This window comes from Kogia breviceps, chromosome 10 (genome assembly GCF_026419965.1).
Source record: "Kogia breviceps isolate mKogBre1 chromosome 10, mKogBre1 haplotype 1, whole genome shotgun sequence".
Classification (NCBI taxonomy): Eukaryota; Metazoa; Chordata; class Mammalia; order Artiodactyla; family Physeteridae; genus Kogia; species Kogia breviceps.
Window position 1 is genome coordinate 85709110 of NC_081319.1, and position 126184 is coordinate 85835293.

The window sequence follows — 126184 nt, forward strand, 5'->3', positions numbered from 1 at the left end:
GAATAAAATGTACTGTGTTTATTCAACAACTAGAATACAGTAGTAAAAATGAGTTATTGTGGAGGGAATTCTGGGGTGTGATGAAATGTTCCATCTTGATTGTCGTGGTGTTTACTATTAGCCATATGCAAAGTTGTCAATCAAGGTCCCAGATGAGTGTTATCTGGGTATACAGGAGACTGCTGTCAAGAACTACCTTGTTCTTATTCCTCTTAATTAACTGCAATTTCATCTTTCATCCTTTCTCCTACTCCTCATCCCCAATACATAGCAACAATAGGTTATATTGACTGAATTTCCACAGCGCCCACACTAGCGCAGCTTATCTTTACCAAAATTGATACTCATGTTTCCCAAACTGTGAGCTTAAAAGCCACAAAACTGAACATTTTCAACACAGACAAGGAGGAGATGAACAAATAAATTTTTTAAAAGAAAAATCCCAAGTTTGGCAAATGAGAAACAATATTAGATGGTAGTTGTGATAAATTATTATTATTCAAAAGTATTTGCTTTCTCTTCCTGGGGTAAGATTATACTGCCCCACTCCACAGATATCAGATTTGACTCATTTACTTCACTCTGGATAATGAAACGTGAGCAGACTTGACATGTTACTTTTGGGCACAAAACAAGAAACAGTCCTTGATTTGCCATATCTTTTTTCTTCCTCTGTCAAGAGGCCATCAATGTTTCAGGCTGATGTGGCTCCATTATCCTGGGCGGAGTCGTGATGGACAAATAGCAGGAACAGAGTATCTTTTATGGTAAGCCACTTTTATTCTTGGGGTTGTTTGTTTCTGCAGCACTGTGAAAATGCTGTACTGACAATGTGATTGAATTAGCATCAGAAAATGACTTCGTCTTAACTTCAGTGGTTCGCTATCTGAACAAACTTGAACAAGTCCTTAAACATTTTTGGAGTTGAATATAAAATAAAGATGATAATATGCTCAGCATTTGGGGTTGTCACTGATGTTCAAAGAGGAAATAAATTCAGAAGCTTTTGGCAAATTATAAAGTACTACGGAAATGTAAGGTATTACAATATTTTCACTCAGTCTGGACTCAGACGTGGTGTCTGTGGCATCTTTTTAGCTTCTGTGTTGCTATGAGTCATAGTAATCATCACATTGTCAGGCCCTTTGTTCAGCCACTGAAATGTGCACAAACTGCATATGAATAAGACAGAAAAAGAAGATATGAGGATATTTCTCAAAAGAACAAAGAAAATGATGAATTCAATAAAAGTTACTTTTGAAACACACTCATTGCTAGGCTCTGTGGCTTAGTTGGTTAAAGTGCCTGTCTTGTAAACAGTGATAGATCCTGGGTTCGAATAGATAGATAGATCCTGGCCTCCTTTGCACATTTCTTTAGCCCTGAGAAGGGATGAGGAAATTGTCCAATAACAGAACTACAGTACCCCCTGCCTCCTCCTGACTCCGGAAAAATTCAGAACCCTAAAAATTAGTTTAAACTTCCACAACTCTTCCCATCACAAAAAGGCAAGTGAACTTGCGAGGGTCATTTTCTGGGGAAATACGGGATGGTTGTCCCGGGAGAGGTTCAGAGAAGTGTCGAATACCCACATTCTTGCCATTTGCGACAACATGGATTGACCATGGCTGTCAGAGGGGAGGGTAGTGGAAGGATGAGTGAAATAGGGAGATTAAGAGGTACAAAATTCCAGTTACAAAATGAATGAGTCATGGAGGTGAAATGTACAGCATGGGGAATATGGTCAAAAATATTTCAATATCTTTGTATGGTGACAGATGGTAACTCGAGTTATCATGGTAATCATTTTGTAATGAAAATATCAAATCACTACATTGTGCAACTGAAATTAATATAGTGTTATAGGTCAAATATACTTCAATTAAAAAAAACTTTCCATAAATAAAAGAAAACCTAAATCAACATAAAAAATATTTCATTAGCCCCACTGGCACTAGCATTTCTATAGTGTTGAAATAGAGTCTTGCATTCAACAGCTGAGTTTGTTGGGTTATAGATAATTATTTTTCATCTATCTTTTTATCTAGTTTGTTACATTTTTTACCCCATTTTCAGTTTGTCCATTTCTTTTACATGTAATTCCAGATATATGGAAATCACATATGCTGCTTGCAAAAGTGTTTGTAGTAAAGTCACTTGCTGTGACTCAGTTAAGTTCACTCCTAAGTACACATCTGTCTTGCAGTCATTCAGCTGAAATAAAATGGTCACTGTACCCAAATGATTCAAATGGCAAGACTGATAATGCTACACATGCACCAAGAGGATATGAAAATGTTTATCACTCACATAATGACGCTTTCTAGGGAGAGCAGGGGAGGCTCACAGGTAAGTCCAAAAACAGCTTGGAAGAGCAAGGAAGGGTGGTGAGCTTTGGCTTTTATTGGGTTAGAGGGTGGGCTGAGGGGCAAAGATTCCTGAGAACCAGGACTAGCGTGGTTTGATCTTTCCTCTGAGAGAGCTTAAGCACTTTCTTATGGGCTGGCTTAGATGTGAGTGAGAGTGATGGGTCTTGAAAGCTGTCAGTAAATATCAAAAATGGAGAAGAAATTGTTCAGAGAAGAAATTTGGTGTCAAACTAAGGGCAGGAGTTTGGAGAAAAGTGGAATTTCCATTTTGCCTTAGCCTCTTACCGTAATTTCTTGGAGAAGTTACTTGGCTTTTGTATCAATGACACCATCCTTTAAATAAGATTAATAAGGAAGGCCTCTCTTCGTAAGAATTATATCAATACTAAATAATACAGAAATAGGCCAGAGTCTCAACACTTGTAATATTTTTCACAGCCTCTAACCTGCCAGGACCACGTGGCCTAATGGATAAGGCGTCTGACTTCGGATCAGAAGATTGAGGGTTCGAATCCCTTCGTGGTTGGAAAGCTCTTTTTCACGCTCCGGTTCGCTTTTCCCAGGCATCACTGTCCCAGCTCTCAGATTCCAAATTATAGCATCCGAGCACTCCAGAGATCTCCCCTCTGGTATGATTGATTCAGTAAGTGGGGTGGGGTGGGGTGGGGTGGGGTGGGGTGGGGTGGGGTGGGGTGGGGTGGGGGGTGGTCGTGGCGCCAGCCCCCAGCATCCAGCCGCTCGTACTTTAGAAGTCCTTGGCCAGACAGGCACACAGGTGTGGGAATAGGGAAAGGCGCCAGCCCTGGTCTCTCTGACCCTCTTCTAGTGGGTTGGGTGAGCACAGTGAGCGACGTGGGTGCGACAGGAAACAAATGTCAAGGAATTTTGCTCGCTGGTCAGGCAGTGCCGGGACGTCTCTGTTATTTTAGCGTGAGACGACCTTCACTCTTCCATTGGTTTTCAGTTAGTTCTCGGCAATTTGACGCTGAAAACGCGTCTTTATGTTGAGAGATTTGTTTTAGTGAAGTCATTTTAAATGTCGCCCCCTTGCGAAAGGAAAACTTGCCACATTTTAGAGGCGCTAGAGAAACGGTGTTCTAAAACCCGCCCCTTATTCAGGTGGCTGCCTCCCGAGAGGCGCGCGGTCCTTCTATGGCCTCTGCAGAGACATCCTGTGGGTTCTCCCGCACGGTGCGGGATGAATTAGTTGGACTTTCAGCAATATCTGAGGAACCAGGGTTAAAACAGAGACCTGAAACTATGAGAAGAGGCCAGTCACGCAAATTAGGACAAAGAGAGAGCAGCCTCCACACAAGTGGAAAGAATGTGGCCAAATACATTTAAATATTTAGATGTAATGGACAAATTAATAGAACAATATGACGTATCAAAGTAGATTCAAGAAGGAATCGCAATTTTAAATAGTCTTAAACTATGAAATATTTTGACTTAGTTGTCAAGTCTTCCTACTGAGAAAATTCCACATCCTTTCGTTTACCAGGGACTTCTTTAAAATATTCAAAGAAGAAATAAATCTAATCAGACACAACCCTTCCACAGTATAGGACAAAAAAAAGAGAGAAAGAAAAAAAAATACACTACTCTTGCTGAATGCCGTAATGAACTTTTCCCCATGAATGTACCTCTTTAACAGCTTTATTGAGGCATTATTTTCTTAAAATAAACTGCATATATTTAAACTTATAGTTTGACATATTTATAACTCATGAAACCATCACCACAATAAAGATAATGAACATAGACATCACCCCCAAACGTTTCCTCGTGCCCTTTTGTAATCCCTGTTCATATGTTGCTGGACTTTTTGCTAATATGTTGTTGAGTACTTTTGTGTCCATGTTTATAAGAGATATTGATCTATAGTTTTCTTATCTCATTATGTCTTTGTCTGGTTTTAGCATCAGGGTAATATGGCCTTCTTTTCCAAATTTTAAAGAGTTTGTGAAGAATTAATATCAATTAAAAAATGTTTGGGAGAATTCAGCAGTGAAGATTTCTGGGCTTTTCTTTGCGGGTAATTTTTACTTAATCAATCTGTTTGCTTGTTATAGACTTTTATTCCATGCTAAATGCCTTTATCAGTCATCTACATCTTTGTAACAAACCTCACCTAAATTTAGTGGCTTAAAACAATAATTATTTATTTTGTTTGCAATTTTGAAGTTCAACAACTTGGGCTGTGCTTAACCAGGCAATTCTTTTGCTGGTTTTGCTTGTGGTCACTCATTGATTGCAGTCATCTGGCAGTTGACTGGGACCAGATGGTCCAAAATGTTCCCACTCAGTCTGGGGAGTATGGCTTGGATGGCTGGGATGGCAGGGACTCACTCTCCACATGATTTTCCATCCTCTAGGAAGTTAGGTGTGATTTCTTCACATGGTGTCTCAGGGTCCCAAGACAACAAGAGCAGAAGTTGTAAGACTCTTGAGGCCATCTTGGAAATCTCACAATCTCACTTCCACAACACCATTACCACAGCATTCTATTGGCCAAAGCACAAGTTCAGCTCACATACAAGAGGGAGGGAAATAGACTCCGCCTTTTAATGGTAGCTGCTGCACAACCACATTGCAAAGGGACATGTATAATGGGAGGAATTTGTGACCATTAATCAATCAATAATTTATTATCTCATTTAACACTAAAACCAACACTCTGAATAGCCCCTATTGATACGTCTATTGTATATCTTGGTAAGTAAGTTATCCATGATCACTTCTTTACCAGCGTTAATCTAAATTGGTCTGTGAGTCTTGTTTCGAACCCGCATGTACCTGGTGGGCAGCTCAGGGTGGGGCCGGGGAGAACGTAAGCACTCCAAAACGTAGCAGCAGCTGAGAAAGAACTGACAGTGCTGAGCACTTGCGCACGGGCAATTATAAATCTTTTGTAAAGCTGGAGAGCTCCATGTCCGTGTCTCAGGATGACTCTGATAATGCTTAAGATCCAGGTGAGTTTAAGTGACCGACACATAGGCTCCTGACTCAACTCATTTTCTGAGACTGAATACCTGTGTCTCCGATATATCTACAGGCAGCATGGACTTATAAAGAGTAGTAAGCATCCTAGAGGAAGCCCAGAGGAGTGGAGAAACGGAGGAAAGCAGGTTCAAGGACAGGAAATTTTCCACTGAAAGACTTGGAAGAAAAACCAAGATAGTCCGCATTTCACGTAATTGACAAATCAGAAGTAGTTGAATACTGTGAACAATCGTCTTGGTAAGTGTCAAATGATAAATTGCCAAAGTGTTGGAAGAAGGCAGGCACCACTCTCAGCAGGATGGTACTTGTTATGCATTACTTTAAGAGAGAATTTTAAGAAAAATCACAAGCAAGATGTAGGACAGATATCACAACAGTTGGTCTCTGCGGGGGGTGGCCTGCGCTGGAGAGTAGTAAAATTTGCTCCAGGTGAGGCTCGAACTCACAACCTCGGCATCGCTCACAAGTGTACTGTCTTATAAGTACCGCGCGCTAACCGATTGCGCCACTGGAGCCACGTTAGAAAGGTATAAGTGAATATACTTTCACAGATGAAAACGGTATTTTTGTTAAAGGTATTAAATGTTATGAACAAAATGGCACCTTCTGATATGGGACTTCCACAAATGGGATTAAAAGCAGCAATCAAGGCATCCCTGGTATTTGCCAATCTGCAGCCGTTTTCCCCACAGTATAGAGATGCTGCCGAGGCTGAGCGTCGCAGTTATCTCTATCTTGATTTTCCGCTCAGATTCCCCACGGCTTCTCTAAATGCAGACTGTTGTTTGAAAGCATTTGAATGAAAAAGAAATTACATTGATTCCACAAAGGCAGGAAGCTTTCCACTTAGGAGTGTGTATTCCATCTGTAAGAAATCAGTGCATTTTCATTGCTTCCGGATTCCCGCGGACTTTCCATCTCAGCGGTTCTACTTTCTTGAGTTTCCCCGTCTCCACTCTGAGCTCCGCTCGACTGACCTTTCTTCTGCTTGAGATGCCACCTATCCCACCCCGACCCGATCACTCGCTGTTTTTTAACCTAAGAATGTTAAAATACGTTGTAATCCTGAAACATTCAGAGCTAATATTTCCTTTCGAAAAACCACTGTTATAAATGTACAGATGCAATACATACTAAGGAAATGCAGAAAAACAAAGATAACTTGCACATTTTCTAAAGCCTCATTCTCAGAGAAATCGATTGTTTATATTTGTTGTAGTTCATTTCAAGCTTTTAGTGGACGCACTGTGAACCAGACCTGAGCCACAACTCCATTTGTTACCTGGTCCCTATTACCTCCATTTTAACAGGGGGGCCATGATGACACTTTGGGTCTTTCCTTATCAATATCAACTTGGACCTTGTTTCCAACAGTCCTTGAAATGTGAGGGTATTTCTCTTTCTTGAGTTTATGGTTATTGAGTAAATGGTCATAAGTCCCTTTAGGAAAGGAATGGGGAAATTATATTCTACATATTTGCAGTGGCACTACAGGGTCCTCAGGACTTGGCTTCTCCTTTAGTCAAAAATTTCAGGTCTGAAAACTGGTTTAAGATCAGAAATTGAGCAAGATATTGTGATTTTATTTTTATCTGGGGCAGCTGCCCTCAGTCTCCTGATTATATATCCTCAATTTCTTCTAATTGTGTAGACAGTGATATGCTTGTTGACTGCCCATCTATATTGCTTCTAGGGATGCTGTATTTTATTAAGTATCTCAAACACTCTGCAAAGTTGACTACCACTCTGAAATTGTCTCTCATTACAGTAATTTTGCCCACCCACTCCTGGGGCATGCATATGCACACACACACACACACACACACACACACTCATGGATTCTGATGGTTGAGTGCTGCTATCTCTGGCCTGAATTATTTCAGGATCCTATAATCCCCATTGCTGTCAGTGAAGTTACTTCTGTAACAGAATCTTATACCATCAGCCCAGCACCAGTAGAGGACACTCATCATAGAACTTCTCAGTGAGGCTGGTGCCCCTCTCCCCAGCATATTACTTTTTTTTTTTTTCAAACAGAATGTCCTTTGGCCCTCTTGTGACACATTCATCTAGTGGGTTTTCCAGCGTTACATGGTAGATCCAATAAATCCACTCTAGCATGCCCACTTTTCTGAGCTTTTGATCCCTCCTTTCTGCCATCAATCACAAGAGACCTGGCATTCTTGCCACGTTTAGTGAGAGCCATTTCTTTTTCAAGCAGGAGAGTCCCAATATGTTGAGTTCTTATGTATGTTGAGTTCTTGCCAGTGTGTAAAAATTCTATACTTTTGGAGAATGCTCCAGTATCAGTAAACTCTACTTCAGCTGACTTTGAGTTCTCTTCTTGATCCAGAACCCTTAGAATTTAGTTCTATATGGGAAGGACGCTGAGTGAGTGGCAGAGGCACGTGTTTGGCAGAGGAGAGGTCTCTGCACTGTCTTCAAGGACGAACCCTTAAGGAGGACTGGGCTACTTTTAAAAGGCTCAAAGGATCTTGGGAAATCTGGAGACTGAGATGTTCTAATGCATCCCACCAGATGTCTCCATTCAATGTCTCAAGGTTCTATTCTTTTCCAATCAAGGCCATGATCTGGGCATAGAAGATAATCTAGTTTGAGAATTTAACCCACTTTGGAGTTCTACTATTCTTATGATTAAATCTTGGATCTGAACCTTAGCTCTTTACGCTCTTGAGTTGCAGGATACGAGAGGTTCTTTTTTTTTTTTTTTTTTTTTTTCCCCCTGGTACGCGGGCGTGCAGGCTCAGCGGCCATGGCTCATGGGCCCAGACGCTCCGCAGCATGTGGGATCTTCCCAGACCGGGGCACGAACCCATGTCCCCGGCATCGGCAGGCAGACTCTCAACCACTGCGCCATCAGGGAAGCCCCATGAGAGGTTCTTTATATCCTATTATGGAGACACTCTGGCTTCCACAGTTAGCCTTTATTTGATGAGATATCATCCTCAGCCTTTAATCATCTTTTTCCAAGGCATCAATTTCTTCTAATAACAACTATACAATTCTATTACATTATTATTACCATCTCTCCCATATTTATCAAGCACCTGATACAGCACATCTTCTTGTGCATATCCACCAGTATGGCATCTCAGTTCAGGTTTGGTGAAAGTTTTAAAAACTGCTACTTTGTGCAGTGGCTGTTTGTGTTCCACCAATCCCCTCACTACTAACCACATGGTGTGTAATTCAGCTTCAAAAATCTCATCTTATTATCCTCTTTCTCAGATCACTCTTGGTACTATTGTAGGTTGGGTTCCCCGGAAAGACTCCAAAATGGGGATTTGCATTAAGAAAGTTTATTGGGGCACTACCTCAGGGTCAACACCTGATAAGCAATGAAGAGAATCAGAATTTGTCAGAGGGAAAAATTGGGCTGCAGTACAAGTGCGAAAGGGCAATTGCCTACCCCTTGGGGGTCTCCACCACTGGAATGGGTCCTTCAGAGTTGTCCTAAGTTGAGAAGCCAGATCGTGGCTGTTATACCTCTCGTTGACCAATAATTGCATACAGGCTGCCCCTGGAAATGAAATGTGACCTTGACCTGAGACAATTCCTAAAGAGGGATGAGACTTGAGAGCCATCAGGTAACAACCTTTCAAGGACCTGGGATGGTAAATCCTTCTGGCCGGGGGGTTCAGGTAATTTGGTCAATCCACCATCTGTGACAGTCACAGTGAGGAAGAAGAGAAAGATATGACGAGTTTGAGCACAGGATAGGATTTAAAAACCACCACACTGATACCAGTTGCTGAAGAAAACATTTTATTGGAGATAGGTTCAGGGCTGTTTCTGAAGCTGAGGAATCTAAGGTTGAGAGAGGAAAACCTGTCCTTCAAAGGGTGCTCTGCCCAAGTGTCACCATCTGAATACAGTAAAGATCAGACATAGGAAAGTTTTTGTATGGTCCAAATTAGAAAGAGTCTCCAGGTCCCACTATCGTGAAGATGTCCTTCCCTTCATGTGAGGCAATTTCCTGCTCCCACTCGACCTAGGGCTCCTATAGAATAGTGATAGATCAGTGGGGGCAGGGGTGGGTGGGGTGTCACAGATAAAGACTGATCCGAAATATGGAAATTGACATTACATGGGGAAGGAAATATGTTATGAAGTGGAACCTAGATTGTATGGCTATACACCCCATTGCTATTTCTACACCTTTAGGGTAGAGAGAGAAGGAGAAATCAGAATGTGTAGCAACGTTCTTTTTCAGGATGTGACAAAGTGAACCTTCCTCATGGAAGGATGATTTTCTTTTGATGGATATGCATTATTAAATTTGTAACAGATGTCTGAGGATTTAGGGTTTCCATTCTGTTTTTTCTTCACCCACTTACTCTTGCAAGGGGAAATAGCAGTAGCCTTCTGAATATAAATCTACTTGGTAGAGAGTGGGAATTTTGGCACTGTAGATGTGATTTAGTCAAGTGGAGGCCATTTAGGAAGAAACTGTAGTGAAAAGATAGATTTTCTTTGAACAGGTCTTCAGGTAAGAAGCAGGATGGCTTCTGCCCCCAACTTGGTCTTCCTATTTGGTTTTGAGCTGTCTCAGGTATGCCAGAATATCTGACTTGACTGTACTGATTGGAACCTGATGGAAACAGCGCATGACAGGGACTCCATCAGGTCCCACCAGGAACTTTTCAAAATTCCAGTGGATGTCATGGGCCATGATGGGTTCCCAGGATATATGTCTGATTGAGCCCATAAGTTCAGAAGGGTGAGGACAGGATTGCTGCAGCAGAGAGACGGAAAAGAGAAATGACAGTATCATTTCTGCTCTTGGATGATTCAGGCTATTTTCACCCACAGGTAATCTACTCCCTCTTATATCAAGATATTTTCATTTCCTCTGATTACTAATATATTCTCTGAATCACAAAGATACCAACTACCAAGAATGTTGTAGATATTATAGCAAAAGTCTATTCCCTATTTCTGTTTCTCCCTGTGACCACATCACAAAATCCTGCTGCTATGAATAAGATACGTCACCTCTCTAGCTTTCAGTTTCCTTTTCTGCAAAGTGAATGGTTTAGATTAGAATGTGGTTTCCCAGGTCTTGATGCTCCATGGGCCAGTAACATTTCAAAAATATCTTTTGGGACCAATAGGAGTTCCAACATTTTGTTTTGTCAAATAAGAGAAAATTTTAAAAACATCATTGCTTTACCATTTAGTTTTAAAAAGATAATTATAAGAATAAATTACATATAGGTACTAATCTTAGAATAAAGGGTAGCCCTGTAAATCAGTCGAGTTTATGAAATCCTCCTTATATTGTCCTATTTTTTCAATTTACTGAGAATATATAAAAATCTCAACATAGGCCAGATTTGGCCCACAGTTCAGCATCTAAGAACACTGAACTCTGATGATCTTTAGGAGCCTGTTCAGCTCTCACATTCTCTACATCTAAGATTCAGTGTTTCATAAAAAGCACTTATTACATTGTATTATACCTGATTTCCATGTCATCCTCTCCAGTATGAAATCATGAAGGAATAGGGACTGTTTCTATTCATCTTTATACCCTTATTATTTAGAAAACTGCCTTATACATAGCAGGCACTCAATAAGTATACCTTGAATGTATGAATGAATGAATGTCAATGAACAAAAGAGAGTGGTCCCAGTGAAAGGTGCCACTCTACACAACTCTCTCCACCACACAAAGCCAGAGCATCATAGATACTAACAAATTGAACCCCAATCCCTATGCTAATCTGGAGATCTCTTCCAAAGAGTCCAATCCCACCTCCAGGCAGGTGCCCTTGGATCCATTTCTACCACACCAACTTTATGCTAGGAATATTTGGGAAGAAGAGGCTTAGGTCAGTGATTAACTCACCTTCAAGAAGGTGAAGACTTTCTGCTCTTTTTCGCCATTCACATCCCCTTTCTCAAAAAGCTGGAAATTAGGTACATATCCTCCTCCTGGACGGACATACCTGCAATGAACCATAATGTTCCCAGGAAGCTCCAGAATATATGAGAGAAGGTTACGATGGGGTACCAGAATTTGAGGTCATGAGAAAGGGGAGAGAGAGAGGTGGAGATATAGAAAACAGGGCTGAGAAGGGAAAATAAGGCCATTTTAAAACTTTGGGCTCCCTGATTCACTTTATTTTTCTCTACTCCACATCCTATCACTATCCCCCTGCACTGTTTCTGTACCAGCAATACCAGGAGCTATTTCTGTGCCCCTCCTCCTCCGTGGTCCATCCAGCTCTCACTTCCCAGAGACGGGGAGAGAGTGTCTGATACTGCCAGACTCATATCAGCAGAGGCCAAAGTTAAAATCAGTTTGCAGATGCCACTAAGCCTATTAACCCACTACCCATCCCAGAAGTCCCCAATATGGAAGCACATCTGGAAACAGAGGAAAGGTAGACAGCGACCCCTATAGGGTTTCAAGCAGGCACTTACTTCAGTCACCGAAGGGTCTCTGAGTTCTCTCCTGGTTCTTGCTTTCCAAATTGGTTGCAGGGAAAGCCCAACACAACTAGGTCAAAGGGCTTCAGCTCCTCCTGAAGTGCACTCAGTTCTATGGGTAGAGAAGGGACAATATGGCGGCCTGGCTAGAGAGCCTCCTTGTGTAGAGAAAGATCCTTAGAGATACCCATTTTACAGAGGACAAAAACAGAGGCCCAGGGAAGGAAAACAAAATATCTAGGTCAGAAAGACTGTTTTTGGCAGGGCTGAAATTAGATACTGGATCTCCAAACATGTATTCAAAATGTTATAGTGCAGTATTTCCCAAATCTGCAGCACATCAGAATCAGGTGGGGGCCTTCCCTTAAAAATAGGGATACCCAGGTTCCATTCCAGAAAAATTTCTGATTATATTCTTCTGAGATGGCTCCCCAGTCACCTTTATTATTCTAAAACTCACCAGATCACTGCTGGTGGGATTGTAAAATGGTTTAAGTGCTATGGAAAATAGTACGGAGGCTTCCCCAAAAATTAAAAATAGAACTACCATAGATCAGCATTCCCACTTCTGGGTATATATGCAAAGAATAGGGCCTCAAAGAGATATTTGCACATCCATGTTCATAGGAGCACTATTCATAAAAATCAAGAAGTGGAAGCAACCCAAATGTCCATCAATGGATGAATGGATAAACAAATGTGGTATATCCATACAATGGAATATTATTCAGCCTTAAAATGGAAGGAAATTCTGTCACATACTACAACATGGATGAACCTTGACGACATTATGCTAAGTGAAATAGACTAGTCATGAAAAAGACAAATACTGCAGGTAAGACAAATACATTTGGTATCTAAAGTAGTCAAATTTATAGAAACAGAAGGTAGAATGGTGGTTACTAGGAGCTGGGGGGAAGGGGAAAAGGAGAGCTGTTATTTAATGGGTACAGAATTTCAGTTTTGCAAGACGGAAAAGTTCTGGAGATTTGTTTCACAATAATGAATATTTTTAACACTACTGAACAGTATCCTTAAAAATGGTTAAAATGGTAAATTTTATGTCATGTCTTTTTGTACCACAATTAAAAAATGAAAAGCTCATCAGGTGATTTTTAAAAACTAGGTCTAAACATCACTGCTCATCAGTTTGCCTTCCTTGGTTGGTTAATTGGTAGATTGAATCTTTCTTTTTAAAAGAAAAAGGCACACACAATGAGAATGTGCTTCTCTCCTCTGCACAAGCTGGTTCACCCTGGGTGGAGTGTGGGTAAATCTGACAGGGGCAAAGAGAACCAGAGAAATTCCAAGTTGAGCTTCCTGGTGTTCTTCAACAGTCTTCAGGATGTTAAAGATGCATTCTACCTAAAAACCCTCATTGGTATGCCAAAACACAAGCTTCCAACTGCCTTCTTCCCCAAGTTCTCCAATTTGTCTCCTCAGACTTTTATAGTTGTCTTCTTTGTTCACCCTTTCTGAGCTAGATATTTTCAGTCCCCTAGCAAACACTAAGCAGTCCCACTCAGATTCTGCTCAGCCAGCGGGGTCAACTGATATCTCCTCTTAGTCCTTTCATTTTTATTTATTTATTTATTTTTGCAATATGAGATTGCTTTCCTGTTTCCAAATGGTTCCTTAGTACCTTTCTCCACATCCTCTACTCTTGTCTTTAGTCACTGTAGGTAATCACTTCCTCTAGGAAAGAGACAATAAATTAGGAAACATGTCTACCAGTCCTTGAGTAGCTATTTCTCAGTTTCCTCATCTGTTATGTACAGAGTGGGAAGTGAACAAATTGATTTTTAAAGTCCCTATAAACTGGTAAAATGAAGTATGGTCCAGTAGAATATTCTTCAGTCTTAAAAAAGAGGGAGGAAATGGTCTGAACTCCAAAGCACCTTATTAATTTTAGAAAGCAAATTGGCAAATTGTATTTATAATATGTTATCAACTGGGGGAAAAGAAAAAAACAGAAAACCCATATATATATATATATATATATATATATATATATATATATATTTATTTATTTATTTATTTATTTATTTATTTATTTATTTATTTATTTTTTGCCGGCCTCTCACTGCTGTGGCCTCTCCCATTGTGGAGCACAGGCTCTGGACGCACAGGCTCAGCGGCCATGGCTCACGGGCCCAGCCACTCCACAGCATGTGGGACCCTCAAGGGGCCTTCCAGATTTAACATTCTAGAATCTAATATTACCCCCACCTTGAGTAATTTTCTCTCTCAATGCACTAGACAATACTGTGAAATTCCATCTTTTTGTAGCTCCCAAGAAGGGAGATGGAGAGCTCAAAAATGCATCTGTGAACAGGTCACTAAAATCTGCCTAGAAGCATCCAACTTAGCACATACCCAGCTCCTCACCCATTGTGCTTGAGGTATCTAATACCTGCCTTCATTATCAGCTCCATCTAGCCTATACCTTATCAGATCTCCTGAACATATTTCCACATAACAGAAATAAGCTCCACATGAAATCACCATTGCCTGTTCTTAGGTTAAATTCTTCTACAGGCAGATCTCATCTTATCCCTCCGCTGTCTCTATCCATGCAGGGTGCATGCAGTACCCAAAGTGTGCCGACTCCACAGTGCTCACCAGCACATCCTGATCTCTTTCCCTCTATTGGGGAAGCCACTACAAATGACTTATGGAATATAGGGACTGTAAAATCCAGAATTATGAAAAGAAAGCTAATGTCCAAACCACCCAGTGAGAAAAAGGCAGAGAGGTACTGACCAGAGAAAGGAGGGAAGGACATAATCTGATAAGAAAGGTCCAGACTTAAACTGGGATTAAACTAGACTCCCTGGAAATGCAATGGACTATAAAGGATTTTAGTCAAACACCATCTGCCCCCACCTAAAGAAGTGATCCAACACAAAACCAAACCAAACTCTACCACTGATTCTATCCCTAGCATACCAGGTTGTAGCTACTTAGGCTCTGCTCCTGGGGAGAGAGGCATTTTCTCTACGCAGGCTTTTGCACCTTTCCCTAAATGCATACACATATACACACACCAGCAAAACTGAGACATGTATAAAGAGAACAGTGTATCATAGCATCCATTCCTATCTCCCTGAGGCCTGGTTCCAAGCTAAACATTTTTTAAGAATTTGTCTTTTTTCCCCCCATGCTACTGCAATGAAAATTACTGAAAATCATGTTGGGTACCAGAATGTGGGGACTTAGACTCTGAACTTGAAGATTCCTCTTAGTTCAGCCCAGCTTACTCCTGGTATTCATTGCTGTTTCACATTTATTTAAGTCGGTATGACATGTCTCAAATACTTCCAGACTCAGCTTTTATTAAACAAATTCTACAGCCCAGGATCTCCACACCCAAGTAGGCAGCACTGGATAACATAAAAACCATATCAACTCTCAAAAATAGGGAAATCACTCAGGAGGCTATCTAGTCAAGAGGGAAGAAAATCTTACTAGAGTTGCCTTTTATAGAATACATTATATGCATAATAATTATTGCTCACCTACCCAGTAATTGGGTGAGCATGTGGGTAGATACTGTTACACACACATTTATGGTGAGAAAGCAGAGACTAACAGAGGTGAGTTGACTTGTCTACGGCCAAAAGTGATAACCCACTATGTGAATGAGAGTTCGCTTGCCCCTAACTTCATGACTCCTTTTTGCTTCCAAGTCATCTAGTTCATTGCTATTCTTCCCTGAACTGCTCCTGCCACTGCCACATAAACATTTTCATCAATAAGGCAACTGAGCCATGAATTGGAAATAGAACTGAGGCCAGAATCCAAGACTCCTGATTTCAGATCCAGCTGTTTTAGGCCTCCAATTATTTTTTTCCATATGTTTTATGTTTCTCTGATAACTCTCTGATTTTATCCATCCCTAAAACTTCCATATTACTTTTTTCCCACATCTTCGTGGGCTTCCTGCTTAGCTGAGTATGAGATGACTCAACTCAGCCTCTCCTCCAAACCCTGGTCCCCAGCCACTCTGATGCCCACCACTGCCCCATGCCTCAGACCCAGCTCTGATGCACATACTGATGTGTCTGGAGGGGTATCCAGGCGACCTCTACCTGGAGAAGGAGGGGAGGAAGGACCACAGTAAAAAGACACTCTCGTCCCTACCTATATTCAACTCAAGGAACACCCATTCATAGGAGTGAAGAAAATTCAAGGAGAAGAGAAGAAAGGTTTAGGGGAACCCGCAAAGAGGGAGAAAGCAGAGGTCAGAGTCTTACAAGCAGGACTGAGGGCAAGATTTGGGAGCAGGACAGAAGGCTCCACCTTTGAGCCCTGCCCCACCCTCTCTGGTGGTCACTCACCTTCTCCAGCTTAGAATTTGCCCGCAGCCAGCTAAGAAAAGGGGGAAAAGATAGGAGGCCCTTAACTGTACAGTCATGACTAGTATCTGTAGATCACTAGTCTGAGAGTCTGAGGTTGTCAGGTACCTGGCAGCCTTTTGATACCCTGGAAGGGACTAGCCCAAGCCTATGCAGGCCAGTTGCAGGGTAGCAAAGATTTCTGGGGCGTGAGTAGGGCAAGAGGACGTAGAATTCAAACCACATCCTCACCTACACACACTCCCATGAGCACTCAGTGCTCACTAGTGCGATGAGGACCCAGGACTCACATAAATTCTGGCAGAATTATGAAAAGGTGAGGGCAAGTGCTCCACAGTCCTTGAAGACTATTGTCTATTTTTTCTGAGTGGATAGCCGTATCTAGGTGCAGACATCTCACTAAAGTCACTGCAAAAAGGCATGATATAAACATTCCAATATTATTATGTAAGTTAATAATATTATTATGTATATATTATTATGTAAGTTTAAAAATTATTAATCCTAATATTATTATGTAAGTTTAAAAAAATCAAAGAATGGACCACATGTGATCCATTAGAAGGAAACTGGGCCTGAGGAAGGGAAAAATATTTGCACATTAATATGTTCACTGTACAAATGTTTATAAAGGCTTTCATGTGCTTACTAATCAGTAAGAAAAACCAAGCAGCCCAAGAGAAACCTGGGCACCAGACAGTAAACCAAGTGGCCTCTGTAGTAGGATACAATGTTCTCCCTTACCAATAATTAAAGAGTTATAAACAAGAATAGTTGCATTTTGCATTTATCAGATTGGCCAAAGTTCAAAAGAATGGAGGTGCCCAGTCTCGGTGTCAGTCTGGTATAGGAGGCTCTTACACACTAGGTGGGGGCAGGGAGGACTACTAATAGCCAACAACTTTCTGGAGGATAATCTGCCATTTTGAAGGCGATGCTTTTTTAAAAGTAAATAACTTAAAATTTTTTAAAAAAATTTTGAAATAATTATAAATGTATAGGAAGTTGCAAACACTCCTCTTAATCTCCTGGAAGCCCAAAGGCCCAAGAAGGATAATGGAAGTGAGACTCAAGTTCCTCTAAGGATAAAAATGCTTTGCCGGGCTTCCCTGGTGGCGCAGCGGTTGAGAATCCGCCTGCCGATGTAGGAGACACGGGTTCGTGCCCTGGTCCGGGAAGATCCCACATGCCGCGGAGCAACTAAGCCCGTGAGCCATGGCCACTAGGCCTGCGCGTCCGGAGCCTGTGCTCCGCAATGGGAGAGGCCACAACAGTGAGAGGCCCGCATACCGCAAAAAAAAAAAAAAAAAAAAATGCTTTGCCTCTCAACCATCATAAGAACCCCCATCCATTCAGCAACAGTTTCCAACCACTGCTCAATAGTCTCAGCCAAAAGTTTAGAATAGATGAGTTGATGATGCAGACCTGGAGCCCTAGGAATTGCTGAGTTTCTCACATAAATAACATATTTAAATTCCACCAACTTCATGGGGGGGGGGCGCTGACCAGTAAGTTTCTCTTGTCTACAATACAGTTTTACTTTCTGGACCTCAAGTGCTAAGGTTTGAGTTAATCATACTCCTAAATTCATTATTATTTGTCCTTGTAAGGTTCCTCTCTTGTTTTATTTATTATTCATACCCAAACTTCATTGATTTTTTATTCCTCTCTCCCTATAGGTAAAATATGTTTAATATGCATAGTGTTCTTATTCTTGAAACAGTTGTGTATTCCTCATCAGATTATTAGCTCCTTGAAGTTTACAAAATTATTTGGTTTTTTTTCCATTTAAATCTCAGATTTAAAGGGTAGAATTAATCAAACTTTTAAATTTATGGCACTTTATCATCAGTAGGCTATGCAATGATTCTCTTCTTATATTAATTAAAAAAATTTTTTGTCCCCAATCCACTCCCATTTTCCTACCTCTCAGAGAGGAGGCGTGGCAAGGAAACAGTTACTACAGACTGAAAAAGTTGGCAACATTTGTTCTGTTGCAACAAAACATTTGGTAAAACTGTTGCCTGATGACTTAGAAGGCAAAATGACTAAAACAAGGATGAATGTGGTTCCTAGGGCTTTGGAATTACAAGGGGTGAATTCAGCAACTAATTGCACTGTTAAGAGATAACTAACAAAGAGATGTTGAAAAATATTTGGATTAGTTGAAGAGGATCGGGTTTGTTTGCCTTTACCGCTCTTCCCACACTCTTCTTCCTCCTCCCACAGGATTTGGGCTGACAGCTCAGCTTTACTCCCACGTTTATTGAAAAGATAAATTCTTCCCCTCCAATTCTCAGTTCCTTTCCAACCAGCCCCCTCCCTCTTCCAGGTTCACGTAAAAAGCTGCCACCCCTTCCTTAAAACTGAAGTCTGAGTAGGGTTTAATTCTTGCTTCTGGTGGAATCTGAGTATTCATGAATTCTCTTGGAAAACAGAAGATTTTTGTTATCCCAGATTTCTGATCTCTTCTCAGAGGCCTCTAATCTAGAGGGAGGAGCCCAAAACAATGACTGCTGGTCCAGCCACAAAGCTCCCAAAGCCCTTTAGGGCAGCTATACAGGTTTTCTGCTTTGTGGCCCCTTCCCACCCACAGATACTTTGCCCAGCCACAGTTCAAGAACTATGGAGATTAAAATATCAAGCCTCAAAAATAGTGTACTTCAATTCCTTCATCTTTCCCAGGATGTGTGACTTTGGGCAAGTTACCCTCTGTGCCTCTGGTCCCATTTGTGAAATTGGGAGAATAATATGAACTTCATCGGACTAATTTAAAAAATAAAGGAGATAATTCATTTAAACTCTTAGCACTGGACTTAGCCCAAGGTAAACACCCATCGTTAATTTAACAGATGATGAAACTGATGCCCAAATAGAAAAACTGACTTATCCAAAGTTACGTGGAATTACACACTGCTTCTCCCTTGCTGTTATAAATTCCTTACTTTCTTAGTCACTTTATCTTTGCTCATCACACAATAACTAACTCCTAAAGTAGAAGAGAAAATTTCATCAGGTCAAGTGGCCTAAAATCTCTGCCTTCCCAAGTCTCTGTGTCCCATTGTCTTAGTTTCCCCGGAAACAAAGCTCTGACCCAGAGAAGAAAAGGTTTAGGAGCTCATGCTCAGCAGGGGGCTACATGGGGCCACTCCCTGTCATGGTCTACCTGACTGTATCATATAACTGCTACCTTTTCTTCATACCTTCTACCAGAGCCACATGTCAAATTCCTGTCATTTCCCTTCTGGAATGCTGAAATAATTTCCTACTTGTCATGTGTTCTCTCTTCCAAGTTCTTCCCCTTCAATGCTTTTCTTCCTTCACCTGCTGCCACTGGAGCTGCTGAACACTTGTCTGATGATATCCCTCCACCAATAGTGAGCCAATAAGGCTAACTAATTTACTATAGCATCAAATCCAGAATCTCCAGCATGGTATCCAAATTGCTCCTGATGAGACCTCAGCCTCCTTCTCAATCTTCACTCTCAGTAGCTCCTCCTGTGAATTTCATTCTTCAGACAAGCTAAATACTCTCCATTCCTTGAAACACTTTGGATTTAGGTTCTTGATCTTGGAGGTCAATTACACTGATTACTTGGGGATTCCACCTTCCCTGCCCCAAATTATCTATATATTTATTTCCATTGAAAGGACAGGGAATGCAATTTTATCAATTTTTACGAAACAAGATTTTAGGTTTGAAATGTTTGTCACCTGAGCCATAGATTAAGTCTGAAAATCAGTCCAGATTTAAATTAAACAATAAGAACTGTCACTTCCTGACTTTAAAAATCCTGTAATTGCTAATAGTCCATAATCTTAAATAGAATGGCAAAAATCAACATGTCTCAAGCACTGCCTATTTTCCCCAGTCAGACCCCAGTTTTTCCTTGAGGTAGTTTTCTTATGAGGATAACTTTCTTACTCGTAGCTAGTTGGGTGGCAGTTTAAAGTCAGATAAAGCCTTTCAGACTCTCTGTCTTAGCCTCTGTTAATGACTTAATCCTACCTAAAAATCAGCACCAAGTTTCTTGTGTTAGTTCCTTTGATCATAGAGGAAACAGGTTCAGTTTTTTTCTGAGATGTAGTCCACCTCTTCATCCCAGATTCAATCACAGCCTCTACAACCACCCAAATATGATTTAGAGATTTTTGTCCACCATTTAGTTTTACTTGGATATTTTCCCTGAATTTGATAATCTCCATTGGCATCTGGGATCCCCATTCAGGTCTCCAGGGTTTTCCTGTGTTGCAAGTGTGGGTTACAAGTGTAAAACGTAGAATCTACTCCTAAGTCTGCCATTTTAAAGTTATATTGCTTATGTTTACACAGAATTTGTAGTTGACAAATCTCCTTCACCTCAAGGATTTCATTTAGCCTTCACAATCAGCCAGTTACAAAGGTAGAACAGGCGTTATTTGCTCAGATTTTCAATGGAAAAGTGAGGTTCAGAGAGGGGAAGTGACAAGCAAAGTCTCATTAATAGTGTAGACCTACACCATAAACCTGAGTTTTTATTTCAAATCCATTTGTCTCTCTACTGTAGGTCAACTCCCCAAAAAATATACGTTTGGAAATGAAGGGAAGTTCTAGAGAGACCACTGTCCTTTTGCATTTACTTTTCATCCTCATGTGTTCTTAACCTTCTGACCTCCTTCCCCAAACATGATAAGGAAGCTCACTTCTGGTCCAGGCTGATTCTGGCCCTGAGCCTTCACTGAAACAGCTGGTCCTGACACACAGATTTTCTGAAGTGTCTGTCACTCATGCCAAGCTTTCCTCCTCCAACCTGCTACAGGAAGAATTCTGCTTCTTGGAGGTTGTGGGAGGGGGATTGGGAGAGGCAGTGAGAGGAAGGATGTGTACTCCCTTAGGCACTGTTCTTGTCTGTTCAGTCTTAATGGGCTGGGGGAGGGCGTGGAAGAGAGAACTCTGTGTCCATGCACAACCACAGGAATTTGAGTAACCCACACCATTCAAACCCAGATGCCCTCCCACCTGGAAATTCTCCAGTCTGTGTCTCAGGCCCTTGCTGCTCCCAGAGAAAGAATAAATATGCCCATTTCACCAATACACATTGCAAGCCATCACCAACTCAATACAACTGTGGGACATTGAGAAAATATCAAAATCACCAAAGTCCCTTCTAAGGCTGACATTCTTAGTTTATTTTATCAGTTTTGAACGATTCTGGTCACCTTTAAAACTGATTTGATCAATTATTACCCCTAGAAGATTGGGAAACGAGAGTAGGAAGCCAGAAATTTTGCAAATTTTAAGCTCTAATGTGTCTTATGGTTCGTGTTTCCCAGGCCACAACTGTATACATGAGAAGAAGATGCTCAGGGCTAGACACATCCACAGCTCTGCCCCTACAACAGTCTCTATCCCTGTTACAGTCAGATCAGATTTAGAACAACTAATTTATCCTATAGTTCCTAAACTGACTTTATAACTTCTCTTTCAAACCTGGATTCATTCAAGGTTCATGTTTTGATATTGATTATGTCTTTTTTGTATCTTTTATTTTAAATCTAGAACAATCCCACTGTTTCTCTTTTATGGCATTTTTGAAGTTATAAGTCCAGTTGTCCTGATAAATATCCCACATTTTATTTGTCTCATTTTTTTCCTCAGTTTCATTCTTCCCCTACACAGGCAGACCTTGTTTTATTGCACGTCACTTTACTGCACTTTTTATAAACTGAAGGTTTGTGGCAACCTGAGTTGAGCAAGTCTACTGGCACCATTTTTCCAACAGCATTATTATTATTATTATTATTATTATTATTATTATTATATTTTTTGCGGTATGTGGGCCTCTTACTGCTGTGGCCTCTCCCGTTGTGGAGCACAGGATCCGGACGCACAGGCCCAGTGGCCATGGCTCACGGGCCCAGCCGCTCCGCGGCACGTGGAATCTTCCCGGACTGGGGCACGAACCCGTGTCCCTAAATCGGCAGGCGGACTCTCAACCACTGCGCCACCAAGGAAGCCCTATTTTAAAAAAATTAATTAATTAATTAATTATTTTTTGACTGCATTAAGTCTTTGTTGCTGCTCACGGGACTTCTCTACTTTCAGTGAGTGGGGGTTACTCTTCCTTGCAGTGCGCTGGCTTCTCATTGCGGTGGCTTGTCTTGTTGCGGAGCATGGGCTCTAGGCGCGCGGGCTTCAGTAGTTGTGGCACGTGGGCTCAGTCGTTGTGGCACGTGGGCTCAGTCGTTGTGACTCGTGGGCTCTAGAGCGCAGCCTCAGTAGTTGTGGTGCACGGGCTTAGTTGCCCCAAGGCATGCGGGATCTTTCTGGACTAGGGCTTGAACCCATGTTCCCTGCGTTGGCAGGAGGATTCTTAACCACTGCACCACCAGGGAAGTCCTGCCATTATTATTATTAGTTTGTGGTACGCGGGCCTCTCACTGCTGTGGCCTCTCCCATTGCGGAGCACAGGCTCCGGACGCACAGGCTCAGTGGCCATGGCTCACGGGCACAGCCGCTCCACAGCATGTGGGATCTTCCTGGACCGGGGCACGAACCCGTGACCCCTGCATCAGCAGGCGGATTCTCAACCACTGCGCCACCAGGGAAGCCCCCGGCATTATTTTTTTAATTAAGGCATGTACATTGTTTTTTTAGACATAATGCTATATTAAACACTTAATAACATAGTATAAACATAACTTTTATACCCACTGGGAAACCAAAAGAAAGTTTGTGTGACTCACTTTATTGCAGTGGTCTGGAAGGAAACAAACCCACAGTATCTCCAAGGTGTGCCTATATTTCTTGTTTTGGAAGTGAGGTCAAAGACTTGGATGGACTAGAATTTTGTGAATGTTATAGTCATCCCTGAGTATCTGCCAGGGATTGGTTCCAGGAGCCCCTATGGATACCCAAATCTGCAGATGCTCAAGTCCCTTATATAAAATAGCACAATACAACAGATACAGTCAGCCCTTTGTATCCACGTGTTTCGTATCCATCGATTTAACCAACTGCAGATGGCTGACTGTATGAGGTAGGAGTAAGGTTTTAATTTCTTTTCCCATGGATATCCAATTGAATCATCACTATTTATTTAAAAGACCATCCTTTATTTTTCTATTACTTTGCATTGTACCTTATCATAAATCAAGAGTCCTTATATACACAAGTCTATTTCTGAGCTCTCTATTTCTTTCCATTGTTCTATTTGTTTATTCTTAAAACAAACAACGTTTAATGTACCTTTTTAAAAAAATTGAACAACCTTTTATTGAGCTTCTACTATGTGCCACACATGGTTAAAAAACAAAGACTTTATAAATATGAAAACTTAGTTTGTTCTTTTTCAATAAACTGAATCAATTGAAAGCAAGCTCTTTGTTCCCAAGAATGAGTTATAATTTAGCTGCTTCATTTTTGTCAGTAGAATGCCAACTGAAGTAAAAAATCCCAGAACAAAGGGAAGCAATGGTGTGTATGTATAACTGATTTAGTTTGTTGTAGAGGGAAAACTAACACACTATTGTAAAACAATTATACTCCAATAAAGATGTTAAAAAAAAAAAAAAAAAGAAAAAGAAGAGGAATTTGGCTTCACCTCTTGAAGGAAAGAGATATGTTAAACATAAAAAAAAAAAAAAAAAAAAAAAAAAAAAAAAGGGAAGCAATGATGAAATTATTTCTGTCACTGATGATAGTGAAAAAGAATTTGTAGATATTGATGAGGATCTTTTAGAAGTAGAAACATTTACACAGGAGGAAATGGATATATACCCATCAGGCTAAGAAGGTCAGTTCATTTAGCTAATCTTTTTGTTTGACCTTACTAATTTGATATTGGTGACTGATTATCTGAGATAACTTAGTTTTAAATCTGAATTGGCATGTTTATAATAGCCTAAAGCCAAATATATTAAGAGAACTTAATATTTATGAAATGCCAAGCATGTTTAATGTAGATTTTAACATATAGTTTTAAAAATGAATTTTGATATTTTATGAAGCAAGTTCTCCCAACTTCTTCAAAAGTGTCTTGACTATTTTTGTCCATTTGCACTTACACTTAAGTTTCTTAAGCACCTTTTCCAAATTCCTCAGGAATGTCTGTTAGGATTTTGGTTGAGATTGCATTGAATCTATAGAATAGTTTAGGTAGAATTGACATTTTTACAGTGTTTACTCTTCTAATCCATTAAGATAATATACCTCAGAATTAATTTAGAGCTCTTCAGAACTGTGCCAGTTAAGACATGTTTCTCATCATAAAGATCTAGTACATCTTTTGCTGAGTTTACTGCTAGGTATTTGATTATTTTATGTAATTTTAAAATTAAGTTTAATTTTTTAATGGTTTATGAAAATATATAGATATAATAAAATTTGTATTGATTCTTTTATCTAGCAACTTTGCTAAATCCACATAATTATAATAATTTATTGCTAGTTTCTTTTTAAATTATATGTTCATAAGGTATGCTAATGGTAGTTTCATTTGTTTCTAATCCTTGTACATTTAATTTCCTTTTTTTGCCTTCAATTCACTGGCCAGGTTTGCCAATACAATACTGAATTGAATTGAAGTAGTAGTAGAGACATTCTTTCCTTGAATATTATTTCAAGGGGTTATGATTAAATATTTCACCATTAAGTATGATATTTGCTGTAGACGTGTTAGATACTCTTTATCAGGTTGAAAAGGTCTCTTGTATTCTTAGTTTGCTGTGAGTTTAAAATATGAGTTGTTGATCTGAAACAAATAGGCTGCCAGATATTTCTCCAGCAAAGATGAATTTATTCAGGATGAGTAGAGAATTGCATTTCAAGGTCTGCAACCGTGGTGAGCCACGTGTAAGTCCCCACAGGTAAGGAAAGAGACCACTTTTACAGAGAGGAAAAGGAAGTTGGGAGGGCTATAGTAAACAAAGTATCCATGGCTTTTCATTGGCTGAGTTCAATTGCCAGAAGTTTTTTTTTTTTTTTTTTTTTTTTGTGGTACGCGGGCCTCACTGTTGTGGCCTCTCCCTTGCGGAGCACAGGCTCCGGACCCGCAGGCTCAGCGGCCATGGCTCACGGGCCCAGCCGCTCCGCGGCATGTGGGATCTTCCCAGACCGGGGCACGAACCCGCGTCCCCTGCATCGGCAGGCGGACTCTCAACCACTGCGCCACCAGGGAAGCCCTGCCAGAAGTTTTTCTTCTTCCTGTTGGGCTCTGCTATGGTCACAGACTGTGAGAGCTCCCCCTTCTGGTCTCCTAACTCTATTGAGGTTTCTGTTTATTAATTTTTTACAGATTATATAATTATATGTTATATCACTGGTATATTTAAACATAAATAGATATTACCTATCTAAATATATAAAGAGAAAGATGTTTACATGATCAATCTTAGTAATACATTTACTGTGATGGTTAATTTTGTGCGTCAATTTGATTGGACCATGCGTTGCCCATATATTTGGTTAAAGTTATTTCTGAGTGTGTCTGTGAGGGTGTTTCTGAAAGAGAGTAACATTTAAACTGATAGACTGCATAATGCAGATTGCTCTCCACAGTGAGGGTGGGCCTCATCCAATCCACTGAAGGTTTAATAGAATAAAAGGCTGAGCAAGCAAGAGAACTCTCTTTCTGCCTGTCTTTGAATTGGTCTTCTGTCTTTGGATTCAGACTCAGAGCAGAACTTATACCATCAGCTCTCCTGGTTCTCTCAAGCCTTCAGACTCAGACTAGAACTATACCATTGACTATCCTGGGTCTCCAGCTTGTTGACTGCAGCTTCCTGACTTGGGACTTCTCAGTCTATAACATGTGAGCCAGTTCCCTATAATAAATCTTTTTAGATAGAGAGATAGATCTAGTGTTTATTTATCTCTAGAAAAAAAACCCAATAGAGATAGCTCTATCTCCTTACCTGTCTCTCTCCTATGGGTTCTGTTTTTCTGGAGAACCCTAATTTCCTTGCATATGCTTGTTGTTGGGTGGATTGGTGTTTTCTAGTTTGTCCTTACCAAGAGGTAAGGACAAGCTGTTTACGCTGTTCAGACCATAGCTTAAGGTAGGCAGACTCTTACTGAATGGACCCTAGGACTTGCCGTCTGACCCTTGTGGTAGAATAACAATTAAATATTTTCTTTGTCCCCACTTCCTGGCACAGACCTTCTTAAAGCTGTTGAAATCTCCTGAGTGAGATGCATGCTAATGAGAAGACTGGTGGCTGGGCGCTCCTGCATAACTTCAGGATGCAAGCTGCTAGTCAGGAAGACCAAGTCATGATTAGAGAATTGGAACTTCCAGTCCCACCCTCTCTCCAGGGAATGGAGAAGGCCTGGAGATTGAATTCAATCACCAGTGGTCACTGATTTCATCAATCATGCCTTTGTAAGGAAACCTCCATAAAAAATTCTAAATGACAGGGTTTGAGAGCTTCCTGGTTGGTAAACACTGGAAGCATTGGCAGGGTGACATACCTGGAGAGGGCATGGAAACTCCATATCTGCATACCCCCCCATACATTGCCTTGCATTTCTTCCATTTGGCTATCTCTGAGTTATATCCTTTATAATGTACCAGTAAATGTAAGTAAAGTGATTCCCGAATTCTGTGAGTCATTCTAGTAAATTATCAAAAGTGAAGAGAGGGTCGTGGGAACCCTCAATTTATAGTTAGTCAATTAGTAGATGGGTGCCCCCATGCTGGGATTTACAACTGGTCCCTGAAGTGGGGGCGATTTTGTGAAACTGAGCCCTTAAACTGAGAGGAGTTGGGAGTTGGTGTCAGAATTGAATTGAACTGTTGAACACCAAGTTGATGTCTGGAGAATCACATACCCCCTACACGCAAGAGGCCTTCAAATCAGAAATTCAACTCTACCTGGAGAGATATTAGCCCTTCATGAGAAAAAGATGCTATTAGTGTTCAGTTTCTTTTTCTGTACAATTGGCTTGGTAGTGCATTACCATCTTGTCAGTTCTTAAATGCTCTATGAGAAAGATTAGACTACAGACAGAAAGAGAGAAGGCAATGTGACCATGAAGGCAAAGATTATGGTGATGCGGCCACAACCAAGGAGAGCCAGAAGCACAAGAAACTGGATGAGGTAAGAAACAGATTCTCCCCTAGAGCCCCCACTTGATTCGGTCCAGTGAAACTGACTTTGGACTTCTGATCTCTAGAACTATGAGAGAATAAAGGTTTGTTCTTTTAAATCACCAGGTTTGTTTGTGGTAACTTGTTACAGCAGCCAAAAGAAACTAATATGGATTTTGGTACCTAAAAGCAGGGTGCTACTGTAACAAATACCTAAAGATATTGATGTGGCTTTGGAATTGGTTAATCGGTTGAGGCTGGAATAATCTTGAAGTACATGATAGGAAAAGCCTAGAATGCCTTGAACTAACTGTTGGTAGAAATATAACATTAAAAGATGCTTCTGGTAAGGGATCAGAAGGAATTAAGGAACACATTATGGAAAATAGAAAAAGAGGTTTGTGACTCCTTCCTGGCATCACTCCAACCTCTAGCTTCAATTGTTATATCTCCTCTGTCTTCTATAGTAAAATCTCCATCTGCTTTCCTCTTATAAGAACACAAGTGATTTTATTCAGCGCCCACCCAGATAATCCAGGATAGTCCCTCCATCTCAAAATCCTTTACTTAGTCACATAAGCAAAATCTTTGACATGTAAGATAACATTTACAGGTTCCAGGGATTAAAATATGATATCTTTGGCTGTTATCATTTAGGCTACTACAGACTTTGGATTTTGGATCAGAACACACTTGAATGTGAGTCCCAGTTTGACACAGATCTGTAACTTAGGGGAATTATTTCTACTTTGTATTCATAATATTATTTATAAAATGGAGAAAATATTAGCCTTATGGCTATTTTGGTAATGATTAAGAAAATTTATAAAAATATTCCTGATACAGAGTAAGAAGGGAGTCAATATGCGTTAGTTCTCCTCCTTTATACTTTGTTCTTTATCTCCCATCTCCCTTTATCACTACCTTATTTCTTCTCTATTTCCTCCCCCATTCTATCTCTGGGTGAAAATTCCTCCTAGCATCACTTGTTTCTACTGACGTATCCTCCTGAGGTCGTTGTCCAGGAAATACACAGAGTTGACCCTGAGATCCATTGAGAAATGCAGGAACCTACCAGCTGGTGTTGAACCATTCTAAGTAGGGATCATCTAAACTGCTTCTGAGCTTCCACTGCAGGGAACACTGGTTCTAAGATCCGGCTTGACAAGTGGTGTGGCCAAAAATAAATAAATAAATAAATAAAGTGGGAGAAGTCAAACTTGACCCACTTCTGTCAGTTGCTCCTAACTTGATTTGCTTGGTCCAGTGACAGAGGATATCCAAGGTCAGAAGTGTCAATTACTCCACTTTCTGGGCCTCTGCCTTTCCATACATGAATTAAGGAAGCTGCAATACTTGAACACTACAATTTTAGAGTTTGCTGAGTCAATACTCTCACTTCTCAGTCTTCTCAAGGTGAAAATTGGTCAAATTAGATAACCAAGAGATCTGAACATATTAAAAGAGGAGGAAATATTAAAAGATTATTAAATGTGAAAGGACTTAAAGGCAGTCATCTTTTAGTCCCAACTACCCCCAGGTTAATTGTTGGATTGTGGTTTGCAGTATTTGATGAGATGGCATAGTCTTTCCTTCTGAGGGAGGAGCAAGGCCTGAGTCACAGAAACTTTGGGACTATGCCTTGTTGGGGGATGTCTGGTTCTGTGGCCAAATAAATTGCTTAGCTATTATGGGTGCTGTGGGTGTCTCAGATGCCTGTGGCTGTACATGGACACAGTGGCACTTCCCTGGTACATTAAGGTGGAAATAATAGATACGGGCCCTACCTGGGAAAGTACACATTCTTTTTTATACATTATCCCTTTTGTGTCACCAAACCCTAGAATTATTTCTTGGAGCAGATGAGGATGGAAACTTTGGCAATAGTGGCAGAGCCTACAGGAATACTTTGCTTCAGGGCAAGTTGCCTTAAATGAAGACATTTAGGGCCACAGCCAGCCTGGATCTGAGGTGTCCTCAAGAATGAGGCAATAGAAGACACAAATATGGATAAAAATGTTACAAAAAGGGAAACTACAGCATACATCATTCACCTTGTTACCAAGTCCAAGCTCATACTGCTTGTCACACAACAAGCCAATAAGTTGAGAAACAATGTGTTGGGGCAAGGAATAGAGACTTTATTCAGAAAACCTGCAAACCAAGAAGATGGCAGACTAATGTCCTAAAGAACCATCTTGTTTGGGTTTGAATACAAGCTTCTGTTATGCTACAAAGAGAGGGAAATGGGAGAAAGTGAGGTCAGGAGGTGACGAGTTGTTGCAGACTTCTTGGTGCCAGCCAGATCTTGGAGCGGACGTGGTCATCGTTTATTCTTGAGTTGTTCACTGTAGGGTTGGCCATGATGCTCCTGTAAATCTTCAACAAGACAGATGTTATTTCCTGTTCTGCGACTCCTTATCTGTATGTGGATGAGTGGTCACCAAGCAAGGGAAAATTATCTTTCTAATGATTAGTATACCTACAAGCTAAGCAAAAGTAGTTTAGCTTTAAATGTTAAGCATAGGAGGCAGAGTTTCTGGAAGGGGACTATTCTGTGTACTTCAAGCTACAGGCCACATTCAATTTATGATTAACATGCTTATGTACAGAGTTAGCAAGGCTGGGCAGGAGGCAATTAGCTGTAGAACACAAAGGCTAGAACTTAAAGAAATAGATTCAATATGGAGTCAGGTTAGTTCTTCCCTGTTACAGACTCAAATTCCCTCTATATGTAGTTAATGGATTTAAGGAAGTCAAAGGCGATTTTAAAACAAACAAACAAAAAAAGTTAGATTTGAAGTAAAGTGACTCTCTGGCAGTCCAGTGGTTAAGAGTCTGCACTCCCAATGCAGGGGGCATGGGTTGGGCAACTAAGATCTCACATGCTGCATGGTGCAGGGAGGAAAAATTCTTAGTCTCCTGAGTTATTTCTACTCTGGTAGTGAGGGCAAAATGAAAAATATCATTTTCAGTATGGAATGGCATTATGAAATTGTGGCAGATCTGCAGTTAAAGTCTATGTCTTTCCTTTGCAAAGCAGAGAAGAAAATCCTGGAGTCCTGAGAGGAGGGTCCATGTACCTAGGGAGATAGATTAAATCAGAAAAACATTTCAGTTAGAATCAAGCAGAGGCTTGAATCTCTAAGTTGAGGTTCAGGTAAATAAAGAAATAGTTTCATTCTGGAACTAAGTTTCAGAAATGAAACTAATAGTTTCATTCTGGAACTTTAAGATGAAGGCCTATATGGAAGCAATAAAGAATTTTGTTTCCTTTACAATCAAAGAAACCGAGAATGAAGGAACTTTATGGTGAATGTGGGGTAGACATAAGGCAATGGAAGAAACTTGTCGGAAATCAGAGAGAACTTAGTTGTAATCTCTGAACTGAGACTTACTTACAGGAATTAGTTTCCTAGGGCTGCCATGACAAAGTGCCACAAACTAAGTGGCTTAGAACTATGGAACTGTATTGTTTCACAGTTTTAGGGGCTAAAGTCTGAACTCAAAGAGTCACCATGGCCATGCTCCCTCTGAAACCTGTAGGGAAGGATCCTTCCTTGCCTCTTCCAGCTTCTGGTAAGCCCAAACATCCCCTGGCTTGTGGCAGCACAACTCCAATCTCTTTATGTCCTTTACAAGGCCATCTTTTTATGAGGATATCAGTCATATTGGATTAGGTGTCCATCCTACTCCAGTTATGATGTCATCTTAACTAATTACATTGGCAAAGATCCTACTTTCAAATTGAAGTCACATTCTGAGGTCCTGAAGGTTAGGATTTCAATATACCTTTTGGAGGAGAATATAACTCAGCCCATAACATCCTGTGACCTTGTACAAATCATTTCTCTTCTTAGGAATCCTGTCTATGTCATCTAAACTGCTTCATCCTGATTGGGTCAAAGAAATAGTGATTGAGACAAATTGATATGAGTCTCCCATCCTCTTCTGCCCTAGCTGTAGGCTATTTGAGAAAGGCAGCTAGACTGACCTTGAGTCCAGTTCAAGGCCTCATCAAGCTCAACAGAACCCTGAATTGTGACTTAAGCCTCAGAGAGTTACCTCTGAGGTTTTGTTTGATAATTGTATCCCATCATTTTGAATAAAATCATGCAATTAATGTGTCAAAAAATCTTTCAGGAATGATCCCAAAGTACTGGCCCAGATTTTACCTAAAATGTCAAGAATCAATACCTAGATAGATGGATTTTGAGTGATGAAGACAGTTCAATCTGCCAGAAACATAACATTTATGGAGGGAAGGGTACACCTGAAAATTTAACTAATGTCAAATCAGGAAGGATGAGTGCCCCATGGGAGAATTTCAAATTGAAAGTGTAAGAATTAGGGAGGAATCAAAGTATTTTTAATATGAGCAATGTTAACAAAACTGACCTTTAGAAAAGTCATAGAATAGAAGCAAAGTGTGGAAGAAGAGAGACTGGAGAAGATCTGGGAAGTATGGGAAGGAGGAAATTTCCCCCTATTCCTCTTGAGTTATTGTGGCTGAACTAAGAATAAAATCAACACAAGACAGATTAACAGGAGAAAAAGAAACATTTTAATTTGTGTTCATGGAGGTCTTATAGAAATGGGTCCCCAGAAGTGGTCAAAGGAGGAAGCTTTTATACTTTTTAGACAAAGACCAATAAATATGTGAGGACTTGACAAAACAAAGAAACTTGGGCTTTGGGTGCTTAATTAGTGAAAAATCTAAACAGAGTTTGGGATTGGGATAGTAAATTAAAGAAGTAACAAGGTTTGTTTATACAGGCTTCTCTGCCCGAATTCCCTTTCTCTGGTGATAAGCGTGTCCTGATGCCTCCAGACGCAGGGAATGTACCTTTCACATGGGAGATTTATTTCCTGCTTTCAGGGAGACAGAGAGGAGGGTCAAAGTGTCTCTCTTGCATCAATCATTTCTTAAGTAATTCAAAATAATCAACATGCCATTAAGGCATATAAATATAGATATTTTAAACAACAGCAATTTATTTATTTATTTTTGGCTGTGTTGGGTCTTTGTTGCTGCGCGCAGGCTTCCTCTGGTTGCGGCGAGCAGGGGCTACTCTTCATTGTGGAGCGCAGCCTTCTCATTGTGGTGGCTTCTCTCATTGCAGAGCGCGGGCTCTAGGCGCCTGGGCTTCAGTAGTTGTGGCATGTGGGCTCAGTAGTTTTAGCTCGTGGGCCCTAGAGCGCAGGTTCAGCAGTTGTGGAGCAGGGGTTTTGTTGCTCTGAGGCATGTGGGATCTTCCCTGACCAGGGCTCGAACCCGTCTGCCCTGCATTGGCAGGCGGATTCTTAACCACTGCACCACCAGGAAAGTCCACCATGAAGGCATAATTTGGGGTGGCCTTCCCTGCGCCCCAACAGAAGTGAAGAGACAAACTAAGGGGTGAAAGCAAAGCTCCTGGAAGGAGCTAATAGGGATGTGAACTATGGCTCCAGAGGAGGAGTGAAGGGGAATTGTAGCCCTGAAATACCTTCCTGGGGATTAGGGACATGAGATGTCTGCCCCTTTCCTCCTGCTCAGTGTGTGCTCTGTACATTCACTTCTCATCACTGGAGGTCAGGACCCAGGGTGCTCAAAAACTTAGGAATATTGGAATAGGAACATGGGAAGTTGGGGTTTTAGACTATTTGACTTACTGATAAGGTCTATTCAGAAGTGTCTCCCCACCACTCAAGGGCTAGTTATTGCAAGATGAGCAAAAGTAAGTCGCCTCAGACAATGAAGATTTAGTCACAACAACTGATTATCCACGTGGAACCAGAGCAAGGGTTCTACGGTAAGAATCAGGAATTTGCTTTCGCTTCACCATTACTAACCTGTGACCTTTGAGATGTCCCTTCTCTCTGTGGGCTTCAGTTTTCTGATGCATAAAGATGAACATGGGGATGATAAATAGACTTCCAGTTGCTTACATGTTTCAGGCCCTGGGCTGAGTTCTTTTCCATCCTCAAAGCAGCCCTAGGATGTAGACACTATTCTTACCCTGATTTTACAGATAAGAAAACTAAGGTACAGAGACATTAACTTTTTCTGAGATAAGGAGCTAGTCAATACCCTTATCATGGGTATTGAACTCAATGGTCACTATAGCTTCACAGTCTAAGGTTCAGCCATTTTTAAAATGAGAATGGTGAGAGGCCAAGGAGCTTGGGAATGTGTGTAGGTCTGTGCCCAAAGAGGGACACCTTCTGCATGACTGCCCTAAATGCCTCTAGGACCTACTTGGCTGGATCAGATATCAGCCATCAGGCCATAGATTATAGGCCTTTGAGAAGAAATCTGAGATAACAGAAAGCTTATCTTCCAACAGAGTTCATGAGAATTCAACCCCATCCAGACTTAAGTTTCAGGAGCAGAGACAGGCTTTTGTGCAAACCTGGAAGAGGCAGGGCAGATGGAGGGGACTGGATGTCAAGGGGCTTAGTATTGAAAAGGAAGAAGTTATCACTTCAATAAACAAGGGAGTTTAGTAAAGCTGAGTTGGCAGTGAAAAGCCGGAAGGGAGCAGATGGGAGGGAGGAGGAGTGGGAGAAACAACTCTGACTCTTCACCGATTCAAATACTTAGCAACGACTTTCAGATTGTTACCTTATTAGGACCTCACAGTAAATAGTTTTATGGAGTAAGTAGGGTAGAGATGATTACAATAATTTACAGAGAATGAAGCTCAGTCAGCCCAAGGCAGTTCCCTAATGCACATTTTAGATCCTTCTCCTGGATAACTTCCCCCTGTGAATGTGTATCCATCATCTGTGTTACTCCTGCATTAACAAGCCCTTCTCCAGGACAGATCTCAGGGCAAAGGGTCTGAGACATGTAGGTCCCCACATCTGGACTTCATAATTAGAAAATACAGTGTGCTGTTGACTAAGTGATGAAAGTCTGAGGGGACAGTACAAAGGATTAATAGTCATCTGGGACGATGCTTCTCAAACTTTAGCTTGCGTGTAAATTACATGAGGATCTTAATTTTAAAAAGCAGATTCTGATTCAGTGGTGGTGGCTTTACTTCCTGGATGAAGAGCCGGCACCTAGGAACTGCCTGGAGAAGGTAGAGACAGTACTTCAAGTTCCAAAGAGGGAAGCCTCCGCTTTCACCTGCCAGAGCACGGGCGCCAGAACACCAGCGGGTGGCCTGACCCGGAGGCACTGGGTGCTCTGAGCCTTCAGGTCTTGCGGGAGTGGGCGGAGGAGTGAGGGGGAGGGGGAGGGGGAGGTTGGAGAGAGGAAAGAAGAAGAAAGGGAAGGGAGATCGGGGTGGCGGGGTAGGTGGGGTTTGCCCGTGTGCTAATGCTGCTCTGCGATTGGAGGGCGCATTTTCAAACTGGTCCCTGCCAGGGGCTCAAAAGGAGCCGAGATCCCTGGGGACCTGATGCTGGCCTAGAACTAGTTCGAGCCATGATCCCGCAGTTCTGGGCCTACTGTCTTTTCTCACTGTTCCTGGTCGGCTTCGCTCAGCTGACCCCGAAGCAGCAACAGATGAAGGTGAGTGTCCCGCAGGGAACCCAGGCGGATTTCAGCACGTGATAAATAAATTGGCCGCCAAGGATGAAAGGAGTTCTCCCTTCTCCCCCCTCTACGAAGGACGAGATCCGTCTTCCCAGCCCTTCCAAACTGACATCTGCCACTGCCACTGCTGTCCTGTGAGGCAGAGGCTCTCCTAAACTCTCTTTACGTGGAGCGTCTCCCCTGAGCCTGGTGGGTCACTGGGCCGAAAGTGGGCGAAGGACGCAGGCTGCTCTTGCTGCGTTCCGCTTTGCCACTTCCCCTGGTGGCCGCTTTATACCCCAGAGCCCGTCCCCTCCACTCTGGTTCGGAACCTCAGGCACCATTGCAGGTCCGGGAAAGAGGACATGAAGTAGCAACTGGATTAGAGGGAAGCTGAACTGGTTGCTCTTGGGGAGGGTGAAACCTCGGGACAGGTGGAAAAGAAGCTGGTGCTGAAATGTGCCCTAAGGAGTTTTAGGGTTGGGAGAGGGTTTTTGTTTGTTTGTTTGTTTTTGTTTTTTTCAGGGAATAATAAAACACAAAAGGCCCAGAGACTTGCTGGCCAATTTTTATTTCAGGGGAGGTGATGTGGCATCCTGGAAACAAAGCTTGGATCACAGGGTGATATACATGTGTGAGACAGACAGCTGGAAGCTGTTGAGCCCAGAGCTAAGGCAGCGTGAAGACAAGGAAAATGGAGGCACACAAATGACAGCTCACAGGATGATTTCCCCTTTTTAAAAAAAATTGTACTAGAAAGAAAGGCAAATGCTAGAAACTCTTCAGCAGAGAGCTGAGGTAGCATGAATGCAAAAGAGAATGCAGGCACATAGATGACAGCCCTTTCATGGTGGCTTTCTTAGGCTAATACTCTCAAATATTTGGATTAATGTCTGTGCACAGATGTGTATGGATGTATGGAACACAGGGAACGTGCCTGCCCTCCCTGCGTCAGCCTCCTTCTCTCCAAGGATAGTGAAGGGGAAGCTATGCCTGGTATCCTAGTGACAGAACTAACAAGCGTAGAAAATGATAAAAGAGTTTTCTGCCCCACTCTCCCCACAGGAGCTCACCCACAAGCAACTCCTTCACTGCATGGGGCAGACATTTATGTACATAGAATTTTAGAGTAATTGAAACTCACTTAAATTACTCTAAAATTCTATGCCTTTTCTCCACATCTCCAGGAGTCCCTCTCCTCAGATAACAGCATTTTAGCTTTTTGCTCCAGGTCCTGTCAGCACTTTCCCTTGGCATGCTTGTGGTAGGAAGTCTCTTCCCTTTGCTTCCTGTTTCACATAGAGATAAGAAGAAAGGGGTGTCGAGGATGAATTCTGCAGATACCAGTGAGCCCCCACAAACAAAACTCTGGAAAGTGCCTTCAGTGGGATCCAGAGGAGGAACAAGTTATTCGCTGGGCTCTGGGGGAAGGAAATTACAATGTAAGCATATATAGATGAGAAGTTTATGTAAAACATATTTCTGTTATGAGAAACTCTGCCAAAATCTGTTAAGAATATTTGAGAAGGGATGGGATGACTGGAATGTGGTGTTAGGATGTGGAAGAAAGTGCAGGTAAATTGTAGATCGGAGAATGGAGGTAAATTGTGTTAATATTCCAGGAATGGGAAGAGGGTTATAAAGTGCTTGTCCCACCGTTAAAAAAAAAAAGATTGTAAGTTAGAAGATATAAGTTCTACCTGTGGCATTAGCCATAACTAAAAATATCACTTGGAAAATTCTCTTCAGTTCTTAGAGTTTAAAAAAAGTCCACAGATATTGGGGATTATCGTTTGTCTTATCATTGCATCATTATGGTTATTTTTGTCACATTCCAGATGGATTGCTATAAGGGGGTGACAGGCACCATCTATGAGTATGGAGCCCTCACCCTCAATGACGAGGAGTATATCCAGTTCAAGCAGTATGCGGGCAAGCATGTCCTCTTTGTCAATGTGGCCACCTATTGAGGCTTGGCAGCTCAGTATCCTGGTAAGAACTCATGTTTCACCTCTCTTGGAACTAGCTTTGTCATTGTCAGATGACCATATTCTAATTCCAGAAGGTTTTGCTACTTTGTTATTAGGAGGAAGCAGGGGGATGCGAGGGGATAGGTGATCGTGTGACTCTATTCCCCTAAATCCTGCCACTGCTCTCTGCTCCTTAGAATGCCAGGAGAATTACCTCCAGATTTGAGAACGAAGGTTCTCCCAAAGATTTAGTCAAAGACCACCAGGAACATATCTGTAGTTGAGTTTGTTGCTCGATGTTCTGAAGGAAAACATATACTGTAGACAACCATGGGGCTCTCAGTAAGAAGATGTTGGAACGGACTTGAGGATCTCGGCTTGTGTTAGGTGATTTGGGGAAGGGTTCAAGGAATTTTTTTTTGCTCTGGATTGGATGCTGTCAGGAAATGGGCACAGGTAAGTGACTGGGTATCTTAATAAATCATATCTACAGAGTAGGAGGAATAAAGCAAGGGTAAAGAAATAGCAATCACTTAGATTGGTAAGAATAGGATGATGCTTGGTTATTTTTGTGATCTGGATAATGTTCATGTTTTGTGTGGTTAAAACATGATTAAGGGGCTACCCTGGTGGCGCAGTGGCTAAGAATCTGCCTGCTAATGCAGGGGACAAGGGTTCGAGCCCTGGTCCGGGAAAATCCCACATGCTGTGGAGCAACTAAGCACATGTGCCACAACTACTGAGCCTGAGCTCTAGAGCCCGTGAGCCACGACTATGGAGTCCGCGTGCCTAGAGCCCATGCTCTGCAACAAGAGAAGCCACCACAATGAGAAGCCTGCACACCACAACGAAGAGTAGCCTCCGCTCGCCACAACTAGAGAAAGCCTGTGCGTAGCATCAAAAACCCAACGCAGCCAAAAACAAAACAAAACAAAAAAACCATGATTATGGAGTGGTCCCTGTTTTTGCCTTGATTCATCATGGTCACTTGTATGATATTGATCTTCTGTGAAACTGTTTATGTTCAACAGGAGAACACCAAACCCTAGCTGTGACTCCCAGGCCGGAATCTAGCTTTCAGGGGCTGATTTTGTCTTTCTCACTGGTGACTTCTGGTAACAGGAAAGAGGATTGATCTTTGATCTTTTGGAAAACACAGTTGGGTTCTGCAGGCACCTCCAAATGGCAGAGAAGAGGAAATGTAGTTTACTATCTACATAGTATTTAACTGGAGTGAGAGCTATTTGGGAAAATGCTTCATCTCTCCAAACTTGGCTCAACCTTTGGTGGCTGAGGTGGATTTTCCATTTTCTTTGTGCACTTATGGGAAAGAGTTTGGAATTCCTGCTGATCCAGAAAAGGTTAAAGTTTTAGATGGATTATACTAGAAATAGATGCATTTTGACATGCCAAGAACTTTATTTTCAGCTTTTTAAAAACGTTCAAGATAAATTCGGAAGATTAATTATACCAGTGCCACCAAAAAATGGATCAAAATAATACATGAACGAATTTTAAGAAATTTTTCACATATTGACATCAGTATCTAGTCAACTGATCAAAAATATAAAGTCCTATCAATTTGTCTTAATGGCGCTCCAATAATAAGAAATCCAACAATTTTCTCCTTTTTAAACACCACTTAAATTTAGGCATATTGCAATCTCACTTCTAAGATATATGGTTCACCAAATTTTTTTTAAATTTATTTATTTATTTTGGCTGCTCCAGGTCTTAGTTGCAGCACGTGGGATCATCGTTGCAGCATTCAGACCCTTAGTTGCGGCAGGTGGGCTCCTTAGTTGTGGCATGCTTGTGGGATCTATTTTCCTGACCAGGGATCGAACGCAGGGCCCCCTGCAATGGAAGCACAGCGTCTTACCCACTGGACTACCAGGGAAGTCCCGGTTCACCAAATTTTGATATTTGAAAATTAACATTCAGCGGGTGCTACTGTTTGAATATTTGTGTCCCCCCACAATTCATATATTGAAACTAATGCCCAATGTGATGGCAATAGGAAGTGGGGCTTTGGGGAGGTGCTTAGGTCATGAGGGTAAAACCATCACGAATGGGCTTAATGCTCTTACAAAAGATACCCTACAGGGCTCCCCAGTTCCTTCAACCATATGAGGACACAGGAAGAAGTTGGCAGTTGGCAACCTGGAGGAGGGTCTTGTTCAGAACCCTACCATACTGGCACCATGATCTTGGACTTCCAAGTTCCAGAACTGTGAGAAATAAATTTCTCATTTATTTATTTACAAGCCACCCAGTCTGATATTTTGTTTTAGCAGCCTGAATGGACTAAGACAGTGGGGACTGCTTGCTTCAGGCAAAAATTATATTAAAATACCCCCTCCACCAAAGCACAACAAAAACCAAATGATTCACATTTACCAAAAGAAGCTAAAGACCTTTTCAAATTAATGTTGAAATTGTGCATAAAAAGATACTCTCACATTACAGGTTTTGAAAAGATCAAGACATTTAAAAGAATTTGGGAGTCACATTATATTTATTATTTTTATGTATAATCAACTCTAGGGAAAACCTGAAAAGCTAAAGACTACTTTTTAAATTTTTATAAAAATCTCAGGATCTAATTATAAGAGCCTAAACAACAGTTTAGTATCATTTAGCAAGTGGGGATTTTCCTCTCTTCAAAAAAAAGTTAAGCTTGAAAAATATGGTAAGCTTAAAAACTTGTGAGGTGTAAACAGAAGTTCCGTGGAATGTAAATCTGCTTTTATATCTGTTTTAATTTAATTCAGTTTTAATTTAAACTTATTGAATAGGTAATACAGTCACAAGATTCAAAATTTAAAAGGTACAAAAGGGCTTTACAGTGAAATCTTCCACAGTCCCTTCCCTTTGGGCAACCAGTGTCATCAGTTTGTGGTGTACATTTCCATAAATCTTTTAAAAAATATATTTATTTGGTTGTGCCAGGCCTTAGTTGCAGCAGGCAGCCTCCTTAGTTGAGACATGTGGGCTCCTTAGTTGCAGCATGTGAACTCTTAGTTGCGGCATGCATATGGGATCTAGTTCCCTGACCAGGGATCGAACCTGAGCCCCCCTACATTGGGAGCTCTGAGTCTTAACCACGTCACCACCAGGGAAGTCCCTGCATAAATCTTTAATGCATATGCAAGCAAATCAGTTTCTCTCTCTCTCTCCTCTCTCTCTCTCTCTCTCTCTCTCTCTCTCTCTCTCTCACACACACACACACACACACACACACACACACACAAATGATTCCTCACAGGGCTTTTTAACATAATAAAATATCTTTGACATTATTCCGTATCACCACATGATGAGTTTCCTCATTCATTTTAAGATAGTTTTCCAGGGAATTACCTGGTGGTCCAGTGGTTAGGGCTTTGTGCTTCCATTGCAGGGGGCACAGGTTCCATCCCTGGATGGGGAATTAAGATTCCACATTCCACATGATGCAGCCAAAAAACAAACAAGACCAAAAAAAGAAAAATAAAAGGATAAAGTTTTCCATTGTATTGCTGTGCTATAATTTATTAAACTAGCTCATGAGAATTATAAAGAGCATCTCATTCAAATTTTACTCCAGATGAGGACATTGAGAGTTTAAGGAACTTGCCAAAGGACTAGAACCAAAGTTTGCCAGGTACTTCCGCAACAGGAAGGAAATATTCTTTATGGCTAAAGATAAGAGGGATAGTAACTGAATAAATATATAAAAAGAAGAAGGCACTTCCTTTTAAGAAGAGGTCCTTGGGGGAGATGCCAGCAGATACAGCTGAGTCTGAATAGGACTGGCTGGTACTGGTCATGGAATCAGTAAATCTGAACTGAAAATGGCTAAAGTTGGAAATAATGGTACAAGTCCAGACAGAGAGTTGGAAAGCTTCCTGGCAGTGGTAAAGAGCAGTTTGGAGTTTGTAGCCTAGAATCCCAGTGAGTGTTCCAGGGAAATGGCATCAGTTATGTCACTGGAACTGACAAAAATGTAGAGAATGCTCTGGAGCTAGGCTTAGCATCTCACTGATTCCCTCAACAATTCCCAGGTTAGAGCACCAAAGAGTGCTCCTGGGAAGGTGACTGGAGTTTCAGGTTGTGTCATCATGCGGCATAGTGGGAAGAAGGGGGTAGCATGTCCATTTTGTTTGCCTTTCCTTAAAACATTTTTGATCAATCAATCAATCCATCAACTAAGGAAGGCAATGGCATTCAAATCTGACTTATCTTCAGAATCAAGCAGAACCGCCCCGCCCCCCAACACACACACACAGAGTACTAACCAATCTGTGCTTTTAAAGGAGGGCTCCTATTGGATGATGAAGTGGAGCCACTTATGGAGCTATTGCACAAGAAAAATGGCAGCTATTGGGATGCGCTTCTGGAAACCTGTGTTCTAGCTTTTTGCTCTGTTTCCTCAATCTCTGTAATCTTGAACCTTCCCCTTCATAGTCCTCAGCTTACTCATGTGATAAATGGATAAATCAGTGGTCTTTTACTGCTCAAGGTAGGGCTGCTGGCCGGGCTATCCATGCAATTCACTCTCTACTTACAGAACTGAATGCACTACAGGAGGAGCTGAAGCCTTTTGGTGTAGTTGTGTTGGGCTTTCCCTGCAACCAATTTGGAAAACAAGAACCAGCAAAAACTCAGAGATCCTTTTGGGGCTCAAGTAAGTGCCTGCTTGGGACCCTGCAAGACCCTGTCAGGATTTTCCTTCCACATTCTACCTAGAGGCTTCTTATTCTGGAGACTTCTGGGGTGACTGACAGATTAATAGGTTCAAGAACATCATTATGATGCTTTGAATTCAGTCTTGCCCTACTGGCAGTGCTCAATAATTCTCTCTACCTTTCAGTACGTTATAATGGTAAGACTACGAGAAATCTAATGGAAAAGAAGCACAGGAAAAAGGAGAAGATACAGGAAATAGAAATGAATCAAGAATCCTAAACTTCCAATTTTCTTTTTTTAAATTTTTATTCGAGTATAGTTGATTTAAAATGTTGTGTTAGTTGCTGCTGTACAGCAAAGTGAATCACATATACATATATCCACTCTTTTTAGATTCTTTTCCTATATAGGTCATTACAGAGTACTGAGTAGAGTTCCCTGTGCTATACAGTAGCTCCTTATTACTTATCAATTTTATATATAGTAGTGTGTATATGTCAATCCCAATCCCCCTATTTATCCCCCCCAGTTACCATGAGATTGCTTTCTATATCTGTGACTCTATTTCTGTTTGGTAAATAAGTTCATTTGTATAATTTTTTTCTAGATTCCACAGATAAGTGATATCATATGATATTTGTCCTTCTCTGTCTGACTTACTTCACTCAGTATGACAATCTCTAGGTCTATCCATTGCTGCAAATGGCATTATTTCATTCTTTTTTATGGCTGAGTAATATTTTGCCTTCCAATTTTCTTGGAATTCTCCATTGGTTCCCTAAAGCCTGTGTATGAAGTCCTGATTCCCAAAGACCTCTTTCCTCACCTTCCCTGTCTACGGCCTCTCTTTCTTTACCTCTAATTTCCTTTTGTGGTTAAATTGTGGTGGCCATTATTATCCTTCCTCTTCTTAATTTGGATCCTCTCAGGAACACTCTGGTTCATTGCAGGTATGTAGGTCCAGGTGGTGGCTTTGTTCCCAATTTTCAGCTCTTTGAGAAAGGGGATGTGAATGGAGAAAAAGAACAGAAGGTCTTTAGCTTCCTGAAGGTAAGCAAACATAAACCTGGCAAGGATTGGTCAGGTAGGTAGAGATGCCCTGAAAGTGTGGGGCTCAAGTCTAGGATTGAGTTTGGACTCCTTGGAAAGAAGTGCTGAGTTCACAGATCATGGCAATATCTGTTGTGAGGCTTTAGCTTCAAGTAGAGGAAACATATAACATATGATTGCTCTAACATAGACTGACCTTCCCTACAGAATGGTAATGATTCATTCATTCAATAATCATTTATAAAATCCCAGGTTGTGTGCAAGAACTGTGCTACACAATGAGTTAACAAATATTAATAGGGCATAATCTCTTCCCTGAAGGAATTCATATCTAATCAGAGAGACAAACATAGAAATAGATATGTAGAGTGTCATGTGGTAATTAACTTTAGAGTCACAGAGTGTTAGAACCACATAAGCCCAGAATGGAAGGACCCCTTTTTTTCAGCTAAAGAAATGTTATGACTTACCAAAGAAAACAGAAGATATTCTTTCATTGAAGCACCATGATATAATCATGGAAGTGAGGGAGAGACAGGGAAAGGAGGAAATTTTTCTATTTGCTATCATACTCTCTAGCTCTTGGTTGTCTGATTGTACTGGTAGTGATGTATTGAAATGTCTGTGGTTCGTTAGGAGCATGTCAGGTAGTTAATATACTGAGATATATAATGGTGAGTAGAATTTCTAGGGGTAGGGATAAGACTGGACCACACAGAAGCAGGAAAAAAACTGTCTTGCTGTTTCCATATCTCTGCTCCAGAACTCCTGCCCTCCAACCTCTGATTTTTTTGGCTCATCAAGCCAACTAACTCTTCTGGGAGCCCATGAAGGTCCATGACATCTGCTGGAACTTTTAGAAGTTCCTGGTGGGGCCTGATGGAGTCCTTGTCATGTGCTGGTTCCACCAGACTTCCATCAGCACAGTCAAGTCAGACATCCTGGAGTACATGAAGCAGTTCAAAAGCAAATAGGAAGGGCCAGACATCATAAGTTGTCTCCTACCCGAAGAACATGTTTAAGGATCAATCTTTGCTCCAGATTCCATCCTACCCAGCTTCTACATGACCAAAACATCCTGTAGGGCCCAAATACCTCTGTGTGTGTGTGTGTGTGTGTGTGTGTGTGTGTGTGTGTGTGTGTGTGTGTGTGTGTGTAGATTAAAGGAAAGAAAACCTATCTCCCAACTGTCTGATCCCAAAGTATCAAGTTTATTCCACTCCATTCCAAAGGAAAATCATATTATAGGTAGATGGTTCAGACTACCCATGTCCCTAAAAAAGTAATCCCCAGCAGTCCTGTCACCCTCCTTCCACATCTTGAAGGTTTAAAGAAAAGAGAAACTGGCAGCAAGATCTCAAGATCTTAAGGAGATCTCAAGATCTCCTTAATAGTCTCTTCCCTCCTCCAAGACAGGCATGCAACATTAAACTCTTCCTCTACCTAGTTAGTTTTCCTTTAGTTCCCTGACACCCTGTAGTTCTCTTGTAGGATCTCTGAAGCCAGAGTGAGAGCAGAAACCTCAACTCACATGAAAGGAGGGGCATCTCCATGATGGTGGATCCCAAAGCCCCTGTGGGTCGGACCCTACCAGAAACCTTCCTTGGTGCCTGTCCCTTAGTGCATTCAGGTCATGACACCTGGGCAGGGATGTTCCTTCTTTATGAATGATGGGATTTTTCCTCACCCTTTAAACTCATCATTATCACTATCTCAAATTTTAAAAAATTCTGCAGCATCTGGCTTCCAGTTGGTGTTTTCCCAGTCCCATATTTTGTGTGGAGTCATACCACTTCCTCTCTCACTTTGTTTCTGTTTCCTTGACTACCTCACCTAGCTCTTTAGTATTTTGGTTTTCTCAAAAGTGCTCTAGTCCTTTTTTTGGCCCATTCAAGAACACTGGGTGGGACTGGCTGCTCATAGAGTTGCTGTGACATGAACACAGACCTCTTGGAGTCAGCCCTCTGTAGCCCTGCCCCATTCAGGTCTCCTGGGGAACCCCTACGTTAGAGGAATCCTTGCTTCTTAAAAAAATTTCTCTCTCTCCTCTCTCTCTCCACAAATATGCATATATTTCTGTTTACAAAATTAATTTCTGTTTAGATTTTAAAATCTAAAATCACATTAAATTAGAAGAAAAGCATAACAAAACCCACTCCTAATCACAGGAGTAAAGAACATGCTGGAAGCCTTATCTAGCCCATGCTGTTTTATAATTAAAGTTCAGTCTTTTATATGAAGACAGATATCAGAATATCAGAAACAGGAAAGAGAAGATTGCATGAAGAGTAAAATAGGTGTTTTTCTTTTCCTTTTCACAAATTACTATGAACATAGGTACTTACACTTAAAGATTTTTTTGCACTAAAAAATGTACACAGAATTTAAATATCAGTGAGTAACGTCAAACATTATAATCCTGTTTTGTACCTAAACAGAAATGTGGTCCCTGACAATCTTTATACAGCAACATGAAAATTGAGAGACTAAGCCAGAAATGACCAGGAAAGTGATTCTTAAGACTCTAAAAATTCATAGGTGATAGACACACATGAGAAATGGAAAGTATTTTCAAAATATTTGGATGTTTTGTCTTCTTGAACTCAAAATCTAGTAAGAAAAAAATGGATTAAAAAAAAAAAAGAAGACTGGCTGTCCTTGGCCATAACCCACAGGATTTGGGACGTCATAAGTCTTTTACTAGGCACTATGGCAGTTAGGGCAGTGAGGGGATTACAGAACCAGCTACAGTGGTGTTGAGAAATGCGTGTTTCATTTTTTAGTTTCTTTGAAATCTCTGCAGTTCTTGAGAACCTCCAGGAACCTTAACAGTCCTCAGAAGGGTTCCAAATCTGTTACTATTTTCAGATCAGAATACTCAAGGTGCAGGAAGTGGGTGGAGGAGAAAGGGATGACACAATGTATAGAATGCTCTCAAGATACTGGTTCAGCCCAAACCAGGAAACTGTAGTTGCTGGACAAAAGTGAATTCTCCAGGGGAACAATATCATCTGTTGCATAGTAAAGACCTAAAGTGATGAAGGTGGAGGACTGTGGCTTCAACCTGAGTGCATTATGCCTGAGTGTCTGGAGAGATCTCAGTCCCACCACTGCTCTGGAAAATCCAGGTGTCATACTCCTGGTGCCCTCCAGTGGCTGCTCTGAAGAGAAAAGAAAGGTTGTTCTGGGGAGAGCCAAGAACAGAGAAATGAAAAACAAATTTCCTTGCACTGGGATGTGAGTGCAGGTGAGGGGCAGGTGTGGAAGCAGCAGTCCTAATCAGAATGTTGCAGATGATGATGATAAAATCTTTCTAAAGAGAAGATCAAGGGATACAGCTTTCCACTTCTCCCTTCCTCACCATTCATGTAACAGACTTTAGTCCCCAAGGAAAGTCACAGGCAGAACATTCTGGGACGGGCGGACTGCCCAGGAGGGTCTCAGGAACACTAGTGGGAGTTCCCTGGAGGTCGAGTGATTAAGATTCCGCGCTTTCACTGTTGTGGCCCCGGGTTCAATTCCCGGTCTCAATCCCTGGTTGGAGAACTAAGATCCTACAAGCAGCGTGGCACGACCAAATAAATAATTTAATTTAATTGATGGCAGATTTTTTTTCTTTTAATTTTTGGCTGCATTTGGTCTTCGTTGCTGTGTGCGGGCTTTCTCTAATTGTGGCCAGTATTCTTCGTTGCGGTGCGGGGGCTTCTCGTCGCAGAGCATAGACTCTAGGCTCGCGGGCTTCAGTAGTTGTAGCTCACGGGCTCAATAGTTATGGCTTGCGGGCTCTAGAGCACAGGCTCAGTAGCTGTGGCGTCCAGGCTTAGTTGCTCCGCAGCATGTGGGATCTTCCCGGACCAGGGATCGAACCCGTGTGTCCTGAATTGGCAGGCGGATTCTTAACCACTGCACCACCAGGGAAGCTCCACAGCTTACTTTTTTAAAAGAACTTTACAGTGACTATCATGGTGATCATCATCATCATCATTACTGGCACTACTATTGCTGCCATTTTTTTCCTCGAACTAGAGGTTGCCACAATTTATCATTTAAATTAGATAGACTTGAGCTAATTGAATCTAAGACTAGTGTTGTTGCGTAAATCTACTATCCCAACAAACCACTAGTAGGCATCTAAAATCACTAAGGCTCCGCTAATCACAAAACCTTTGAGGAGAGTCCCTGGACAGGACAGGGATGTTCTAAAGTTCAGAGAACCAGGACTCAGACCTTCTCTAATCATCCTACTCCCAGTTTGTTAAGCAGCCCATCCCTGGAAGTAAGGCCCCAATACTGTCTCCCCCATGACAGTTATTGCATAGATGTAGTATCTTCCCTGGAGACTGCATGGACACTGGTGGTTGTTGGACTTTGAGAGTGCCCGTGTTAGTTCTGGAAGCTGGATTCCCCAAATCTGATAAAGAGTAGCCAAAGTCCCTCCCATAGCCAGCACATTGAATCTTGCTCTGTGGTCTCGTGAATACTCTTTGACTTGGCTTCGGGTCTCAGAAAACAGAAGCTGTGACTAGCAGTCAGGTACACATAATTTACTGAGAGAGTGGTCTCGGAAGAGGGAATCAGTGAAGCAGAATAGGGCAGGGTAAGGAGAGAAGTAAGGATGCAATTTCTGATGGAATTTAGCTTCAGGTAAATTGCAGTATAATTATTTCCATCTTGAAGGAAGAGAGATGGCCTTTTGTAACTCATGTCTGTCAATCCTTAGCTATGGGCTCACCCTCGAGCCCCAGGGGCATAACTGATGTGAGACAGCTCCCTTTGGCTGAAGGAAATTCTCGGAAGAATATGGCAGCTGAAGGTAATACTCTGAAAAAGGGGCAGCTATGGGCCATTAGGAGCCAACACTCAGAGCAGGTAGGGATGGATGGACAATCCTTCAAGCACATCTGAATCAGGCCGTGGAGACCATCTACTACCCTCCATGAACAACTCATTATTCGGAGGAATCCCCAATAAAGGCTCTCACTCAGTCAACATTTTCTCTTTCTTGCCTTCTATCTCTAGGGAATTGATTCTCAAAGCATGGTCCCCTGACCAGCAGCCAACAGCATCCCTTGAGAACTTGTTAGAAATGCAGTTTTTAGATCACTTTCAGACTTACTGAATCATAAATGAGGGTTGGGGAGGGTGGGGATGCCAGGGTGTGGGTGGGAACAGCAATCTGTGTTTTTAAAACCTTCCAGGTGATACTAGTACAGGCTAAAATTTGAAGACCACTGCTCTAGGAATGGAGAAGCGGCAGAAGGTATTGAAATTTTGACAAAGGATGAATGAGGAAAATCTCTCTAGTACTCCACGTGTCTACCATGTCCTCTGCATGGCCACGGCTACAGTGCCTCCCCCACTCAGCCATTGGGTGTTCCTAGGACCCCAGGGCTGCGTGGACAATTCAGCCCCTTGGTTTTGTTTCCTCAGTCTCTGACCTTTGTGGTTTCCACCTGGGTCCAAATTCAAGGTGTATTATCTGACAGACTTCCTTTTTGACCAAACTTTAGTCAGGCTTCTCTGAGTCCTCTTCCCTATTAGTCCTCTACCTTGGCCTGTCTTTAGCAAAAATCCTGTTCTTTATGTTTCTCTGTGGAATCACTCCAAGATATTAGAAGTGATTAAGGTGCACAAGAGTGTGTTTGATACACTCTCATGGAGTAAAAAGTGGGTTAATGCTGTATGCATGCACTTGTCCTTGCAAGGAAACACAAAAATGAGCATGTGTGTCTGTAAGGCTGTAAGGCTCCCTCTCTGGGAGGTGGAGATGAGGTGGGAGGGTGGGGAGCAGGGAGCGGGGGCACGGTGGTGAGGGGTAAGGAGGGTCTGTTTGATAATTTTTCAGGTTTGGGACTTGTCAAAATGTTGCATATACAACATAAAATCTTTTTACAAAAAGAAAAGTCTATCCTTTTGGACTACAAGTCTTGACCAAAGATCTGAAAAATGAGGGGAAATATGGGGAAAGCTTTTTCTTTTTTAACTGAACCTTAATTATCCTTAATCTATTATGGTAAAGACAAAGTTCTTCCCTGAACACGTCTCTGCCAAATTATCAACTCCCAAAAAAGCGACTGGAAGGGCTCTCTCCCCTTTATGGAAAGGTCTGTAGAAAAATGATTGGCAGGGGTGAGATTTGAATCTCCGTACCCCAAGAGACTAGCGCCCTCCCCCAACGCTTTGGATCGCTTAGGCAATTTACCTCTATGTACATGAAAAAAAAAAAAAAAGCAAATTACTTTACAGCTATTTCTAATGCTCAAAAGACATATAAGGAAAGTAAATTCAGTGTGAACTTTGTGTATATTACCTTCTCTACTCCCTTTCAACAGACACTCGTCGGGAACTTCACGTCCTTCAAGCAGGCAAAATTAGAGTTAAAATTGAATGCTCAGACCATTCCTAGGTCCCACGCACCAAATATCAGGTGCTCCATCCTCCCTGATTCTCTGCCTTGTAATGAGTCTTCCCAGCTACCGAGAAAGAGCAAAATTCGGTTTCGGATGGTCGCCCCTCTGTCCGTTCAACCTGGACCCAGCAGCCCCGAGTTTCGCCTCTGGTGCGGTCTCTCATGAGAAAGAGGAAGTAGACAGAGAATAAATCCATTAGAGTCTAGAAAAATCAACCATCGAGAAAACGTTTGAAAATCACCATGGCCGACTTGGCTTTGGAACTGTGACGACCCTGAGATGAGTCTCAGATTTGCCGGCTGAGTTTAGGCGTCGGCGGAGAGAAGTTATATTTCTTGTCCTCAACCGGAAAGCAGACAAACTCCCCTTCCCACTCCCTGCCCCCGCATCCCTAACCACCTGGACTTCGAGCCCCGACCATTTAATAAAGATCCTGTTATTAAAAAACTACGGGATTCCCCGGTGGCGCAGTGGTTGAGCGTCCACCTGCCGATACAGCGGACACAGGTTCGTGCCGCGGTGCGGGAAGATCCCACATGCCGGAGAGCGGATAAACCAGTGAGCCATGGCCGCTGAGCCTACGCGTCTGGAGCCTGCGCTCCGCAACGGGAGAGGCCACAACAGTGAGAGGCAAGCGTACCGAGCTGTGCGATAGACCCGCTTTTTTGGTGAATATGTTATAAGGCCTGAATTCCCAAAGTTCAGGGCTGGGATCCGTGATGCGCGCCTTCGTACCCACCTGGGTCTTGCGGGTTCTGACCCTGCGAAAGCAGTCTGGACTGGTCCTCCGGTCTCCCCTCTCCTGTCCCGGCCTCCCTGCCCACATCACCTCAGTGGTCTCACTCAGTTCCCGCCTGTTCTGGGGGCCCCAGACTCATCCCGACTCCCACGGCCCTTCCCCCACCCAGGCGGGGCATTCTGGGGGCGCGCAGCCGCGAAGTGGTCCAGAGCCCTCCAGCCTTGCTCTCTGCTCGTCCCCGAGGGGATGCGACTGGGAGGTGCGGGGAAGGGGGGTCAACGTGGGGTGCAGGGACCGGGTTAGAGGGGAGAAGGCGTTACCTCTTCTACGAGCTGATTTTCAGAAGTACCTGAGTGTGAAAACCTAGTCCGAGAGGAACAGAGGAGGACAAAAATTGGGGGGAACTGAAGTAAACAGCCTTTTTCCTGGTTGGATTTTTTCAGATGCTCACCAAATTTCCTGAGGCTGAAGCTGCAGAGGTTCCTGCCTCCCTGTCCGCACCGCCACCTCCACACCCCTCCTGAGAGGCTCCAGGTGGAAGGTTGTTACAACAGATCTTGACCGTGCTCTTGAGAATGACAGCACGGGATTTGGAGGGAAAACTAAACGGGCTGACACCTGTAGCTGAAGGAAGATGGCCTGAACGCCCAGCCTCCTCGGCTCCACCCGAGAGATGCACGTTCCTCCTCTCACCAATCCGGCACCTTCAGGTACCTCAAATGAGTTACTCTGTCACATATGGCCAGCTATTTCATGCAAATCCTTGAAGGTTTTTTAAAAATTACATATAGTTTTTAAAAGACATATTTCCTTGTAAAAGTCTTTCCCACTTATTTCCTAGCCTCGACTTTCTGTAACGCTTTTCCTTGGGATAACAGAAAAATCCTTTGTCTAACGCTACATCTACCTATTACTTTTCCTTTCGTATTTTTATGTCTCTAGCGCGTTCTGAGGAAGTGAAGCATCTCCCTGGAGTTGGCATATTTTCTAAAGGCAACAGATTAACGCTGGACAATGTAGTCATTTTTTTCCCCCAATCGAAGTAAAACGGGGTAGGTTCGGCCCCGCTGTCACTTTCTTTTAGGTGGCTCTATGGCTTAGTTGGTTAAAGCGCCTGTCTCGTAAACAGGAGATCCTGGGTTCGACTCCCAGTAGGGCCTTGTGTTTTTACCCGGAGGAAATCAAATCACTCAATCATTTTTTACCCGGAGGAAATCAATCTCCGGAGGAAATCAATCTCAATCAAGGGCCTTGTGTTTTTACCCGGAGGAAATCAAATCACTCAATCATTTTTTACCCGGAGGAAATCAATCTCCGGAGGAAATCAATCTCAATCAAGGGCCTTGTGTTTTTACCCGGAGGAAATCAAATCACTCAATCATTTTTTACCCGGAGGAAATCAATCTCCGGAGGAAATCAATCTCAATCAAGGGCCTTGTGTTTTTACCCGGAGGAAATCAAATCAATCAATCAATTTTTACCCGGAGGAAATCAATCTCAATCAATCAATCAACTCTTCCTGAAAATTTATTTTATATTGGCGAGTTAATTGTATCTTCTTACTAATCCCCCACAAATTCTCACCAAACTTACAGCGCTAAAACTGTCAGATACTATACAAGTTATTCGACTGCAATTTGCTCAGATTCCTTAATTTTGAAGAGAAGTAGATTCTTAGGGAGATGACAATTCATATGCAAACCACCTCCAAAGAATACTGCATGTGACTTTACCTCAATCACTTTTCAAATAGGTTTTGCATTGAACTGTGGTCAAATGTTTTTGAGCACCTACAATGTGTTACAGTTTAAAGTACCTAAATAGGAAGATATGTATAATCTCTCTGGAGTCTAACAATCTCCAGCTCTAAAATTGATTTCATTAAATAAGATAAATTAATGAACAATGAATCCATTACTAGCTATAAAGGAAAATTAGGATGTTTGCAGGGGCATGCTTGCCATTTTGAACAGTATATTCCCATGTTATTTCTCTTAAGGAAAACACTAGAATACTTCAGGAATGATGATAAACTCGAAAGAAAAATGTCCTAAACACAAACATTCTAGAGCTAGGACAAAGTTGCTGTGAGAAAAGAGCAAGTTGGAGAATTCTGCCAGATACCTAAAACAATTGAGTTTCAGCCCTAAAGATTTATGGAACTTCTGTGTCATTTTGTCTCCCATTCATTCATCAATTAATTCAACAGAGTAAACTGCTGGTCTTTTATGTACCAGGCATATTTCTGTCTTTCTTTCCTTTTATTTTCAGTTACATTTTTTCCCCATGTTATGGAAACTTTTAAGATCTACTCTCTTAGCAACTGTTAAATATACACTTCAGTATCATTAACTATAGTCACCAACCTGTGCATTACATCTTCAGGACTTATTTATCTCATGAATGGAAGTTTGTACCTTTAACCACCTTCACTCATTTTGCCCGCAACCCCCAATCTCCGCCTCTGGTAACCACCCAGGCATATTTCTAAGGGCAGGAAATACAGCAGCGAACAAAGCTAACAAAAAGCACTACTCTTGTGTATCTTACATTCTGGTGGGGGGTGACACGGGAAATAAAGAAATGAGTGTGTAAAATAAGTAAGCATATAAGATACTGATGAAGTCTGCAGAGAAAAATAAAGCACTGAAAGAATATGGGGAGAGTATAGGGTGGAGACAGAGTAACCAAAGAGTGTCATCCTGTCCTTTGGTAAAATCACTGGCAAATGTTAAAAAATTGTTTTTCGGGCTTCCCTGGTGGAGCAGTGGTTGAGCATATACGCCTGCCGATGAAGGGGACACGGGTTCGTGCCCCGGTGCGGGAAGATCCCACATGCCGTGGAGCGGCTGGGCCTGTGAGCCATGGCCATTGAGCCTGTGTATCTAGAGCCTGTGCTCCACAACCGGAGAGGCCACAATAGTGACAGGCCCGCATACCACACACACACACACACACAAAAATATATATATATATATATTTTAACTTTTTAATGAGAAATAGTTACAAAGTGGCTACTGTTATTTCTCTAAGAACCATGAGTAGCAATATTGAATAATCAGAAAACTGACTCCCAACAATGCCTGGATCTCACCTCCATTCATTTTGATTAGGGCTTTATTGAACTCGTTCACACTGCCTGTATTCAAACCTCAGCTGCTCCACTTATTAGCTAAGGGACCTTTGGCAAATTGCTTTATCTCAATGGTCATCACTGTGCTCATGTGTGAAATGGAAATAGTAATAGGACTACCTAATAGAGTTAATGGGAGGACTTGAGGGGTAAATATACATTAAATATTTTAGAAGGATATCTAGCACATAAATAAGCAATCAATAAAGTAAAAATTGTGCCCAGAATTGATTATACACAGAGCCTCCCTCATTCCAAATTTAGGTGATGATATTTGCAATTTTTGAACTGATGAAATTTAGATGTGTTGATGCTGAAAATGAATTAAGACTTGGGGGGGACTTGGAATGGGGTTAATATTTTTCCATGTGGGATGGGTGTGAATCTTTGGGGACCAGCAGGTAGACTAAGATGTCCTTTTCCTAATCTCTAAAACCTGTGAATATGCTATCTTGCAAGGCAAAAGGGATGTGATTAAGTTAAGAATCTCGAGATAGGGAGATTATCTTGGATATTTGGATTGGTTCAGTGTAATCATAAGGTCCTTATAAGAGGGTGGTAGGAGGGTCAGAGTAAGAGAAGGAGTTGAGACGACAGAAGCAGAGGTCAGAGTGATGTGAACATGAGTGAGGGAATAAGGGCATCATCTACAAGCTGGAAAAAAGCAAAGAATGATTTCTCTCCAGGGCCTCTAGAAAGAAGGCAGCTCTGCTACACCTTGATTTTAGCCCCTTAAGGCCCATTTCAGACTTCTGACCTCCAGAACTTAAAAATAATAAATTTATGCTTTTTTTTTTTTTTTTTTTTTTTTTTTTTTTTGCGGTACGCGGGCCTCTCACCGCTATGGCCTCTCCCATTGCGGAGCACAGGCTCCGGACGCTCAGGCTTAGCGGCCATGGCTCACGGGCCCAGTCGCTCCGAGGCATGTGGGATGCTCCCAGACCGGGGCACGAACCTGTGTCCCCTGCATCAGCAGACAGACTCTCAACCACTGCGCCACCAGGGAAGCCCTATGCTATTTTAAGGTGATAAATTTTTGCTAATTTTCTAGGGCAGCAAATAGACTGTTAATACAGATTTATGGTATGGGTGTGCACTGTAGTCAACCTATTGAAAAACTGTCTTGCTGCCAAAGGAAACTGGTACCAAAGAAACCTGCTTGAAGGACTACAGCCCCATCTATAATCACATCAGATTGACTGACTGGGAGTTAGTCCTAGTACCTACATTTCACACCGCAGATCTCGATTAGTAGGATACTTTTTTTTTGCTACCCTGTTTCTTTCTGAAACGAGAGTCTGTAGAAGTCACAAAACTCTTCTACCTTCTCTGAGATTCGAACTCAGCACCTTCAGATTATGAGACTGACGCGCTGCCTACTGCGCTAAGAAGGCACTAGCTTGCACTTTTTTTCAGTAGAATTATCGATCCTGTTTCATGTTTATACAAACTTTCTAGGAAGTTATATTTTTCGAATAGAGTGAAAAATAAGAGTATGTGCTAGGGCATATGTTTAGCATTGCTCGGAGTATGTCACAACGATTGATCAAAAGTATTTCAGGATTTTATCCTTGATTAAATATGCCACATGGTGAATTTTTTTTCCATTATGCCTTAAACACCACTTACTGCTGGGAGACATTAGACTTCATTAGATTTCACACTGCCCCACTTCACAACATGTGTAGTGACATACAGATACGAGGGGCCTCAGCTGGGTCCACAGGCATGAAGATTTCCAGATTGCAACAATGAAGGACACACAAAAATGTTTAGCTCTGCTAAGGGCGAAGCTGCTGTCTCCTTATCTAGCTCTGGAACTGCCTTGCCTGCCAATGTTCCTCTTACAATCGATGTCTTTGATCATGACCATAACCATGACCATGACCTGAAGGCCCTTCTCTTCTGGCTAGAAGTCCAGAATAATGTAAATAGAGGCGAGATAAGGTGGAAGAGATGAGGTGAGATGATTGAGAAAGGAGAAAGAATATACTGGATTTCAATCCGGCAAAGTAGAAACGGTCCCAAAATGGAAACTGTAGGACTGAAGTGTAAATCTTGTTTGTGCCATCTATTAAATTCGGAAAAATAATTCACTTGGTTTTCTTGGGAATATGTCAGTTTTAAAAACTTCATTATCTGTAAAATGGGATAATATCTCACAATATTATTTAAAAGACTGAACACTTGACGCACACAAAAAAGTTGTTCAATGAATACTTGTAAGTGATACAAATGATGATAGCAAACTGTACTAAGTGCTTATTATGGGTGAGGTACTCTTTTAAGCAATTTATATGTATCTTACATGTATTGGCCATGTATCTATCTATCTACCTACCTATCTATCACTTTAGGCAAGTCTTATTATTGTCTCCAGTTTACGTATGAGAAAAGTAAGACCCAATAAGTTTAAGTGACTTGCCAGTAGGCTTGTGGCTACGCAGTCGATGTGAAACAGTGGCACTAGGACTCACTTAAACGGTGCAGCATATAATGGATCAGGCCGGTCAGCGAGAGGATGAGCCGCCTTCAGGCAGAGACCCGGGGAAAAAAGACCAAGGGACTCGCCCAGTTTGCGTTGGTGGGTTTGGAGCAGGTAGAACGCGTCCTCTCTGGGCCTGGAGAGGATGGGACGCCCCGTACCAAAAGCAAACTCATTCTCTCCCTGAACTTTGTAAAAAAGTAGGTCTGCTTGCGCAGTTGTTTCCTTCAATAAGAAATCACACACAGACACACAAACCCCGACTCAAGTTCCGAGTGAGTGGGAAGAGGAACTTCCTTTTCCTAAGGGAGGATATTAAAAGTAACTTCCCGCTGCTGGCCCCAGACGCAGTTGACAAATTGGAGACTCTCGATCTCTGCGTCCTCAGAGTTCCGGTGCTGCATCGGCGGTGGTGATTTCTAATCATTTTTTGTAACGACTGATTTTCTTCTTTTGAGGGATATTATGCGTTGGCTGCTTCTCCCTTTACTTTCGAGTATCACAAACATAGCATAGGAGGCAAAAATGTGTCTCCCGAAGTAGGAATCTATTTGCAGATTTTATTGGTAGTGGGATGACAGTTGTCTGGGGCGGGAGTTGGGGGTGGCAAAGGCTCTAGAAAAAAAAAAAATAACGCGCGAGAGGACAGACTTGTATCTTTTAAAGTGTTAAGGAGAGTTTTAAAATCGTTGGTCGTGGGGTAGCGTGGCCGAGCGGTCTAAGGCGCTGGATTAAGGCTCCAGTCTCTGCGGGGGCGTGGGTTCGAATCCCACCGCTGCCACGTTGTTATTACACCCGCTTCTTTGACAATTGCTTGAGGTTAAGAAATCCTTTTTTTCCAACTTCAGGGGTAATTAAGGGAAAAACAAAAAAAGTCTGATATCTTAAATTTAACCAGCCACATTTAACAATATAAACAATGTTGAAATAAATAATATCTGCATTTCATAAGGGTGTGTACTAGAGAACTTTCTGAAAGTGCAGTTGCTAAATCAAATCATATGTGTGATGGTAATTTCAGTGGTTCTTGTCTTAGTCTTCCCTAAATGTTGCTAATTTATCCTCCTATAGAGCCAGGGAAGGGCCTGTTTCCTTGACACCCTGGCCAGGACAGAGCACTCCTGTGACAATGAGAATTAACAGCCATTTAGTTCTTACTAAGCCCCAGTTATTGTTATAGTCTTTACATTGTCGTATTATATTCTCAGCAATATATAAGAAAGTGCATATTATTATTCCCATTTTACAGAGAAATAAACTGAAGTTATAACCAGTTAATCTCTTGCTTGTGGGTAGAGGAATCAATATATTAATACTGTAGGGTAGACTAAAGAATGGTCTTCCAAAAGATATCTCCATCCTAATTCCTGGAAGCTGTAAATATTACTTTATATGGCCAAAAAAACCCAAAAAACAAAAGGTGGAGTCTTTGCAGAAGAGATTAAGTTAAGGATCTCAAAACGGGGACTTTATCCTGCGTTATCCAGGTGGAGCTTAAATGCCATTGCAAGTGTCCTTGAGAGGCATAGGGAGAGTACACAGAGACAGAACAGGAGAAGACAATGTGAATACAGAGGCAAAGATAGGAGTAATGCAACTACAAAGCAAGGAAGGCTGGCTGCCACCAGAAGCTGGAAGAGGCAAGGACAGATTCTCCCCTACGGCCTCGACAAGGAGTATGACCCTGTCAACACCTTGATTTCTGCCCAGTGATACTGACTTTGGACTTCTGGCCTCTAGAACTGTGGGAAAATAAATTTCTGTTGTTTTAAGCCACTGAGCTCTGGTAATTTGTTACAGAAGCCACAGGAAACTCATACAATGTCTTCAAGTGCTAATAGGCAATGCTACCACAAACAATTTTTGTTTGTTTGTTTGTTTACCAGTCTGTTAGGTAGAAAATATTATTTCATTGTAGTTCTGTAGTTTGGATGTCTCTGAGAAACTCACGGATTGGCAAGAGGAAAGGGTTGGATTAGGAGAGTTTCCCACACGCTTAGGTTCTTGCCCTCGGTGAAAGAACTCTTTTCACCTAAACTAATTCCCCGAAGTGTGAATTTTCCGTTAGCTTTTAAGGAAGAGCTTGTTTACTGGCGTTCCACTTGCCGACCTGAGGGGGCTGGGATGTGGCGGTGGGATTTGAACCCATGTTTCTAAAGAAATTAGAGACTTAATGCTGCATCCTAGAATGCTCCCACACTACCTCCAAACGTTTTAATCAAACGTTTTACTCATTTCCAAAAAATATTAAGAAAGTTCTGTGCTTTCTTTGTACAAAATAGGAGCTTCGATTCCTACCCCTGGGAATATCAGAGGCACATCTGCGAGCGTCACCTGCTTTATCCTACCACGATCCTCCCAGTCAGCTCCCCGTAAAGCCTTCTGGGCGTTCAGGTGGCCCGCAGTCGCGATCAGGGGACCGCCCTCAGACCTAGCTCTCTGCTCGTCCCCGCGGGGGATGAGACAGGGGGTGGGGGAAAGGGCGGGTCATCGCGGGGTGAAGGAACCAGGTTAGAAGGGAGAAGGTGTTGCCCTCTGTGCGAGTTGAAGACCTATTGCACTGGAAATCAGGCACTTGGTGGGCAGGGAGTGGTCAACGGGTGGTTCTCTGAAACCGTAAGGCTCTTCACCTAAGGAGGATTGTACCTGGATCCAGGGAACACCTTGTGGCCAGCAAAGGACCATTCCGTCACTCCCCGTCCCCCACTCCAAGGGGCTCTACACCTGTGGTTGTCTCATCGGAGTCTTTACAGCGACCTTGACATTGGCGTTTTAGGATTTTGAGAGCGATTGTGACTGACTGTGTAGCTGAGCTCTACACTCCCAGCCCCCTCTTGTCCGCTCCCGATTCTTCCCCTCCAAGTCACTGCTTGTTAAGTGCAAGTGACGGGTAGGGACACTAGGTGCCCTAGCCCGGCGGTCTAAGAGTCTTCTAGTGGAGTTCCATTTTTAGGGTTCCTCACTTAGTTTATAGGAATGAAGAATCTTAGTTACAGAAGACGAGGTGCAGTAACAGCAGATTTTGCTTTTAGAAGACTTTATCCTAATTGGAAAAAGTGAGTAGCCTCGACTTTTACTGATGGTTATCCTTCGACTAATTGAAGTGCTATTGGTCCCAACATTCAAGTTGCCCGAAACTTTTCCCGCTTGTATTAGCTCTGCAGCGCATCTAAGTAAGCAAAACGTCTTCTTGGAGTTTGTCGCTTTTCTCACAATAAGCTGCACTGAATCACAAAAGCTACGTCAGGAATATTTAATCTCACGGTAAGGACAGATCTAGAACAAAACAATGCTCACGTGTGGGCTCCATGGCTTAGTTGGTTAAAGCGCCTGTCTTGTAAACAGGCGATCCTGGGTTCGAGTCCCAGTGGGGCCTTGGCTTTTTCCCTCTCCCTAAGAAGCCAAATTCTTCAGCAAACCCTCATTACTACTAATTCTCCACCGTATTCAGTATTACTGTGAATTCTGATCCAAATTCTTCAGCAAACCCTCATTACTACTAATTCTCCACCGTATTCAGTATTACTGTGAATTCTGATCCAAATTCTTCAGCAAACCCTCATTACTACTAATTCTCCACCGTATTCAGTATTACTGTGAATTCTGATCCACTCATTCAAAAGCAGCTGTGACTACAGACATTCTCACTCCTAAGGAAAAGGTGGTGGGTCACTTTATGGAAACAGAAAGAAAATGACCTTCTGTTTTTCATCTTTGCTGAAGTTCCCTGTCCTCTCTTTTTTATTTGGGAGGGGGGGGCAACAAAACTGTACCAACTCTTAAAGCTTTATTCTGAATTCCCATGTAATTTATTAGTGATTCTAGGAAACTCAGCATTATGTTATCTGTTTTATATATGACTTTTCAAATATTACTACATTATAATAACAGTAATTTACATTTGCTTATATGCCCTCAGTCTTCAAGGAAGGGCTTTAGTCCCAAAGGTAATACATATATTGGCCTCACTAAAAACTGAACTTTAATTCTGCAATTTAAAAAATGGAATGATCCTATAATGCAATGATTCCCAAGCTTAGTAGACATTTAAATCACCTAGGAAACTAGTTAAAACAGAGTTTCTAGGGACTCATCCCCAGAGGTTTTAATTCTGTTTTGGTGAAAGGCCCAGAAATGTGTGTTTTTAACAAGCATTCCAAGTGATTTTGAAGCAAGTGAATCAGATTTGCAAAAATCCTGCTTAAAATATTACACACAGAGCAGAACTGAAAGTGAGGTCCAGCTATGCTATTAGCACATTTGTACTAATTCGTGAACATCTACTTACCCTCTTTATCATCTAGTTAGCATTATTGGAAGTCTACTACATTCCAAGAGTTTCCAGACACGCTGTCATTTAGTCAGCCCAGCAATCCTGTCAAATATGTGTTATGATCAGCTCTTTGAAGATGAGAAAATAGGTTCAATAATATTCAAAGTAACAGAGTAAGTGACAAAGTTCAATTTCAAACTCAGGTCTGTCTGATTCTGGAATCCATGCCTTTCTCATGATATCTGTCTTCTATTTGATTGGAGTCAAGGATGAAGTTTTTGGCTGCAGAGCTAAATAAAATTAAGCAACTTAGACTGATCTCAAACCTTAGTCCTAGGGGTTAGGGATCCTTAGATAACTGTCTGTTTTCTGCTAGAAGATAATCAACCCAGTGAACAGTTGCTTAACTCGTTTAACTTAAGGAGGAGGAAAATATAAAATAAAACCTCAGAAATCTATGTAGGAGGTTCTCCACAAAAAAATGAGCAGGCCATATAACTAACAAACTGAAATAATCTTCTTCATCTCCTAAGCTCTGTTTGTTTGTTTGGTTGGTTGATTTTGGTTTTTTATTTTGTTTTTTTTTTTTTGCCTTGGACATGCTGTCTTCATGCCCTGATTCTTTAGATTTAAACACAGTATATTAGCTAGGGCTGCCATAAAATATCACAGACTGGGTGGCTGAAATAACAGAAGTTTATTTTCTCATAGTTCTGGAACTAGAAGTCCAAAATTAAGGTGCCATCAGACTTGGTTTCTGGTGAGACCTCTCTTCGTGCCTTGTAGAAGGCCCCCTCTGACTGTGTCCTCACATGGCTTTCCTCTGTATGTGCAAGGGAAGAATGGGAGTGAGAGCGAGAGCAGAAGGTAGCTCTGGTGTCTCTTCCTCTTCTTATAAGGACACCAGTCTTATTGGATTAGGGCCCCACCCTGATGACCTCATTTAACCATAAATTACCTCCTTAAAGGCCCTATCTCAAAATGTAGTCACTTTAGGGGTTAGGGCTTCCAAATATGAATTTTGGGACAATACATCCAGTCTATAACAAGTAGGAAGAGGGAGGACTGTATGGCCTAGCTCTGAGTAACAACTCAGTCATGACAGCATCTAATAACTTCTGAAGTTCAGCCTGAAAAGGGAGTTTTTGGATGAGAAGAAAGTGTTGAGATAAAAGTTTTGTCAGACACTTTGTATCAGGTAATAAGATTTAAATGTAAAAATATGTAATCTTTATGTAAAAACAGAAAATACTGTTATAAAATATTTAAAGGAAAACCATAAAATATTACATAAAATGTAGGTAATATTTATAATATCTTGAGGTGGAGAAGGCCATTCTCAACATGGCACCAAATATACAAACTATTTTTTTTAAAGAGTGAATGATTTCATGAATAAAAATAATTTTTATTGTAAAATTAATATCCCCCCCAAAATTAAAATACAAAGTATAAAAAAGGAGAAAAAAAAAGCATTGTCAGACAATTAGGCAAGGATTTGTCCTTTAAAGCACTTATTCAGTTGCTTCTTTACTTCTACCTTGTTCTAAGGAGTGACCTGCTCTGAGATGGTCTTCATGTGATGGAGATGTGGATATTATACCGGCATTTGGAAGAAATGAAAGGAGGATCTTAATTTGATCAGCACTGTGCTTTAGCCAGTTGAAAAACAGGATATAAACCTTGCCCCCATGGAGCTTTCAATATGGTTGAAAAGACCAAATAAGCATGTACCCCAAACACTACAGATATTTTAAAAACCTATGTTTGCTCATGACATTTGCAGAGCATCCACTTGGTGTGTGAATTCTGGAAGTGCGTGAGCCTTATGAACCTTGGACAAATTACTTAACTTTTTTAAGCTTTAAGTCCCTCAACTATAAAATGAGGATAATAATAGTACCCACCTCAAGGAGTTGTTAGGAGACAATTCATATAAATTGTCTAGAATGTGTTAAGCCATTATTATCATCATTATTGTTAATAGCACAATATTTGTTGTCTTTCTGAAAATTATTGGGGTAAATCCTGCTCTCCCTTGCTATTAAGATGGGATTAATGAGGGGAAGAACTGATGCGATCTATAATCACAACCAAAAGTATAAATAAAAGATAGATACTGTCTCCAGGGACATTAATTCACCAGTGACAGCCCCTATGGGATCACTGGCACATTGGGTGTGAACTTGTTTTATCTGCCTTTGAATCAGATTTGGAACCAGGAGAGATTATCCAATGCCTTCAGAATCACATTCACCCTACCTGCCATATTAAGACCTTTGGTGGCTTTTATTGAAGTGCTGACCTGATCATACTTGCTTCCCTCTCTCAGGACTGTTGGAATCCAACCCTTCTGCAACCTTTCTCCTGACTAAGCTTCTATAGCTAAACACATCTGCTTAATACAAATTCAGATGAGAAGAGGTAAGTTCTAGTGATGTCTCTTTCTATTCACACCAGCCTAGATGGTATTGTGTTTTGTTTTGAGACAGAAAATGAAGGTTCTGAGTTTTGGCAACATCAGGCAGGGTAAGATTCCTCCATGAGCTAAATGAATTCTCGTTATGCCAAACCAATGGTTGTCACTTGTTCAAAATTATGTTGATCCCAGAAATATGTCCCCAAAATCCAATTGTCTAGGAGATGGGGAGGAATGAGAAAGCAGGTCAAGTCACTAAAAATCAATTCTCTAAAACCAATACTCTGTCATTTGTGTCACATCCCTATGTGAAGACCAGCAAGAATTTCCCAGTAATAAAGTTTTTACCTTTTTGCTTTAAAGTGAATGAATGAATGAATAAATGCCAATACTCTGAAGATAAATTTGAAGGTCAAACAATATAAAGAATAACCAATTATAAAATATTGAGGACTTGTGGGGTGGGGTGGGGGCAATGGGATCTTGTTTTACTCTTTTCCTCAGCCATTTTATACACAAATGCGTGAACTTCCTGGCAAATGCAGGTGATTTCTTTTCTGTTTTTGGAGACATACTCCCTTGCCTCTCCCTCTTTCTGTCCCCGTCCCTGTCCTTGGTGGTTAAACAGCTGCAACAAACCATCCTAGCCATGAATTCAAGTGGTTGTATGTAAATGTGTAGTTTGTCAAATTGACCTAGAGGTGTCTGGATGAAGCAGGAATCCATCCTCTGGTGAATGGACCGTCAGGGCCAATTGTTATATAAGTCAAGCTTTAAATTTATCTTTTGGGGGAGGTCTTTTTTGGTTAAATCATGTATTCCGATCAATCCTCATATACATGCTTCTTTCTCTTAATTGAATTTCCATTCTTTCAGCACCTCAGATTAAAACTTCAAATGTTCTTTCAGCTCCTTCCTCTCTGCTACATTCATACCTTGCTCTTGATTCCCACCACCACTCTCCAAGCTAACATTCTCAGCCTCTCTCCCATACACTCTTGCAGTAGCCTCCCCACTGAGCTCCCAACTTCCAGTCTCTTCTTGAATCCCTCGTTATTCAGCCATAATAAATGTTTTTAAATGCTGCTCCAATCATTTCACGACTCTTCTGAAAAAAAAATCTTCATTTGAGCAGACTCCTTAACCTAGTACTCAAGATTTTCCATATCCTGGACCCAAGTTATTTTTGCAACCTGGTTTTCCACTACACCATGTTATGCACTCTATGCTGCAGTACGTGATGATGTGTGCTTTCCACGCTTTCAAACAATGTGTACGACTCTAATGCCTTCACCATCATTGACAAATATTCAGATACCTTCCATTCCTTCTTATTTAATTTTCATTTATATTAAAGACATATGCGTTCAAAGTTAAAAAAATAAAATAATACTATGGCTTATAATGAAAAATAGCAGTTCTCTTCTTCATCATTCCTCACTCTCAATTCCTGGTCTCCCAAGGTAACACATTTTTAATAATTTCAGTGTTTTCTTCTATTTACCCATACTTCTTAATAACACGTTTTTATTCTATTTGTGTTTTTTAAGTTTTTAACACACTTCAGTACGCGGGCCTCTCACTGCTGTGGCCTCTCCCTTTGCGGAGCACAGGCTCCGGACGCGCAGGCTCAGCGGCCATGGCTCACAGACCCAGCCTCTGCGCGGCATGGGGGAACTTCCCGGACCGGGGCATGAACCCGTGTCCCTTGCATCGACAGGCGGACTCTCAACCACTGCGCCACCAGGGAAGCCCGGCAGTTTTTCATCTTAATACTTTCTATATTTTGCAAAGGGGAGTCTCCCTGGAGTGTGAACCTATCTGCAGGGACCCCTCTCCTGAGAGAAAATGACTACAGATCTTATTATTCAGAATGAAAAATAACCAGGAGGAATCTGTGATAGTAAAGGTGGAGGAAGAGACTTTTTTGTACAAGAAATTGACTTGCAGCAGAATAGCCAGTCCAGCCAGGAAGTCTTCTGCCAACACTTTAGACGGTTCTGTTACCAGAAGACACCTGGACCCAGAGAGTCTCTGAGCCAACTCCAGGAACTTTGCTGTCAGTGGTTGAGCCCAGAGAATCATAAAAATGAGCAGATCCTGCAGTTGCTGGTGTTGGAGCAGTTCTTGGCCATCCTGCCTGAGGCGCTCCAGGCTTGGGTGCGGGAGCATCATCCATTGAATGGAGATGAGGCTGTGTCTTTGCTGGGAGGTTTGCAGAGAGAACTTGATGATCCAGAATTTCGGGTGGGAAGAGGAAGCATGTTCTGCTGTGGCAATCAGGCCATTAAATTAACCACATTTAATAGTTTGCTCAATAGGAAAGCAGTGAGGGTAACAGTGAGCTTTTGTCCCTGTCAGGAGTCATTGCTTCTGTCGGTTTCTTTTTCTGTCTCATCTCTCCTGCTAAGCCCATTCAGTCCTTTTTCCTAATCCTGTCTCCATGGGAGTTGTTTCCTAAGGTTTTAGCTCTGGTTTTCACAGTAGTTTCCTCCTAAGCCCAGTGGTTCCTAATTGTCTCCAGGGCACATCTCAAGCAGGTGGACAGGAAATGCTCTGGCAGGAGGTGATATCTCTGGGAGCTGCACAACAGTCAACAAGTTGTCAGCTCTGGCACGTGGAGACCCGGCTCAAGCATGACTCTATATTCACAAAATATAGAAAGTATTAAGATGAAAACCCCATTTCCTACGAGAGAGGTGAGGAGGAGAGGGAGGAATCTATCTGGGAAGGTGGGTTTGGGTAGCAGGCTCCTACTTGGCCGACCAAAGCCATCCTTTACAACTTAATCATCAGTGTTTCTAACCCTGACTCTCACCTGAAATCCTCCCTGGCTCATCTACTCTCTCTTTACAAAGTACAACCTTTATTCGTGGTCTTTTAAGCAAAAGATTTTTATTTTATTTGTTTTCATATACCATGTTGGTTTTCATTAAAGCATTAAACTATCACATCATTCTGTTGCCTTTTATACCACCTGTTTTACAGTCTCCTTTACAATGACCTTCTAAATGTCCTATCCTACCCTGTATCTGTAAGTTTTCTATACCCAGCAGTGATAAAGTCATCTTTTAAGCCTTTCACTTTGACTACATTTCTTCTGTCCTCTTCCACATTAAATTCTCTTGTCTTTTCATGTCAGTAGCTTCCCCTACATGTCACTCCAGTCTAGGTTTGTTACACCTTTTCCTTTCCACATTCTCTACATGCCAAATGTGCTTTCTGTTTACTAAGCATCTCCCTTTTTACATCCTGATCCCCTTTAGAATCTGTCTCCAGAAAAATAGCAATAGTGACCAGAAGAGTCAAGAAATCAGTCCTTTTCCAGTATTTCCTTTGAGTTCAAGTGGAATCTCCATTTTAATGAGTTCGATGGGACATCTCATTTATTTCCTTCAGGCCAAATTTCACTAAAAATGTGTATTTTAGTGTGTTCATAAAGCAATACTGATGTTAGTTTGTTTGAAGGAATTATTGGTTTACATTGAATCTTCAAGCAATGTTCTATGTGGGGGAAGATTAAGACAAAGAGTTTTCTCTCCAAGCAATAGAGGAAATACACTTTTGCCTTTCTGCTATACAGTGGGCCCTTTGTATCTGTGGGTTGCACATCCTCCTATTCAACCAACCGTGGATCGAAAATATTCAGAAAAAAAAATTCCAGAACATTCCAAAAAGTAAAGCTTGAATTTGCAACACACTGGCAACTATTTCCATAGCATTTACATTGTATTAGGTATTATAAGTAATCTGGAGATGATTTAAAGTATATGGGAGGATGTACATAGGTTATATGCAAATACTATGCCATTTTATATAAGGAATTTAAGCATCTTCAGATTTTGGTATGGAGGCATGAGTAGTGGAACCAATCCCCTGCAGATACCAATGGACAATTGTACTTGTATTTGAATGCAATTTAAAGTACTCTTTACGCACTTAGACTTTAACAAATTAGTGCCCCTTTTTGGTGTTAAAGATTATTCTCAATCCTAACTTAGTAATTATTACATAGGTTATTTATGCCTAGGATATGTCTATTTCAACTTTCCTTTCTAGCATTTTCCTTAATTGAACATAAGAGCTATTTATTAATTGTTGGAGGAGCATGACTAGAAAAGAGATAAATGATCCCTTAGGAGTTTAATATTTCATCAGTTCAAAAAGGTGACATTTCTATTGTTTACTTTTACATATGTTTGAAATCTTCCATAATAAAAAGCTTAAAAAGAAAGTGACATTTAAATGATCCATTTCCTATTTTTGAAAGTGAGACCAAACCTTAGACTGGGAAGTTGACTGCAAAGTAGAAAGTGTCCAAAGGAATGGAATCACAGAAGATGATACTCAACAGAATCTTCAGAGGCAGGAACATTTTCTTGGGGGCTCATTTTGGAGACCTTTGAGAATGCAAGGACAGATTTGGAGGGCATCAAGGAAATTCAAAGGAAGGGAAAGAACACAAATGTGATCAGTGTGGGAAAAGCTTCATGCACATCATGAATCTTATTGGACATCAGAGAATCCACACGGGAAAAACCCTTTCAGTGTAAAGAATGTGGAAGAGCCTTCAGTCAAAATACAACCCTTTTAAATCACCTCATAATTCACTCTGGCAAAAAACCTTATCAGTGTAATCATTGTGGCAAAAGTTTTAGTTAAGGATCAGTCCTTATTAAACATCAAAGAAATCTCACTGGGGAGGGGCCTTATGAGTGCAATGAATGTGGCAAAACCTTCAGTAACAGCACAGGACTTAGCATCAGAGGTACCATACCTTAATGAAACGTTACCAGTGCAATGACTGTGGGAAGGCTTTCAGAGAAAGTTCAAACCTTACTAAACGTCAGCGAATTCATACAGGAGAAAAGCCCTACAAATGTGATGAATGTGGAAAAGCCTTCAGTGGAAGTTCTGACCTTACTAGACATCACAGAATTCACACTGGGGAGAACCCCTGTGACAAGTGTGGGAAGGCCTGACTGAGCTTACATCTTACTGAACACCAGAGGATCCGCAACAAAGAAAAACCTATGTGTAGTAAGTGTGGAAGAGCCTTTAAACAGAGATCAGGTCTTTTTCAACATTAAAAAAAAAAAGCACAACTAATCAAAATCACTTTGGGAATTCCCTGGTAATCCAGTGGTTAGGACTCTGAGCTCTCATTGCTGAGGGCTCAGGTCCAATTCCTGGTCAGGGACCTAAAATCCCGCAAGTGGCACAGCAAAAAAAAGAAAAAAAATCACATTGCTTTAATTACTGTAGTAAGAATTATAAGCAGCATTTGTTTCTCATAGAATTCAGAGAAGCTACATGAGCACTCTCCATATCTGTCACCGTCTCAATTTCTCTGACATCAAAGTATCTACAGACTAGATTCTCTCTCAGAGTGAGCTAAGCCAGATTTTCTATTTCTAGGCCTCAAGGCTGACTAATATAAAATGTAAAGCTTCAGAATGGCCTGTTTCATCCTATCCACAATGAAATTTAGAGAAAAATGCACACCCATAACCCCGAGTTGAAAGTACCATAACAGTTCTCAGGTGAGTAGTTAAAGGTTTAGGCATTCATTGCTTTTCTTCCTCACTTTCTCTTCCTTTGCTTTATGTGTGGTGATCAAGACCTTAGTAACTTGTTAGATGTTGCTTTAAAAGGGGGTTGACATGGGGTGAGGAAAGATACTAGGTTCTAGTATCCACTACACCACTGTGTGATCTTAGGTGAGGCGCCCACACAGTCTAGGCCTTAGATTCCTCATCTGTGAATTATGGGATTAGAATATATATTCTCTCAAAGATCCCTTGAACCTCTACAATTGATTTTTGTGAATGCCTTCAAGCTTCTGTATTTAATTCCTCAACCTGAGATTCAAGAGACTCCTCTACAAATTAGTCCCAGTAAGAAATGTTATTTTCTTCACTATCCTACGAGAGCTCTCTGCTCTTATTGTATTGGTCTCACTTTTCCCAGCTCCCCCCAGTACACTCCACCTTCCATGTCTTTGGCTTCCATTCTAACCCCCTTCACTCCCTGAATGCCCTCTTTATCTTTGTTGTTTCTCCAATTAAATTTGATGTATGTCTTACTGTAACTCCACTTAGAATAAACAAGCTTTCTGAGCACTGAACGTCCCAGAGGCTGTATGCAGTACTCCTAATGTGACACTTAAAAATGGGCTTGGGTTAAATAGTATTGACCCTCTTGGGAATCTCTCTTCCCTTTTTTTCAGACCACTTATAATACCATAGGCGTCATTTCTTTCTAATTCTCTGCCTTCCCTCCAAACTTGCGTTTCCTAAGTATTATTGTGTCAGAGGAGGAAGCAGAGAGAGTGGGTTCAATCAGAGATGATGGCATCACATTTAAAGGAAAAAAAAAGGAAAAGAAAACCCTAGATAGGGAGTCAAATTACAGACACCTACATCAGAATTTATGATCAGCTACTGGTAATAAAGATCTGAAAAATACACAGCTGTATTCTTCTCGAGTGAAAGAAGTCTAAAGGTAGATAGTTTAGGGTTGTTGCTTTTACTCCATGGAATCATCAGGGATCTAGGTCCCTTCCACTTTTCACCATCCTCTGCATGGCTGCTGAAGCACCAGCCATCAATTCTACATTCCAGTCAGCAGGAAAGGCCAAAAAGGGACTCCCAAATCAGTCAGCATCTTTCACGGAGCCTTCTCAGGACAGTATATTTCTTCTTATATTGAATTAGCCAGAATTTAGTCACATGACCACAACTCAGCTGCAAGAGTAGCCGAGAAATGTAATCTTTATTCCAGGTGCCAAAGGACACAAATAAAAAATTAGATTTCTGTTATCTAATAAAAAGGAGCTACTTATTTAGTAGGCAGTCAACAGCCTGCCACAGTCCCAAATAAAACCATCTACTTTTACTTACAGCAGCTCTGGTCATGGATTATTTGTGAAGGGTTTTTCTTTTTTTTTTCTAACTTTATATTTTATTTTATTTTTGAAGTATCCTTTTTTTTGAATTTTATTTTATTTTTATACAGCAGGTTCTTATTTGTTATCTGTTTCATACATATTAGTGTATATATGTCAATCCCAATCTCCCAATTTATCCCCCCCACCCCCGCTTTTCCCCCTTGGTGTCCATACATTTGTTCTCTACATCCGTGTCTCTAAAACAGTTCATCTGTACCATTTTTCTAGATTCCACATATATGCATTGATATAGGATATTTGTTTTTCTCTTTCTGACTTACTTCACTCTGTATGACAGTCTCTAGGTCCATCCACGTCTCTACAAATGACCCAATTTTGTTCCTTTTTATGGCTGAGTAATATTCCATTGTATATATGTGCTACATCTTCTTTATCCATTCCTCTGTCGGTGGGTATTTAGGTTGCATCCATGACCTGGCTATTGTAAATAGTGCTGCAATGAACACTGGGGTGCATGTGTCTTTTTGAATTATGGTTTTCTCTGGATATATGCCCAGTAGTGGGATTTCTGGGTCATAAGGTAATTCTATTTTTAGTTTTTTAAGGAAACTCCATACTGTTCTCCATAATGGCTGTATCAATTTACATTCCCACCAACAGTTCAAGAGGGTTCCCTTTTCTCCATACTCTTTCCAGCATTTGTGGTTTGTAGATTTTCTGATGATGCCCATTCTAACTGGTGTGAGGTGATATCTCATTGTAGTTTTGATTTGCATTTCTCTAATAATTAGTGATGTTGAGCAGCTTTTCATGTACTTCTTGGTCATCTGTATGTCTTCTTTGGTGAAATGTCTATTTAAGTCTTCTGCCCATTTTTTAATTGGGTTGTTTGTTTTTTTAATATTGAGTTGCATGAGCTGTTTATATATTTTGGAGATTAATCCTTGGTCCATTGTTTCATTTGCAAATATTTTCTCCCATTCTGAGGGTTGTATTTTTGTCTTGTTTATAGTTTCCTTTGCTGTGCAAAAGCTTTTAAGTTTCATTAGGTCTCATTTGTTTATTTTTGTTTTTATTTCCATTACTCTAGAAGGTGGGTCAAAAAAAGGTCTTGTTGTGATTTATGTCAAAGAGTGTTCTTCCTATGTTTTCCTCTAAGAATTTTATAGTGTCCAGTCTTACATTTAGGTCTTTAATTCATTTTGAGTTTATTTTTGTGTATGGTGTTAGGAAGTGTTCTAATTTCATTCTTTTACATGTAGCTGTCCAGTTTTCCCAGCACCACTTATTGAAGAGACTGTCTTTTCTCCATTGAATATTCTTGCCTCCTTTGTCATAGATGAGTTGACCATAGGTGCGTGGGTTTATCTCTGGGCTTTCTATCCTGTTCCATTGATCTATACTTCTGTTTTTGTGCCAGTACCCTATTGTCTTGATTACTGTAGCTTTGTAGTACAGTCTGAAGTCAGGGAGTCTGATTCCTCCAGCTCCGGTTTTTTCCCCTCAAGACTGCTTTGGCTATTCAGAGTCTTTTGTGTCTCCATACAAATTTTAAGATTTTTTGTTCTAGTTCTGTAAAAAATGCCATTGGTAATTTGTAGGGATTGCATTGAATCTGTAGATTGCTTTGGGTACTATAGTCATTTTCACAATATTGATTCTTCCAATCTGAGAACGTGGTATATCTCTCCATCTGTTTGTGTCATCTTTGATTTCTTTCATCAGTGTCTTATAGTTTTCTGAGTACAGGTCTTTTATCTCTTTAGGTAGGTTTATTCCTAGGTATTTTATTCTTTTTGTTGCAATAGTGAATGGGATTGTTTCCTTTATTTCTCTTTCTGGTCTTTCATTGTTAGTGTATAGGAATGCAAGAGATTTCTCTGCATTAATTTTGTATCCTGCAACTTTACCAGATTCATTGATTAGCTCTAGTAGTTTTCTGGTGACATCTTTAGGATTCTCTAAGTATAGTATCATTTCATCTGCAAACAGTGACAGTTTTACTTCTTCTTTTCTAATTTGTATTCCTTTTATTTCTTTTTCTTCTCTGATTGCCGTGGCTAGGATTTCCAAAACTATGCTGAATCATAGTGGTGAGAGTGGACATCCTTGTCTTGTTCCTGATCTTAGAGGAAATGCTTTCAGTTTTTCACCATTGAGAATGATGTTTGCTGTGGGTTTGTCGTATATGGCCTTTATTATGTTGAGGTAGGTTCCCTCTATGCCCACTTTCTGGAGGGTATTTGTCATAGATGGGTGTGGAATGTTGTCAAAAACTTTCTCTGCATCTATTGCGATAATCGTATGGTTTTTATTCTTTAGTTTTTTAATATGGTATATCACATTGATTGATTTGCATATATTGAAGAATCCTTGCATCCCTGGGATAAATCCCACTTGATCATGGGGTATGATCCTTTTAATGTGCTGTTGGATTCTGTTTGCTAATAGTTTTTGAGGATTTTTGCATCTACATTCATTAGTGATATTGGTCTCTAATTTTCTTTTTTGGTAGTATCTCTGTCTGGTTTTGGTATCAGGGTGATGGTGGCCTCATAGAATGAGTTTGGGAGTGTTTCTTCCTCTGCAATTTTTGGAAGAGATTGAGAAGGATGGGTGTTAGTTCTTATCTAAATGTGTGATAGAATTCACCTGTGAAGCCATCTGGTCCTGGACTTTTGTTTGTTGGAAGATTTTAAATCACAGTTTCAATTTCAGTGCTTGCGATTGGTCTGTTTATATTTTCGATTTCTTCATGGTTCAGTCTTGGAAGTTTGTATCTTTCTAAGAATTTGTCCATTTCTTCCAGGTTGTCCATTTTATTGGCATAGAGTTGCTTGTAGTAGTCTCTTATGATGCTTTGTATTTCTGCAGTGTCTGTTGTAACTTCTCCTTTTTCATTTCTAATTTTATTGATTTGAGTCCTCTCCCTCTTTTTCTTGATGAGTCTAGCTAAAGGTTTATCAAATTTTTTTTATCTTCTCAAAGAACCAGCTTTTAGTTTTATTGATCTTTGCTATTGTTTTCTTTGTTTCTATTTCATTTATTTCTGCTCTGATCTTTATGATTTCTTTCCTTCTACAAACTTCAGGTGTTGTTTGTTCTTTCTCTAGTTCCTTTAGGTGTAAGGATAGATTATTTGTTTGAGATTTTTCTTGTTTCTTGAGGTAGGATTGTTTTGCTATAAACTTCATTCTTGGAACAGCTTTTGCTGCATCCCATAGATTTTGGATCGTCATGTTTTTGTTGTCATTTGTCTGTAGGTATTTTTTGATTTCCTCTTTGAGTTCTTCAGTGATCTCTTGGTTATTTAGTAACATATTATTTAGCCTCCATGTGTTTGTGTTTTTTACATTTTTTCCTTGTAATTGATTTCTAATCTCATTGCATTGTGGTCAGAAAAGATGTTGATATGATTTCGATTTTCTTAAATTTACTGAGCCTTGATTTGTGACCCAAGATGTGATCTATCCTGGAAAATGTTCTGTGTACACTTAAGAAGAAAGTGTAATCTGCTGTTTTTGGATGGAATGTCCTATAAATATCAGTTAAGTCTATCTGGTTTATTGTATCTTTTAAAGCTTGTGTTTCCTTATTAATTCTCCCTCTGGATGATATGTCCACTGGTGTAAGTGAGGTGTTAAAGTCCTCCACTATTATTGTGTTACTGTCGGTTTCCTCTTTTATAGCTGTTAGCAGTTGCCTTATGTATTGAGGTGCTCCTATGTTGGGTGCATATATATTTATAATTTTTATATCTTCTTCTTGGATTGATCACTTGATCATTATGTAGTGTCCTTCCTTGTCTCTTGTAACATTCTTTATTTTAAAGTCTATTTTATCTGATATGAATATTGCTACTCCAGCTTTCTTTTGATTTCCATTTTCATGGAATATCTTTTTCCATCCCCTCACTTTCAGTCTGAAGTGAGGTCTCTTGTAGACAGCATATGTATGGGTCTTGTTTTTGTATCCATTCAGCGAGCCTGTGTCTTTTGGTTGTAGCACTGAAACTATTTACATTTAAGGTAATTACCGATATGTATGTTCCTATTACCATTTTCTGAATTGTTTTGGGTGTGTTTTTGTAGGTCCTTTTCTTCTCTTCCTTTAGCATTTGTTGTAGAGCTGGTTTGGTGGTGCTGAATTCTCCTAGCTTTTGCTTGTCTGTAAAGCTTTTGATTTCTCCATCGAATCTGAATGAGATCCTTGCCGGGTAGAGTAATCTTTGTTGTAGGTTCTTCCCTTTCATCACTTTAAGTATATTGTGCCACTCCTTCTGGCTTGTAGAGTTTCTGCTGAGAAATCAGCTGTTAACCTTATGGGAGTTCCCTTGTATGTTATTTGTCGTTTTTCCCTTGTTGCTTTTAATAATTTTTCTTTGTCTTTAATTTTTGCCAATTTGATTACTATGTGTCTCGGCGTGTTTCTCCTTGGGTTTATCCTGCCTGGGACTCTCTGCGCTTCCTGGACTTGGATGGCTATTTCCTTTACCATGTTAGGGAAGTTTTTGACTATAATCTCTTCAAATATTTTCTCGGGTCCTTTCTCTCCCTCCCCTCCTTCTGGGACCCCTATAATGCGAATATTGTTGTGTTTAATGTTGTCCCAGAGGTCTCTTAGGCTGTCTTCATTTCTTTTCATTCTTTTTTCTTTATTGTGTTCCACAGCAGTGAATTCCACCATTCTGTCTTCCAGGTGAGTTATCCATTCTTCTGCCTCAGTTATTTTGCTATTGATTCCTTCTAGTGTTTCTTTTTTTAATAAATGTATTTATTTATTAATTTTTGGCTGCATTGGGTCTTCATTGCTGTGCGTGGCCTTTCTCTAGTTGTGGTGAGCAGGGGCTACTCTTCGTTGCAATGCACAAGCTTCTCATTGCAGTGGCTTCTCTTGTTGCAGAGCACGGGCTCTAGGCACGTGGGCTTCAGTAGTTGTGGCACGTGGGTTCAGTAGTGTGGCTCACAGGCTCTAGAGTGCAGGCTCAGTAGTTGTGGTGCATGGGCTTAGTTGCTCCATGGCATGTGGGATCTTCTGAGACCAGGACTCGAACCCGTGTCCACTGCATTAGCAGGCAGATTCTTAACCACTGCATCACCAGGGAAGTCCCCCTTCTAGTGTATCTTTCATTTCAGTTATTGTACTGTTCATCTGTTTTGTTTGTTCTTTAGTGCTTCTAGGTGTTTGTTCTTTAATTCTTCTAGGTCTTTGTTAAACATTTCTTACATCTTCTTGATCTTTGCCTTCATTCTTTTTCCGAGGTCCTGGATCATCTTTACATCATTATTGTGAATTCTTTTTCTGGAAGGTTGCCTATCCACTTCATTTAATTGTTCTTCTGGGGTTTTATCTTGTTCCTTCATCTGGTACATACTCCTCTGCCTTTTCATTTTGTCTGTCTTTCTGTGAACGTGGTTTTCATCACAGGCTGCAGGACTGCAGTTCTTGCTTCTGCTGTCTGTCCTCTGGTGGATGAGGCTATCTAAGAGAGTTGTGCAAGCTTCCTGATGGGAGGGATTGGTGGTGGTTAGAGCTGGGTGTTGCTCTGGTGGACAGAGCTCAATAAAACTTTAATCTGCTTGTCTGCTGATGGGTGGGGCTGAGTTCCCTCCCTGTTGTTTTTTTGGCCTGAGGCGACCCAGCACTGGAGGCTACAGGTTCTTTGGTGGGGCTTATAGGGGACTCCTGGAAGACTCATGCCAAGGAGTACTTCCCAGAACGTCTGTTGCCAGTGTCCTTGTCCCCGTAGTGAGCCACAGGCACCCCTGCCTCTGCAGGACACCCTCCAACACTAGCAGGTAGGTCTGGTCAGTCTCCTATGGGGTCACTGCTCCTTCCCCTGGGTTCCGATGAGCACACTACTTTGTGTGTGCCTTCCAAGAGTGGAGTCTCTGTTTCCCCAAGTCCTGTAGAAGTCCTGCAATCAAATCCTGCTAGCCTTAAAAACCTGATTCTCTGGGAATTCCTCCTCCCACTGCCGGACCCCCAGGTTGGGAAGCCTGACATGGGGCTCAGGACCTTCACTTCAGTGGGTGGACTTCTATGGTATAATTGTTCTCCAGTTTGTGAGTCACCCACCCAGCAGTTATGGGATTTGATTTTATTGTGATTGCCCCCCTCCTACCATCTCATTGTGGCTTCTCCTTTGTGTTTGGATGTGGATTATCTTATTTGGTGAGTTCCAGTGTCTTCCTGTCGATGCTTGTTCCGCAGTTAGTTGTGATTCCGGTGCTCTCACGAGAGGGAGTGAGCACACAACCTTCTGCTATCTTGACGTGCAGGTAACAACTCAATAAATTTGTGCTAAAAGATCAATGAACAGATGAATGAATGCATGAATGAATGATAATGTGTGCAAGGAACAAAATGAGAACCAAGAGATATAGTAGTCTGGTGGATATTAAGAGGGGAGGAATAGAACAAGGACAAGGAAAAGAGGAAAGTGGGGAATGAGAATTGATGAAACTTTCTGAGTTGCAGTTTCACTAAGCTTTCTTCAGTGAGTTCATTAAATTCACTAAGCTTTCTTCAGTAAGAGTTTAAATCCATTTCTCAATGGTATCAAAGAACTTTTTAAAAGAAAAATATTTCTCTAGAATCCTACCTCTTAATTTAAGAATTATTTTCATTTCTTACATTGTGTATTTAGAGAGATTGATAGATATAAATAGGTGTATAATTTTACATAATTTTATTTTCTGTATTTAGGATTTTTCTGCTCTATTTTTCTCAATTAGTCTTATTTAAGAAAAACTTTCCATGTTTCTATATAGTCATTGTTATCACCTTATGGCTTGTATAATAATTTTAAGTCACTTTATGCTTTATATTTATTAAGGCAACCTCTATTTCTATTTGGAATACATTTCATATAAGGTAGAATAGTTGATTAAGAAGACTGTCATACATATATATTTAAGCATTACTAATAACTGCATTTTTGTCTAATGGACACTGTGTTAAACTTGCAGCCAATAAAACGGCCCCTTTAAGATCTGTATGTAAAGATTCCTAGGTACTGATCCCTCAGAGCCAAGGGAGCTAGCTGATCAGGAAACATGGATTTGAGTCCTGGTTCTGATGACCTCAGCAATACACTTCATTTCTCTGAACTTTAGTTTCTTCAGCTGTAAAATATGGTTTGAATTTTTTAAAAAGTTATTGAAATATTGTATACATATGTAGAAAGTACACAAATCACAGGTGTATAGCTAAATGAAATTCACAGAGTGAAACACCCACATAATCACCACCAACATCAAAAAATAGATCACTACCAGTTCCCCAGAAGACCCCAGTTTGCGCTCCCTTCTGAACTTTTCCTTTCCTACACCCTATTGTGACTTCTAACACATATTAGTTTTGCCTGTTTTGAACTTTATATAAATGGAATCATGAAGTATGTATCTTTTTGTGTCTGGCTTCTTTCATTCATTATTACGTTTTTGAAATTTATCACTGTGGCTTGTAGCTGTAGTTCATTCATTTTCATTATTGTATAGTATTTCATTGTATGAATAAATTTCAATTTGTGTACCAATCTTATTCTTAATAGACTTTTGGGTTGTTTCCAGTTTAGAGCTATAAAAATGCTGCTAAAGTGTGAATTTAGATGTAAATATATATGCATTTCTGGCAGCAATATAACTAGAAGTGAAACTCTTGGGTCATAGAATATGCATATGTTCAACTTCAGCAGATATACCAAAGAATTTCCCAAAAATGTTGTTGCCAATTTACACTCTCATCACCAGTGTATGAAAATTTCCATTCCTTCACAATCCTTGCCAACATTTCGCACTGTGAATTCATTTTTAACAGGGATTTCAGCTTTCAGTTTGCGGTTTCTTAACAAATACCTAATGACCTATCATATTGGCAACATTCAAAAGCCTGAAAACATACAGTTGGGGAGGCAGTGTGAAAACAGGCACTATCTCGCATTGCTGTTGAAAGTGCAAAATGATACAACCCTTACAAAGACACTTCTTTCCTCTCCTCTCTTCATTGTTCATTGCAGCATTATTTGTTAAAGCAAAATATTGGAAACAATCCAAACACCCATCCCTAAGAGACTGGTTGAAAAAATAATGGTACATCTATGCAATGGAGTACTATACCACTGTAAAGAGAAAAAGAGGAATATTTCTATGAATAGATTTAGAATAATTTCCAGGTTATTCTATTAAGTTATAAAGCAAGATGCAAAAGAGTATGTATAATATAATTTATAGTGGTAAAAGGGTAAACGCTTATTTTTGTAAAAGAAAGGAAGGAAGGGAAGGGATGAGAGAAGGAAGTAGGAAGGAAAGGATAAATTTAAAACTAATGAAAATGGAACAAGAGTATATATAAGATAAAGGAATTAGGGATGGAAGCAAAACTCTGAATATATCTTTTTATATAATTTTGATTTTGAACTGTTTTACCTGTTCAGAAAGGAAATGAAAAAGATGAAAGGAAAGCAAATCTTGAAATTAGAACAGAAACAAATATATCACGTTTATAACATAACTACACAGAGAATTCAAATAAGGTATGTATATGTACTCTGAACTATACTCCCTTAATGGGATACAATTCAAGAACAAATAAAGCAAGCAAAGAAATTTTGAACTGTACATAGTAGGTGTGTTGTTGCTCGTGATGCTGATATTTTAATTTTGAAAATTTTAAAAAAAGATTGTTAGAGCAAATTGAGTGAATATATTGATGCCGCTGGGAACCAGGGTGTTCACTGTGGAAGAAAGGAAAATCAAATGTGCAATGGTGAAAATGAAAAAAAAAAAAATCTGTTAAGTTGTATTTGAATTGGAAATATCTTATAAAATCCCTATCATATGTATATTTTATTCCAGCTCTAAGGTCCACTGATAGGGCCTAGAAGCAATGACCTATCCCAGTAGCAATGAGCTTATCTATTTTTCAAAATCTAGATCCTGGTATCTGTATATTATTTTCCATTAAAAGGAACCATAGCTTCATGGAGCAATGGTGGATTCCAGGTCTAAAGCAGAAAAAGTGTAAAATGAGCCTGGAATATCTCGTGCGAGAAAGTAAAGTGCACAAAAACTTTCTTTGCAGGAAACTTGCTTTGCAACTGATAAATGTAGAAGGAATGTGCCTTAGGTTCCTCATCTGCTAAATGGGAATAATTATCGAACTCACAGGACTGTTAATGTAGAGTGAGTTAGCATGTGTAAATGAGTTAGTATGCGTAAAACACTATATTAGCTGTTATTACTGTATATTAACCCCCTTGGAAGAGACTATGCCACTTAGCGCCTCACTACGCCTGTAAGGGGATTCAGCGTGACGACCACAGAGGTGTGAAAACCTCCGGGCTTACTAGAAGGAACGCGGCCAGAACCGCTGTTCCCCCGGAGAGCGGCAGTGTGACGCACTTCCGGCCTTTGTAGTCTGTCATTATCCGGGCTGCGGTTGTCAAGGATTCAGAGGTGGTGCCACGGCTACCCGGTGAGCTTCGGAGTCCGGCTGCCGCAGGGCCTTCGGAAGGTCCAGGCTGTGCGCTGCGACTCTGGACTGGGCGTGGGGAGGAGGCAGCGGGTCTTCTTGGCCAGAGCTTGGCCGGACAGTTGAGGGGCAGAGGAGACTGCCCCCGAAACTAGAAGGGCCCTGTTAACTGAGTCAGCGTCCTTGCCCCTACCCCCACCCCCTTCGTCTGTTCCTGAGCCCTTCAACCACTCCGTCCTAGCCCCCGTGCCCCTCGAAACTCTCCTTCCCCGCATCTAAGGGTAAGGGTAGATTCGGATATCTAGGATGGTTTCTATTTTCCCACGTCTACCATTCTCAGCTGGGTGCTTTTTTTAAACAACGAGCAAGGATAGTTTTATAACATGCCATAGCCTTTCAAGAATGTAAAGGCTCTTGCCACCTGTTGATTGAAAAAAAAAAAACCACGAATATTTAAATAGCACTTCTGTGTCAGCCAGCACTGTTCAAAGCACTTTCCAAATATTAACTTATTTGCTTTTTATAACTCTATGAGGTAGGCACTGGTAGTATGTAACATCTCCTTCCTCCCCCCTTTATTTAAGGTCCAGGAAGAAAATTAGATTAAGTAACTCACCCCAGTTGATACAGCTGGTAAGGGGTGTAGTCAGGATTCAAATTCAGGGAGTCTGGCTTCAGAGTCCATTTTCTTAGACCCTTTGCTATGCTGACTCTGCTCTTTTTCTCTGTATTAGCATTACAGTCACAACCCAGGAAGTGAGTTCCCTTATTTGAATCTGGTCCTACCCCTTTTCTACCTTAGTAATCCTGAACTTCTAGTTAGGATTTAAGATTAGAGAGAGGTATATACCTGAAGACATGTAAGTCTGTCAGAGTGTGTCTGTAAACCTAATGAAACAGCCATTTCATTTGTGTGTGTACATGTGTTTCCCCACCCACTCACTGGTGTTGGTGCTTTGAGCAATAGAAAAGATGAGTCTTGGCCCTAAAGGTAGGTAGCAGCTGTTGATCAATCCATCCTTGTACCAAAAATTGTACATTAAATTGTACATTATCTCATTAAAAGGTGGTTAATTGGCATGTTTAATATGTGCTGTGCCCTTTGTGCAAAACCACTTTATAAGCATTATCTCATTTAATTCTCTCAACGACTTTGCAAGGTAGTTGTCTTCATTGCATACATGAAGAGATTGAGGCCCAGAAAAATCAATCGAGTAACTTGCCCAAGATCACACTGTTAGTAAGTCAGAATTCACAACCAGATCTGCCTATCTATGTTCTCTGCTGCCTCATACTATCTTCTACCTAGCTTAGTTAATAGGAAAAATATGAGCTATGTCGTGTGTGTGTGTGTGTGAGAGTGTGTGATTGCAGACACATAGGATACATTCCAATTTTTAACAGTGTCTGTTTCTCAGGAGTAGAACTTGGTGAAGGAATTCTAAATTCTATTCTTTTGGGGTTTTTTGTTTGTTTTAATAAGAGTAGACTGGGATGGATGAGGAAGATGTCAGGGAGGATGTGAGATTTTAATCAAACTGCAAAGATCAGGTAGGGTTTGAATAATGCAGAAGGCAAGACCAGTGACATGGAACAGGGACGAGAAAAGCCTGGTTAAAGAAGAAACGCCTAAGTGGAGCTGGCAGTTTCTGCATGTGGAATATAGGAAAACAAGAGTGGGGCCAGACAGTGGAAGCTAGAAGTGTAATTGGTCTTGAGCCAGGCTTGAGAGTTTGGGATAGACAGTGAGGAGCCACAGATGGTGACATCAGAAGTGAAGGTAGGGGGATGTATTACGATGAAGGCACCTTTGCATTGTGTGCTGCTTTGTCTTCACTACGTGCACTTCATGCATATCCTTGGTAAAGAACATTGCTTCACAGGAATGATGTAGATTTAAGGGTGTGGAGCTTGCCAAGGCTCTAGGAGAAACCAGCTTTAAAATGCAGGTGTATTTTTTAAGGTAGGGGAGATTATTATGCTAATTATATACCTGGCATATATAATGGGGTGGTGACCCTGGATGGGAGATTAGTAGCTGTATGCTTGTGACCAGGAGGGCAGGGTTATAAAAAAAAAAAACTTGGGAAGCCTTTTAGAGACAGTGGCTTCAAAGAACTAAGATATGCTGGTGTGAAGACCTGGGTATTCAGGCCACCAGATAAAAGCAAATTCAGGGGAGGGAAAGCAAAAGGGAACCTAGGATATACAGAGAATGGAGGGAAATTGATCATAGTGAAACTGAGTAAAGATTTGAAACACCATACACCAGAAATGATTTTCTGTTGGTAGAGCTCAAAGCTTCAGCTGCATTGTCTGTGAACAGAAAAACTTTGACTTGAAACCAGGGTGGGTAGGCAGCAGATAGGAAGAAGATATTTTTCAGGGGCCTGGAAGGTTGAGAAAACAAGCGGTTGTTTAATTCTTTGAACCCATGCTGGGCTAACCGAGTAATGTGAGAGCACATATTCTTAATTTACCTACTTGATATTTGTACCCCCCAAATTTCTCACCCTAGAACAAGCTCAGCAGACCATGGCTCATGCTACCATCATCTCTCCCCTAGATTATTACTGTAGCTTCTCTTCCTGCATCTGCTTTTCCCAATGGTCTATTGTCACAGCACCCAGTTATATTTTTATATTAAAATTGAATACAATTTTATCACCCCTCTGCTCAAAACCTCCTCCTCATCTCTTAGAGTATGAGGCAGAGCCCTTACGATAGCTTTTCATGGTCTTTTCCTAACTTGACTTCATCTGTTCCTGTCTTGTTTGCTTCCTCTATTCTATTGCTTCCTCTATTCCACATTGGTCAACTTACAGTCCCTTGAAAAATGCAGGCATGCATTTTTCACTCCAAGAATTCAGTGTTCCCTTTGCATGGAACAGTCTTTCTCCAGATAGTCATGTGACTTGCTTCTCACTTCATTCATGTCTCTTCTCAAATAATGGTTTGTCAACAAGGCTTTCCTTGACTACCCCACACAAAATAGATACCTTTCTTCTCCCTTACTACCTATCTCCTTTACCTTTATTTTTCTATATAGCACTTATCACTACTTGACATATAATTATTGTCTGTCTCCTATGGCCTCCTTTCCTCATCCTGTCCCCTTCTTACCCCCACAGAGAGGAGAGAGAGTGGTGTAGTGATTGAGACTATAAATTGGAGAGTTAGCTTTGCTGGGTTTGAAGTGCAGCCTCACCACTTACTATCTGTGAAGCATTGCATGAATGACTTAAACTCTCTGTGCCTCGGTTTTCTCATCTGCAATATGGGGATAATAATAGTACCTTACTCATAGTTGCTTTGAGGATTGAGTTAATATATGTAAAGCGTCTAAAACAGTGCCTGGTACATTAAAAGCACTATAAATGTCAGCTATTATTATATTGCTATAAAAATGTAAATTCCTTGAGATGAGACTTTTTTTTTGTTTGTAGCCTAGAACAGTACCTGGAATGTGGTAGGCTCTGAGTAAATATTTGCTCAATGAATGAGTGGAATATGAAAAGTTCTGACAGAAAAAGACAATGTGGTGGTCAGAGTGGTGGTGAGTTGGGGGAAAACATGAACTCAGGGATCCTATCTTTTGAGTAAAAACCCTCTCCATTCTTCCTAGGGTGGTCTATAGAAGTCAAGCAAGCCAAAGATGTTAGAAATTTGTGAGGGGATAATGTTCACAGGTTATCCAGAAGGATGCTGTCCCACACCAATGTGGGTTTTTTTGTCTTTGATAATTATAACCAATAATGTCAATATGAATTTAACTTTTCTTCTAGTTATAGTATGATCAGTGTTCACTTATAATTTAAATAATATACTCTGGATTTTTAAAAAATTTTGCCATGTATGCCAATACTTAAGAATAGTGTAGGGTTATTTTTACAGTGAATTACAATAATTTTACTTAAAATTAAAACAAAAACATTTTAAAACTATAGGTCATGATCCCTTTGTGGGTCGTGAAATCTCTGTAGTGGGCTATGACCAGGGTTTTTTGTTTTTTCATTTTGTGAAATAGGATTTTAAAAATAAGAGTATATATCACATAATGTAAGGGTACATAGTATTTTGTAAAAAAATTATTTGTATATGTGTATCTCACACATGCACAAACATGTATTCATATGCACATGTGTGTGTGTTCTGGTCACAATATACAATGTTTCTTACTGAGGGTCCTGGTCAAATAAGTTTGAAAGCCTCTGCCCAAAAATGGTGCTTGGCAGGTCATGCAGCTCAATATCAAAAAAACAAACAACCCAATCCAAAAATGGACAGAAGACCTAAACAGACATTTCTCCAAAGAAGATATACAGGTTGCCAACAAACACATGAAAGGGTGCTCAACATCACTAATCATTAGAGAAATGCAAATCAAAACTACAATGAGATATCACCTCACACCGGTCAGAATGGCCATTATCAAAAAATCTACAAACAAGAAATGCTGCACTGTTGGTGGCAATGTAAATTGATACAGCCACTATGGAGAACAGCATGGAGGTTCCTTAAAAAACTAAAAATAGAACTACCATATGACCCAGCAATCCCACTACTGGGCATATACCCTGAGAAAGCTATAATTCAAAAAGAGTCATGTACCACAGTGTTCACGGCAGCGCTATTTACAATAGCCAGGACATGGAAGCAACCTAAGTGTCCATCGACAGATGAATTGATAAAGAAGATGTGGCACATATATACAATGGAATATTACTCAGCCATAAAGAGAAACAAAATTGAATTATTTGTAGTAGGGTGGATGGACCTAGAGACTGTCATACAGAGTGAAGTAAGTCAGAAAGAGAAAATCATATGCTAACACATATATATGGAATCTAAAAAAAAATGGTTCTGATGAACCTAGGGTCAGGACAGGAATAAAGATGCAGATGTAGAGAATGGACTTGAGGACACGGGGAGGGGGAAGGGTAAGCTGGGACAAAGTGAGAGAGTAGCATTGACATATATACACTACCAAAAGTAAAATAGATAGCTAGTGGGAAGCAGCTACATAGCACAGGGAAATCAGCTTGGTGCTTTATGACCACCTAGAGGGGTGGGATAGGGAGGGTGGGAGGGAGATGCAAGAGGGAGGGCATATGGGGATATATGTATGCATATAGCTGATTCACTTTGTTATACAGCAGAAACTAACACAACATTGTAAAGCAATTATACTCCAATAAAGATGTTTAAAAAAAATAAAGTATGTACTAGAAAAAAAAATGGTGCTTGGAAATCATTAGGTCACATAATTATTTTTCTTTCAGAAAATTGCCTTCATTAATTACTATCCTGATTAAGATTTAAATGGTCATAGACGTTTGTCTCTTTATTAGCCCTTATTTTATTTTACATACGATTGCCCACTCTCCATCCTCAAGGAACTTCAAAGAGAAACAATTTCCAAGAAATTGAAGAGCAAGAAAGAGCTAAAGTTCTGTGTTTTAAAAATATTAGAACTAATATTTCCTTCATTTTAGTATCTATGGACCAAGACCACTGCAGTTGACTACTTTCTGATTCTTTCACCTTAGAGTTTAGATCACTAGGATATTTATTTAATCTGTCAATAAAATTTAAAAGAAAAATAACAATAGTGGTAATTTATAATACTTTAGAGTTTACCAAACTTCCAGCTTCTTTGTGTTCTTTATCTGTGATCTTATTTTATTTCTATATCAACCTAGAAAGGTAAACAAAGTTGGCTTTAGGATCCCTATTTTACAGATTGAGTAGACTAAGACTTAAAAGATGAAGCCCAAGACTGTGCAGGGAGTACCTGGAAAATCAGTCTCAGTCCCAGATCTTCCCCACTCCAAGCATACATCTCTTTCCTCCACACCTCACCTGATTTGAAGGACTCTGCTTCTCTTCCCCAAGTACATTTTTTTTGCTCCTCATTGTGTCTTTTTTATCTTCTTTACTTTCCCTTCCTCCTCCTTTTTCTTTCCTTTCTCTCCTTGATTCTTAGTGTCTTCTGTGACCATTTGGGCCCAAAGTGTTTGTTTACCCCTATTCAACTAAAAACTATGAGTCCAGTATCTTGCCATTCAAATGGAAACCCAGTACATCCAAGCTGATTTATTTGAGCTGATTCATTCAGGATGATCAAAATGGTCCCTTCAATAAAACTCAGGGCGGGGTGGTGTTTTGGTTTTGTTTGCCTTCCTATATTACCTTCATTAGTATTTGCATCGTCTTTATTAATCATGCATTTATGTTCTTCATTAGACGAAGTTACTGATTTTAGTATAAATACTCCCAGTGCCTACCAGCAGACAAGATTTTCTACATTTTAATACTTTTTTTCCTGCAAATTATTTTTTAGATTTTGGGATTTCCAGAAGAAAAGATCAAGGGGGAATTATCAAGAATAGATTCTTTTTCTGAATAGTTAAACCTCAAATGACCACAGCCTTGGCCCTTCAGACTCCAGAGATGCAGGAGGGACTTATAGCAGTGAAAGTAAAAGAGGAAGAGGGAGACCATGCCTATGAGCAAGAATCTGGCCTGTCAAGAGATAACCCTCACACCAGAGAGATCTTTCGTAGACGCTTCAGGCAATTCTGCTACCAGGAGACACCTGGGCCCCGAGAGGCTCTTCGAAGACTCCAGGAACTCTGCCATCAGTGGCTGAGACCAGAGATGCACACCAAGGAGCAGATCCTGGAGCTGCTGGTGCTGGAGCAGTTCCTGACCATCCTGCCCGAGGAGCTCCAGGCCTGGGTGAGAGAGCACCGCCCAGTGAGTGGAGAGGAGGCGGTAACTGTGCTCGAGGATTTGGAGAGAGAGCTGGATGAACCAGGAGAGCAGGTGGGAAGATGGGAGAACAGGGGTGAACAGGGGTTTGTACTTGTATGATCAAGCATGGGGTTTCAGTGCAGTAAGAGGAAGAGGAGGAAAAGATGGATTTCTTTATGCCTAACTTGATCTGTAATAGGCTCTTAATCTCTCTGCCTTTTTTTCTTTGCCACTTTCTTGAGCCTTCTTTTCGTATCCACTGGTCCTGAGAAGGCCTTGCAATGTCTTCTCTGATATTTGGTTCCTAACTGTCCTTGATTTTTACCAGGTCCCAGCCCATGATCATGAACAGGAAGAGCTTGTGAAAGAGAAAGCAACTCTAGGAGCAGCCCAGGAATGGTCTGGTGGCCAGCTCCAAACCTTGGAAGAGCAGCCTCAGTGGAACTTGCGAGGCGTGTGCCCGGTTCAGGAGATTGGTGAGGATTAGAATTTCCTCAGGAAGCCTAACTCATTCCCTGAATTGTCACTGATTCAGCACATTTACTTAGTGTCTGCTGTGTGCCAGGCACTGAGCTGGGTACGGGGGAAGCAGTGATGAGGAAGGTAGACGTGGTTCCCGCTCTCAGGAAGTTTACAGTCTGGTGGGAGAGGCAGACAATAAGCAAGCAGCTACGATACAGGGCATCTAAACAGAAAATGTGTTGCTTGTCCTTTTCCACCCACTCTCCTGACCAGTTTTTTTCTTTCTTCTTTGGAAACATAACATTCATGCCATCCATTTATTTCAGATGATGAGGCTGGGACTTGGCATGTGGAGTTAGCCCCAAAGAGGGATCTGTCTAAAGAAACAAAATCTCGTGTGGAAGTACCTGAAAAACTGAATGGTGATATTATTCCAGTGCCTGAGTGTGGACAGACCTGTGACCACGAAGGCAGATGGGAAAGGCAACGGGTAAGCTCTTCGGTGGAGAGACCCTATATCTGTGGTGAATGTGGGAAAAGCTTCACCCAGAATTCCATCCTCATCGAGCACCAGAGGACGCACACAGGCGAGAAGCCCTATGAGTGTGATGAATGTGGGCGGGCCTTCAGCCAGCGGTCAGGCCTCTTCCAGCACCAGAGACTCCACACTGGGGAGAAGCGCTACCAGTGCAGCGTTTGTGGTAAAGCCTTCAGCCAGAACGCTGGGCTTTTCCATCACCTCAGGATCCACACGGGGGAAAAACCCTACCAGTGCAGTCAGTGCAGTAAGCGCTTTAGTCGACGTTCTGTCCTCATTAAGCATCAGAGAATTCACACTGGAGAAAGACCTTATGAATGTGAGGAATGTGGCAAGAACTTCAGTTACCACTGCAACCTTGTCCAGCATCGGAAAGTCCACCCTGTGACTGAATCCAGCTAGCTCCTTGGAACAGGTAGGGCAAAATTTCATGATGTCAGACCACTAGGCATGGTAGCAAGGGTTCTGGTTCTTACTTTGTCTCCGAGAGAACAATAAGAGATTAATCCTCTAGTACAGGAAGCTTCAAGGAAGACCAGTGAAAACGTCCTTATTTTTATGCCGAGAGACACATAATATCTTAAATACATCTGTCAGAATCTCTTTGGTCAGTGCCATCCATACTTCGCAATACTGAATATTGTGTTGACTTCATCAGCATAGTCTCACACACATCTGTCCCAAAAGTCTTCTACATGTACTTCAGGAAAACTCCTTCATCCTAGTTTTTAAAAACTTTTTTAAAAAAGTCTTAAAAATTATATGCAGCCTGAACACAAAATGTCAAAGGTAGTATTTAAAAATTAATTTAAAAATAATTGCAGTAAAATCTGTAATGTAAACTATTAGATTAGTTTCCATTCACATAAGATAGGATAATTTGCTTTTAACCTACAAAAGGGGGCAGATGAATCCTCCCATAAATATACAGAAGGCTTCTCCCTGTAGAGTTTTAGTAATTCAGCCTTCAGTTTAGGAACCAAGGTATTGAAGCAACCATATATTATTAGTAGCTCAGTGGCTAGTCATAACAAATATTGCTCATGATTTTAAATTTTGCAAAGACCAAGACACTTAGCTAAAAATCTGATATCTCACTTCAGATCTTTATTGTGAAAATATAGGCCTCATTGTATTTTTCCTGTGACTTATGAGCATTTTGGGGTTTTTCTTTATTTATACTTTTGTTATGGAAAATTTCAAACATATACAAAAGTAGACAGAAAAGTATGATCAGTTTTCCATGTTGATTGCTTTTTATAACCTCCATGCCTCTCAACATTACCTATTGATTATTATCAAGGTCATACATAAAAAGATTTATTTTTCTTAATACTGACTGAGTGTTAACAAAACTTTATATTAAGGCCAGGAGACCAAAAAAATGAAAAGTCTATGGTGATAACAATCTGGATTGGAATACCAAATACACACACAGGTAACTTAAGAGTAATACAAACGCTCTAAGGGACCTCAGAGATCACTTCTACATGCCGTTATTTGACAGATATGGAAACAGAAGCTCTAGGAAGTGACTGTGTAAGATCATACAGCTAATTAATGGAGCTGGAACTAAAACCCTCTCTCCTAATTCCTAGTGCAATGCTCTTTCTACTAAGCCACTGGAAGCACTGTATTGCCATATAGAACTTGGAGCACTTATAAGGCACTGAGGTTTTGCTTTTTAGCTCAACAAACACTCCCATCTATATGTTTCAATAAATGTACAACCTATTTAATTTATAGTGTAGTTCCAGGAAAGATTCCTCCCACTTATCTCTCATTTGAGGCATTTTATTTTTTTTGTAGTGAGTGATTATTTTTAACTTTAAATTTTAATTTACTTAGAAGGAGTTTTTAAAAAAAATTTATTCTTGACCTGGTTCTAATATCAAAACAACACTAAAAAAAAAGGTCGCTATCTTTCCCTTATAGGTAGTCATTTACTAGTTTCTTATGTATCTTTCAGTGTTTTTTTATGTAAGTACAAGAAAATATGAATATATAATCTTATTCCCTTGATTACATAGAATGATGGCATACTATTTAATTCTTCTACACCTTATTGTTTTCATGAAACAAGATAATCTTTAGAGATTTCTGCATTATAACAGAGGGCTTCCTTATTCTATTTACAAGTTGATAATATCTCATTTGTTGGTGCTCCATAGTTCAACATACTCCTCCTGATGAAAAATCACTACTTTGAAATGTTTCATTCTTCTCCCCAGTTCAGTCCAAGTCAAACACTTTCTATTTAAAAGCTAACAACTTCCATATGAGCTAGGAAACAGGGTTTGGATGACTAGAATTACACATAATGCTTCTGTGGAGAATGGAGAAGTGATAGGTGGTATTTTTCAGTTTCATGTATTTTGTTCTGTTATATATTCTTAGACCTAACATTTCAAACTATTTGTGTCACTACTTGTGACTAACTGTAGGTATTATCAACAATCTTAGAAGAAAAAAAAGTCTTAAATTTCCTCAAGAGTATATTTTATTGTCTTGAGGTTTAAATTATATCCAAGAGAAATACATAGGGATTTTAGGATGAAGTTAAGGAAAATACAGTAGACATAAATTTGAAATAAAATCAACTTCTCAAAAAAACTCAACTTCTCATGTTAAATATATATTCCATATAGTGATATAGTAATATACTATTACAATCTGAGTTCATAAGTATTTAAAATGTTTCTCCAATATGCTGAAGCAGCATGTTTGGATAATTCAATTATATCAGCTCTTAAAAGGTTTAAAATATGAACAGATTAGTATTTTAGAGGATGAATTTCTAATGGACTGAGTTCTTACACTTGCAGTTGAAGGTTGGATATTTGGTTTGTTCTGTGCCTGCTTTTTTGTTTTGTTTTGTTTACAGCTTCTCAAACATTCTCAATTTTCTCAACAACTGGTAAAATGCCAAGAAACAAAATACATTATATATGCTGTAGAGACAGATGTACTGCTTAGAATGCAATGATGGTTAACACAATTAAAATAACTGACAGTTCACCAAACTAACTTTCCTTGTTTTCTGATACTAATTGTACTAATTCTCTTATGCTAATTCTTTTATCTAGGATGTGCATTCCTCATTATGTGAGAAATAATATTTGTCTCAACCTATAGACAATGGCATGTAGACTTTGACTTCTTCTGTGATTATTCCAGTCTTCCTGGCCAGAAGTCCTAGTTGTCTCCCTTTTACATTTATAAATTTCCCTCACTTCTCCTCTCTTTTCCGCCCTGGCATCTTTTATTCAGCCTATGAAGTCTCTAGTATTGATCTCATTTCAGATGTTCCCTGAACCAGTATCCATCCCTCCCTATCCCCTTGAAAAGTTCAGTCTGAGAGAGCAGAGTTTGGTTTTATGGTTGAGCAAGGTGTAAGAAATATTGATTCAAATCCAATTAAGTAGCCTTATTGGTTCTTGAAGGATAGTCCAGCACCCCTTTAAGCACTGTTAGGACATCAAAAAATGCATCAAAAATGGCTAAGTATCTTGCAACCAAAACCTGCTTAGAGCTGTAGATAGAGCCCTGAAGATTCTCTTTCACTATAATTTTGAGTTGAAAGTCAGGACAACAGGAGAATCAAGACTCTGTCCATATTTTGTATTTGGAAATGACTCCTAGTTTCTATATCTGACAATACTTTTCTTTTAAAAAACATAATTATAATTTATAGAAGATTGTTTTATATTTTTCTAGTAAGACAAAAATTATCTCTGTGGAAATTTTAAAATAAAAATAGGTCAAAATTATTATAAAATATAAGTATTTTCTGTGGAAGAATTTTGAAATATAAAATATATATGAATATACATGTGTCATTGGTTAAATGTTGAATTAGTAATTGAGAGAAACGTAGATTCTTTCCAGAGGGAGGTGGAGGACAGAGGAAAGTGTTTTTGGCACAGGGAATAGGGTGAGGCAAGACCCCCATTTAAGATATGCTCAAGAGCCAGGGGTTTTCCAGTTTGGGTCACGGAGTTCCTGCAAAGAAGTGTGGGAGTGGGAGATTGTAGGTGAGGGCCAGATTGAGAGGGCTTTGGACACTTTCCTAATGCATTGAGTCTTTGTTTGATAAGCAATGTAGAATCATCAAAAGTATTTTTTGTGTGATGGGAGCTTTTTACTATAGAATCACAGAATGTTGAGCTTTAAAAAGAAAATTTGGAGTTTCGCTCATTCCATACCTACATGAGAAAAGTGAAACCCAAGTGGTTAAGTACTTATAGTGATCTTTCTAGTTTTTAATCACATTGAGTTTTTTAAAAACAAAACTATGAACAAAGATCATCGTGAATTATATGTAGTTTCATGGACACTTAGACTTGGAGCCCTGAGACACATTTTAGGCATCTGCAAAAAACAAATGGGATGGAAAGAGAAAAAGGATGGACAAAATGTGAGAACATAAAAAGAAATCAGACAGAAAGCAAACTGAGACACCAAAACTCTGGCCAACAATGGTGACCAAAGAGAAGGAAAAATAAGATAGATGCAGAGACAGCATTACCAAGATAAGTGCTTCATCTTCACAGTACTTATTAGAAATTCCTCCATCTCCGTTGTTCCAAGTGTCTTAGGTACAGGAGTCTCAAGCAGTGAAAATAGTCTCACTGCCTTTGCTCCTCACTCATTTTAGTACTTTCCATAAAAAGGAGAACAGAGAGAAGAGCACAGTCTATAAATTACTCTGTGATGTTTTTAGGTCTCTCTGGACCCACATCCAGATTTCCTTGCCAGCTACCTTAGCTTTATGATAAAGCCACTGTTTCTTGGTGTATACCTGCGTTAGAATCACCTGGGCTGTTTGAAGTGCAGTTGCCTGGGCCCCACCTCAGACTGACTAAATCAGTGGTTAGGTTACTCAGAGGGACCCGATTATGCAAATATTTAAAACAGTGGAGAGCAAGCCGACCTCTGCCCCTCTTGTTGCCGCTTTCCTTAGGTGGATGTTGATTATTGCTTCTGACCCTGGAAGTTAACTGACAGTTGGTACTTTAAGAGACTGCAGGAGAGGGACCCTGAAGGCTGCGACGTCAGAGGACCGGGTCCTAAGGGAACCTAGGATTGCGAAAATCCGGTGAGAGTGGCCAGGTGTCCTCAGTGGAGTAGAAAGATATTAGCCCAGACTGAGTGGCTGCTGGACCCCAGAGGTTACGAGCCCTCGTCGATTTTCCTGCCTGAGCCATTAGGGGGAAGCCAAGCACGCGGAAGCGTGCCAGGTTGCCAGATCAACCACTGAGATGACGGGTCCTCCAAGTTTCCTAGAGAGGCGGCTGAAGAGGTGGCGGAAATGCGGTCATGCGTTGTGAGTTATTTCCGGTTCCTGGTGTGAGCTGTAGCCCAAATATCCCGTTTCGGTCGATGCTTCCCGATTCTAGTCAGGTATAGGTGGGTATCTCGTTCCTCCCCACGCAGGATGCTCTGTACCTCTGCAGAGACCTTGGGATTGGAAGTTTGGATGTTGCCCCCTTTCTCCAGGCCTGGCTTGGGTTCTTCTCCCTTGCTTTACGTAGATCCTTCAGGATCCGACTCCCTTTTCCGTGTCGGTGCTTCCGTACGTTTCAGAGATGCAGAGAACTGAACACAAATGCTGTACAGAGCCTGGTCTGTGCAGACTACTTGCTTCTCGAAGGAGACATAGATTCACCAGTGGGGAGCACCCTCCGGTGTCCATCGGCTGACGGATCCTTAAGGCCGAAAGATGGTTTCTTAAACCTTACCTGAATTTATCTGACCAGTTTTTCAGTTTTCATTAAAATCCGTTATAATAATGGTCATGATTACATATTTGTATCGTAGAGACTTAGCTCTTTTAAAAAGTACTTTACCATAATGTGATCCTCGCAATTTTGCAAAACAAAGGGAAGTGCCACGTGAATTTCTGTGGCTAAGAAAACATGAAGAGTGTGGTAGGGGAAGTAGGTGAAGGCAGCACCTCATTACTGCCTATTAGAGGTAGAAGTCCAGGTTCCCCACCTGATTTACATTGAGCTCCTCCTTACTGTTGGGTAGGGGTAGGAGTTCGGGCTTCCATATGGTCACCACAGACACTGTGTGAGCGCAGACTTGTTATTGCTGGGTGATGGTGAAAGTCCTGACTCTCTACTGGCCCTTTTTTGGCATTGCCTCAGTGGCACCCTCCCCCACTTCCCCTGCCACAATAGTTTCAGAGAAAACTAGCTGAAACCTAAGGTTTAATTAAGATACAGTCTCATAACAATATAAAATGTCCAAATTTCAATTAAAAATCACTCGAATACCAAGAACCAGGAAGATCTCAAATTGAATGAAAAAAGAAAATTAAAAGATGCTAACACCAAGCTGACAGAGATGTTAGAATTAATATGACAAAGCAACCACGATTTAAAAGAAAAAAGCTTCAATGAGAAATTGTGAACACGTAAAAAAAATGAAAATATAGACAATGAAAATATAGAAAAACTCATTCAGGAAATAGAAAGTCCTAGCAAGTAAGTAGAAGATATAAAGAAAAACCAAATGGAAATTTGAGAACTGAAAAATATGTTCTCAACAATAGAATGGAGAAAAAGAATCTGTGAAGTAGAAGACAGAACAACAGAAATAACTCCATCAGAACAACAGAGAGAAAATAGACTGGAGAAAAAAATATATAAGGGAACAGAATGGAGTAGGCTGAAAAAATAGCCCCTCAAAGTTATGTTCACTTCCTAATCACCAGAACCTATAAATATTACCTTATGTTGCAGAACAGTGAATATTATTATTATTATTTTATTTATTTATTTATTTATTATTATTATTTTTTTTTGCGGTACGCAGGCCTCTCACTGTTGTGGCCTCTCCCATTGCGGAGCACAGGCTCTGGATGCGCAGGCTCAGCGGCCATGGCTCACGGGCCTAGCTGCTCTGCGGCATGTGGGATCTTCCCAGACTGGGGCACGATTCTGTGTCCCCTGCATCAGCAGGCGGACTCTCAACCACTGCACCACCAGGGAAGCCCAGTGAATATTATTTTATGTGGCAAAATAAGCGATTGAGTTAAGGATCTTGAGACAAGGAGATTATTCTGGATTATCCAGGGGGGTCCAGAATGCTATAATAAATATCATTATAAAAGAGAGGCAGAGGGAGATTAGACACACACAGAAAAATGTGATGGAAAGATGGAGGCAGAGATTGGAGTGATGCGGCTTCGAGCCCAAGGAACACTGAGGCATGACCAACAAGCAGCTCCGGGAGATGGAAGAGACAAGAAACAGGGTCTCTACCCCAGAGTCTCTGGAGGGAACACAGCCCTGACAACACGTTGAGTTCAGACTTCTGGCCTCTAAAATTGTGAGAGAATAAATTTCTGTTGTGTTTAAGATACAAATTTGTGGTAATTTGTTATAGAAGCCCAAAGAAACTAATACAAAGAACTTCAGGGACCTGTGCAATTATAGAAAAGATGATTATAATGTTCATGTCATTGAAGTCCCAAAGAGGATGGGACTGAAAAAGTACTTGAAAAAGTAGTGGCTGAGAATGTCCCAGTTTTGGCAAGAGACGTAAACCTACAGATTCAAGAAGCTGATCAAAACGAAAACAGGATAAACCCAAAGAAATCCATTCAAAACCACGTCACATTAAACTTCCCAAACACAAAGACAAAAAATTTGAAAGCAGAGAAAAATGACATCTTACCTATAGGAGAAAATTCAAATGACAGTGGATTTCTTATGAGTAATAATGGAGACCAGAAGGAATTGACAGTATTTTTAAAGAACTGAAAAGAAGGAACTGTCAAGCCAGAATCCTATACTTGGTGAAAATATCCTTCTGGAGTAAAGGAGAAAATCAAGACATCCTCGGATGATTAAGACATAGAAACCTAGGAAAAGGTTTCTAGGAAAAATACCTTTAAAAAATGGCAAAAGGAATTTCTCTAAATAGAAGAATCAGGAAAGGAGGAATATGGGTAAATTCAATAAGCTTCCTTCTCTTGATTTTTCTAAATTATGTTTAACTGTTAAAGCAAAAATTATAACATTGTGTAATGTGGTGCTAAATACATTTAGAGGAAATATTTAAAGAATTATAAGTGGGGAGGGTAAGGGATGTAAAGGGAAGTAAGATTTCTATATTTCACTCAAGCTGGTAAAATGATGACACCAGTAGAAAGTGCTAAGTTGTGTCTATGATATGAAACCTAGAGCAACTACTAAAAAAGCTATACAAAGAGATACACCAAAAATGTTATAGATAAATTAAAATACAATTTAAAAAACATTCAAGTAACCTACAAGAAGGCAAGAGAAGAAAACAGAGATGAAAAAGCCAAATATGAAGTGGCAAAATTATAGAAGCAGAGAACAGAGTCCTGGTTGCCAGTAGTTAATGAGAAGATGGGAGTGAGCAGGAAGTGGATGTGTTCGTAAAAGGGATTGTAGTGATGGAAATGTTGTGTATCTTGACTGTAACAGCATAAATATTCCAGTTGTGACATTGTACTATAGTTCTGCAGCATATTACTATTTGTGGAAACTTGGTAAAGAGTAAATGAGATCTCTGTATTATTTCTTACACTGCATTTGAATCTACAATTATATTAAAATAAAATTTAATTTAAAAAAACAGAAGAAGTATAGTGTTTTGTGATATGAGAAGGCTATATTGAATTCAAACTTCAGTGTCCAGAAATCAAGCTTTATTAGAACAAAACAAGTTGGTCCTCAACTAAGAAAACCTACCTTCAGGTCAGTTGAATAGAATTAGATTAATTTGATTTGCAACCTGAATTCCCTCTTGTCATGTAACATAATAAATTCACAGGTTCTGGAGATTAGGTGAGGAGTAAACATCTTGGGGGAGGGGGTGTCATTATTCTGCCTACCACAGGTAGTATGCTATCAGCACCTGTCAGTCATTCCATAGCAGTACATCATGATTTCTCATTTCTTTTTTATAGCTGCCTAGGTAGTTATGCCACAGTTTATTCAATCAGTCACCTATTGATGGACATTAGGTTTGTTTCCAGTCTTTTAGCTTGAATACCTGAATGAATAACCTTGTGAGCATGTCATTTCATATATTTGTTAATATGTCTTTGGGATGGATTTCTATAAGTGGTATTGCAGGGACAAAGGGTAAACTTATGTAAGTGCTTTTGCTACATTTTCTTATTTTTCTAAATAGGGTTTGTATTATTTTGTGTTCCCACTGAGAATGTATAAGAGTTCCTCTTTCCTCATAAATAGAGTATATTGTCAAACTTCTGGATTTGAGCCAATCAGGTAAAATGACTAATGGCACCTCAGTGTAGTTTTTAGTTTGTATGTTTATATTTTGAGTGAAGCTGAGCATCTTTACAGACATTTGAGGGCTGCTACAATTTCTTATTCTGTCAACTGTTCATTTCTTTTGCCCATTTTCTCCATTGGGTTATTGGCTATTTTCTTTTTAGGAAATATTTTAGAAATCCTTTATATATTAGGGATATTAGTCCTTTGTGATATGTTGCAAACATTTTTCCAGCATGTCATTTGCATTCTGACTTTTCTTTATGGTGTTTTTTTTAAAATAAATTTATTTTTATTTATATATTTATTTTGGGCTATGTTGGGTCTTCATTTCTGTGCGAGGGCTTTCTCTAGTTGTGGCTAGCGGGGGCCACTCTTCATCGCGGTGCGCGGGCCTCTCACCGTCGCGGCCTCTCTTGTTGTGGAGCACAGGCTTCAGACGTGCAGGCTCAGTAGTTGTGGCTCACGGGCCCCGTTGCCCCGCAGCATGTGGGATCTTCCCGGACCAGGACTCGAACCCGTTTCCCCTGCATTGGCAGGTGGATTCTTAACCACTGCGCCACCAGGGAACCCCCTTTATGGTGTTTTTTGATAACCAATTCATTTTATTTTTATTTAGTCAGATTTATCTGATTAAATTTAATTTTTTATTGCTTTTGGAAATTGAGGCACTATTAGACAAGTTTTCCTTGTTCCCAGATGTTAGAATTATTATTCATGTTTCTTCTAATACATGTATAGGTACATTTTTTTTACATTTGGTTTTTGGATCCATTTGGAATTTATCCTGACTGTGCCGTGTGATGGGAGATATTAATTCAATTTTATTTTTGACCAAATGGCTATCAGTTGTCCCAACACAACTTATTTACAAGTCTGTCATTTCCCCTGTTAATTTGAGATGCCACCATCATTTACTAAATATCCATAGGTACCTAGGTCTATTTCTATTTTTACACAATATCACACTCCTAATTGTAGAGGCCTTATAACGTGGTAATATCCGATTAGGCTGTCCCTCACCATTGTTCTTTTTTCAGAGGGTATTGTGGCTATTCTTATTTTCCCATATGCACTTTATAATCAACTTGTCTAATTCTAGAACAATATGTGTCGATACTTTTATTTTAGAAGACAAACTTCTTCATTGAGTCTTTTGAGCCAAAACTCTTATTAGTCTTGTTGGCATATGGCTTTCTATTTGTCTAAGTATACACTTGGCCTTTCAGGAGGTTTTCCCCATACAGGTTTTGCATATTTTTTCCTAAGCTTATCCCCAATTATTCTTTCTTTCTTTCTTCTGGTTTTTTGTTTTGTTTGTTTGCTTGCTTTTTGGTTGTTGCTATTGTAAATTCGGTATTCTCTTCTATTATATCTTGTAACTTTATCACTGGTTATTTGCATATAGGAAGGCTCTTGATTTTAGTGTGTTAATTTTATATCTTGTTACTTTAGTAAATGATCTTTTAGTTTTCCCATGGAACCCTATGGGTTTTCAGATGTATAATCATTATCGTCAGCGCATAAGAGAGAACCGAAGAAGGTGAAAAAGCAGGCAGAAACCACCAGGTTGACCCTTGAGAAGTGTGTGTAGAAGAGGTACCTTCCTGAGTCGGGAAGGACCTCGGGAGAACATCCTTTTGAGGCATCTTGAACATCAAAGGTGCAGAAACCCAAATAAAAGTGAGAGTGGAAAAAACATGGGATTTCCCTAGCACAGGTAGGCTCGCCAAGCCTCGACCGCCCATCGGGTCGGGGGAAGTGGAGCTACTAGCCGGCCGAAGAGGAGCAGGAGAAAACAATATCGCGAAACCGCAGGCCTGTAAGTCTTCAGCTGTCCTCTCACATGGGCGCGCGGGAGATCTACCGATTTGCGAGCCCCTCCCGCTCCCTTCCTAGAGCGGCGGCGGAAGTGAACCGGTTTCCGCACTTCGCGGCCGCTTCCGGCCTCTTTGGGTCGGTGTTGGTGGGTTCCGGTGTCGAAGCGGTTCGAGGCATCAACCCCTAGTCCCCAGAGAGAAACCGCTGCTGGCGTCCTGGGGCTGCGGGTGAGCGGTCCTGTGCTGCGGACGCGGCGGGCGGGGGTGCTACGACCTTCTCGGCCCCGGCTGGAGTGGGGCGGCCTCCGGGCCTCACTTGCCTAGGTGGATCCGCGAGAAGCTCCTTGACGCAGAAGCTAGTCCCGACCCCCGATCCCTCGGAGAGTGGGTCGGAGCCCGGGGATGAAGGAGAGACCCGGCTGTGCGCTCCATTTCTCCCGGGATTGTCTCGCGCGGTGTACCCTTCTTGAATTATGCGCCTTCTGACAGTTCTGAACAGTCTTGGGTCACAGACGCTTACTGGCGTTCTAGGGCCTCTTTCCTGGGCCTGCCTTTAGATTTAAAATCACAGAACGCGAGGGTAGAAGAAAGTCTTAAAGACCAATGTCTCCAGCCTTTTCGCTTGATAAATGAAGAATGAGGAGCAGAGAGATGAGGCCACTGAGGGAATAAATTCGTGACTTTGCTGCTTTTATGACTTCATGATTTCCACCAGACATCTGGGTATTTAAAAATTTTAAAAAGCAGCTAATTAAGGATGTCTCAACTTTTCATTATTATTTATTTTCTGTAAATGTTTGTTTATTCCATTTAATTGTTCTTTTTTCTATCATCGAGTGGAAATGTTTCCTACTAAGTCTTACTCTTCTTTCTTAGAGTCCTGAAACAACTTAGCACCTTTTACTTAATATTTCTCTTTAAATTAGTCTATTCTTGAGTCTTTTTTATCAGAGTATTTTCCTGCGTATAGAAAATTAACTGGAGGAGGCTTTCAAAGTGCATTTTTAAATTCTTAGAATTTGCAGTTTTTGTTTATGGTGTAGTTTGTGTTAATGATGATGGCTTCTTCTTCAGTTCCAGCCAGAAAGAGACGGCACAGGAGATCTTGCTTGAAGCATTCATAAGCTTTTGCACAGCTATGATGGCATCTACTTGGTCCATCCAGGCCAACAAGGACCAGGATGAACTTTTGGAAATAAAGATAGAGGAAGAGGAGGTGGAGGAGGAAAATAAGTATACCGCCAGACAGGATCAGAACCTGCAAAAGAACACCACCCACAGCAGGGAGGTCTTCCGACAGTACTTCAGGCAGTTCTGCTACCAGGAAACATCTGGACCCCGTGAGGCTTTGAGCCAACTCCGGGAACTTTGCCATCAGTGGCTGAGGCCAGAGACCCACACAAAAGAGCAGATTCTGGAACTGCTGGTGTTGGAGCAATTCCTAACCATCCTGCCCGAGGAGCTCCAAGCTTGGGTCCAGGAACAGCATCCACAGAGTGGGGAAGAGGTGGTGACTGTGCTGGAGGATTTAGAGAGAGAGTTGGATGAGCCAGGATATCAGGTGAGAACAAAGATGTGGTTTCTGTTTGAGAAAAGATGAATTGGGGATTTCTAGGCCAGAATGAAGCCTAACATTATTTCACAAAACGTATTCTTGACACTTTGGTGCATCAGAAAGGGGCCTGAGTGTCGCAGAACATTGGTTAACATAATCCTAACTTATTTATATCTTTTCTATAGAAGGATCATGTATTTCTGCATTAAGCTACAAAATTCTGTTTGATGAAATGCTGCCCAGAAACATTAGAAACAGAAGACTTGTAGGACAGAGAGAAAATGTTAGAGAGATGATGGTAACAAGTTGGGCAGCAGCCTCTTGAAAGGGGCATCACTTCTGCTGAACAATACAAATAATTAAGAAATAAGGTTTTGCAGATATATCCACTGCCTTGTCTCCATTGAAGGATTAAAAGATGGAGAAATCAAAGTTACCATCTCAGAGGAATGAGATGTAGGAGCAGAGTGGAAAGTTAGGAGGGAGGGGCAGGTCATGGGACCCATGTTTCTTTGAGTAGTTGAAAGCCCAGTTAAGTTTGAAAGGTGAGATGTGAGTAGAGAGTTGAGCACAGAGAGTCCAGGACCTTGAATATCAACCTCTGGAGTTTAGATTTTATTCTGTAGGACAGAAGCTCCTAATCTGTTATCTCTGAGTCTAAATGAATATTACTAACGCCAAGATATACAAAAGAACCAAATTACGTAGGACTATTTTGTTTTGTTTTCGTGTTGATAAAAGACAGTGGTTTTCACCCGGTGACAATTTTTTACCTCAGAGGGCATTTGGCAATGTCGTGGAACATTTTTGGTTGTCTTAACTGCGGGAGGTACTACTGGCATCTAGTGGCTAAAGGACAGGGATGCTGCTAGATATCTCACAGTGGAAAGAACAGCCTTATACAACAAAAAATTATTTGACCCAGCATGTCAATAGAATCAAGACTAAAAAAGCTTGGTGTAGACAGTATAAACGGTGAAATAATGAAAAGGAAATATAATCTAGCATTGAAGTACAAAGACTGAAGAGGAAAGGAGCATGTGGCAAAAAATATCTAAGTTTAAAATAGGGTCATGAAGGTGACTGTGAAGGAAGAGGCATGTCTTAGGTAAGAATTAATTGAAAATGATGACAGAGTAGAGGTATAAAGAAGGGAGAAAGAATGGAGAACTCTTTATTGAGCAGTCTATTCTAGGCTAAGCAGTAGGGATTTCAAGCTTGAAAGACTAGCATAACGGAGACACTTCTAACAGAGTTCAAGATTGTAGGTGAAGGTGGATTGGGAAAAGTTCATTCATTCAGCAGATATTTATTGACTATCTGTTGTTTACTAGGCACTGGGAATGCACCAGTGAACAAAGTGTAGGGGGTTGCTGTTCTTACGGTGACAGATTTTAGTCTACTGGGAGGAGACAGACAAGTAAACAAAAAATCAACAAATGTATAATACATCAGGTGGTCATAAATTCTATATTTAAAGAAGCAACAGTAAAGCAGAGAAAAGGAATAGTGAATGAAATGAAGAATGTGTTGTTTTCAATAGACTGGTCAGGGAAGTGTTTTCAGATAGGGTGACATTTAGAGCAGAGATCTGAATTAAAAGAGCAAGCCATGCAGCCATCTAGGATAAGAGTGTTCAGGCAGGGGAAATATCAGTAGTAAATGGATAGGTCCTAAGGTGACAATGTGCTTGTCATGGTAGAGATGTGTTTGTCAAGGAGGAGATGAAATCAGATAGTTATAAGAAGATCAAACCATACACGTGATTTGTAGGCCATTATAAGGAATTCGGATTTTATTCTGAGACGGAAAGTCATTGGAGAGTTTTAGCAGAAGAGAGATTTAATCTGACTTAAATTTTCACATAATTACTACCTGCTATGTTGGAAAAGTTCTACATTGGGGCTTATGGTGGGACTAGGGGAGGCATAGGGGACAAAGTTAGAAGCAGGGAAACCAGTTTAGGAGGCTGTGGCTATAAGCAATAATCCAGGCAAGAGATGCTGGTGGCCTGGACTAGGATAGTAGCAGTGGAAGTGGTGAGATGTGATTGGATCCTGGATACATTTTGAAGGTAGAGCTTGAGAGGATTTGTTTCTGTATAAGTTGCGGGATATGAGAGAACGTGAGTTAAAGATTATGCCAAGGTTTTTAGTCTGAACATCAGGTAGAATGGGTTTGTCATTCACTGAGATGGTAAAAGGAATCAAGAGTTAGGTTTTGGATGTGTAAATTTTGAGATTCTTATTAGAATCCTAGTGGAAAGTTTGAGCAAGCAACTGGATATAAAAAGTTGGAATTCAGTAGGGGGAATCTGTGCTAGAAATATAAAATTGGGACTTGCCAGAATATGGGTGGTATTTAAAGCCATGAGACAAAAAGGGATCATCAGGGGAGTAACCAGCAGTGGAAACTGGGGAGTGGCCGGGTAGGTAGGAAGAGAACCGAAAGAAAGAATGGGATTTTCAGGTGCAGGCAAAAGTAATTTGGTTTTAGTCATGTTGAGTTTGTATTGCCAACCAGTCCTTTCCCTTGAGGGTTACTGAGGGTAGCTAGTGGAGTTTACAGCCGAAGATCCAGGGACAGAAGGCACAGTTCACTATACTGGCCTTTTTTTGCTTCCCCGTCCCCAAAATTTGAAGTATCAAAATAACTTTTTCTGTACATCTGAGATAGTACCTGCTGATTTTGGCTCTTATTCTGAGGGAGAGATTACAAAATGAAACTATGTCAGAGAAATAGAGCCAGTGTATGGTGATTTCTTATTTACAAAATTTAGCCATTGAAGGGGATGGGGAAGTAACTTGAGGGCCTGTCGTATGCCAAGGCCTTGTGCGAAGCGCTTTACATGCATGGTGTCATAATCTCAGAGTAATTTCTAGCCCATGGTGACAGAGCTACTAAATTAAGGATCAGAGTAAGTAACTAGAGTGATTCCAGATCCCTGCTTTTTATAATACCATGCTGGGGAAACCTATTACTTTTAAATGCAAGAGGAAATGGGCCCATGGAGTAGTGGAAGCTACAGAATGGCTGAAATTGCTGAGTAAATGAGTCAATTGAAGGAGCAGGGGTCAAAGGGAAGCGGAAAAGGATGAGATTGAAGGCAAAAGTAGATACAAGCCTTGAAAAAGAAAAGACATCTTCCTCTAAGATACAAGGGAAGGAGAAAAGTATGAGACTGGAGATAGATAAAGTGAAGGGGAGATGATTTTTTGAGATGATTGTGATCTTAGATAAATAGAAAATAAGATCATCTTCCCAGAAAGAAGTAGGATGGGGACCTCAGAAGAGCAGAGTCTGTTATAAACAGCTTTTAGAGTAAATATGGATGAGATTTCGCTCCTTTTCCTCTTTACTTTATTTTCACTTTCTCCCTTTACTTTTCCCCTTTCCTTTCCTTCTTTCTCACTTCTGTTTTATTCCCCCTAAGTTCTTTTCCCCTCCTTTCTGCCTCTTTTTACCTTTTTTTCCTTCTCTCTTTTTTTTTTTTCTCTTTCACTCCTCCATTTCTTTGAGCATAGACAAAGAAGTAAAAGGGGCACAATCAACATTTTTTAACTGTTACGAATAGAGGGAATTACTTCCAGCTGGGGAAGGGAAGGTTTCTCAGAGGAGGTGACATTTATGTTGGCCTTGAAGAATGAGTAGGATTATGGTAAGCTGATATCTGGAAAGAAGTTTATTTCAAGTTTCAGAGAGCTGGGTGCCACTGCCATGAATAGTATACTGTTCTGTTTAATGTTATCAGAGTGAGTATCTCAGTTACATCTCATCTACCTCAGGTCTCAGTCCACACTGAGGAACAGGAAATGTTCTTGCAGGAGATGGTAGCTCTAAGAACAGAACAAGAACCCAGAATGTCCCTCCCGTCTGTGAAAACCCAGCTAAAGTGTGAATCTCCAGAACTTGAATCCCAGAAGAAGCAAGGTAAAGAAGAAAGACCCACCTTGGGAGGAAGGGGAAGATGGGGCTAACACAGGACACTGGGGCTCTTTTGTACTTTGTGCTGTTCCTGATCATTAAAGTCAGGAAAGTCTCTCTAGAAATCTGACAGCTCATGCGTAGACCTCAGGCAGCCTGGTTTGTCACTCTACAGCTCTTTTTTTCTCTTTATATTAATATTTTTTAAGTTCTGGCTGTATTTTATTTGAAATCACTTAGTTTAGTTCTTCTGACAGTTATTTTCCTCTGTACTGACCTCCCTGCTATTTTAAGCCTTTATCCTAACACACATCCTCCAATTCGACTATCTCCTGCCTCCTTCAGTTAAATAAACCTTTGCTCCATGATGTCTGCAGCTAACTCTCAGATGGTACAGGGGGAAAAAAAATGTGTGTGTGTGTATTACTCTTATAAAAAGAAGGAGTAATAAAGCAAATGGGGTAGAATGTTCAGTTAGTGAAGGGGTGAAAGACTCAGTACCTTCCTTATTTCTACTTCCTCTATTTTTTTTTCATTTAATTTTTTTAAATAGATGAAAATTCACATGGTTCAAAAAATAATAATTTAAAGTTACCCCGTGAAAAGTTTTCATTCCACTCAATTTCCCTAGCCATTTGGTCTCCTTACCCCTATTCTGAAATAGGTTGTCACTGTTACTAGTTTCTTATGTGTCCTTCTAGAGATTTTTAAATCATATTTGTATGTTTTATATATTCAAATATATTTTCCTCTCTTTATCACTAAGATTGTAGAACCTTGCATTTTTTATTTCTTAACAGCTGCTTAATATTAAAATGTATGGATAAATCATGCAATTAACTTCCCCTGCTGATGACATTTAAGTTAGCCCCACTCTTTTATTGTAACAAATAGTGCTGTGGTAAATAACTGTATGTGTGAGTATATCTGTAGCATAAATTCTTCTGTGTGGAGTTACTAGGTCAAAGGTTTTATATATATATAGTTGTAATGTTTATATATATTGTCAAATTGCCCTCTATAAAGCTTGGGTCAATTTACACTCCCACTGGCAATGTATGATATCCATGTCGTGAACATAGTGTTATATCAAGCTACTGGCAAATCTGATGGGTGAAAATTATACTCAATATTGTTTAAATTTGCTTTTCCTTTATTGTGAGGTGGAGCATCTTTTCTTGTGTTTAAGAACTATTGTGTTTCCTTTCCTGGAAACCGTCAGTTTTTTTCTTTGCCAAGTTTTCTATTGGGTTATTGGTCTTTTCCTTAACAGTTTTTGGAGTGCTTTGTTTATTAGTCTGTCGTGTATTCTAGTGCCATTTTATAGTCATGCAGGAACTCTAGGTTCTTATGTAATTTTTCATTTGAATAATTTTATGTTGCCTAGTGAAGTTGCTGTTTGCTATCACAAGAAACTAGTTAACATTTATGATCCATTTTTAGTTTCAGATGTTGAGACTGGAAATGAGTATAGGAATTTAACTCTAAAGCAAGAAGTTTCTGAAGAAATGAAACCATATGGGAATATATCTAGCAAATTTGAAAATGAAATGTCTCAGTCAGCTAGGTATGAAAAAACTTATGAACCTGAAGAAAAAATAGGAGAGCCTTCTGGATACTCCAGGGAAGATAAACAACATACATGTGATGAAAATGGAGTAAGTTTGACTGAGAACTCAGACCTCTCTGAACACCACAGAGTCTGTCCAGGAGAAAAGCCTTATGAATGTGATGACTGTGGAAGAGCTTTTAGTCAACACTCATGCTTTGTAGAACATCAGAGGATCCATACTGGAGACAGGCCCTACAAATGCGAAGAATGTGGAAACACTTTCCGTGGGAGAACTGTGCTTATTCGACACAAAATAATACACATGGGAGAGAAACCATATAAATGTAATGAGTGTGGCAAAGCCTTTGGCCGGTGGTCAGCTCTTAATCAGCATCAGAGACTTCACACAGGAGAGAAACACTACCACTGTAATGAATGTGGCAAAGCCTTTAGCCAGAAAGCAGGTCTCTTTCACCATCTCAAAATCCACACAAGAGACAAACCTTATCATTGTACTCAGTGTAATAAAAGTTTTAGTCGGCGTTCAATTCTTACCCAGCATCAAGGAGTCCATACTGGGGCAAAGCCCTATGAGTGCAGCGAGTGTGGAAAGGCCTTTGTTTATAACTCCTCCCTTGTTTCCCATCAGGAGATCCACCACAAAGAAAAATGCTATCAGTGTAAGGAATGTGGGAAGTCCTTCAGTCAGAGTGGCCTTATTCAGCATCAGAGAATCCACACTGGGGAGAAACCCTACAAATGTGATGTATGTGGAAAAGCCTTTATCCAGAGGACAAGTCTTATAGAACATCAACGAATTCACACTGGAGAGAGACCCTATAAATGTGATAAGTGTGGAAAGGCTTTCACTCAAAGATCAGTCCTCACGGAACATCAGAGAATCCACACTGGAGAGAGGCCCTACAAATGCGATGAGTGTGGGAATGCCTTCCGAGGAATCACCAGTCTCATTCAGCATCAGAGAATCCACACTGGGGAGAAACCCTACCAATGTGACGAATGTGGCAAAGCCTTCAGACAGAGGTCAGATCTTAGTAAACACCAGAGAATCCATAATAGAGGTGGTCCCTATAAATGTAAAGAGTGTGGGGAGTCGTTTAGGCAGAACTCAGCTCTTATGCTACATCAGACTACCCACAAAGGAGAAAAATCTGGTTCTGTGTGAAGACTGCAGGGAAGCTGTCTCACAGAGTGCAGGCTGGAGGGAAATACGAATTTTGAGGTGATTTAGGACAAAATGTTAGTCACTATTGCTGTAAGGTAACTTTGGATATTTCATTAAAAATACACTCTGCTGCCCATTTCATTAGGTGCTGTGGAGAACCAGGAGCATAACAGCAGATTCTTTTTCTCAAAGAGTTTACAACCTAGTTTGGGATATATAAGGTCCACCTGTTTAGTCAAGACTAGGACAGTAGAATTGATGCTCAAAGTAGTGTAGAATTAAAGTGGCACTTGGCAAGCTATAAATTCTGAAGGACAGATCACTGTTGCCTGAAGTGGTCAGGAAAGACTTTAAGATAAAGGTTTGATGGGGATATTTGGAAGGCAAAAGGGAGAAAACATTTAGGGTAGAACAACTGTAAGCAGAGTGCATGTAGTTTGGAAGCATCAATGACAAGACTAGCCAGCCTAAAGTAGAGAGTTCATTCAAATTGGGCAGTTGATGGCACTACGTTGGAAACAGCTTGAGGACAGACTCTGGGAGGGTTGGAATGCCAATAATTTCACCTAATACTTTGACACAAAGCACTTTTCTCATTGAATTCCTAAAATATTTCTATAAATTAAAATCATTCTCCATTTTAAAAATGAGGATACTCTTGCTTATGGAGATGGTGACATAGCTACAATATCACACAAAGGAAAAGACCAGCAGCTTAAGTGCAGTTTTGTGACTTCAAGTCCTGTTCGTTACACTAGTGATTCCTCAACATCAGTGAACATCAGAGTCACCTGTGGAGCTTGTTTAACATACTTGAGTCCCAGTCACAGATACTATGCTTCATTAGGTCTGAGATGGGGATTGAGAATCTTCATTTTTATAGCTCCACAGTCACCTGATGTACTCTAAATTTTGAGAAACATTGCGCTGAATCACTGCTGCCTTTGTGGTTGCCAGTGAAGTGAGGAAGCATGAACACAGGCCGCTGCAGAATTTTAGCATGAGGAAAGCCCTTCAGGGGACATAAGCCACCAGCTCTTTACAATAAACAGGGAATTAGACCACCATCATGCCTAAACACTAGGTCTTCGAGATGGCCTTTCTGTCCCTTCAAATTTAAATGTTTCAAAAAAGACTGACCTATATTCCAAGGCTCCCAAGGTTCTTCAGAGTGCAAGCCTTGTGTGTGTGTGTGTTCAGGGGCGGGGTGCTGGTGTTCTTCCCTGTTTACACTTCCCGTTTTTCCCACATCTGTAGTTACCATTGTGTTCTGAATCCCCTAATAATTTCTTGTGAGAACTGGCCTATAATTTTTTGGTTTGTATACCGTCTTGAGCACATAAAAGAGCCAAAGATTAGTGATTCTTTGCCTTGGGGCTTCAGAAAAAAACAAATCAACCAAAAACTGGTTGACATTACCCCTATATTACTGAGTAAACAATTCTGTTTTTGATGAGAACCTGTGATGATCATTGTAGTGGATAGCAGGCAAGCCACAAAGAAGTACACATAGCTCCTGGTCTGCTTATCCTTCTATTTACAGAAGTCATATTTGATCTCTACTGAGATGTCCTTTTATTTCTTTCCCTTTCTACATTGCCACAGCAAACTCCACAATTTCTAGGACTGCCTTCCCACCTCACCCCACACAACTTCAGTCCCCTCATCTCCCTTCACCTCTAGCTGGTCAGTGGGTTTGAAGTGGTAGGATAGTGACAAAAGAGGAAGGAGAGGAAAAAGAAGGGTAATCACCATTCTTTAACTATTCCTAACTACCTTTCTGCCCAGCCCTGTCTTCATCCCGTCTCTCTACTCCTATAATATACCCTACCCCAATTTCCCTAGCACCCTAGTCTCTTGCCCCTCTGTCCGTAATCCCTATATAGGACATAGGAATATCACTGGTTTGGAACTAGAAGAGTCCCTAGTCCTATAAAAATATATATGTTCCTAGCTTTCTAAATTGTAATTGTGAACACATTTTCCCATGAAAATGATAATGGTGTTAGTGCTATAACTTAGGCACATTATGTGTCACATTGGCTTTTGGGATTAGATTTACATTGACTGTGGGAAAACTTTCTGAGTTCACAACATAGGAAAGCAAATGAACATTTAAAAAACAGCTCATTCACAAGTTGAGGACTGCTTAGACTTTTTCATAAGACCAACACTGGAGTTGTGCACCAGGCATTGAGGCAGCTAGGATTGGAAACCTAATTTTTTTTTTATGTCTGGGAAACGAACAAGGATCCTAGAACTGAGCCTTGAGAGCTCTGTAGCTTTAAGTATATGAGGCCTATTCCCTACCTAAGGTTACCCTGTCTCAAATTTCTCTCATGTAAGTTCGTCTCTTTGGAGGGGACTTGACTTAGTAACAAGAGCTTCCATGAGAACATCTCTTTACCAAACTGATGCTGTCCATGCTTGTCATCTAATCTGATTTCACAAACATGTTTTCCAAACTGAAATTGCTCTTCATAATGTCAGAGCCTCTCTCTTTAATCTGACTGCTGAATGGAATACAGTCCTTATTTTAAACTTGCTGTCTACTCTCCATGCTGTTACTTGAAGTCTCTCCAGTTCAGCTTCTGCTTAACATGTTCTGTCAGTGCACACAGGTTCCTCCATTTGCCTATAACTCTAAGTAATATTATAAAGGAACCATAAACAAAGGCCCAGAACAATGGAATATGCCTATTACATAGAAGAATACAGTTCATAACTTATTTTAAAAGAAATGTGGGAGTTTTGTTCTGGTGGTTTCTTGTGCTTAAATACAGTTGTAGAACCAAAAAAAATGGTGGAGTGGCATGGGGTTTCCAGGTGGGCATCAAAGGGGATCAAACTAGTCCTAGATAAGGAGAAGATACAAGGTTACTATCTGGAACTAAATTGGCCACACAGCGAAGTTGAAGGCCCTGAGGGGCAAGTGGAGGACATGACGTGTTAGATGTGGAATTGGAGAGTGCAGTGAATAGAAAATGCCTTCAGATGAAGTCAGGAGTACATCTTTATGTATAAAAGATGTGGTGTGACAATGACAGGACCTAGGAAATCAGGGTCCCTTGAAGCAGTTCATCTATGTGGATTTTTAAATCATTAATAACAGGAAGCAGGATGGAAAGAAAGAGTATGAAAGCAAAGCAAGTCCACAAGAGAAATAATGGCAGCCAGTAATATAACAGCCAGGTAGAACAACTGGTATAAAACTCAAATGAATCATGAAGCAGCAGCTTAGAAATAACATTAAGGATGAGAATAAGATTGACTAGCCTCTGTTTTCTAATTGATTGAAGGTAAACAAGATACTGAGTGTGTAAGGCAAAAAGCACCTGGAGAGGTTGGGGAGAATCAAATTTCTAAAGCAGTGAAAAGTAAAATGAGCTTAAACATGGGCTTTGGATGAAAAAGTAACCTGACAATCACAAAAGGGTTCCAGAGAGTGTAATAGAAAGGGACTGTGAAAGGAAGGAAGATGGGCCCCTTTTGAAAAAAATCAAAAGCAAAAAAACAAGGGTGCTGAGCAGGGCTCTGGGGTTGAGAAATCTCATGGGCATGGTGAGGATGGAGGTGGAGAGCAATCAGATAGAAGCACTTAGAAAAGCTCTGCACTCTTATACTCAGAACAGAAGTAGCCTCTTTTGTTAATATCCAGTGATTGATTGTAAAGTTGTTAACAGTCAAAGTCTTATTATTGGCAATCTTTAGGAGTAGAGGAAAGGATTTATTAACAGTATTATGTAATTGTTAACTGCTTACTAAGGGCCAGACATTAGTAAATGCTTTACTCACATTATTTCATTTTTAACTGGGGGAAACAAATCAATAAAGCTGCTTGAGGTCACAAAGTTAGTATGTGGTAGGACCAAGATATGAACTAAGCAGTTCCAGAGCCCACTCTTCCTCTGTTTATTTCAGATGAATGAACTGCATGTTGCAGTGGTATTCAGTGCTTTGAGTTATTACCTGTAGAAAATTTTCAATTCCTATCAGTATTCTGGAAAATACTTAAGAAACTCTATAGAGTCCTGGGTCCAAACACCAAAGGTAATAATATCCCCATCCTCTTGCATACTAAATCTTGGATGAAGTTTGGGCCAGCATAAATATCAGCCCTAATTCTTGTTGCCTGCACAGTGAGGGTGTCTGTGGGAGACACTTCACTTTAAAGATGAGCTCTTTATAGGAAATGATCACACTCCTAGCTTAGAACCATTATTCTCTGCATTATTCTGACAGAATAAGGGATATCTGACTAATATAAATCATAAAGATTAAAGAGATGTCCCCATTATGGATCTATCCAATAACTCACTATGGATATACCTTTGATGAGGGTTTTAAAAAGTTTTTATATTTGTATCTAGTACCACTTCTTGGATTTAAAAAAACAGATAAGTATATATTATATAAAATAGTTATTTCAGATGCCCCTTCTGACTCCACAAGCACAGAATTTATTTGAGCAACAAGTGTTTGTTTAATATAGGGATAATCATTTTGATAACTTTAATTGAACTTTTTCAACTTTCAACCTTTCATACTGAAAATTTTACATTTTAAAGCCCCTCCAGCAGTTCATCATTTTATTAGAATTTCTTTGGGTCCTCTCTCCTTCCGATGTTTCTGGGTATACTGGTAAGGAGTTCTTGCACATTATTTCTTATACATAGTATTTTTATATCATTCATATATAAAAAGGTATGGATATATTTTATATAAAATATGTTTTTAATTTTTACTTTATACATATACTTTTATATACATATAATTTGATTTTGACAAAGCCAACCACGATAAGTATTTTAAACTTCTCAGTTGCTTAGCTTCCTAGCCCACGTTGTGAGATCATTATTGAGAGCCAGCCTTATCCCTTGATTTCTTGTAAACAGATGATTCCCTTCCCACACTTACAAAAGACCTTTTCCAGGTCTGAAAACCCATCAATCAAGGCCCCCAGAGTTTTCACCCATCACAGTTCAAGGTGATCTTTGGGGAATATATATTTGCACTACCAATCATCTTCATAAGCCCAAATGGCCTGGTCCTGGGCGTCCCGAGGATTCCTAAGAGGAGGCCATTTGTTACCTCTGATTTATGCAGATCGTCATTATTCCTGTCTAAGCTTGATATGCGTATCTTACTTTTGGATCTAGCGCCTCAGCTCAGCCTACTTAAGTGAAATATTTAAGAGTAGGTATATCACCATTTCATCCCTGATAAAGGAGGAGGAAATTTAGGAACTCTACAGCTTGCTGTAGCCAAACTCTAGCTCAATGACTTTGAGCAAGCGACTTAATCTCATTTCCTCATAATGTAAAATATCGATAATAGTACCTACTTCTGCCTGGGGAGCTGCAGACCTAGGGAGGATAATTGTTATATGGATAAATGGGGGGTTTATATAAAGTGCTTAGAACAGTGGTTAGCACCTAAGTGCTTTATAGCCGTTTGCTATTGTTCTGTTGCCGTGGGCTCTCTCAAATGCGTTGCCTCTAGATGCTCCAGCCCCAGGCCAGAAATTACCTGTAACTACGCTGCATTTTTCCCAGGACTGCTGCGTTGTTGTTGCTGCTGGGATTAAAGTTCCCCCTCAGGTCTACTTTTACTTTCTTACCTTGGGAACTAATGAACAGTGGCTGGCAGGAGATAAACATCGCCTCAACTGGCAAGGAAAGATTTTCCTATCTTTTGTCTCCACCCCTGTTAGAGATAATTAGCAGCTAAGGTCTTTCCCTTTTTGTCTGAGTTGCTCTTCTGAAGTTCTGCCGCGGGAAGGCGGACCCTGGGCGGAGCCTGCCGTGCCCCAGCCTCAGAGCGCAGGCCCCTGGAGTTAACCTGACCTAGTTTCCCGAGCCTGCGCTACTCAGCAGAGGCGGGGATGCTGCCAGACAACCACAGAGAGGAGAGAACCTCCAGATTCCTAGAGGAGACCTGAGGGTGAGGCATTGTTGACAGGCGCAGGCCTAGAACTGTCAACTGTTTTGGCGTTTGGGTCGTAGGTGGTGGTGATAGCGGGTTCCTGGACTCCGGCTTCGACTCAGTGTGTGATCCGGCCGTTTAGGAATTCCGGTGAAGTTCAGTCGGACGAATTGAGGTGCAGGCGAAAGTTAAAGGTGGCCTCCAAGTCCTTAGTTGTCTTAGGTTATTGGGGCTGTTGAGAAAAAGAGGAAGGTATGGAATCCCAATTTGGTTAAAGGAAAATTGGGTTCCTTTGAGATGATCCCCCTCATGACTCCCTAGAATAAGTCGGAGCACAAGGAACGACACAGAATCCACTTTTAGCAAATTACTTAATCCCTCTTCTTCAGTATCATTCATCTGTCAGTGGAATGAGAAAATCTGCTTAGATGAGTAAATTCACAGTCAATTTTCAATAAATATTAGCCGTTATTTTCTGATCTCTAATGTTCTTCACCATTTGGGATTCTTAGAAGGGGAGAACCAAAGGGAGGAGGGTCATGGTCTTTCTCTCAAGCTTTATTAACTTAAACTAGGAAGTAAGAGATTATAGCAGATAGTGTTTACTAATAATTTGCAGTCACTCCCACTCTGTCTTCTAATTTTTTTAGCTTTCTGACAGAATTCCTTTTTTATTTCAGTGCTTTGTCAGGTAAGTGAGTTCTTGGGTAAGAGCTAAAAATTTAGAGTTTCTGTTAACAGTGTTGTTCTATGCCTCAGGAAGAAGACTAGCTACAAGGATATACTTCTGAAAAATCATTGTGAACCCCAAGCTGGAGTGAATCTTCTCCTGAGCTCGCTTATTCCAGAATGGCAGTCTTCTTGCAGGAAAGATCTCTAATAGTGACTGATGGTAGAGGGAGAGGGCTGTGCCTGGGACCGAGAATCAGACTGGCAAAACAAAATCTTTCTTCCAACTTTAAGTTGTTGCTACCAGGAAATAGATACTTGGACCTCACAGGGCTGTCAGAAGACTCGGGGAGCTCTGCCCACAGATGCTGAGACCAGAAATACAGACCAAGGATCAGGTGCTGAAGCAGGTCCTGACCTCTGCCTGTAGAGCTGCAGACCTAAGTAGGATAATATCATTCAGAATGTAGAGAAGAGGCATCAGTTATGCTAGAGACAGCTTGAAGGACAAGCCATCAGGTGGGAAGGGTTGGGAGGATCATTTATGGCTTGACTAGTGAAAGCCTTCAGGAATAGAACAGAAAGCAGCAAAACAACTTTAGGAACCACCAGATGTCTCTGGAGCCATAACCCAGTATCTCCCTCATGGGCTTTAATTCTGCCGGGTATTCATGTACACCTCTGGAACCTTCTCTGCCTATATTGGGGTTTTTTTGTTATTTGGGGGGTTTTTACTGTAGGACAGCTTCAAATTCAATTTTCCAAGACCATCTTCATCCCATTGCTTTTAGGGCCCAGAAGGAACAAGGATAGAACAAGGTATGCTTATGGCAAGATAGAACCCTGGAATCAAAAGGTGTCAGGTCCAGTCTATTAAGACCCTATCTTAGTTTAACTCTTACGTTATTGCCTTATGAAATGGAAAACAGATGAGAAAAAATGTCTGCAGAGAAAGAAGACATCCTTGAAAAGAAGGTTTTTAGAACTCTTGTTAGTGTCCTTTCCCTGGAAACCTTGCTCCTACCCATCTCTTTGCCCAATTCTTTAGGTAGAAACTCTGAGTAATTGGGAGGTGTCTGTGTTTTGTTTTATTATTGTTTTGACTTATTCAACTCCTTTAGCTTCAAAATGTTTTTCTTCTTTTAATCCTGCATATTAACTGAAAAAATTATTTTCCCCACTGTTATTTTTCCAGTTTACTGATTTCCCCACATCAAAATAGTATGCATTTTGAAACTGATCTACCTATTGCTTCAAGTTAACTTTTATTATATGCCATTGTTTTTGATCCATTTAACAAACATTTATGGAGCATTTTGTTTGTCTATACTCGTGGCCTAGGTACATTCATTTGGTGTAAATGGTACTTTTAACTACCCTTTAGCAAATTAAAATTTCTCTTGGTTTCATGATATTCCCTTTTTTTAACCTCTAGATTCAAACTGATCTCCTCTTAACTTTTTTGATTATACCGTTCTGATTCTTTGTCACATTTTGTGAGAAAATTCTGTATGCTCTTCCAGTCTCTGTCCAGCTGTCTCTTCTCAAACTGGAACTTCACATGCCTTCATGCGTGCTTTTCAAAATTGAATTGGTAGTTTAGGGATACTGAAAAGGCATGCACTTTAGATAAAATTGGGTTTTATTTTTATCACTGTTTCTCATCGTAAGTCTCATGATCTCAGCAGAAGAGACAACTGACATTTGCATTGTCTGTGCATTTTTTTTAGATGGTGTTACTGAGAATGAAAATAAGGACTTGTCTCCAACACAAAAAAATTCTGAAGATGCTAAATCATGTGGGGGGAATCTGTAGAATTAAAACATCAATGCAGTAAGTTAGTAAAAGCTTTAGTTACTTGTGAGTCATTACTCAGCATTAGAAAGTACATACCAAAGAGAATGTCTCTGAGAGCAACACTTTGGGAAAAGCTTTTGTTTACAGTGGGTCCCTCCTTTCCCACTAGGAAATCCATCACAGGGGAAAATGCTATCAGTATAAGGAATGTGGGAAAGTCATATTGGACATCAGCCAAAGCAGCCTTATTTGATATCAGAAAATCCACATGAGCAAGAGACTGCATAAATGTGATGACTGTAAGGATGCCTTTATTCAGCATGGAAACCTTATAGAACCGTATGTGAAGGAAGTAGGAAGGAAGGCCTTCACCTAGAAGTCAGGACTGACTGCACTAGAGAATCTACATAGAAGATAGATCTTATAAACGTGATGAATGTGGAAATGTTTTCCACGGAATCACCAGCATTATTCAGCATTGGAGAAATCACACTAAAGAAAAACTGACAGTGTGATGAGTATGGAAAAGTCTTCAGATAGAGGTTGGACCTTAGTAAACAGCAGTGAGTCCATATTAGGGAGGCTCTTTTAAATGAGAAAATTGTGGGAAGTTGTACAGACAGACATCAAGCCTCAACAATAGTCTCCACGATATTGGAAAATTAATATAATGTAAATGGGCAAGATGTATGGGGAATGGGTATCTTAAATTTCCCATTGTAGCCACTAAAAACATTCAATGAACAACTCAAGTCAAGAAAAGGAAAAGTCAGAAGTTCTTTTCACTTCTCAAAGGAGTCTGTAAACAAGCAACCAGGACTTTTGAAGTTAAGATGTTTACCTGCATCCCTGGACTTGTGACACTATCTCTGAGATGATTATCTGTTTATTGGGGACATGTTATTTTCCAATGCCCACTCTAATCTCATACCTTAAATTCATTCAAGTGTAAACAATATTGTTTACTGTTTATTGTAACTATATATATATATTACATATACACACATATATATTATTTTTATGGGCTAAGTACGCTTGTATGAGTACACCAGGGCATAAAAATGACATTATTAAAGTTTCAGTAAACATAACGAAAGGAACCACATCACTGAATTGTTGGACGTTGGCTGCTTTCCTAAATTTGGCACTGCCTCTGTGTTCTCCCAACACAAGGCCATATAGGTGTCATTCACAGAGTATATGTTTCCCAGATTTGTTTTTGTTTTTGTTTTAAGATAGAAAAAGAGGGCTTCCCTGGTGGCACAGTGGTTAAGAATCCGCCTGCCAATGCAGGGGACATGGGTTTGAGCCCTGGTCCAGGAAGATCCCACATGCTGCAGAGCAGCTAAGCCCGTGCGCCACAACTACTGAGCCTGTGCTCTAGATCCCATGTGCCACAACTACTGAAGCCCGTGTTCCTAGAGCCCATGTTCCGCAACAAGAGAAGCCATCACAATGAGAAGCCCGTGCACTGCAACGAAGAGTAGCCATCGCAACTAGAGAAAGCCCATGCACAGCAACAAAAGACCCAACACAGCCAAGATAAATAAATAATAAAATAAATAAATTTATTTTTAAAAAAGATATTTCACATATAGCTTATTAACAGGTAATAATAGAGGTATTTTCCCTTATAGATAGCACATAATATCCTGAAGGCTAATACTTTATTATTATTTTCAGTTATAAAACCTACAGGCTAAAAGAGGAAAGAATCTTTTAGAAGCTCTTCTTCAGCAAATTGGCAGTGTAGCCCAACCTCTATGAAAATGAGGCTTATGGATTTTATAGTAGGTCACTAAATATAGGAACCACAGATTTCAAAACTGCAACGATTATTTCACAATTAGGAGTTTATATCTGCTGTATATGCCTAAATTTTCTGAATAGGTATTACGGTCACTTTTAAAAGATGGATTGTGTTCTATAAAAGGATTGTTCAGCATCCATAGAAACTACATTTTTTCCCCTTAATTTTATTATTATCTTGTATTACATGAAAGGCTTTCCTGACATTGAACCAATCTTGCGTTCCTGGAATAAATTTCACTTAGGCATGGTGTTTTCTTAATGTGTTTATGGGTCCTACTTGCTAATATTTTATTTAGTACATTTTAATTCAATATTTATGTAAAACTGGTCTAATTTTCTTTTATTCTGTATTTTTCAGGTTCAGGTTTTGATTTTATTTGCATCATAAAAAGGACTAAGTTTTTATTTTTTAATGTTCTAGAACAATTTGTAAAGCATTGAAATTATCTGGTTTTTGAAAGTTGTATTCTGATGTGAAACCAGCTGGGCTGGGTACTTTTTTGTGGGATAGTTCCATGGTAACTTTTTTCTGTTTCTTCTACAAAAATGGTCTATTTAGGCTATTTATAATGGGGGTCAATTTTGATAATCTATTATTTGCTTAGAAAGCTCTCCATTTTGTCTAGACTTTCAAGTTATTTGCCTAAAATCTGCAGTATAATCTGTTATAACTTTTAAACAGTTTTATTGAAGGAAATAGATACACAGTAAACTGCACAAGTATATGATTGAACATGACAGGTTTTTTTTTTTATTAAGGTAACATTGGTTTATAACATTGTATGTTTCATGTGTACAACATTATATTTCTACTTCTGTATACCCTACAGCATGCTCACCACCAAAAATTTAGTTTCCATCCATCACCATATTGTTGATCCCCTTTACCCATTTCACCCTCTTGTCAGTCCCTTCCCCTCTGGTAACCACTATTCTGTTCTCCATATTTACATGTTTGATTTTGTTTGGTTTGGTTTCTTCATTTATTTTGTGTTTTGGGGGTTTCTTAGTTTTTTATATTTCACAGATGAGTGAAATCATATGACATTTGTCTTTTTCCATCTGGCTTATTTCATTTAGCATATTACAAATGACAAGATTTCATCTTTTTCAATAGCTGAGTTATATTCTATCATGTATATATATATCACATCTTCCTTATCTATTCATCTGTTGAGCTTTTAGGTTGTTTTCATATCTTGACTACTGTAAATAAATGCTACAATGAACGTAGGGGTGCATATATCTTTTCAAATTAGTGTTTTCATATTCTTTGGGTAAATAACGAGAAGTGGGATAGCTGGATCATATGGTGGTTCTATTAATATTTTGAGGAATCTTCATACTGTCTTCCATAGGGGCTGCACCAATTTACATTCCCACCGACAGCACAAGGGCTCCCTTTTCTGCACATCCTTGCTAACACTTGTTATTTCTTGTCTTTTTAATAATAGCCATCCTGGGGCTTCCCTAGTGGGGCAGTGGTTAAGAATCCGCCTGCCAATGCAGGGGACACAGGTTCGACCCCTGGTCCGGGAAGATCCCACATGCTACAGGGCAACTAAGCCCTTGCGCCACAACTACTGAGCCTGCACTCTAGAGCCCGCGTGCCACAACTACTGGAGCCCGTGCTCTGCAACAAGAGAAGCACTGCAATAAGCCTGCACGCCACAGCGAAGAGTAGCCCCTGCTCAACGCAACTAAAGAACGCCCGTGTGCAGCAACGAAGACCTAATGCAGCCAAAAATAGATAAATAAATTTATTTAAAAAATAATGATAGCCATCCTAACAGGCATGAGGTGATAGCTCACTGTGGTTTTGATTTGCATTTCCCTAATAATTAGTCATGTTGAGCATCTTTTCATGTACCTATTGGCCATTTGTATGTTTTCTTTGGAAAAATGGCTACACAGCTCCTCTGCCCATTTTTTAATCAGTCAAAGGGACGACAGTTGAATGTCAGGCCAATAGGGGTAAGGCAGTGCCTTATTTAACAAATACAAATTACCTGTCCCTAGATGCTATATATGTAAAAGTCCGGTAATGTCAGCAACCAACCATATATGAGGTGTCAGAATTTTACAGATAAAGGGAATTGAGTCCACGGCCATAACAACCAATACTGGACATTGCCAGATAGAGGGTACAGAGTGTCTCCTTCAGCAAGGAAAGGGAAGTCCAGCTTAGAGAAGAGGTTCATTCAGTCTGTGTGGCCCAGGGTCCTTCAATCTTCTCAAGAGCAACGGAGTTTGGAGGCCTTCCTAGAATCCTACAATGGACTCAGAAGTGCATCCAGAAGGAAGGAAGTGCCAGTTTGCTGGCAAAGAGAGTCTTCTAGGGCAACAGGAAAGAAAGGATCGCTAAATTAAAAAAAGAAAGAAAAAGAGTATATCATAGGATACATAGGAAATAACCATATGGCTAGCAGTGGCAGAAAATACTGTTTATGTAATTGAAATCATACAGAGTATATTTTCTGACCACAATGAAACCAAACTAAAAAATAACAAACAAAAATCTCCAAATATTTGGAAACTAAGGAAAGTATTTCTAAATAATGCCCAGGTCAAGGAGGAAGTCTCAAAGGAATTTTTTTAAATACATAGATTGAAGGAAAATAAATACAACTATCACAGTATGTGAGGCACAGCTAAAGAAATGCTGACGGGGAAAATTATAGCACTAAATGCTTATATTAGAAAAGTGGAATAGTCTGAAATCAATAATTGAAGTTCCTGCCTCAAGAAACTAAAGATCAAGAGCAACATAAACCCAAGACTTCAGAAAGAAGAAAATAATAAAGATAATAGCAGAAATCAATGAGATTGAGAATAGGAAAACAATAGAAAAAAGTTAATGAAACAAAGCTGTTTCTTCAAAAATTTTTCTAACAAAACATAAACCTTTAGTAAAACCGACAAGATAAAAAGAGAGAAGATACAAATCACTAGTAACGGGAATGAACTGAGGATATTACTACAGATCCTGCATTTATCAAAAGCTTTGTAAGGGCAGACAACAGTTTTGCACTTATAATCATAACTTTGATTACTTAGAAGAAATGGACCAATTCTTCACAAAGTGCAAGCAACCAAAATCCAACCAAGATGAAATAGATAATCTGAATAGTCCTTTAGCCATTAAAGAAATTGAATTCATAATTTTAAAGTTCCCAGATCTTCAGGTCTAGAGGGCTTCACTGGAGAATTCTACCAAACATTAGAGGAAGGATTGTCAACAATTTTACACAATTTCTTCCAGAAAATAGAAAAGGTTATATTTTCCAACTTTTTTAAAAACATCTTTATTGGAGTACAATTGCTTTACAATGGTGTGTTAGTTTCTGCTTTATAACAAAGTGAATGAGCTATATATATACATATATCCCCATATCTCCTCCCTCTTGCCTCTCCCTCCCACCCTCCCTATCCCACTCCCCCCTATCTAAGCACCGAGCTGATCTCCCTGTGCTATGCGGCTGTTTACCACTAGCTATCTATTTTACATTTGGTAGTATATATAAGTCCATGCCACTCTTCCAACTCTGGCCCACGGGCCTAGCCGCTCTGCAGCATGTGAGATCCTCCCGGACCAGGGCACGAACCCGTGTCCCCTGCATCGGCAGGCGGACTCTCAACCACTGTGCCACCAGGGAAGCCCCCAACTCTTCATGTTGCTAAGATTACTCTGATACCATAATGAGACAAAGACAGAATGGAAAAACAAAACAAAAAAACCCCCAGAATCCAGTATCTCTCATGAAATTAGATGCAATGAAATAATAGCAAATCAAATCAAGGTATTTATAAAAGAGTTATATAATGTACTCCATCATATCAACAGACTAAAACATATGATCATACAATTGACACAGAAAAAGAATATGACAAAATCCAATACTCATTCATAATAAAAACTTTCAGCACCCTAGAAATAGAGGGGAACTTCTCCAACTTCATAAAAAATATCTACAGAACACCTACAGCTAATTCATACTTAATGGTGAAATGCAATTCTTTCCCCGTAAGATTGGGATCAAGACAAGAATGTTCACTCTCGTCATTCTTATTCAACATAATATTGGAAGTACAAGGACTTCCCTGGTGGCACAGTGGTTAAGAATCCTCCTGCCAGTGCAAGTGACACGGGTTCAAGCCCTGGTCTGGGAAGATCCCACGTGCTGTGGAGCAACTAAGCCCGCGTGCCACAACTACTGAGCCTGCTTGCCTAGAGTCCACGCTCCGCCACTGCAATGAGAAGCCTGTGCACCACAACGAGAGCAGCAACAAAGACCCAATACAGTCAAAAATAAATAAATTTATTTTTTTAAAAACAAAAATATACCTGGAAGTACAAGCCAGTGCAACAAGGCCAAAAATGACATGAAGTGAAAAAATAAAACTGCATATTTGCAGGTGATATAATTGTGCACACACAAAATCTCAAGGAATCTACAAAAAACTTCAAGGACTAGTAAGCAAATTCAGCAAGGCTGAAAGATACAAAATCAATATGCAAAAATCAATCCTCTTTCTGTATACTAATAATGAACATTAGGAAATTGAAATTTTAAATGCAATGCCATTTGTAGTTGTTCCAAAGAAAATTAAATACCTGGGTATAAATCTAACAAAAATGTACAGGATCTGCATCTGTACTGAGAAAATGACAAAAAGCTGTTGAGAGAAATCAAAGAAGATCTAAATAAATGAAGAGATATACTGTGTTCATGGACTAGAAGACACACATAGCAAGGTTATCAATTCTCCCTACACTGATTTATAGGCTTAATATAAATCCTGTCAAAATGCCAGCAAGATTTTTTGGAAGACATAGATAAGCTTGTTCTAAAATTGATGTGGAAAGGCAAGGGACCTAGAATAACTAAATTTTGGAAAAGAATAAAGTGGGAGGAATCACTACCCCTGATGTTAGGTCTTACTGCAGTGATCAAGAGTGTGGTATTGTAGACATATATAGTTGAATGGAACAGGTTGGAGAACCCATAAGTAGATCCACACAAAAATGCCCAACTGATTCTTCACAAATTTACAGAAGCAATTCAATGGAGGAAAGATAGACTTTTCAGAAAAATGTGCTGGTGCAATCAGACATCCATAGGCAAAAAACAAAAAGAAAAACAACTCGGCCTAAACCACACACCTTATACAAAAATCAGCCGAAAACAGATCATGGGGCTAAAACATAAGACATAACTTAAAACTTCAAAGAAAACATAAGAGGAAATCATCAGGACCTAGAGTTAAGCAAAGATTCTGAGAATTGACATCAAAAGCATGATTCATTAAAGGAAAAATTAATAATTTGGTCTTCATCAAAATTTCAAACTTTTGCTCTGTGACAGACTGTATTAAGAGGATTAAAAGACAAGCTACAGATGGGGGAAATATTTTTATACCATATATCTGACAGAGGACTTGTATCTAGAATATAAAAAGAACTAACCTAATCGCAACAGTTAAAACAACAAACAATTCAATTAGCTATGGGCAAAACTCATGAACAGACATTTTACTGAAGAGTACCCAACAATGGAGGCACTGTGTCATTCACCATTTCATGCCCCCATATCACTTCCCAATCACCTTCACTCCCAAGGTTACTTTAACTTTTTTCTCTTCATTGTAGATTTTCTTAAATTCCATCAGTTGAATTTAGACACTTTTTAAAAAAAACAAAACGTGGAGAAAGAAGTTTAATACAGACCCTTCAAGGGTTACAACACCAACTACCAGGAGAGTATTGTCTGCTTGACTGGGAGCTCAGGGAATAATGTGGAGTCCATCCTGCAGAGATGGCTGGAGCATTGGGGACCCTTTTTTCCTTAAAGTAGCTGAGGTTGGGAAGAGATCAGGAGGCACAGAAGGATCAGCTCCACACCAGTAAGCATAGATTTGCACTGGCTTTCGTTTTTAAGTGGCCATCTACTCAGTCTCAAGAAACAAACTTTTAATAACTAAGGCATTAGGCAGCTGGATTCAATCCTACCTGCAGGGACTTAACTCCTAAACATTCATCAGCAGGTAGCATATGCTATTGAGTCTCAGAGACTCTTTTTATATCCTGTATCTCAGCCAATGTGGTATAATTACAACAGAAAAACTGTTATTTCTGGAAATAGGTATGTGAACACTTTGGTCTCAAGCAGTAGGTGCCGGGGGGATTTTATGCTGCAGTGAAAGAGCAAGTGGAATCAACCAATCTTCAGAATCATTCATTCATCAGGAACTCTGCTAGGTGCTGAGGATACAGTAGTAAGCCAGTCATTATCTCTTGTTGCTCAACCTCATACCTGCCCTTATTTATCCCGATATGTAAGCAGGGTAAGGAGGCTACAAACGTTATTTCCTAGGCTCCTACTGTCACTTGTAGGAACTAGAGATCAACAGTGGGGGAGCATGGTTAAGAGTTGTAATACTTAGCTAATACCTGAAACTACAGTATTGTGATGGTTAATTTTGTGTCAACTTGACTGAGCCACAGGATACCCAGATATTTTTTTTCATTGAAAAATATCACAACTTTTACTGTAATTTTTAAACATTTTTATTGGAGTATAATTGCTTTACAGTGGTGTGTTAGTTTCTGCTTTATAACAAAGTGAATCAGTTATACATATGTCCCCATATCTCTTCCCTCTTGCATCTCCCTCCCTCCCACCCTCACTATCCCACTCCTCTAGATGGCCACAAAGCACCAAGCTGATCTCCCTGTGCTATGCGGCTGCTTCCCACTAGCTATATATTTTACGTTCGGTACTGTATATATGTCCATGCCACTTTCTCACTTCATCCCAGCTTACCCTTCCCCCTCTCCATATCCTCAAGTCCATTCTCTAGTAGGTCTGCATCTTTATTCCCATCTTGCCCCTAGGTTCTTCATGACCATTTTTTTTTAGATTCCATATATATGTGTTAGCATATGGTATTTGCTTTTCTCTTTCTGATTTACTTCACTCTGTATGACAGTCTCTAGGTCCATCCACCTCACTACAAATAACTCAGTTTCATTCCTTTTTATGGCTGAGTAATATTCCATTGTATATATGTGCCACATCTTCTTTATCCATTCATCTGTTGATGGACACTTTGGTTGCTTCCATGTCCTGGCTATTGTAAATAGAGCTGCAATGAACATTGTAGTACATGACTCTTTGAATTATGGTTTTCTCAGGGTATATGCCCAGGAGTGGGATTGCTGGATCATAAGGTAGCTCTGTTTTTAGTTTTTTAAGGAACCTCCATACTGTTCTCCATAGTGGCTGTATCAATTTACATTCCCACCAACAGTGTATGAGAGTTCCTTTTTCTCCACACCCTCTCCAGCATTTATTGTTTGTAGAAATTTTGATGATGGCCATTCTGACCAGTGTGAGATGATATCGCATTGTAGTTTTGATTTGTATTTCTCTAATGATTAATGATGTTGAGCATTCTTTCATGTGTTTGTTTGCAATCTGTATATCTTCTTTGGAGAAATGTCTATTTAGGTCTTCTGCCCATTTTTGGATTGGGTTGTTTGTTTTTTTGATATTGAGCTGCATGAGCTGCCTGTACATTTTAGAGATTAATCCTTTGTCAGTTGCTTCATTTGCAAATATTTTCTCCTGTTCTGAGGGTTGTCTTTTCGTCTTGTTTATGGTTTCCTTTGCTGTGCAAAAGCTTTTAGGTTTCATTAGGTCCCATTTGTTTATTTTTGTCTTTATTTCCATTTCTTTAGGAGGTGGATACCCAGATATTTGGTCAAACATTTTTCTGGGTGTGTCTGTGAAGGTGTTTTGGGATGAGATTAACATTTGAATTGGTCGGACTTCGTAAAGCAGATCACTCTCCCTAATGTGGATGGTCCTCATCCAATCAGGTGAAGACCTGAATAGAACAAGAAAGGCTGATCCTCTCTGGAGTAAGAGGGAACTCCTCCTACCTAACTTCATTGAACTGCCTTCAGACTTGTCTTTTCCTGCCTTCAGACTTGACCTGAAACATTGGCTCTTCTTGGTTCTCAAGCCTACTGGCTTTTGGACTGGAACTACGCCATCAGCTTCCCTGGGTCTCCAGCTTGCCAACTGCAGATCTTGGGACTTCTCAACCTCCATAATCATGTGAGTCAGTTTCTTATAATAAATATCTTTACATGTACATCCTATAGTTTCTGTATGTCTGGAGAACCCAGACTAATACGAGTATGTTCAGGAAGTTCAGAAATCATACAATAGATTTTTATTGGTTTAAGGATTCGCTTAAACAAAATAAATAACTATATTGTTTACTACTGTAATACAAATCATTTACATTACAATTTGTGTCCCCTGAAAACTATGAAGTACCAAGGCTTGGAAATTGGCATAAAAACAGGGACTTGGATAGATCTGCAAAGGATTTTGGATAAGCAAAAGAGAATATATCACAATGCTGAAACCATTAATTGTGAAAAGTGGCCAGAAAACCTTGCTATATGAATTCCTGAGTCTCAGAATGATATTGTAAATTTTGTAAATGATATTGTAAATAGTCTTAGAATGATACTGTAAATAGGGAAGAGATTGCTTGTGCCAGAAGCCAAGTGAGAAGTGTGAGTAGATGCAAAAGCAAAAGCATATTTCTGTAATAAAGAGAAGTGATACACAAACAAAAAGTTTGCAGGAAAGCAGTCATCCTGAAACACTTTTTTAAAAGCAATTCCATTTGAAATATACATAATAAATACTTCTTGCATAATGCTGACTAAAAAAACTTTTGTCACTTTAATTCATAAGACTGCAATTCTGACTATCATGAAGAAAAAAAAGACGGTTTACAAAGTGTGTTTAAAGAAAAGTAGACAGCCTGAGGAGTTAACTTAATGCTTAAAGTTCTCATCATGAATAATGGAGGAAGAGATACCACACAGCTTCTTTGGGATTCAATATATAAGAAGACCAAGATGGTCAACACTAAAATGGAGTTTTGAAACCATAAGTGATACTTGTTGTAAATATCTGGTGTGAATCCACTGACCCAGAGAAAGTTTGAACTTAGTAAGTATAAGTCTTGATGTAGTCTACGATACAGTTGTGGGGAGGGAGAAAGTTTGTGGGCAGGATAGTGCCAGGAGCTTTAGCGAGCACTTGGTCAGGCCCAAGAGAACTAAAAGGTGAGAACCATGATGCTGAGCTTTAGAGAATCTATTATTTTATCCTGACTTGATAACTGATTTTCATACTGCCTGCATAGGAACAATTTTCTCCTTCAAAAGTAGCAAAATTAGTGTCAGGGAAACATTAATAAAAGAATGTAATTCGATGGTTGACATATATTCACATTGATTTAATGATAAAGAAGCTGTTTCAGGCATTCATATTAGAATTCCTAGGCTGGTAAAGAAAGTTGGATTCCTTCTGTCACCATAACCCTACCGTAACCCTACTCTGCCCATCCTGTGTGCTTGACAAGACATGCACTACACTAACTCAGAACCTAGTACCTCAAAATTAGGCACAAGCACAAATCGTTTTGGTGACAAATTTTTCAGAAATCTAGATGACATCAGATTTTCAGAGCTATGAAGGTAATCTCACTGGTACAGTGTATGTGTGTGTGTGGGGGGGATGGGTGTATAAGATTTCATGAATCTGACAAACCATGGAGGTTTCATTATAAGCAAGATGAACAGTCAGCACAGCAGCCCCCAAAGCACAGCCTTCTACTCATCATAAAGTGTTGGCTGAGGGTGATTAATTAGCCAGTCTGGGAGCCCTTTTAAGTTCAGTAGGTCAGAACAAACCATTTCAGCTCCGACCTCTTCCAGACAACTCTCCCGTAGCCTCCTATCAAACAAAAAAATTTTTTCAATCACCTAGAATGTAGAAGATAATTCATCTCAGCCAGTCTCTATTTTCTAACAAACACCTGATAATGTGTGGGAGTAAATAAAGCCAAGCTCACAATTTTCTGGTCAGCAAGGGCTGCAGGGTGGCTTCAGTTCAACGAGGAGTGAGCATCAACTCTGGCATATAAGACATGGGTCATGGAGACAGAATTTTTTTCCCAACATGGCTTCTCTGATGTTGAATAAGGTATGAAGTTCGGGTGAAGCCTTTTCCACATGTATCACACTGATAGGGTTTCTCACCAGTGTGGATTTTTTGGTGCTCAATAAGGCTTCTATTCCTAGTGAAACTTCTCTCACACTCATTACATTTATAAGACACGGGAGCCTCAACATTTTCCCACTGGCTTTCCATCCTCCCCTGACTCTCCCAGGTCTCTCCATGGTCAGGATTCTGAATGTTTTTATCGCCGTGGATCCTCTGATGTCTCAGGAGATGTGAATTGTGCCTAAAGGCTTTGCCACACACATTGCACTGGTATGGCTTCTCCCCAGTGTGGATTTTGTGATGTTCAAGGAGGTTGCAGCTCTGGCTAAAGGTTTTCCCGCAGTCATCACACTCGTAGGGCTTCTCCCCAGTGTGAGTTCTCTGGTGTTTGATAAGGTTTGAACTGTGACTGAAGACCTTGCCACATTCTTCACATTCATATGGTTTCTCACCGGTGTGGACTCTCTGATGAATGACGAGGGCAGAGCTCCCGATGAAGGTCTTGCCACACTCCTC

General features: G+C 40.3%; 5 protein-coding genes and 6 non-coding genes across 14 annotated transcripts; 8 read left to right on the forward strand and 3 right to left on the reverse strand.

The window, feature by feature from the left end:
- Positions 1-2822: 2822 nt before the first annotated feature.
- TRNAR-UCG (transfer RNA arginine (anticodon UCG)) lies at positions 2823-2895 on the forward strand. Its single transcript has one exon. It is a non-coding gene; the product is annotated as a tRNA-Arg (tRNA).
- Positions 2896-5793: 2898 nt separating this feature from the next.
- On the reverse strand, positions 5794-5887 carry TRNAI-UAU (transfer RNA isoleucine (anticodon UAU)). The gene is made up of 2 exons: positions 5850-5887; positions 5794-5829 (listed from the first exon to the last, which is right to left on the reverse strand). It is a non-coding gene; the product is annotated as a tRNA-Ile (tRNA).
- A 4034-nt stretch (positions 5888-9921) lies between these two features.
- Positions 9922-16245, reverse strand: LOC131764219 (epididymal secretory glutathione peroxidase-like). Its single transcript, XM_059077185.1, is given in 6 exon segments — positions 9922-10128; positions 11245-11344; positions 11823-11940; positions 13083-13104; positions 16169-16194; positions 16197-16245. Coding segments are annotated over 6 exon segments (522 nt in total).
- An 18424-nt stretch (positions 16246-34669) lies between these two features.
- On the forward strand, positions 34670-43424 carry GPX6 (glutathione peroxidase 6). Its single transcript, XM_059075499.1, is given in 7 exon segments — positions 34670-34756; positions 36598-36751; positions 41282-41365; positions 41368-41398; positions 42351-42450; positions 43214-43258; positions 43260-43424. Coding segments are annotated over 7 exon segments (666 nt in total).
- A 7261-nt stretch (positions 43425-50685) lies between these two features.
- On the forward strand, positions 50686-50759 carry TRNAT-CGU (transfer RNA threonine (anticodon CGU)). Its single transcript has one exon. It is a non-coding gene; the product is annotated as a tRNA-Thr (tRNA).
- A 3294-nt stretch (positions 50760-54053) lies between these two features.
- Positions 54054-54126, reverse strand: TRNAM-CAU (transfer RNA methionine (anticodon CAU)). Its single transcript has one exon. It is a non-coding gene; the product is annotated as a tRNA-Met (tRNA).
- A 1127-nt stretch (positions 54127-55253) lies between these two features.
- LOC131764221 (zinc finger protein 397-like) lies at positions 55254-66999 on the forward strand. The gene is given in 5 exon segments (XM_067043217.1): positions 55254-55331; positions 63860-64156; positions 66325-66443; positions 66445-66665; positions 66668-66999. Coding segments are annotated over 5 exon segments (1047 nt in total).
- On the forward strand, positions 55917-55998 carry TRNAL-AAG (transfer RNA leucine (anticodon AAG)). The gene has a single exon. It is a non-coding gene; the product is annotated as a tRNA-Leu (tRNA).
- On the forward strand, positions 58520-58593 carry TRNAT-UGU (transfer RNA threonine (anticodon UGU)). Its single transcript has one exon. It is a non-coding gene; the product is annotated as a tRNA-Thr (tRNA).
- Positions 67000-78259: 11260 nt separating the features above from the next.
- Positions 78260-86807, forward strand: ZSCAN23 (zinc finger and SCAN domain containing 23). The gene is made up of 4 exons (XM_059075469.2): positions 78260-78296; positions 84637-85121; positions 85378-85525; positions 85838-86807. Exons 2-4 carry the CDS (start codon positions 84714-84716, stop codon positions 86449-86451), a joined length of 1170 nt encoding a protein of 389 aa, XP_058931452.1. The 5' UTR covers positions 78260-78296; positions 84637-84713; the 3' UTR covers positions 86452-86807.
- A 10455-nt stretch (positions 86808-97262) lies between these two features.
- On the forward strand, positions 97263-116792 carry ZSCAN12 (zinc finger and SCAN domain containing 12). 4 transcript variants are annotated; one of them, XM_059075432.2, is made up of 5 exons: positions 97263-97378; positions 98225-98711; positions 102491-102635; positions 104073-105225; positions 112052-116792. In XM_059075432.2, the coding sequence occupies exons 2-5, from the start codon at positions 98289-98291 to the stop codon at positions 112170-112172; spliced, it is 1842 nt and encodes a 613-aa protein (XP_058931415.1). In that variant the 5' UTR covers positions 97263-97378; positions 98225-98288; the 3' UTR covers positions 112173-116792. The 4 variants fall into 4 exon arrangements, with proteins under 4 accessions (XP_058931415.1, XP_058931412.1, XP_066862709.1 ...); XM_067006608.1 differs by having other exon boundaries at positions 97286-97873; XM_059075429.2 differs by lacking the exon at positions 112052-116792 and having other exon boundaries at positions 97265-97378; positions 104073-106516.
- Positions 116793-126184: the final 9392 nt, after the last annotated feature.

Excerpts from the sequence above, each read along its gene's own strand:
- ZSCAN23 (XM_059075469.2), top strand. The coding sequence starts at position 84,714 with ATGACCACAGCCTTGGCCCTTCAGACTCCAGAGATGCAGGAGGGACTT. Across the intron at positions 85,122-85,377 it reads TGGATGAACCAGGAGAGCAG|GTCCCAGCCCATGATCATGA; the intron begins GTGGGAAGATGG and ends GATTTTTACCAG. Across the intron at positions 85,526-85,837 it reads GTGCCCGGTTCAGGAGATTG|ATGATGAGGCTGGGACTTGG; the intron begins GTGAGGATTAGA and ends CATTTATTTCAG.
- ZSCAN12 (XM_059075429.2), top strand. The coding sequence starts at position 98,289 with ATGATGGCATCTACTTGGTCCATCCAGGCCAACAAGGACCAGGATGAA. Across the intron at positions 98,712-102,490 it reads TGGATGAGCCAGGATATCAG|GTCTCAGTCCACACTGAGGA; the intron begins GTGAGAACAAAG and ends CATCTACCTCAG. Across the intron at positions 102,636-104,072 it reads TGAATCCCAGAAGAAGCAAG|TTTCAGATGTTGAGACTGGA; the intron begins GTAAAGAAGAAA and ends ATCCATTTTTAG.